At 44.4% G+C, this 144,179-nt stretch overlaps 1 protein-coding gene across 1 annotated transcript; it reads right to left on the bottom strand.

The window, feature by feature from the left end:
• Positions 1–26,864: 26,864 nt before the first annotated feature.
• On the bottom strand, positions 26,865–96,177 carry FOXN2 (forkhead box N2). Its single transcript, XM_040351591.1, has 7 exons — positions 96,049–96,177; positions 50,142–50,680; positions 42,700–42,824; positions 40,509–40,570; positions 33,298–33,366; positions 30,116–30,163; positions 26,865–27,496 (listed from the first exon to the last, which is right to left on the bottom strand). Exons 2-7 carry the CDS (start codon positions 50,664–50,666, stop codon positions 26,979–26,981), a joined length of 1,347 nt encoding a protein of 448 aa, XP_040207525.1. The 5' UTR covers positions 50,667–50,680; positions 96,049–96,177; the 3' UTR covers positions 26,865–26,978.
• Between the last annotated feature and the right edge of the window lie 48,002 nt (positions 96,178–144,179).

Here is a 144,179-nt window from a genome sequence, read left to right as displayed (position 1 = left end):
CCGGGTTTCGGTGGAACGCACGCTGGATGCAGCGTTTCCTGGATTTTATCCCTGCAATGTGATTTTTTTTTTTTTCTTTTCTTTTTCTTTTTTTCCTCTTTCTTTTTTTTTCTCTTTCTTCTTTTTTTTCTCTTTTTTCTATGCAATGTGATATGCATGTTTAACATCTCTATTATGTAAGTACCAACCTACATTTTTGTGCAATAAACACCTGCCAAATGTACTTCACTATCAGTCCCGTCTTTTCATTTTTGGTGTCATTACCAACTTATGACCATGTATACTATTGTATGCCAATAATGTGATAGATGCAATACTCTGTCCAAAGCAGGGGTCAAGTCCTGGGGGAAAAAGAGTAGGAACTCCCACCCAAGATCCACTCCCCCACCAAAAAATAAAAAAATGATACGCTTATATGCATTTTTCTTTTTTTTTCATTCAAATTTAAGTTTATTTTCAATAAAAGTACATACATTTGTACTATAACAGCAGTATACAAGTCAGTAATATACAGAAAATAATAAATCAAATGCATTACTTTTCATATTAGACAGTCCTGTCGTAGTAACTGTCCATCATATCTAGCCATTTCATATGCTCATCACCATACGGTGAGAGTAAAACAGTTTGTATAAGCTAAGAAGAAAAGCTAGGTTTAACTAATAATTTATAATTAAATAAAAGGATATTTCAATATGCTATATAATTCCTTAGGGTTATCGTTGCCACACAATAAATTATATATAAGAGAAAAACCCCATGTGTGTACTAGACCAAAGTTCATGGAACGAATAAAGGATAGGATTTCTGGAGAACAATAACCTCTCTGACACCCCCAACGGGAACTGTCTGTGTCCAAGAGGTCAAGCAAACCCTTCAATCCCCCCTCCCTCCCTCCCTCCAATAATTATCACTAAAACCCACCGGTATCTGTAAATATATATTCTCAAAACCCTTATCAAACCTAATATCCCCAAAAGTTTGGTGGAATCCTTTAATAACCTAAACATAGGCAAATACAAATGTTTATATATATATTTTTTTTTTTTTCTAAACATAACACACTGAGAATGAGAAATAGCAAGGATTCTATCCGCGTAGATAAGACAACGAGATAAAATCAAAGAAAAATCAAAGAAAGGAAGAAAAAGAAAAAAAAGAAAAAAAAGACAGAAGACATAAAGAGGAGTAAAAAAGAAAGTACGAAGAAGATCAGGAGAAAGAAAAAAGAAAAAGGAAAAAGATATGGCAGCCTGCCTGCCAACGAACATCATCGTCCTCAGGATATAAATATCATCACAGCCTTCACGGGGTAAAAGATATTCCCATAAATTTCATCCAAGGTTCCCATATTTCATGGAAAAGAGTAGACATATCCAACATGGAACAGACCCTCTTTTCTTGTTCCATAATCCATGTAACCTTTTGTTTCATATACCGGATGGAGACAGTAGTCTTTTTCCACGCAGCTGCGATTGTGATCCTGGCACCTGTCAGAATGTATAGGATGAGTTTTCTAGTAACCTTGGAGGTCTGGGGTAACATCCCGTGAAGTAAAGCAATAGTGGGGGATTGATGCAAGTTACAGCCTGTGACACGTCTTATTATGTTAAACACCTTATTCCAGTATCCCCGTATTTTGGGACATTCCCACCATATATGTACCATAGACCCCAATACCTGACAACCTCTGAAGCATAGGGGCGAAGTTGACGGATACATGGAAGCCAGTTTAACGGGAACTAAATACCACCTAGTATAAATTTTTACATTAGCCTCTACAAGGGATATATTCACATATCCTTTAATGGATCTAGTATAGTTACTACACCAGTCAGATAAATCCCATGTGTTATTAAGTTCCCTTTCCCAGGCCAGCATATGAGGTAATTTGGTGCAATTATTAGCAAGCGATTGATATATGATTGAAATATTCCCCTTCCTGATTAAACCCTGATCACAATTACTTTCATAAGGTGTCAATAGTCCAGAGATCGAGTCACTATCCCATAGGCTTTGTGCATAGTCATGTAGTTGAGAAAATCTTAGTTTTTCTTAGACAGGAAGACCTAGCTTGTCAATGAAGTGTTGTTCAGGAAGTGGACCCGAGCGTGAAAAAAAGCGACCTATACGATACAACCCTTTATCATGCCACCATTTGAAAGAATCTATATCAATTTTAGCAACAAAGAGTGGGTCTAGAAAAACACTCGATAAAGGTCTGCCTTTAGAAATTAGAGAGGGATTGTTTTTAAGTGAATCCCATAAAACTAAGGTTTGAGAAAGAGTCGGAGATAATATAGAAGGCCTATTCTTGGTAGGACTCCACATTAACTCCTCTATCGTTAGAGTCGGGGTCGCCTGCTCTTCTATATCTAACCAGTCAGGGCGTTCATGTTTAAGAAAAGTTTCCGATAACTGTGCCAATCTCGCTGATTGATAGTACCATAATAAGTTGGGTACCCCCAGACCACCCTGTTCAGGCAAGTTATAGAGAGTGCGAGATGGAAGGCGTGGACCCTTATTGTTCCAAATAAACTTGATAATCTTTCCTTGAAAAGATTTTAGATGACTTTTAATTATCGGTATGGGTAATGATCTAAAAAGATACAAAAGCCTAGGGAGAAGAGTCATCTTAACCGAGTTAATTCTACCAATCCAACCTATATTCTGAGTACCCCAATCTTTCAAATCTTTCTCAAGTTTTCTATACATAGGGGGGTAATTGGCCAAATACAAATTTTGGATGTTGGGGGTCAAATAGATACCCAGGTATTTGATATAAGAGGTGTCCCATTTGAATCCATAATTTTTCTTCAGTAGAGAAACCGTGGATTCAGAGAGAGAAACATTGAGGGCCCTAGACTTGGCCATATTCACAGTTAGACCTGAAACTATAGAGAATTTATCTAAAAGAGAATATATTTCCGGTAGGGATGTATCTGGAGCGGTCAAAAACAGTAAAAGGTCATCTGCAAATAAGGCACATTTATGCTCCATTTTGGCACATCTAACTCCCCTGATATTTGAGTTTTCACGAATAGCTATAGCCAGGGATTCCATCACTATTGCAAATATCAGGGGAGATAAAGGGCAGCCCTGCCTAGTACCCCTATGGATCTCAATAGGTTCCGAAAAAATACCCTGAAAGCGTATATTAGCTTTAGGGTGAGAGTAAAGTGCAGATAAGACTCCAAGAAATTTCGTGCCAAACCCCCAACGTTCCATCACTCCGAACATAAATGGCCATGATACTGAGTCAAATGCCTTCTGAAGATCTATAGAAAGAAGCATACCCCTTTGATTAGTATCACCAGTCCAACCCGAGTTCAATATAGAAATCAGATCTACAGCCCTCCTAACCTGATCTGGACCTTGCCTTCCAACGATGAAGCCTACTTGATCTTTACTAACATACTGGCCAATGAAAGAGGACAATCTATTGGCCATTATCTTAGTGAGTATCTTAAGATCGTTATTAATAAGAGATATTGGTCTATAGTTTTCCACCAGGCTATGATCCTTTTCTGGCTTAGGGATAACCGATATATAAGCCAAATTGAGTTGCCTTTCTATGGGAACTCCACTGGTCATGTGGTTGAAAAATCTAACCATGTAGGGTGTCAAAATGCTCGAATATGTTTTATAATATGCACTCGAAAACCCATCAGGGCCCGGGGCTTTATCTAATTTTAGGTTTTTAATCACTAACAATACTTCTTCAGCTGATATGGGAGACTCCATCACCTCTCTATGTATTTCAGTCAATTGAGGAAGATTCAAATTGTCCAGAAAATCATCCATTCCCTCTGAAGAAGAATCATCAGTGGATGCATAAAGCTTAGAAAAAAAATCATGAAAGGCCTCCATTATCTTCCTAGGATTCAGGGTGAAAGAACCATCAATCATCCTTATTTTAGGGAGAGACCGTGATTGAAATCTAGGTGACAGTTTATGAGCTAGCATTGGGCCTATTTTATCTTTAAATTTATAGAAATTAGCACCAGTCCATTTCATGTCTTCCCCTGCTTTAGTGGTAAGTACCAAGTTTAGGGCAGATCTAGCTGCATCAAGTGCCTGAGTAGGAAAGTTAAGAGGATCAGATTTATGTTTTTTACGGAGGTCTAAATAGTTGTTTTCCAGTCTCCTTATGTCCAGGTTTCTTTGTTTCTTGAGGCCAGCGGCCTCTTGTATAATTTTGCCCCTGATAGAAGCCTTGTGGGCAGCCCACAAAGTTTCAGGGGATACATCTTCTGTATCATTATGCTCAAAGTATTCTAGAAGAGATCGCTCAATATCCTTCATTAGGACAGGATCCTTCAAAATAGACCTATTTAGTGTCCAATGAGACACTTTAGGAGAAGTGTCCTCTCTCCTCAGTGACAAAAGAACCATCGAGTGATCTGACCAAGAAACATCAACTATATGAGACTTAATGGCAGCTGGGACGTGATGGTTAGAGATCAATATATGATCTATACGAGAATAAGAGTGGTGAGGGTTAGAATAGTGAGTATAGTCTTTAATTTTGGGGTTCAACTCCCTCCAGATGTCAGTTAATCTAGACTGATGTAGAATGCGTGCTACTTGCAGACTAAGTTTAGTTGGTCTGACGATTCCATTGACAGAAGGTTTGGACTTATCCAATCCCGTGTCAAAAGCTAGGTTAGAGTCCCCACCCATAAGAATGATCCCCTCCATAAATGGTCGGAGGGTATCAAGCATCTGTGAGAAAAACTTTTTCTGACCTCTGTTAGGTGCATAATAAGAAATAAATGTGTACAGTCTGCCATCAAGGGTACCTTGTAACAAAAGAAACCTACCTTCCGGATCTCCAAATTCTTTAATCAGGTTAAAATTACAATATCTAGAAAACAAAATGGCCACACCCTTAGTTTTGTTTTCTGCTTTAGCTAGGTAAAATAATGGAAAGTGGGCATGCATAAAGGAGGGGTTGTATCGTTTAGGAAAGTGGGTTTCTTGAAGGAAAACCACATCTACACGGAGAGACTTGTATACTTGAAAGGCTTTGCGCCTCTTAATAGGAGAATTCAACCCCTGAGTGTTGTGAGTAACAACACTAAGGGGTTTAGATACATCATTCGATCCAGCCATAAGTCTCGCCAACATCTATGAACAGGCAGGACCGTACAGATATCATCATTAGTCCCGTAAATACGAACAATGGCAGGCAGGCTGAAGAGATGAAGAGAGTATGAAGAAGAAAGAAAAAAAAATGGAAAGAAGAGATAAAAAGAGAAAAATAAAAAAACATATTGCACAACAAACTATTAGATCGTGCAAGGTCAATTCGTGACCCAGAATGGGGGAAGAGAATGATTCTCCTTCCCTCATTCAAACAAGAAATTTTAGCATAGTCCCAGAAAAGGACTACAGTCTTACCCATTGGGTCGACAAAGTGTCGACACAAGAGGTAAGTTGAGGTTCAATACCTCACCGTCGTCAGTTGTCGACATATTAAACATTACACCTTAAAACAAATTTAAGAAAAAAGGCATTTGAATCAGAGGATGACCAAAAAAAAGAGGAGAAAAATCAAAAGAAAAACGGCATTTAACTAGGTATGCTATCCCGGAGTCTTCTTTTTTCAAAAAGCATTAGGGATAAAATTCATCTGAATTAAAGAATAAGAGATACGTCCTGGGTAAGTCTATTCAATATTCAGGGGGCTTGGTCACCTCCAATTTTCCTGTATTTGACCTTGTTCCATGGATTTTGAGTCGGACTAGTAGGTGTGTTCCTCTTGGCAGATGGAAGTTGAGGCGGATTAGTGTCCATGGCAGGTTCAAGAGATATAATTTTCAGATCAAACAGAAGTCGTTCACCCTCTTGGAAACTATGTATTACATGGTTTCTACCATTATAATTGAATTTTAAGGCGAAGGGGAAAGCCCATTTATACTTGATGTCTTTGTTAATGAGGGCAGACAATAACGGTTTCATTGCTCTTCTTCTCTGAATGGTATATGGTGAAATGTCAGAAAATATTTGTATTTTAGTACCTTGGTATTGAAGATTCTCCTGTTGTCTGGACCGTTTCATAATGTCCTCTTTGGTGGAGAAATAATGAGGCTTGACCACCACATCCCTGGGCAAACCATCTCTTCTCAGTGGACCTAATGATCTATGAGCCCTATCAATTTCCAATTTTATATCAGGCATAGATGGAAGGAGGATTCTCATAATGTCTCGTATTGCTGAATGAACGTCCATAATGGACTCAGGAAGACCCCTAACCCTGAAGTTTTCTCTTCTTGACCTGTTTTCCAAATCGTCAATCTTAGCCTGAGCGGCCTCCAGTTGTTCTTGTAGGAAATGGATATGGTCATCATGTTGTTCAGTTTTAGAAACGTTAGTGTCCAATTTATGTTCTACAGAATCAATCCTGTTGCCAAGACATTGGAAGTCTGCCCTAATATCTTTAGTAATTTTCTCGGCCGTATGAGCTAAACCCCTTTCCAGCATTTCAGAGATCCTGTTATAGAGATCAGCAACATTGAAAGAAACTTCTGGGGCAGTTTCAACGTTAGCAGTTACTTGTATAGGGTCATGTGAGGGAGACACCATAGGAATCCCGTGATCAGCCATTGTAGGTATTATTCCCTCCCTTACTACAGATGAAAATAAAGCTGAAGTTGTAGTAGAACCTAAGGGAGGAGGTGATGAGGAGGGCGTCACATGAGACGAGAAATGTTCAGTAAATTTAGGATCCACCACAGGCACCTGAGGGCTTGTATGAGGAAGGGTGTCCATATCAAAAAGACACTCTTTGATAATTGAGTTCTTATTTTTTTTGTTTGCACTGTTTCCCCTTCATATATAAGAAGTGCTATAGTGAATTCGTATCAGCAGGGGTAAAGTTGCTCTATATTGTAGAATCAACAGTTCACTCCTATATCAGCTCCTATAGGTGTAACAGTCCTATAACCAACATCATTCAGTGGGTGTTACTTATGTGAACAGACCAAGCCCAGTTTTGAGCCTTTACAGTAAGTATTGTGAAAAGATCAGCATCATAAAAATGCCTCAAATTACTTATCATGCAGGTGTCATATTAGCGGATTGGTTTGTAGCTTTTGTCGACTAACATCGGACGGTGTGTAGGAACACCTCAGCAAGTTTCCATAGCAGGGACAATCATAGGATAATCCCACAATGTATAACACAGACCCTGGGCACCGTATCCAGTTGGTAACCAACCTTCAACTACTGTTATTAGACTATTATTGCAGTCAGGTAGCCAGGGAACAAAGAATTACCTCAGTTTAGAGAAGAAATAAATATAATAAGAACTCCAAATAGTGTGATACAGTGGATTATGTATGTTTCAGGATGTCACGGTGACCTGGGGATAAAATCCATCTATACTCTATCAGATCCTCACAGTAATTCCGCAGTATAATGGTCACAAGTCACTACACACTGAGTTTAAGTCACTGAGGCGGATTATGAGAGAAAAGTGGTTAATTGCAGTAGATTTTACCACAGAAAAGTGTTTATAATATTTTTATATTAGTATGAAATATGCAAGCCGCGAGATGGCGGCGTTACCTCCTTGTATAGACCTCAAGGGGAGACTGTGGGCTTATTGTGGTAGGATCGGGCTCTTTTCATTTAAAGCATATAAATGTCTCATCCACTGTGAAGGGTAAAGGTGAAGCAACACAGAGCCTTGAGTAGAGAGGATCGATCGTGAGGTAAAACAGTGGGTAAAGCAAGATGGCCGCCGGGCCTCCGTATGTAGGCCGAGACCACGGGCCTCGAGTAGCTGAGGGGGAAGGAGATATGCCTCCTGTCGCTTCCGACGGCTTGCTGAGGGGCAGAGAATCGAATCCTAGGTAAGGATGTTCCTGGGGAAGCAAGTAGCTGGGTCCTATGGAGCCCGCGGAACGCGGAGGGATTACAGGCCCCAGGGATAAGGAATCCGGCAGTGACCACTGGAGGGATCGAACCTAATGGTATCGATGTCTGTCCTAGATCCCTGAGCCTATGGCTGTATCTGACTCTCAGTACAGAGTAATGTATCCTGGGTGGACGGAGGGGTGGATACCGCTAAATCGGCACCGCGATCCGTACTCGAGTCCGGGGATGTCCGTGCAGCCGTAGGCCTTAAAATGGCGATGACGCCACAGAGTGTAGAGGAGGCCTCGGGTCACATCAACGGATAAGTATATCACCAACCGCCTCAATAATGGTATCTTTTTGTGCAGGTATACCTCCTAAAACGGGATGGGGCGAATTTAGAACCAAAACGGCAATATCGGTAGCCGATGGTTCCAGATTAGATTCGGCCTCACGGAGCTCATCTAAAAAGCGTCCAACGCCATCCTCGTCCGGCCACGCCCCCTTATATGCATTTTTCGATCCACTGTACCTTAGTAATCCTTGATATCCTTAGTAATGTTACTGGCCGCTTCCTGTATATGGATTTATCGGGTAGTGTGCGGGTATTCCGTCACTTCCTCGATGCCGCAATGTCTCCTGGGAGCTTTTGTCATTGTTCCCAGGAGACATTTCGGAGGTTTGCCGTGAGTTATCGCGGGATTTAGAAAGAACTTAGTTCAGAATGACTCGCGCTGGGCATCGCCGCTTAGTGAAGGATTGGCTCGGGCGGCTCGGCTGCTCGAGGCTGCTCCAGTCCTGCAAAGGGAACTGCGTTCCTGCTGTGAAAAAAGTGCAGGGACTCCGTTCCCACACGTTCCCGCAGGACTTGAGCCCTGGTCCAAAGCGTTATGTAACTCATTCCTATTTCTTTGTCATTTATAGCATATAACACAGTACACCTGAATCTCCTGATGAAGCTTTTTGACACAAAACATGTAGAGTGGTAGTGTCTGTATATGCCTTGAATATAACAAATTATATAATAATACATTTTTTACCATGTTTTATTGTTAGAAAAAAAAATGTATTACATTTTATCAAATACTCCTGGGGCCTGATGGTCCCCAGGGGCCCGGCTGGCCCCCTCCCATTTTTTATTTATTTTTTGCATTTCACCTGTAAGGGGTCTGATGGTCTCCAGGGGCCCCCCTCCCATTTTTTTATTATTATTATTATTATTTATTTATTTATTTTTTGCATTACACCTGTAAGGGGCCCAATGGTCCCCAGGGCCACCCCCTCCCGTTTTTGCACCTGTAAGGGGCCCGATGGTCACCCCCCCCCCGCTTATTATCTCAGAGATTAGCAGGGGCAATCTGCACTGCAGGGGGTAATTAGGGTGCGCCTGGGCACACCATGTGCGCACGCCTATGTAGTTGTTATCTGAAAATGTAAACAAAGATTTTGGATTGGTTGATTTAGGAAATTAATCTTATTTATTGATTTAAACTGTCCGGATATTTGTAAATTCTTCCCTCCCTGTGATATCCATGGCTAGCTAGATATAGGCACCTCGTATGATCAGATAATGCAGTTCAAATGGCGTCAGCTTCCGTAATAATGATCAATTGCGGTTAATATAATAGGCATTTGTCTAATTTTAGACTCAGGTTTGTTGAGTGAATAAAAATAGCCCCGTTCATCAGTGGGGGGTTAATGGTTTAAAATACACATGCGGCGAACTGACTCTTGTTTGTTGCTTAGCGACTGCTGCGTGTAGGCAAGCAAGCTGCTGTCACTCACTTGGTTTCTGTCCAGGGAACAAAGGTTTTCTTCTCAGGAAGTGGCCCTGATTGGCCAGAAGTGATGTCATATTTCATTAATAGGATGTGAGTGATAAAGAATACATTAAAGGAAATACAATTTTATAAGCCCACTTGCAATCGCAGTCTAAATCCTTCTGAGCTTTAGAAGGGCTTTTAAAAAAGAAGAAAAGCCTTTCAGATGAGCAATGTGAAGATATGTAGTCATTTTGCAGCATCTAAATTCTATCGCACAGATGTGGGCGGCCAATCAGGAAACACATTTTTTAGCAGTCTGACGCAAATTTTTTAGAGGGATGAAATGCGATTGTCGGTTATGGTTTACCGCACTCTACGGCCAATGTTCAGAGCGGCGTTCTCCCGCAATTTTTAAAAGTTTTGGGCGAACATACCCTTTAGCTTCCAAAATATAAAGAGCTGTTACTGATTTAAAAAAAAATATCGATTAATCGAACACGAAAATTTTAATCGATTAATCGACTAATTTCGATTAATTATAATGCACATATATTTTTTTCGGATCACCACCATATATAGTCCCCACTGTAATATCCACAGACATCTCCCCCACTATAATATCCACAGACATCTCCCCCACTGTAATATCCACAGACATCTCCCCCACTGTAATATCCACAGACATCTCCCCCACTGTAATATCCAGACATCTCCTCCACTGTAATATCCACAGACATCTCCCCCACTATAATATCCACAGACATCTCCCCCACTGTAATATCCACAGACATCTCCCCCACTGTAATATCCACAGACATCTCCCTCACTGTAATATCCACAGACATCTCCCCCACTGTAATATCCACAGACATCTCCCCCACTGTAATATCCACAGACATCTCCCCCACTGTAATATCCAGACATCTCCTCCACTGTAATATCCACAGACATCTCCCCCACTATAATATCCACAGACATCTCCCCCACTGTAATATCCACAGACATCTCCCCCACTGTAATATCCACAGACATCTCCCCCACTGTAATATCCACAGACATCTCCCCCACTGTAATATCCACAGACATCTCCCCCACTGTAATATCCAGACATCTCCTCCACTGTAATATCCACAGACATCTCCCCCACTGTAATATCCACAGACCTCTCCCCCACTGTAATATCCACATCTCCCCCACAATCACCCCCACTGTAATATCCACAGACATCTCCCCCACTGTATTTCCACAGACATCTCCCCCACTGTAATATCCACAGACATCTCCCCCACTGTATTTCCACAGACATCTCCCCCACTGTAATATCCACAGACATCTCCCCCACTGTAATATCCACAGACATCTCCCCCACTGTATTTCCACAGACATCTCCCCCACTGTAATATCCACAGACATCTCCCCCACTGTAACATCCACAGACATCTCCCCCACTGTATTTCCACAGACATCTCCCCCACTGTAATATCCACAAACATCTCCCCCACTATAATATCCACAGACATCTCCCCACTGTAATATCCACCGACATCTCCCCACTGTAATATCCACAGACATCTCCCCCACTGTAATATCCACAGACATCTCCCCCACTGTAATATCCACAGACATCTCCCCCACTGTAACATCCACAGACATCTCCCCCACTATATTTCCACAGACATCTCCCCCACTGTAATATCCACCGACATCTCCCCACTGTAATATCCACAGACATCTCCCCCCACTGTAATATCCACAGACATCTCCCCCCACTGTAATATCCACAGACATCTCCCCCACTGTAATATCCACAGACATCTCCCCCACTGTAATATCCACAGACATCTCCCCCACTGTAATATCCACAAACATCTCCCCCACTATAATATCCACAGACATCTCCCCACTGTAATATCCACAGACATCTCCCCACTGTAATATCCACAGACATCTCCCCACTGTAATATCCACAGACATCTCCCCACTGTAATATCCACAGACATCTCCCCACTGTAATATCCACAGACATCTCCCCACTGTAATATCCACAGACATCTCCCCACTGTAATATCCACATCTCCCCCACAATCACCCCCACCACTGTAATATCCACAGACATCTCCCCCCACTGTAATATCCACAGACATCTCCCCCACTGTAATATCCACCGACATCTCCCCCCACTGTAATATCCACAGACATCTCCCCCACTGTAATATCCACAGACATCTCCCCCACTGTAATATGCACAGACATCTCCCCCACTGTAATATCCACAGACATCTCCCCCTACTGTAAAATCCACAGACATCTCCCCACTGTAATATCCACATCTCCCCCACAATCACCCCCACTGTAATATCCACAAACATCTCCCCCACTGTAATATCCACAGACATCTCCTCCACTGTAATATCCACAGACATCTCCCCCCACTGTAATATCCACAGACATCTCCCCCCACTGTAATATCCACAGACATCTCCCCCCACTGTAATATCCACCGACATCTCCTCCACTGTAATATCCACATCTCCCCCACTGTAATATCCACAGACATCTCCCCACTGTAATATCCACAGACATCTCCCCCACTGTAATATCCACAGACATCTCCCCACTGTAATATCCACAGACATCTCCCCACTGTAATATCCACAGACATCTCCCCACTGTAATATCCACAGACATCTCCTCCACTGTAATATCCACATCTCCCCCACTGTAATATCCACAGACATCTCCCCCACTGTAATATCCACAGACATCTCCTCCACTGTAATATCCACAGACATCTCCCCCCACTGTAATATCCACAGACATCTCCTCCACTGTAATATCCACATCTCCCCCACAATCACCTCCACTGTAATATCCACAGACATCTCCCCCCACTGTAATATCTACAGACATCTTCATTAACTGTAATATCCACAGAGCTTTCTTTTGGTGGTATTTGATCACCTCTGCGGATTAAAATGTTTGCGTTATAAACAAAAATAGAGCGACAATTAAAAAAAAAAATGAATATTTTTTACTTTTTACCATAATAAATATCCCCCAAAAATATATTAAAAAAACAATTTTTTTCCTCAGTTTAGGCCGATACGTATTCTTCTACATAATCGCAATAAGCGATTGATTGGTTTGCGCAAAAGTTATAGCGTTTACAAAATAGGGGGTAGTTTTATGGCATTTTTATTAATATTTTTTTTTTGCTAGTAATGGCGGCGATCAGCGATTTTTTTCCGGTACTGCGACATTATGGCGGACACTTCTGACACATTTTTGGGACCATTGGCATTTTTATAGCGATCAGTGCTATAAAAATGCATTGATTACTATAAAAATGCCACTGGCAGGGAAGGGGGTTAACACTAGGGGGCGAGGAAGGGGTTAATTATGTTCCCTGGGTGTGTTCTAACTGTAGGGGGGGTGGCCTCACTAGGGGAAATGACTGATTGCTGTTCATACATTGTATGAACAGACGGTCAGGCATTTCTCCCCTGACATGACCGGGAGCTGTGTGTTTCTGTAACAAGCGACCGCCGGGCACGCGCGGGAGTCAGACGCGAGCGTGTCGGTGGTTGGCTGGGTGGTGGCTGGGGCACGCGTGATCTCGCCCAGCAGAGCCGACCTGCCTCCGTAAAACTGCCGCAAATTTACACTGTTATACAAGCTGTATACTCACTACTTTACATTGTAGCAAAGTGTAATTTCTTCAGTGTTGAAATGAAAAGATATAATAAAATATTTAGGTGTGTGTTCATTTTGTGAGCTACTATATGTGTGTGTGTGTATACAGTATATATAAAATCACAGTGGATATAAAAATGTTAAAAATGTCAGGCTTCTGTGATGTACAAAAATGAGACAAAGATGAATCATTTCAGAACTTTTAAAGTGACCTATAAACTTAATTGAACAACAAACAAATCTTTTTAGGTGGAGGGACGTAAAGATAAAATAATATGATGCATAAGTGTGCACACCCTTAAACTAATACTTTGTTGAAGCACCTTTTGAAGTCTGAAGGTTTTGTGCCAATATGGACTTGTATTTGGAACTGTTCATAATTCCCTCTACCTTGACTAAGGTCCCTGTTTCAGCTGAAGAAAAACTGCCCCAAAGTATAATGCTGCCACCACCATGCTTCACGGTGGGTATGGTGTTCTTCTGGTGATGTGCAATGTTGTTTTTGAACCAAACATATCTATTGAAATTATGGCCAAAAAGTTCAACCTTGGTTTTATCAGACCAGAACACATTTTTCCACATGCTTTTGGGGAGACTTCAGATGTGTTTTTGCAAATTTTAGCCGGACTTGGATGTGTTTCTTTATAAGAAAAGGCTTCTGACTTGCTACTCCACCCCATAGCCCAGACATATGAAGAATACCGGAGATTGTTGTCACATGTACCACACAGCCAGTCCTTGCCAGATATTCCTGCAGCTCCTTTAATGTTGCTGTAGGCCTATTGGCAGCCTCCCTGACCAGTTTTCATACATTTTGGAGAGGCATCCAGTTCTTGGTAATGTCACCGTTATGCCATATTTTCTCCACTTGATGACTGTCTTCATTGTGTTCCATGGTATATCTAATATATATAGTATATCTAATGCCTTGGAAAGTCTAATGTACCCTTCTCCTGACTGATACCTTTTAGCAACGAGATCCCTCCGATGCTTTGGAAGCTCTCCGCAGACCATGGCTTTTTCTGTAGGATGCAGCTAATAAAATGCAGGAAAGATCTACTACAGTAGAACAGCTGAATTTTATTTGGGGGTTAACCACTTAAGCCCCGGACCATATTGCTGGTAAAAGACCAGAGCACTTTTTGCGATTCGGCACTGCGTCACTTTAACTGACAATTGCGCAGTTGTGCGACATCGCTCCAAAACAGAATTGGCGTCCTTTTTTCCCCACAAATAGAGATTTCTTTTGGTGGTATTTGATCACCTCTGCGGTTTTTCGTGTTTGCGTTATAAACAAAAATAGAGCAACAATTTTGAAGAAAATTTGTATTTTTACTTTTTGCTATAAAAAATATCCCCCAAAAATACATTTTTTTCCTCAGTTTAGGCCGATACGTATTCTACATATTTTTCGTAAAAATAAAAATCTATTAAAAAAAAACGCAATAAGCGTTTGACTGGTTTACGCAAACGTTATGGCGTTTGCAAAATAGGGGGTAGTTTTATGGCATTTTTATTATAATTTTTTTTTTTTTTACTAGTAATGGCGGCGATCAGCGATTTTTTTTCGGTACTGCGACATTATGGCGGACACTTCGGACACATTTTTGGGACCATTGGCATTTTTATAGTGATCAGTGCTATAAAAATGCATCGATTACTATAAAAATGCCACTGGCAGGGAAGGGGTTAAGCATGTTCCCTGGGTGTGTTCTAACTGTAGGGGGGGTGGACTCACTAGGGGAAATGACTGATCGCTGTTCATACATTGTATGAACAGACGGTCAGGCATTTCTCCCCTGACAGGACCGGGAGCTGTGTGTTTAACACACAGTTCCCGGTCCTCACTCTAACGAGAGATCGCGGGTGCCCGGCAGCGATCGCGCCCCCCCACCCGGGCATGCGCGGGAGTCAGGGGTGCGCGCCCCTATTGGCTGCTCGGCGAGATGACGTATAGCTACGTGATCTCGCCCAGCTGGCAGCTGGTCGGCAAGCAGTTAATCAGAGGCACTTTAAAGGACGACAGGTGTCTACTGACTCCTATTTAACATGAGTTTGAATGTGATTGCTCAGTTCTAAACACAGCTACATCCCCAGTTATAAGGGGGTGTGCACACGTATACAACCACATTATTTTTACTTCCCCTCCCTAAAAGATTTCAGTTTGTTTTTCAATCGAGTTTCCTGGACTAGACAATGGCCCCCTGACTGCCACTGGGTATCGGGATAAAATCCTTGGACCCATTGTCAGATCCTATGCTAGTGCAGTAGGTCCTGGGTTCCTCCTGGTGCTCGGCCTCCTGTGGCGAGAGCATGCAGCCAGTTCCTGGAGGTATGAAGGAATTGATACCAATGAATGGTCCCCACGCTCGCCTGACCTAAATCCAATAGAACACCTCTGGGACATTAGGTTTCGGTCCATCCGAAACCACCAGGTTGCACCTCAGGGCTGTTTAGGAGCTCAGTGATGTTCTGGTCCAAATCTGGGAGGAAATACCCCAGGACACCATCCGTCGTCTCATTAGGAGCATGCCCTGATGTTAGGCATGCATTCAAGCACTTGGGGGCCATACAAACTACTGAGGACCATTTTGAGTTGTTGCAATGAAATGTCAAAACGAACTAGCTTGCTGCATAATTTTTTGACTTTGATTTTCAGGGTGTCTTTGAATTCATCCCTCTGTAGGTTGATCATTTTCAAACGATGTGGCATCCTTTCATTCCTAACATTTTACCCAGTCCAGATCAGTATAGATATCCAGCATGAGATTTTTCCTCATCCATATCTTAGTTTTCAAAATGTTCCTTTAATTTTTTTGAGCAGTGTATGTTTATAGGGGAGTTGCCTCCTGTAACAGAATGACCCATGACACCCAGAGACTTTTGAAGAATGAGGGGTACTACTGTGCCAGCGTCACTAATGACTCTGGGGTCTAGGGTCATCCTCTGCCCCTTTTGGGCATAGGGTGACTGAGAAATATTAATTATAAATGACATGAGATGGGACATTACTGATAATTCATGTTTTGCAGGATATCTTGGAATTTTACAGGTTGTTAAAGTCTGACTCCAAATGGAGTGTTTTCATTCAATGGGGGGGGGGGGGGGGGGAACACATGCTTTTGAAGTGTTAATTGTGTCTGCTCCTAGACATTCCATTGTGTGATGCGAATGACACTGTTTTGTATGTGGAATGTGACTTGTCAAGCTATAGTAATTACCCCCTATAATTGCGGAGACAGGACGTCTGGGGGATGACTAATAATTAACTCAACTCAATGTCATTGTCTAAGAGAAGGTGTATTGAAGCCCCCCTTTGTGTGATGTGTGGGTGGAGAGTTTCTTTGTCCCTGTGATTAATTTTAACAAGCTTGTACTGTATATAAGAAAGCCAAGATACCATTAAAAGCATTCACACATTTTGAAACCAGAGCTAGAGCTCGCGTCTCGGTTATTCTGGGAAATGGGATGGATCGTGTCTGCTGGATTGTCGGACTGTCGGATAAGCTGACGTGGACGATGGAATGGGAGTATCGTAAACGATGGTGACCGTTACACCTCCTATCTCGGGGCAGCTATAATGAATATGAATTACCAAGTCTTCATACTTTTAGAGGACGGAAACCCCACAAACTCCTAATGGATTTGTAATTGAGACACATTTTAAGAATAGAAATATTAATTAAATAACACCTTTAAAATCCTGTTTTTTTAAATGTTTTTGCTATATTAATTTGGGATGTGGTGTTGATAAATACAACTGCGTTTACGTATATTTAAAGGGGTCGTGTTTTTTCACCTTAATGCATCCTATGCATTAAGGTGAAAAATCACCTGGCAATCACCGGCCCCCCGTTTTACTTACCTGAGCCCCTTCATCTCCTCGGCGTGTCCCCGCCATCCTTCTCTCCGTGGAGTCCCGGCTTTGATTGGATAGATTGATTGACAGCAGTGGGAGCCGATGGCTGCGCTGCTATCAAATCCAATGACGTGGGGGGCGGGGTTGAGTCATACACTCGGCTACTATGGACGTTAAATGAATGACTCGGGAGCGCTCCCGCAAGGCAATACCTTGGGAGAGAGCTTCTTCTGGGGGGGGGGGGGGGGGGGTTATCCAATGCAGGGGGAGCCGCCGAGGAACCCCAGAACAGGTAGATCTGGGCCACTCTGTGCAAAACGAACTGCGCAGTGGAGGCAAGTATTTTTTAAACAAAGCTTTAGCATCACTTTAAATTAAATTCACAACTCGAGCTTTATGTTATAAAACAAAAGTTTATTTTGCAATACTTTTATCAGAATGAATTGCATATCTTTGGTAAAAATAAACTTTATAAACATTTCCATTAACAGAGGTTAGCATACAAAAACTAAACATCTGTAAACTATGTAAAGGGCAACAAAAACTTAACTTAAAGGAGGAAAAAAAAAAAAAGGGGGGGGGGGTGGTGGGGCAGTGATGGGGTCAAACCATTGGTTCTATCTACTGGCAGTTTTTATCTATACAATGCTATACACTTTTCTGACTAACCAAAAATAAAAAAAAAGTGTAGGATTCTTTTTTAATTCTTAAACAAATTGCTTCACATTGATCAGAAAAGTATTTGTTACATTTTAAAATAAATAGTAGATACAACAACTTGGCAATCACAAATGTTTTTTTCTTAATATCACTAAAGGATGGCAATATAATACTTGTAATATGTAAGCACTTATTTCAATCAAAATAAAAAGTAATAATAAAAAAAAAAGAAATAATGGCACTGGCAGTTATTGGTAAAGGAACGGTTTCAGCTTCCTTGCATAAGCATTTCACAAGAAACGGCCAAACACAATTCTTTAAATATGATAAGTGTATTTGCAATCTGTTCAGAACACAGAAAAAAGCAAATGCTTTCCCCCCCGTGCTGGGAGCAAATGCTGCAACATGTCGGGTCCACGTGTTCTGGTGCCTTCTCTGCACCTCATTTGACCCGATTGCTGCAGGATGAAAGAATGGCGGCTGATGCTGCTCATAGGGTTGGGGTGTGTAGCAGGCCTAGTTCTAAGTGATACTCCAGGTAAAAAAAAAAAAAAAAAATTGATAGATATAGATTATATATATATATATATATATATATATATATATATATATATATATATATATATATATATATATATATATATATATATATATATATATATATATATATAGATTTTATATATATATATATATATATATATATATATATATATATATATATATATATATAGAGATATATATAGAGATATATATATATATATAGAGATATAGATTATATATATATATATATATATATATATATATATATAATCTATATCTATATCTATATATATTAGATAGATCACACACACACACATATACGATTCTTAACTTGGTCCAAATAAGTTACCTCTAATGTCCCCTGATGTTATAATGCTAATCTTATATATGCGCTGGATACAATGGACAGCTGTGATCCTCTAGCACTGGCTAGGAGAACTCCAGGGCAATAGTATAGTGAAGGAACCAGTCTCACTCTCCAACAGCCCCCCCCCCCCCCTTCGTTCATTCATAAAATGTCTAGTATGTTCTTGTTCTCATAATACAGGGCTTTCTGTGAATGGACAAAGGGAGGTCCTACACCCCTCCTCTTTCTTTGTCCATTCGCAAAATACCTTGTTTACGGTAAACCGAAAACAAGACATTTTCTGAATGGAGAAGTAGAAAGCAGGAGAGTGAGGAGCATGTTCCTTCACTTTGTCAAAACCAATACTCAGCGTTGGAGGATCACATTTGTGAGCGGCATCTGGCATAAATAAAACTAGAATTTTTGCTTACCCAGCAGAGGTCCAGACTTGCTATCCCCAGTATAAAAAAGGGACCAGCAGGCACCATTCAGCTCAACAAAACTTCTAAAAATCGGATGACCTGGGTGGAAAATTATCAGCTGACCAGTGACCAGGGCTGTGGAGTCGGAGGAAATTTTGGGTAACTGGAGTCGGAGTCAGCAAACAATGCACCGACTCCGACTCCTACTAGGTTTAGATTGTCGAAACATGTATCTACCGACTCCACAGCCCTGCCAGTGACTATTAGATGCAGTCACCGTTTGGCAATGGCCACCGTATTCAGGCAGCTGTGGCTTGCTTTATACCAGGGGTCTTCAAACTATGGCCCTCCAGTTGTTCAGGAACTACAATTCCCATCATGCCTAGTCATGTCTGTGAATGTCAGTGTGTTACAATGCCTCATGGGAGGTGTAGTTCTACAACAGCTGGAGGGCCGTAGTTTGAGGATCCCTGCTTTATACAATAGCTGGCAGCGGAGATTCCTCCTGGCGTGGATGGGGAAAACAATAGATTTTTCTCTATTCAGCCCAAGGTAAGAAATTTGACCAGTCTATGGCCAAAACTATATTAAAGCAGAGCTCGGCCCAAAAAAGGGGAAAGCGTCCCTTGATTGTGTGGGGTGGAATATCTGGGTTTTACTATAAATGCATTTGGGTATGCATATGCATGCAATTATGATGCAACCATCTTTTATAGGATCATAAAATTCACAACAAGCGCCTCACTCAAAGCAATGTGGAAAAAAAAATAAAAAAATCGAACAGTCTTCCATTGAACCCTATGAGCAGCACCTGCTACAAACTGTTCACCTTGCAGTGAATGAAGCTCAGTATAAATTCAAACCTGTGCACAGAAAGCCCTTTTTTACAAAGACCCATAAATATCCCTGCAGATTAATTTCCCTCTTTTTTTTTTGCCTTTTTTTTATTTTTTTATATATATATCAGCATGTCCAAAAGCAACTTATAATTAACAAATAAATGAGGGTTAACGATATTGTATCACTGAACATGAGCCCCTTACAAGCCAATAAGATTTCCCCCAAGTTACGATAGTTACACTATATACATGAGCATAAAAATTATTTGGAAAAGTGAAAAAAAAAAAAAAAAAAAAAATCACACATGTTGGAAGGCAAATAGGTGTCATTTACACCTAGCGAAGGATCTATATCCCGAACTCCATAAGGAATAATTTTTAATAAGTGGCCTAACTGTACTCCAAGATCAGTAGCTCTAACATTCTATTTCACATTACAACAACCAATGAAGGAACTCCTTTCCTCACTAGAAAGAAATCAGATGGGATGAGGCCAGGTACTCATCACTCATCCTTGTGACTCCTCCGTGGACAAGACATTATTACTGCATAGAGAACACCAAACTCTATGCAAATCTACAAATTCTGAAGCAAAAACAGAGAAGGATCGGAAATTGCTATCATTCGCCGGTTACTCAAGCAAGGGCATTCAATAAGGTGAGGCAAAGAGCAATAAGCCAACTTCTACTTTTTATTAAAGTGGAGGTTCCCCCTAAAACAAATTTCTAACAATACATTCGGGAGACTGCTTACACTGCGGGTAGGCTGGCATTTTTTTTTTTCGTGCATACCTCGATCATATCGCATATCGCCGTTTCATCCCTCGGCTCCTGGGTATGAGTCTTGCTGGACCTAGTTGATTGATGTTCCTCCGACCGGCGCATACTGCGCGTCACGACTTTCCGACAGAAGCCGAACGTCATTGCGCAGGCGCCGTAGAGTCGGCTCTATACGGCGCCTGCGCAGCAACGTTCGGCTTCTTTCGGAAGGTCGTGACGTCAAGTATGCGTCGGTCGGAGGAACGTCAATCAACTAGGAACGCCCACCGCCACAAGACTCATACCCGGAAGTCGAGGGATGAAACGACGATATCGAGGTATGTACGAAAAAAAAAAAGCCAGCCTACCCGCAGTGTAATCAGTCTTCCAAATGTATTGTTAGAAATTTGTTTTAAGGGGGAACCACCCCTTTAAACTGCTCTCTTTGCTGCCTTATGCCGCGTACACACAATCGGAAATTCCGACAACAAATGTTCGATGTGAGCTTTTGGTCGGAAATTCCTACCGTGTGAAGGCTCCATCGGACATTTGCTGTTGGAATTTACGGGGGAAAAAATAAAAAATTGAGAGCTGGTTCTCGAATTTTCCGACAACAAAAGTTCTGTATGCAATTCCGACGCACAAAAATCCTACGCATGCTTGGAATCAATTCGACAAATTCTCGGAATCGTTGAACTTCATTTTTCTCGGCTCGTCGTGCTGTTGTACGTCACCGCGTTCTTGACGCTCGGAATTTCTGACAAGATGTGTGTGACCGTTTGTATGCAACACGAGTTTGAGCCAAAATTCTGTCTGACAAAAATCCACGGTTTTGTTGACGGAACTTCCGATCGTGTGTACGCGGCATTTGGCTGGATTCACACTTAAGCATTTTTTGGGCTTTTTGCGGATTTGCTCTACAGAACATTTTCCATAGCAAACCATGTTACATGGACTGTAGTGCACATTTTCCAAAATGCAAAAAGCACTAAAAGTGCATAGGTGTGAAGCAGCTTTATTGAGTAAGCTCCTACAGTTTAGCTGCACTTCCTTCATAATGGGATGGTTCTTGGCCATCCAGCACCTGCAAACTTTTCCCCCCCAAGAAGTCCATTTACCAGCAGCTATGTGGCTTGGAACCTCCTGGCCCCATTCTTACATCCAGATTAGCGGCGAGCTAGGCATTCCCAGCCACCAGAATCAACCAAAAGTATCAACACCAACCATTGGTGGTGGCCAGAAGCAGCTATAAAACAGGGAGGCCGGAGACTGCAGGCCATGCTGCTTGAACTTGGATTGAGTTTCAGGAATGGTAACCCATCAAGTTGGCATTTTTGGGGGCCTATAGGGACAAGTACAAATCCACAACTCATGGCAAAAAGTGTAGTTCTAGGTAAAGTGACAACAGTGTATTTATATGGAAATACTCGGCAAAGGAGCTTAAAGTGGATGTAAACCCAAGCCTGCCATTGGATGGTTTGACAGTTTTGGTGAGAGCACAATGTGACAGTTGCATTCCCGGCAGTAGCCGTTTTTTGAAACTGTCGATGGGTTTAGGTCCTGCTTTAAGTACAGTAAAGCCCAATACACACGTCTTGAATATCAGACATTTGGATTCGGCCTGTGTGTCCAGGTTCTGTCGAAAGGGCATGACTGCAGCTCCTCCCAGGCTCATTAATTTTTATTTTTTTCCCCCATTCAGCCAGCTGGGTTGAATGAAAAAAAAAAAAAAAACTGCCAATGTGTACCAGGCGTAATCTATAGCAACCATTGGTTCAGCAATTCTCTCATTGTTCTATCTGTACTTTGAGTGAGCTTAGTATCCCCGCTTCTATCGCCTCAGTGACAAATGAATTAACCAGGGACACAATTTTACCCCAAAATCCCTATTGCTTAAGTGCACATTAAAAACGGATTGATTGGCGGTTTCAAAAATTAACAATATTATTTAACTAACTAACTTTACCTGCTCTGAAACACCTTCATTTTTTTGTAGACATGGTACTTGGGGAAAAAAAAAAAAACGAAATATTTACATAACATGGCCAGTGAATATGGGTCAGGTTATATTCAGAGACTACAACCCTTCTTAATATTTACATGTATACATGTTGATGGAAGCACAATTCGAACGTTCAGCCAACATTGTGAAGCATCTCCCTATAAATGAATGTGCATTCCGTATGATGGGTGAGCTCGGGTACAACCTACTTTAAAACACGTCACACAAACAGGGTTTATAACCGATGCCAACAAAGCCTTCAAACTTACAGAAGAAACATGCCAACAAGTTACCGGTATACACAATGGAGGTCTTGAACCCGTGGAAGGGACCTAGAAGATGATGCAAATGGCTTAATTTATAAACCAGACAGCTTCTGGCAGCAGAATGCATTTCAGCAATTCCAAATTGGATGCTGCGGGCTGCGCTGCCGCCATAGCTGCGCCTCTCGGCATCAATCCAGGGACCTGTGGAAGCAGTCCCGAAAAGAGGCAAAGGACTAGTCACCAGTATTGCCTATAGGCCCCCTGCAGATGATCTTGTCCATATTACTAATAGCTCATGCACACTGCAGCTCAAAAATAAAAAGCTGAGATTTTATTTCAGCTGGAAGAAGCTCGTATTTTTGGGGCTTCTTTGCACTTTTAAATTTTTTTAGCTTCTTTGAGCACAAGTGGTTTTTCACAAACCCTCCCCTCGGCAAATGTTTCCTATTTTTTGTGTGTTTGAGCTTTTTCGTGCTCTTTTTTGCACTTAGAGCTCCTCTCAATAACCTTACTCTGACTGTAAGAGCATAAGCCTGCACAACCCGGAAAAAGCCATAGGGTGCATGAATACATTGGCCAACATGGAGGTGAGTTTCCAGGTAGACAAAAAGCCCGTAGGAGCAGCTTCTTTGAGCTTCAGTGTCCATGAGCCCTTACCATGCCTTTACTCTGCACTGTGCTGGGACTGGCCATCTAGATAAGAGGCATAGCTTTGCTTCCTCATGACATGAACGGTAATCTAATGGCTGATGGAGTAAGAATTAAGAAGCAGCAGAGGAGGTTCACAAGCATAGTATAGAAGGAATTAGGCAGAAGCAGGGAGATGCATGCAGCTCGGTTTGCTCTCCAGCAATCACCTAATGTGCAGCAGGGTCCCAGACCGCACACTGCAGATATACAGCTATGAGGATGTAGTCGCAGGTCATTCAATAAAAGCAGTACTATGATGATGCGCAGAAAACCCAGACTATCCAGACGCAAGTCTGTAAAGGAGCTTTATTTGTCCTCTATGGGCTTCAGCATTGCATGCATAGTTTTTTTTGGAGCTTTTTTTCTTAAATTGCAGTCAGAAGACCAATTACCGATACCTTTGCGGCGTGATTTTAGGCAATGCGAAATAACCGAGCTCAAATCGCACTGCAAAGAACCGCATGTGATTTGAACTGGAACGCTGTACGATTCCTGTGCGAATCACATGGGTGCTTTCCCGCACCGCTCCTGTGTGAATCTAGGCTGAAATCACTATTGCAAGCCTGGGTTCACATAGGATCGGTGCATGTGATTTGGACCTGAATATCAACTGCATTCTGGTTCAAAGCACATGCGATTCTTTGCAGGGCGATTTGAGCCCATTCATTTTGCAAAGGTTTTGGTTTTAGGTATCAAAGCATTGGCATGAGTACTAGTCGTGCAAATGCTCAGTAGTACAACCCTAATGAACACCTGTGCATACGCATGGGGGTAAACATGGTCCTCCCGCTGACGTATTACTCCTGTGTGAACAAGGTCTATGACTCCCAGAGGATGCAAGGTTCAGCAAACAGTTCTGTGGAATGTCCAAAAAGTGCTTACCAACCAGTGGAACTCCAAGGCTCAGCGCACACTACTGCGACCTCAAAGTTATGCGATTTAAAGCGGGGGTTCACCCTAAGAATTTATTTTTATTTTTTTCTAACATGCCATCTAGCATACTAGCGTGAGCTACAGTATGCCTTTGTTTTATTTTTTTGCGCCGTACTCACTGTGATATCCCGGAGATAAGTTTCAGTCTAGTAGGCGTTCCTAGTCAGAGGGGAACATGATTGACGGCCGGCTATGGCGCGTCACGCCTCACAGAAATAGCTGAAATAGGACGTGGCTCTTCACAGCGCCTGCGCAGTCAGCTCCGATGTCTGTGCGCAGGCGCGGTAAAGCGCCGTGAAGAGCTGAGTCCTACTCGGGAGGCGTGACGCACAATAGCTGGCCGTCAATCATTGTCCCCTCTGACTAGGAACGCCCATTCCCCGCGGGGGAGCCTGAAACTTATCTCCGGGATTAAACAGTGAGTATGGCGCATTTAAAATAAATAAAGGCATACTGTAGCTCACACTACTATGCTGTATTTCTTGCTAGAAACTTGCATTTAAGGGTGAACCACCGCTTTAAGGCTCAACTTCGCCAGGCGACTTCCTAGCGACACGAGTACGAGTACAACTTTGAAGCGAGGGAAGAAGCTACACCACAGGGAATACCTGGGTTATCTTCCTGTAATGTCAGATCCAACTTGGGAGGCGACTCCTATTAAAGTGTATGGGCACAAGCTGGATAGAAGTCACCTTGAAGTATACAGGAACCTTTTCTAAAGTCGGAGTGATTTCAGTAGTGCCAATTAAGACCGCTCTCATTGACTAACAGACTTGGGGTCCCAGAAGTCAAGTCGCGGCAGTGTGAACCGAGCCTAACTGGGGGCATTTATTGGCCATTACAAGTGCATCTGGCGACTAAGATGTGCTAAAAGCCCATCTAGGCGCTACTCAGGCGTATTCCATTAGGCAGGTCATTCACCGGCATGGAAAATTGGTGCAAAGCATGCGACTCGCACTTCCATGAGTTCTTAGCTTAAAACAAATTCAAATGTAATGTGCTATCAACATATCTGAGAATCAGAGACCTTCATCTGACACAAACATCTAATTCCTGAACACTCTGATAAAAAATAAAAAAAATATTCACCCAGTGCCAATTTTTACACCACCAAGACTTTCATTCCCCGATGCATTAGCAGCTCGTACACCTCAAGCTGCAACTTTCAAAAAAAACACCCAACCTGCTGAATGAGTTGAGATCTAGTGAATCTAAACCAATATTGAAATATATGTTAATCATTTAACCCATATACACAAACCTTAACTCATGCCGAGTATTAGTTTATCTTCCAAAACAGCCATTACAAATACCCATTATCCACACACACACGCTAACTTACAGCAAAGCCTTTTGACAGCACACCGACATGTCATATTATGGTTTATGCGCAAAGCAAATGTTTAACCAGAGAGTCTAACTAGCATGCACTTATTTTGTTACTATATTTTACAAATGGAGTGTGGTTAGAGTCATGGAAGGAGATGCATCTTTGCCACACATACATACAAGATCAGCTGTGAGAATGCCAAAAGAAAAAAAATATTCAAGCTATGAAGTGTGTTGAATGAACATAACAAAGAAGGAGGAAACTTTAGGAGCTTGCTACTCCAAAATTAGGAAGCCAACATGCCAGGTAACCGGTGCCTTCAATGAGAACAGGAAAGATAGGCACCAGTTTATAGGCCCACATGGCGACCTACCTCTTGAAATCCATCCAGCCATTTTAGAAAAAGATGAAAAAAAATTCAGTTAAATCGCAGTCTGGTGTTCAAGTTATCAAAGACCATTCAGTCCATATGAAATACAGAAGGAGGGGAGGAATTCTTTACAATTATTCTACTCGTGTGCACTCAGCACCTTTGTTACTAAATCACGTATAAATAAATTGGCAAAAGTATTCCTAATACTGCAGAGTTTTATCACTTTGCCGCGTAATGTCCAAAAAAAAAACATAACATATCAATATTACATCAGCAGCTCATAGTGAGGGTTGCGTCACGATTTCAGGAATCCAGAGTCGGGTACATTTTAATAGGACTAAATAGCTTATTTTTAGGAAGTTTGCACGTCATGCACTCCTGCTTTGTAATCAAAAATAAAATAAAAAAGTGAATTATTCTAAGGCAGTAATTATGGGAGAACAAAACAGGTCAAGCTAGCTGAGAGCAGGCAAAACAAAAATACAAAATAAGCCTATTTTTTTATTATGGCTTTGATCTCCTAGAGAAAAAAAAAAAAACTGGCTGAAAAAATATTGCCACGCTTTGAGTTGATGGAGGCAGGGAAAAAAAACAAAAAACAAAAAAAAAAAAAAAAAAAACTTTGCAGGCAGGCAGACTCACTATTTTCTATGCTTCTGGGACTGAGCTTTCGCAGTTTTTAAAAGAGAATCTAGACAAGTGCGGATTCCCGCTAAATGGAGGAGCGATCCTGCGGCCTCTTTAAGCTCGTCGTCGATATCTTGGCAGGCTTCTTTTCGCAGTTTTTTGCCATGCTGTTCTTTGCTAGAATTTATACAGGGTTGTGCGGCGTAGCCGCTGTCGCCAAGTGCATCTTCCTCGTAGTCCATATCGGTGTCGTCCTCGCTGTGAAATCCTTCGCTGCCATCGCTTCCTGCCCGGCTGTTCTTTGGGATGAACTCGTACACCTCGTCGACAGAGGACAGGGAAGACACGCTGGAGCGCGATTCGCAACGCTGAGAGTCTGTGCCGCTGGCACTGTAGTTGTGATCCTCTTTAGGATCGATGTTGGTGACTGTAGAATCGCTCTCTTGAAGCGACAGAGACGCACAGTGTTTGAACGCGCTGCTGTAATTGCGTTTCTTAGGCAGTACCGCCTTATGAGGCTGAGGTTTCTGGCCTACATAAAAATACAAAGCACAAGACATGTGGTAAAACATTGTTATAGTACTTTATTCTGTTTCAAACTCCAGTACAGATGGCACTCCTATTATTCACTAGGAAATTTGCAATGCTATATACCCTATTTATCAGCATATGACACGCACCCTAACTTTAAGAGAGAAGTTTCAGGAAAAAAAAAAAAAAAACTTTCCACAGCCCCCTGCGCATAACACGCAAGCACAGTTTACCTTCTATTTTCAGGGTAACAAGGTGAGTGTTATACGCCAATAAATACAGTAAATTTAAAAAAAACACACAAAGCACACTTTTCTGCACTTACTTTATATTTAACATACATGAGTGGGGCAAAGCAATATTTTAAGTTTAATGACCTAAAATCGGTAATCAGCAGCCACCTTTTATGGTCACATGTTCACTCTGATTGCATTGCAGCGCATTACTGAAGCCAAAATGATATCTCTCCAGATAAGGTGGAAAAGTTAAAACATTTTATTTGCCATCTATGTCCCCATTAGGGAATGCTCACTTCCTGTGCCGTCAGTGTAATAAGAATTGTCTCTATGGGCGTTTATGGCGTTTTATTGCCATACTGTTCTCTTTTGCCAGTGAAGAAATGGCACTTTGGGTTAAAGCCAAACTCCAGCCCAAAAAGTACCAACTATCCAGGAGGTGGCAAAGTCTCCCCAGTGGGACCAGAGACCGCAACAATAACCCAGGGAAGGCAACCTTGGCACTAGAGCTGTGCTGAAACTACATGTCTGTCATGCCTGTGGCTACTAGACATGTAATCACCACCACAGCTGGACGAGTGCAACGTCTGTGCCCCTGACATTTGTGACAAAACGCGTAGGATGGAGCAACCCATCTTTTATGCACATCTGTAATGTATTTTATAGCATATAAGTAGATTGACCGATTTAATAGAGCATCCCTGAATGATATCACTATGTGGTATATTTAGCTGATCTTCCTATGCATGTTCCTGCGAATTGGAGGTGACATCTATATTTGAGGGATGTGGCCAACGCTGTATCCTGGCCTAGGCCAACAAGGCCCAGGCCTAGTGCAGCACTTTGCAGGGGGGGCAGCACGGAAAGTGTACCTGCTGGCTTGTGCTACACTGTTGGTGTAACACAAGCTGTTTCTAATTTTGACCATCCTATCATCCTGGACCACAAACCTTCCTCACTGTGCTATATGTTTTCTGCTGCACCATTGGCATGGTTATATCGTCCTCTCCATAAAATTATCAGAAATTTGTTCTTGAAGTTGAACTATAGGCAACACTTTTTTTTTTTTTTCATTTTGGATAGAGTAAGGGAGGGTTATAGCCCCTGTCAGTTTATTTTTTTTACCATCCCTGTGCCGTTGCAGAGATTTCCCTTCACTTTCTGCCCCATAGCTAAACAGGAAGTGAGAGGAAATCTACGCAAATTAAGGGAATCCATTCCCCCCACCCAGGCATTGAGAACTAGTGTCCCCACTTGAAAATGTCAGGGTGGGTCTTAAACAGAAAGGGGTGTGGCCTTGACAGGAAGGGGGTGTGTCATATTTAAATTAGGCCGTGCACGAGTTTAGTCAGGCCTAGGGCAGCACAAAACCTAAATACACCACTGGATGTGGCGATAGCATTTAAAGGCATAGCTGTATTTTATCTGATTCGATCAAGTGTTGTACGACTTCTCTGAATAGAGGGTCTAATCACATGCATGCAGCTAAAACGTGTGGACATCACTGTCTGCATATTTGTTACAGGATAGTGACAAAGGCGGCCAAATAAAGCCACATACATGGAGTCAATTACCAATGTTGTTGGGGCCTTTTTGACTAAAGCCTCGTACACACGATCGGACTTTCCCACAACAAATGTGTGATGGCAGGGTTTTGTCAGATAATCTAACCGTTTGTACGCTCCATCAGACAATTGTTGACGGAATCTCCAACAACAAATGTTTTATAGCATGCTCTCAAATTTTCAGACAACAAATGTGTTCCGTCGGATTATGCCATTGTGTGTACACAAGTCTGTTGGAATAAATTCCAAAAGTATGAACACGCATGCTCTAAACCAGGGGTCTTCAAACTACGGCCCTCCAGTTGTTCAGGAACTACAATTCCCATCATGCCCAGTCATGTCTGTGAATGTCAGAGTTTTACAATGCCTCATGGGATGGGTATTTCGGCAACAGCTGGAGGGCCGTAGTTTGAGGATCCCTGCTCTAAACCAATGCTAACCATAGCACAACATTAGCAGAAGTTGCCCAAAGGGTGGCGCTAAAGAGCTGAAAAACCACGTAGGTTTTGTGTATGTTGGCTGAAAAAGTTCTGCCGTCTGCATGCAGAACAAGTTCACGGCCAAAGCCCTTCACACATAATTCCATGGCTTTGTCCGATGGAAATCAGATTGTGTGTATGAGACTTTAGAATTATGCTGTTCTGCACAACAGCAGACTGCAGGTTTCTAGCAGAAGACCTGGTTGCCATATGTAATAAAAGCTATTCCCTCTTTATCAATGCCCACTATACAAATACTAATGTATGGTTTTATCTGTATTAAGGAACTGTTCAGTGCGTAAACAGAAAAAAAGAATGAACAGGAGGTGACAAGACTTACCATCGGCTCCCTCTATCTTGACATTCTCTTTGATAGTGCAGCAAACACCTTTATAAGAAAAGATAAATAAAATACCATAAGGACACAGAGACCTAAAATAAACACCTATCATAATGTGGACATCAGCCTGTACTTAAAGAAATAATATTTGCAGTATGCTACATTTAATGTGTTTCTAAACCCAGGACTCTGCATTCACTATATCTGGTCTCCCACAGTACACAGAACATGGAAATCCAGTTATTTTAGTAAATATAAACCGCTAAATCACTTTTCTCATTAGCAGTCTTAAGCCTTCTATCAGTATCTAGTTAAAAGGGCTGTAAAAGGTACAATTTTTTCCCCCTAAATATCTTCCTTTACCTTAGTGCAGTCCTCCTTCACTTACCTCATCCTTCCATTTTGCTTTTAAATGTCCTTATTTCTTCTGAGAAATCCTCACTTCCTGTTCTTCTGTCTGTAACTCCACACAGTAATGCGAGGCTTTCTCCCTGGTGTGGAGTGTCGTGCTCGACTCCTCCCCTGGAATACAGGAGAGTCAGGACGTCCACTAACACACAGCTCCTTTCTCTATCTGCCATGTAGAGAGCGTCCTGACTTTCCTGTAGTCCAAGGGAGGGGGCGAGCACGACACTCCACACCAGGGAGAAAGCCTCACATTACTGTGTGGAGTTACAGGCAGAAGAACAGGAAGTGAGGATTTCTCAGAAGAAATAAGGACATTTAAAATCAAAATGGAAGGATGAGGTAAGTGAAGGAGGACTGCACTAAGGTAAAGGAAGCTATTTAGGAAAAAAAACATGGTACCTTTACAACTCCTTTAAAGCTTGTAGGGGGAGTTCTCATTCTCCTCTGACTGTCCTTTGAGGCTGCAGGAACCCAGACCCTCTATCTGGACAGTGCTGAATCGCACACTCCCAAGAAACACAAAAAAATTAAAATCTAGCAATACACACCAAAATTGAGCATGTGCAAAGTGACTCCAAAGGCTCACTTTGGAAAGTGCTGATTGGCCCTGTGCTGATCACCTGCACCTCTTCCAAAAAAAAAAAAAAAACACTTTCCAGCAATACACACCAAACTGAGCATGTGCAGAGTGCCCCCAAGGCTCTGTTCAATCAATAGATGGCTTGGGCACAGTGGAAGAAGGGAAGGATCAGAGAAGATGGGATCAAACAGACTTGTGCAGGATTAGCCCCCTAGGTTCCACCGTGAGTATAACAAGCATGCTCTTTTAAATGCCCTTCTACTGGCAGGAGAAAAGCAGCTGCAAAAAAACAATAGGAATAAAAAAAAGCAGCAGTATCCCATAAGCACCTCCCGCCGTATAGTAAAATGATGGTGGGCGAGATCCCCTTTCGTTTTTGGACGACATCAGATGACGTCTCACCGATGTTGTGTGCGCCCACGGGAGTGCCGTGTTTCTGGGACAAGGCACGACCCTGATCTCTGTAAAGAGCCGATGACGCAGCTCTTTACCCATTTGATCGGCTGTGTCTAAATCACATCTGATCACATGTAAACACAAAAGTGTTGGTAATCTTCTCTCCTCGCCTTACACTGACCGTGTGAGGAGAGAAGAGCTAATCAGCAGCATCTCCTCGCAGGAGAGACTGTACAGGGAGTCAGGGCACAGATCTCTGTGCAGCCCACTCTGTGCAGTCCATCAGTGAAGGAGAATTACTTATTTAACCACTTAAGACCCGGACCTTTAGGCAGTTAAATGCCCAGGCCAGGTTTTGCGATTCGGCACTGCGTCGCTTTAACAGACAATTGCGCGGTCGTGCGACGTGGCTCCCAAACAAAATTGGCGTCCTTTTTTCCCCACAAATAGAGCTTTCTTTTGGTGGTATTTGATCACCTCTGCGGTTTTTATTTTTTGCGCTATAAACAAAAATAGAGCAACAATTTTGAAAAAAATGCAATATTTTTTACTTTTTGCTATAATAAATATCCCCCAAAAACATATTTTTTTCCCTCAGTTTAGGCCGATACGTATTATTCTACCTATTTTACCTATCTACCTAAAAAAAATCGCAATAAGTGTTTATCGATTGCTTTGCGCAAAATTTAGAGCGTTTACAAAATAGGGGATAGTTTTATTGCATTTTTATTTTATTTTTTTTCTACTAATGGCGGCGATCAGCGATTTTCTTCGTGACTGCGACATTATGGCGGACACTTTGGACAATTTGGACACATTTTTGGGTCATTTTCACAGCAAAAAATGCATTTAAATTGCATTGTTTATTGTGAAAATGACAGTTGCAGTTTGGGAGTTAACCACAGGGGGCGCTGAAGGAGTTAGGGTTCACCTAGTGTGTGTTTACAACTGTAGGGGGGTGTGGCTGTAGGTCTGACGTCATCGATCGTGTCTCCCTATAAAAAGGGATCACTCGATCGATGCAGCCGCCACAGTGAAGCACGGGGAAGCCGTGTTTACATACGGCTCTCCCCGTTCTTCAGCTCCGGGGAGGGATCGCGAGGGGGCGGCTAGAAACGAATAGCCGCACCCTCGTCCCGGATCGCTCCCTGCGGGTTACCGACCGCCGCATGTACCGGGGGGGGTCCAAATCGGACCCCCGACCCGCGGAAAGGCGGAGACATACATGTACGCCCATATGCATGTACGTGCCATTCTGTGGATGTATATGTACATGCGGCGGGCGTTAACCGGTTAAAAAAAATTCTGATAAGAAAAAAAATTAAATAAAATTAAAAACCCCAGTGATGAATAAATACCACCAAAAGAAAGCTCTATTTGTGCAAACATTTTTAAAGATTTCATTTGGGTACATCGTTGCATGACCGCGCAATTGTTATTCACAGTGTGACAGCGCCGAAAGCTGAAAAATTGGGCTGGGCAGGAAGGGGGTAGAAGTGCCCTGTATTGAAGGTTTAATTGTAAACAGGGTGAGGCTCATTTTGAATACCTCAATCATGTGCCATCATTTGCCCTCACACAAGATTGGGTATTCAAAGTGAACACTACTTCACCTCATTCACTCAAATTTACTGAACTAGGTGAACAGCTTCTAATTCTTTAGTAAATCAACCCTACTGCCTTATACGTCACAATATAAACAATTACTTAAACATAATAAACTGCTGCACTTTAAAGTGTTCCAGGAACTACGCCAAAATATCATTCATGACTGAAGAAAAATAAAAGCAATTCTTACAATCCGAAGCGTCATGCTTGATAGAGCTGTTTAACAACATCATTGCAGTGGCAGCGTCAATGTCAGAATCTGGAAGAAAAAAGAAAGGAGAAAATGTTTTTTCATGTTGTGCTGCATCAATTTGAACACCTTCAGGGTTATTTTGAACCAGTTTTAAAGCTGAACTCCAGGAATTCAGCTCCTTTGTAAAAATTGAAGGCACACTATGAGTCAAGTCCAAGGAGCTGCATGGCATCTCTTGGGCTCACCTCTATCATTTACATTTGACAGTTTTATTGCATTCCTGGAAGACGGCTATCACTTATTTCTGGAAGCCTGGCGCTGATGCTTCAGGTCTCAGCATCTTCAACATTAGAGTCAGTGCAGCTGCTAGAATTATCCCTCCTCCTGCCCAATCACAGAAGCCTTTGTATTCTGTGAACCCATTCACAAAATACAAAGGCTTCTCTGAATGGGCAGCAGAGAGGTGGGAAAGGCCATAGCTGCTCTGTGTGCATGTCTCTTCTCTCTCTCAAAGCCCAGATAGTCAGTGCAGAGCCAAAAATCCGGCATATATAAATAATAGAAATAAGTTAGAGATGTCATGCACCTCCTTCGACTTAAAGTGGAGGTTCACCCAAAAAATCTATTTTTAACATTAGATTGAGGCTAATTACTGGGAGGCAGAATCGGGTGTTTTGTTTAAAATCAATGCAGTACTTACCGTTTTAGAGATAGATTTTCTCCGCCGCTTCCGGGTATGGGCTGTGGGACTGGGCGTTCCTGATTGACAGCCTTTCGACCGTCGCATACATCGCGTCACCAGTTTCCGAAAGTAGCCGAACGTCGGTGCGCAGGCGCCGTACAGAGCCGCACCGACGTTCGGCAACTCGTGACCCGCTGTATGCGACCGTCGGAAGGCTGTCAATCAAATAGAAACGCCCAGTCCCGAAGACCATACCCGGAAGCGGCGGAGAACATCGCTCTCTAAAACGGTAAGTACTGATTAAAAAAAAAAAACACCCGATTCTGCCTCCAGTAATTAGACTCAATCTAATGTTAAAAAATAAATAAAAAATTCGGGTGAACCCCCGCTTTAACTCATAGTGTGCCTGCAAGGTTTTACAAAATGTCTGAATTCCGGGAATGCAGCAAGCTTCTGACATCAGACTTTACTGTAGGTGCATTTGACATTCAGTTGATCTGCATTTTTTTTTGTTATATTCAATTGTTTATTTTCGATTTTTGCAAGATAACCGCAAACTTAGAAAGTGGCAGAATACGACAATAGTCAGACTATACAAGACAATATCTAGAAAGGTCACAATAATCCACATAAAATAAAACAGAATCAGTAACCAACTAAAGTATTTCGAAGTTGCTTCCAGGGGTTGTAAACTCTCATTATAATAATCTGATATTTAGGCAATGGAGTCTGATCCAAAATCATAAGCCGGTATCAGCTGGGAGGAAGTCCCTAGTAAGAGCCGAAGCATCTCTCAGCATGTATTCAAGGCATAAGATCAGAGTTGTGGGCCCTCGGTGGAGCCCCTGTGAGAGGGGCCAGGTACAAATTCAAGAAATAGCAAATGGAAAGCACTGGGGACAAAAACTTTGTGTTGGGTATGTGATGGGGACAGTGTGAGAGGGAGGGGGGGGGGGTGGTCTTGCATTCTGCAGCAAAATACCACTGCCTGATGTGGCCAAAGGGTGGGTAGCCAATTGGGGTCAGCTGAGGAACAGCAAGGTTCCTGTGACCCTGGACTCCAGGTGGACATTTCCATCTATCGACAATTGACACCGGAAATGAAGATACCGCGGCGCTACACATGCTTGCTGGGCTGTCCAAGCCATTTCCCCATTAACAATCAGTGGCACAGAGAGCCAGGATTGGTGCAGATGTTCTGTCAAGTTCTCCAACCAGTCAGAAACTCCAACCGCTTAACTTCCGGTTTATTTAAAACCAGCAGTAATTGCAGTTTTTGACGAATTGGTGGTTGGACACACCACTGGCGACAGAATAGAGTCCAGTGCAGGATATTATGAGAGGAGATTCTTTCCCCTGCTCCTAGCCAACAAAATGGCCGCCTCGGCAGCAGTGACAACTTTGTCCTCGTTAGTCGCTGTGCTGTCAAAATAGTCTTCCTATACCGGACTCTATTCGGTGCTGTGTCCAACCACCAATTCGTCAAAATCTCAGATTATCAAGGTTTTAAATACACAGGAAGAGACATGGTTGGAGTTTGATGGGTTGGAGATATTGACAGAACACCTGCAGCAGCTCATCATCCATCCAGCTACACCCTTTCAGGACTGTGCCTCCATCACAGGCTCACCCTCCCGTGGACTCCTACACAAAATATAATATTATATACACACACACACACACACACACACTATGTATATACATATACATACATACATACATACATACCACACTTTTTACTTTTGCGAGTATTCGTTTTTCTTTTTAATCAAACCATGTTGGAACGGTCTACACCAGAGTTGTTGTGCCATCTCCCTGCCTTCCCCTTGCTTTGTTTTAGGTTCCCCCTATTATTCCTTATGCTCGGTGGTCTGCCCCATCAATCCATAAAACCAGGTTCTGTAGAAATCTTCCCCTTTTCTAATCAATAAAGCCATTGCATCCTCCATTGTTTTAATGTCATGTACTTTACCGAGCCCAGTTGACCTGCATTTAACCTGTTTTGGCATTCCAATAAACTTCTATAAGGAGAGAACTGTTCTGAAGCAAACAAAAGTCCATCCACACCGGCCAAGTGAAAACCCGGACACTTCAGTCTGCTATGTATGGGAATATGAGCAAGCAGATGTTAAGGTCAGGAAAAACCATGGGTTTCAACGATTAGTAGATAAAGAAATAACGGCAGCTGAAGTTATATTGGGGTAGCACAGTTGGCAAGTAGTAAGCACTTCTGCCTGGCAGCACTGGAGTCATTGGTTCGAATCCAAACCATGACACTACCTGCCTGGAGTTTGCATGTTCTCCCTGTGCCTGCCTGTGTGGGTTTTCATCCCACACTCCAAAGACATGCTGCTAGGTTTACTGGCTCCTGTCTAAATTGGCCCTAGTATGTATATGTTTGAATGTGAGCTAGGGGCCTTAGACTGTAAGCTCCATAAGGGCAGGGACTGGTGTGGATGTATAAATACAGCGGGTAAAATAAGTATTGAACACGTCACCATTTTTCTAGGCAAATATGATTCTAAAGGTGCTATGGACAGTATGTGTAATAAAATAGAATGGACAGGGGAAAAGGAAAAAAAAAAAAAAAAGTATTGAACGCATGAAGAAAGGGAGCTGAAAAATCTATCAGTAATTAGAAAGCAATCCTGCCCCTTGTCAGTGCAAATTATTATCAGCTGGTCCAGTCTCAATGGATGGCCTATAAAAAGATGTCTCATTACCAAGGTGTCACACAGGAAAACATCTCATGATGGGTAAAAGGCAAAGAGATCTCTCAAGATCTTCACAAACTTATTGTTGCAAAACATACTGATGGCTCTGGTTACAGAAGGATTGCTAAACTTCTGAATGTTCCAGTGAACACCGTTGGGACCATAATCCAGAAGCGGGGAAAAAAAAAATCCACCATAAACCAGCCACAACCTTCTGACAAAGGTGTGAAAATAATTATCAGAAGAGTTGTCCAAGAGCCAAGGACCACTTGTCGAGAGCTTCAGAAAGACCTGGAATTAGCAGGTACAATTGTTTCAAAGAAAACAATACGTAATGCACTCAACCACCATGACCTGTATGCACGCTCACCACGCAATACTCCATTGCTGAAGAAAAAGCATGATGAAGCTTGTTTAAAGTTCGCTGCACAAAATTTAGACAAGCCTGTAAAATACTAAGTATATAGTCTGGTCAGATGAGAACAAAATTGAACCCTTTGGATGCCATAATACACACCATGTTTGGAGGTCAGGTGGCACAGCACCCCAAAAACACCCCCATACCAACAGTGAAGTTTGGGCGGGGGGGGCTAACATCACGGTGTGGGGCTGTTTTTCAGCAAAGGGTACTGGCAAACTTCATATGATTGACATACTTGATCAAAATCTGCTGGCTTCTACCAGGATGAAGATGACCCCACTCTGTATATGTAGCACCTGCACACATGCCTGACCATCATTTGGCATCTGAGGACCCAGCCTGCACTGAGCAACATGTGTAGATTTTGAAGACAAGTCAAGCCAATGAAGATCTGCCTATGGGTTCCACCTACAGGGGAGGACAAGGCCTGGAAAAGGGCACAAGGGCAGTTGTTTTTTGCTCCATGAAGCCATCTGTGTGTGTTGGTGAAAGCAGCATAGGCAGGTCGTTGTGTAGTCTGGTCCCGAGAGTACATACAAAGAGGTGGCTCTGTGGGACCTTGCAAGGGTAAGAGAAACCACCCAACAAGCATTGTTGTAGCCAGTGCCAAGGGAAGCAGCTTATTGTGAAGGAGGCGGACAACTGGAAACTACCAAAGAGTGTAAAGCCAGTCAGTTCAGTAGGGACTTCGCCAAGATTCGATCCATCTATGGCAGGAGTCTCCAAACTTTGAAAAAAAAAAAAGGGGCACAGTTTATTGTCCTTCATACTTTTGGGAAGACTATGGCCAGCAGAAGTGAAAATTTTCCAGGCATTAATGGAAATAAACAATCGCCACATTTGGTATTAGTGGGAGGAATAGTGCCTTACTGTTGGTGTCAATGGGAGAAATGGTGCCCTACTCTCGGTGTCAGTTGGCAGAATAGTGTCTCATATCACTTGCTAAAAACAAATGTGGTGGGAGGACCCTGGAAGTTCAAGGAGCTCAGTTCTGGAACTCCTTGCCCCTTCATATAAGACTGGAAAATTATCTCCTAAAGTTTAGGAGATTGTTAAAAACATGGCTATATATCCAGGCTTTCGGGGTGACTTAAATATTAAGTATTTTGATAGCTCAAAATTTTTATATATTTAGCTTTGTATGTTTTAGATTTTTTATTCACTGATTGTTATTGTTTTATTGTCACTTGTTTGGTCGATGTAGTTTTTGCCCCTTTTCTGTTCTGTTTTTATCCCACCAGCGCATCAAGGCATGTGTGTAAGACTGCGCTGTGTTTTATAAGCATTTTAATAAATATCAATAGTAGGGATATGCTTCAAGGGACAGATAAAGGCAAGCAAAGGGCCACATTCGGCCCCCGGTCCGCAGTTTGGACACCACTGATCTATGGGAAGGCTGAAAATACAAGTGGATCCATCGATGAACTGGGGTACAACCAGCCTTTGGGATCTTTTCATGCCAATGGCTATAGACGCTAGATGTAATCATTGTGTTCTGCCGCCCCGCCCCACTACCAGCAGAAAACAATGGCGCTGCGGGAAAGATTCCTTCAGCAAACACTGACTGTGTTGATGGGGGATTCCAGAGATTTTCTTACCTACCACCCGTGGCGAAATGAAAGAAAATCTCCAAGAGCCCCTTTACACTGTGCCGCCCATAGCGTCAACGGTAAAATGCGGCTATTTTTACTGCCAACGCTATGGGCGGATTTGCGGTGCATTTCGGCCGCTAGCGGGGCGCATTTACCCCCCGCTAGCGGCCAAGGGTTAAGCAGCGCATTGTGGGCGGTATACCTGTGCTGTCCCATTGATTTTAATGGGCAGCAGCGGAGGAAAAGCAGCAAACACGCCGCTCCTTCTCCGCTCCAAAGATGCGGTTAGCAGGACTTTTTTTACCGTCCTGCTAGAGCACCGCTCCAAAGTGAAAGCCCCTTGGGCTTTCACACTGGAGTGAATGGGGGACAGATTTTTAAGGGCATATTGCAGGCGCTATTTTTAACGCTATAGCGCCTGCAATACGCTCCAGTGTGAAAGGGGTCTAAGGGCTGCTTAAGTTACCATTACAGCATCTGAACATTTTGTTCTTTCACAGTACAAAATAAAAGTATATTGTCAACCCTTCCGTTTTAAGAAGCCAATGCTGTACTTCAAAAACCACTGTACTGAAATAATGTGTCTTTTTCACGGCTCCTCGCCGTAATCTGGCTGGTTATCATGTGTCCTTATTCTCGGTATCAGAAGATTCTAGCCATCTGTATTCTCACGTTACCATGTACACAAGCTTATGTCTGAACTGTAAAAGAACATTTTTCAGGACTCAGCTAAATTTACAGTTTCCATAGCAACTATACTGCAGACAAAACTTTGCATAAAATCAGGACAGTGTGGAGGCCAATCCTATTCAATGACAACACACCTACTTCAATGTATACCCACTGCTCTTCTCCTGGTGATACTAGATCTAATATAGACATTTTGTAAAAGCTTTATAAATAGTGAAGCAAATAAAAAAAAAAAAAAGTAAGAAGGATTCCATAAGGGGGACATGCAGGGACTGAAAGGAGGCATGGTACACTACAGGCACCAGCAAGGTGTACAGTGTACATTAAAGATGAATTCCAGGTATGGAAAATTGTACAGATTTAGGGCTTCATGTACACAGGACATTGTTCAACCTCTCCTGAACAATTTAACCTGACAGCTAGAAACTGGCGTCTAAAAATGTCCGTTTAGCCATGTTTAGCCGCGTTTGCCTCAGCTCATCGGGAATAGTGAATTGCGAGTTCATGGTTGGTGGTGGTTGATTGGAGCGGGAGGGGAGGGAGGGGAGGAAGCGGGGACTGTGGTCCTGGCGCTCTTACCTATGGGTATGTTGTGAAAGAACGTGGATAATGATGGTGGTGGTTGGAGGCGCCGGGGGGTGCATGGGAGGGATCCCCCTTCCACTACAGCGTTGAAGGGGAGATTCTTCCCATGCATTGCTTTTCGCCCATGGTTGACGGGCCGCCCCCCATCGCCACCTCGGCTCCCAGGGGAGGGGGGGTGGGGGGTATATGTTCCTCGTCCCCTGGTGCCTCCAATTGTCATTGTTGTCATCTGCGTTCTGAACCATCTCCATAGACAGCAATGGGAATTCTCCCCTCTAGCGGCAGAAGCGTCCGGCGTTTTGTCGCTCAGGTGTGAATGCAGCCTTAAACTCAACTGCCTAGTAAAAGACTATAAATTAGTAAATGTACTAATAAGATAACAGAAGAGAGAGTTCAGGGGCAGCTGGAAAAAAAACGCCCAACTGCTCCTAAATGTCCGTTTACCAGCAGCAGTGTACATGAGACCTAACCCAACAATGAAAGGAATTGTGCCATCCTTGTAATCAGTGTAAATATCTGCATACCTTTCACGGCGTGTCCTTGAGTCTGTTTCAAAGCGGAAGATAAACAATGGGGAGGAGATGCACTAAAGAAAAAAAGGAAAAAAAAGGCATAATTTAGGTTTGGTGCAAATCTTGCGATCTACAAATAACAATAAAGGTTGTTTGGATAACCCGGGCCGAGGATAAGCCTACAGATAACATAGTAGCACACATTTCGACAGAAGATATAGAAAGATGGCCTTGTTTACACCTTGTGCAGCGATGCAAGTTTTTCTGCACAGGTTTTGCAAGAGCACACAGAAAACAATTGTTCTCTATGTGTCCTGTTCACACCGTATCGTGTCCTGATTTTTTCTGTGCATTCAGTTTTCAGCAGGAAAAAACAAATAAACAATGTGACATCACATTGTGGTGTGAACAAAGCACAGAGAACAATTGTTTTCTTTGCACCCTTGCAGAGAATTTATGTTCCATGTTCATTATTTTTCTGCGCAGGAATATCATAGCAGCGTTACGGTGTGAACAGGGAGAACAATTGTGCAGAAATTAGCATCACACTTTAAAAACATTCGTGGTACATAAATGCTTATAGTGTTGTCCCATTCCAATACCTAAATTGTGAAGTATGTAATACCCAAATAGGGTACTTCCATACAATAAGGGCTCAATTTAGATATACAAAAAGTGCCCATTACTGCACCTCATGTGTTAATGGCGCGTTTTCAGCGTATTCTTGCCAATGGCTCCTGTATCTCAACCAATCAAGGAGGGAGAGCCCCGGTTCTTGTGCATATATTGATGGATCGGGATTGGGCTTATTTACCTTCATGCACAGAATGCATGAAGGTAAAAAAACTTCAGCATTTACAACCACTTTTAAACGGAAAAAAAATTGCAAAAGTAAAAAAAAGGCATAATGTGCTAGTATGCATAGCATACATACTAGCACATTATGAAATGCAGGCACCGAATAGAGCCGACCCGAGCTTCCTTCGGGAAGTCGTGACGCGCTGTGTGCCCGCCGTCGTTTAGCATGTCAATCTCCCGCGGGATTCCCTACCCGGAAACCGCGGTGAATTCCACGGCTAAACGATATCTACGGCAAAAAAAAAAAAAAGGTCAGTGTCATTTTATATGCAGGACTGGGCTGGATGCAGTGTTAGAAATTTTTTATAGGGTGAACCTCCACTTTAATTACAGAAATAATCATAAAAACCAACATACAAAGAGTTGCCATGGTACAACCTGTTGGTTTTTATGATCACTGTCAATCTTTGTGATATGTTTATTTCTGTATTTAATAAAATGATTTCTATTTTTTTATACATTTGTTTGGCCTTCCATAATACTTTAGTCCAATCCACACAATCCCAGGGGCATCTCTTGCCAATCACTGTGGTCACGTGATCATAAACCTCGCCTCCGGGCATCTGAAATACTTTTCAAAGGGCCGGGAGGTGCCTTGTGCAAATTGGGTTAAAGCGGTGGTTCACCCTAAATAACAAGTTTCTACCATAAAATCCAGCATACTAGCGTGAGCTACAGTATGCCTTTATTTATTTTTTTGGCGCTGTACTCACAGTTTAATCCCGTAGTTACGTTTCAGACTCCCCGCGGGGAATGGGAGTTCCTATGCAGAGGGGAACATGATTGACGGCCGGCTATGGCGCGTCACGCTTCCCGAAAATAGCCGGAGTAGGACTCGGCTCTTCACGGCGCCTGCGCACAGACTAGGAGCTGACTGCGCAGGCCGCGTGAAGAGCCAAGTCCTATTTCGGCTATTTTCGGGAAGTATGATGCGCCATAGCCGGCCGTCAATCATGTTCCCCTCTGCATAGGAACGCCCATTCCCCGCAGGGAGTCTGAAACTTAACTACGGGATTAAACTGAATACGGCGCAAAAAAATAAAATAAAGGCATACTGTAGCTCGCGATAGTATGCTGGATGACATGGTAGAAAAATTGTTTTTTATTTTTTTAGGGTGAACCCCCGCTTTAAATGTACTGTGAAGATATGGAACACAATGGCTTGCAGGTCTCTGTTGGTTGACAAACGGGGTGCTGGAGAATTTTCCTATGCTGGTTATAATAAATAAGCGGAGGACACATTCTGCTGTTGCCGAGTGAACGGAAGGGAATCTTCCTCTGCTTTATTGTATTTATTAAAACGGAGGACATCGATTTGTATTGGTAGCGCTAGTAACCAGCTTACCTTGTAGGGGAGGCAGGAGGGGTGTACAACGCAAGTGCAGCAGAAAACGGCTGTTTCTTCAGAGCTTGGACTAGATTGGGCTTATACTCCGGATCAACACACCATAAGGATCCTTTTCCATTTACCTAAAACAGACAGCAAAAATGCTAAATTAGATAGAGACCGACATGCTGTTAAGCCAATTACCTAGACACCGCCACCAAATTGCCAAAAAAAAAAAAAAACAAACACAAAACACAAACACACACACACAAACACACACACACACACACACACACACACACACAAACACACACAAACACACACACAAACACACACACAAACACACACACACAAACACACACACAAACACACACACAAACACACACACACAAACACACACACAAACACACACACAAACACACACACAAACACACACGTCCATTGTACAAAACAAAATATACATGAAATCTCCTTTTGATTACAAAGTCTGTTTGTTGGGTTGAAAACCTCCAAAACATTATATTATTTTTGGTGGGTGTTGCATATTTTTAGGTCACATGATATTTGCAAAGCGGTTTTCACGTTAATTTTTTTGGGGGGAAAACACACAGACTTAATGAATTTTAAAAACGCACAAAAACAAAAATACCCAATTGTCTACCCTTGAGGTTACGCCCAGAGAACAGCGCCAAACTACGGGACATTAAAAATTCTTTATAGGCAAAGCTTTACAGGTTACCAGTTTGGAGTTACAAAGGAGGGATGGCACTAGAATTTGTGGCAATACCTCACATGTGTGGTGCGATCGCCGTTTACATATATGTGTGGGACCAACTGCACGTTCGCCTGGGGGAACAGGGGAGCTTTAAAATGTTTAATCATTTTATTTCTAAAAAAAAAGTAACACCATCTTAAATTTGTTTTTAATCCAACTTTATTGCCATCACAAGGGTTGAACAAAATTCCTTGTGATAGCATGGGTTGCAACAGATCTTCTTTATGGAGCAATCTGGGGTCTAAAACCCCAAACCTCTCATCCAGACTTCAAAGCAGCCAACAGATCGGTCTATAAGACCCCAAAATCCCTCCATTGCACCTAAAAGCATTAAAAAAACACCAAGTTTGGCCGTTTTGAATACTCCTTTTTTTTTGGTCTTAAAGTCTTAAAGAGGAAGTAAACCTCCTCTGCAGACATTTAACTATAGGTAAGCCTATAAGGCTTACCTTTAGGTAGTGTAAATATCTCTTAGAGCCCATTCACACCTTGGCGTTTTGTCGCCTGTAGCGCGACGTGCACAAACGCCAGAGGGACCAAAATACATGCAAGGCTATGGGCATGGTTCACATCTGAACGCTGATGCGCCTGACGCGCATCGCATGTAGTCAATAAAAGTTTCGGACCCTTTTTTGTTGCGCATATCGCGCGATATGCGCGTATTTGAGCGTTTCCATTTCCCATAGAAAGTAATGGAAACGCTCGATTCAAGCAACTTGCGCGACAACGGGCGTTTGCTACGGGCGTTTGGTCAATAGAACTTGTCGCCCATGCAGAAGATTGAAAAAATCTACCAACATAGCAACAAGTGATGAAAAGATGATAGTTTTTCCTATTGGCTAAAAAAAAACCGTCAAAGTACAAAAACGTCGGACAACGCTGTATGCAAACGCGCATATTAGCATGAATATGCGCGACAAAACGCCGGAAAAAAACGCTGCTATTGCCTACGCCTAGGTGTGAATGCAGCCTTAAACGTGTACCGGCGGCTACGTGGAGGGGGGGGGGGTTTGGCGCACTAGGGAGCACGGGGAGAGGTTTGTTTACACTTGCCTCTCCCTGTCCTTCCTCTTTGTGACCCGATCACGGGACACCATCAGCGATCGGGTCCGCTGTTCCCGCGGGGACAGTCACAGAGAAGAGGACCAGGATCTTAAAGGGGACATACATGTACGCCCCTTGTGCCCAGCCGTGCCATTTTGTCGACGTATATCGTCATGCGGCGGACCTCAAGCGGTTAAGGTGAAAAACCTTCTGTGCTGCAGATGCCCCCCCTTTTCCTTACCCGAGTCCATGCGATTCAGCGATATGTCCAAGCACAGCAGAGCCCCCGGCTGCTGTCCCTGCTCATTTGACAAATCGCTAGCTGCGGGTGCTATGGGCTCCCGCCAATCAAATCTGGTGACATACGAGCGGGAAGGGGTGGCGGGGCAATTTGTCAATGAACACACCCGGGGGGGCCAGGGAAAGCAGCTTGAAGTGGATGAAGAGGAGGAGCCTGGAGCGCCGGAGGGGACCCCCAGATGAAGAGGATTGGGGCTGCTCTGTGCAAAACCACCACACAGAGCACAAGTGTAAATATGTTTTTTATATATATATATATTTTTTTTTATTTATTTAAAAACAGGTAGAGTTACGCCGGTGTATCAGTAGATACGCCCTCGTAACTCTGAATCAGCGCCGTCGTATATTTAGGTGTATTCTCAAATTGAGATACACTTAAATCTAGCTAAGATGAGCGCCACACGCATCATAGCTGTCTATTTGTGCCAGCCGCTAGGGGCGTGTACGCCGATTTACGCCTAGAAGGCGTAAATCAGCGAGATACGCCTATTCACGAACGTACGCTTGCCTGTCGCAGTAAAGATACGCCGTTTACGCAAGCCGTTTTCAGGCCTAAAGATATTCCACCAAAAAGATGGCGCAGCCAATGTTAAGTATGGACGTCGGAACCGCGTCGAATTTTAAAATTTTTACATCATTTGCATAAGTCGTCCATGAATGGCGCTGGGCGTAATTTACATTCAAGTAAAAAACAATAAGTCTTTGCGGCGTAATTTGGAGCAGGCGCACTGGGATACGTCCACGGACGGCGCATGCGCCGTTCGTTCAAAACGTCATTTACGTGGGGTCATGCTTTATTTACATAAAACACGCCCACCTCTTCACAATTTGAATTAGGCGCGCCTACGCCGGCACATTTACGCTACGCCGCCGTAACTTAGGACGCAAGTGCTTTGTGAATACAGCACTTGCCTCTCTAACTTACGCTACGCCTGCCTAACGTTAGGCACGTGTACCTGAATCCAGCTAAAACCACTTATAACCACTTTAATTGAACAAGGAGAAGTTAAAGCCGATTGGTCACTATGCACAGCGGCACCAGATTCTGGGTGCTCCAGTTTTAGTAATTCTCCCCCTAGATGTATATTTTGCAGTAAAACAGTAACAGCGAAGGGGGTGTAATTCTAGAGGAGATTTCTCCCTCTCAGCACATTCCAGTAGAAGGCTCTCTTTCTTGTAGAGATTACAGCTGCTCTTGTATTTTATCTCTCCTATAAGGAAGATCTCCTTTAGTTTAGCAGGAACACAGGCTCATCTCAAATTACTCAAAGCTGAAGAACAGAGGCAGCAGAAGGAAGTGCTGCCATGACAACCCAAACCAGACTGTTATCCGAGACTATAGCTAGACTTGCAGGAAGAGTACAGTAACTGTTTATGTGCAGCTGGGAGATGCATTTCCATATATAGAGAGAGATTAATATGCACCATCAGCTTTGTAGTAACAACTTCCCTATTCTTATCTTTAACAGGTGAGGCGATTTTTAGGTTATAGAAAACATGATTCATATGGAATTCTTAAAAGCTCCTCAAGTCTATAACAGCTAATAAAAAAAATGAGAGGTACCAGAAAATGTGACCCCAGTGCTTGGCTCTCTCACTGCATGATCCAGCTTTCACTTACATCAGATGATCAAAAAAATAAATAAAAAAAAAACACACCACAAACAAACACACTTTGCTTTAACCCCTTCCATACAGGGCATTTTCACCCCCTTCCTGCCCAGACCAAGTTGTAGTTTTCATCGCTGTTGCAATTTGAATGACAATTGCGCGTTCATGCAACACTGTGCCCAGACTAAATCTTTATGTTTTTCCCCCACAAATAGAGCTTTCGTTTGGTGGTATTTGATCATCTCTGCGTTTTTTTTTTTTTTTTTTGCGCTATAAACAAAACAGCAATTAAAAAAAAAAAAAAAAAACACAATATTTGTAAATGTTTTAGTTAATAAAATAATTACAATTTTTTTTGTGTTCCCCCTCAGTTTAGGCCGATACGTATTCTTCTACATATTTTTGGTATAAAAAAAAAAAAAAAAAAAAAAAAAAAAAAATGTTGTATATATGTATATATCTCAATAATCGTTTGATTGGTTTGCGCAAAAGTTATAGCGTCTACAAAAAATAGGCGATATATTAATGGCCTTTTTTTTTTTACTAGTAATGGCGGGGATTTGCGATTTTTTATTGTGACCGTGACATTTCGGCGAACACATCGGACACTTTTGACACGTTTTTGGGATCATTCACATTTATCCAGCGATTAGTGCTATAAATATGCATTGATTACTGTGTAAATGTGACTGACAGGGAAGGGGTTAAGCACTAGGGGGCGCTGAAGGGGTTAATATGTTACCTAAGGTGTGTTCTAACTGTAGGGGGAGGGGACTCACAAGGGGAGGAGACCAATGTGTGTTCCTCTGTACTGGGAACACACATCGGTCTCCTCACCTGCTGACAGGAGGTGGATCTGTGCGTTTACACACACACAGATCCACACTCCTGCCGTGATCACCGGCAATCGCGGCCAACGGCATCCGCGCCGGGTCACGAGCGGTGCCGTGGGCGCGCGCCCTAGAACGCCGGGAACACAGGACGTCATATGACGTCCACTCGGATCGAGGGAGGGGTTCCTGCCGGCGTCATTTTACAAAGCGCCGTTGGGAATGGGTTAAAAAAAAAAACATTTCATGTACGACAAAGGATTCCAATAGCACTAGGGTTAGCTAAAGAGGTTAAGTTTGTCACATTAAATCCTTGGACTTGACTATGTGATAAAGAGAGGAGTCATTGCTCCAATGACTGATTAAAGTGACAAACACTGTAAATAACAAAAAAATAAATGTTTTTGCTATTCTGATCCGACTTCCTGCAAGGCTCCAGTCACACGACTTTGGACATCAAAGTGGCATAAGTCGCAGCCCATTCTTTTCAATGGCGCCAGTTCAAATTGGTGAGACCTAAAGTCGCGACGACTTAACCACTTCAGCCCCGGAGGATTTGACTGCCCAATGACCGGGCCATTTTTTGCAATTCGGCACTGCGTTGCTTTAACTGACAATTGCGCGGTTGTGCAAGATGGCTCCTAAACAAAATTGATGTCCTTTTTCCCCCACAAACAGAGCTTTATTTTGGTGGTATTTTATCACCTCTGCAGTTTTTATTTTTTGCGCAAGAGAAAAAAAAAAAAAAGCTGTGTTATTACAGTGACAGTGCATATTTTTAGCACTGATCACTATATTGATGTCACTGGTTCCCAAAATTGTCAGTTGGTGTGAGAATTTCCAACGCAATTTCGCCATTACTAGTATATATATATAGTGGTCTTTTTTTTTTTTTTTAATAGCACAAAAATTAGGAAAAATAAATAAATAAAAAACACAGGAGGAGATCAAATACCACCAAAAGAAAGCTCTATTTTTGGGTACAGCGTTACACGACCACGCAATATTCATGCCCTGGTCATTAAAGCGGTTGTAAACCTCATAAACTTTTTTTTTTTTTTTTTTAAACCTGCAAAGGCAAAAGGCATAATCAGCCAGTATGCACCGCATACTGGCTGATTATGAAATACTTACCTGGTTCACGCCGAGCGAGATGTCATCTTGCTCCGGCGTGTCTTCCGGGTATCGCCGCTCCAGCGCTGTGATTGGCTGGAGCGGCGATGACGTCACTCCTGCGTGTGCGCACGGGAGATTTAAATTCGGCAAGGTCTGGCGGCTGCCGGTCCTTTAGCCGAGAATCCCCCCTGCACATGCGCCGCTGCAATCAGCGGCGCATTGCGGGGGGAATATCTCCTAAACCGTACAGGCTTAGGAGATATTCTTGATACCTACAGGTAAGCCTTATTATAGGCTTACCTGTAGGTAAAAGTGAAAAAAGTGGGTTTACAACCACTTTAAGGGGCCAAATCTTACAGAAGTCAAACCCAAAACCAAGAACACAATAGATTGCAGCTTACCAATCATTAGATGTGGTGGCTGCATCAGTTTTCTTTGGCTTTTCCCCCCCTCTGTTTTCACCTGGTGATCTGGCCAGTAACACATCTCCTGTATTAGTGAGACACAACTATGGAGGAATGAGCACAGGAGACAGCAGGATTGTCAGTTGGGGAAAGGAGGGATTTGAGGGGGGGGGGGGGGGGTTGTAAACAAATGGAAGCTGATCATTTTAATACATTCTGTTGGAGAACTTGGGCTTTGGAAAAACAGACTTGCTGGCTGGATCACCGGATGAAAAAATAGAAGAAAAAAAAAATCCTAAAAAGGGAAACTAATGCAGCCAACACATCTAAGAATTGGTAAGCGGCAGTATAATAAAACGTTTGCTTTTGCATTTAATACTGCTAAAAATTAAAATGCAGGTTTGTGACCCCCATCTCTGGAAACATTAAAGCCTGGTACACACGATCAGATTTTTATCGGACAAAACGTAGGATTTTTGTCCGAAGGGCGTTGGCCATGAACTTGTCTTGCCTACAAAAACGCCAAAGAATTGTGGGCCAACCAACACAAAACGACATGTTTTTTCAGCTCTTTAGCGCCACCCTTTGGGCAACTTCTGCTAATGTTGTGTTAGGGCGAGCATTGCTTCTGAGCATGCGCGTTTGTACTTTGGACTTTTGTCCACACGATCGGAAAATTGTAAAGCATGCTATCCAACATTTGTTGGCGGAGAATCCAACAATTGTCTGATGGAGCGTACAAACTGGCAGATTTTCCGACAACAGCCTGTCACACAATTCCCGTTGGAAAATTCGATCGCCTTTACTCTTAAAAAAAAAAAAGTTACCAAATACAGGTCACCTATTTCCAACCTGAAATCTTCCCAATATCTGCTCTGATCATAATCCAAGTTTAATGGGGTTGTAAATGTTTTCTCACCTTAATGCATTAAGGTGAATAAACATCCGAAGTAACCCCCCCCCCCCCTCTCCAGGCCCCCCCTTTTACTCACCTGACCCCTCGAAAGTCCCACGCTCTTCCCTGCCACCCTCTTCAGTTCCCAGCCTGGCCGTTGATTGGCTGCCATTGGCTGGTGCTGCTGTTTATCACATCCAATGAGGTGGCATGCGGGGGGCGGGGCCGAGTGATACAGTCGGCGGCTATGGCCGCCGCTGTATGACGGGAGCGCGCCCGCAAGAGCTTTCCACCATGCAAGCTCACATGAAGGTGGAAAGCTCTTGCGGAGGGGGAGCCATGACAGCCGCCAAGGATGCCCAAAAGACGTGGATCGGGGGCCACTGTGTGCAAAACGAGCCACACAGTGGGAGGCAAGTAGAACATGTTTTTTGTTTTTTTTACTTTAGTGTCGCTTTAATTTCACTGCTGACCAGATCACTTACCTTTCCATGACTCCTTTCAACTTTTTGAAAGCATTTGTTTAGAGAAAGGTTGTGTCGGACCGAGTTCTTCCAGCCGGTGGGTGCCGTGGCAAAGTAAGGGAACCGGTCTAGGATCCAGCTGTATATCTCTTTCACAGGCAGGCATTTGTTAGGGGAGTGTTCAATCGCCATATAAATGAGTAGGCTGAAGGAATACGGAGGTTTTGAGGAGGCAGAAGACTTCTCCGCGTTTCGACAACCCGATGGTGAATTGTCGCCTTCAATGTCATATAATGGATTATTGGCTGCAAGTCCCTCACTTCCAAGGCTGAAATTATTCAGCAGGTTGGTACTCTCGTGAAGCCAGTTCAAGTTTGTTAACTCTTCGTCTGCCGGGCCACAGTCCACGGCAGAGGCCTTTGGCCTGGCTGCGCCGACCTCTTCTGGCAGGCTACCCATTGTATCGATTTGACTCAAACCTGCGGCTCTCTCTGCTCCGGGAGTGTCGACGTTCTTGTCAGGAGTCATTCCCGTAACCGGACCCATGCAATCTTATCACTCTGTAACAAACACAACGAAAGGCATTAGATCGATTGATAATCAACTCATGACAGTCAGGAAACATGGCATGTATACATATACTTTTGTTTCTATTATAGCTACATGAATAATTAATTTTAAAGTGGTTGTAAACCTTAGACATGGAATATGAAAAAACCTATCCCTCTATAGCATTTGGCACTACATTTCCCATGATACTCATCTACACTGCAGAGTGCGTGAGGATCATGGGAAATGTAGTTCCAAACCATCTGGGGTGGCAAGGTTCGCCATCACTGCTCTATAGTGTGGATTAGTCTCACTCCAGAGCACTAAGTGTCATTTCTGTCTGCTGCTTTGTTCCTCTGCTATCAGCATTAATCACTTCTCACAAGTTTTCCACACACAAAGAGAAAATGGTGCCAGGGGAGGGACCTCGGGAGCATGAAATTATCCGAAATGTCTTGGTATGATGAAGCATTAAGATTTCCCTTCGCTGGAACCAAGCCTAACCCCTGAAAAACAACTTGACACCATAATCCCCCCTCCACCAAATGATTTGGATTAGTGCACAAAGCAAGGTCCATAAAAGACATGGATGAGCGAGTTTGGCGTGGATGAACTTGACTGGCCTGCACTCAACCTGATAGAACACCTTTGGGATGAATTAGAGCAGAGAACGCAAGCCAGGTTTTCCTGTCCAACATCAGCGCCTGACCTCACAAATGCACTTCTGGAATAATGGTCAGACATTCCCATAGACGCACTCCTAAACCTAGTGGACGGTCTTCCCAGTAGAGTTGAAGCTGATGTAGCTGCAAAGGGAGGACCAACTCAATATTGAACCCTACAGACTAAGACGCCATTAAAGTTCATGTGCGTGTAAAGACAGGTGCCCCAATACTTTTGAATATATATATATATATATCGAGTATTAACGGAAGTATTCGTACTCCCGCAAATACCCCTGATGCCAAAATAGAATACTCCCTCCCCATGCCGCCAGCGCCGCCGTCGTGTGTCGCAAAACCGCTGCCGCGTTAATCACCGCGGCGCGGGGAACATTACAGTCAGCTTTCGTTTGAATAGCCGGTTTCCCCGCCGCATAGACACTCCCCCTTGGACGGATCTGTCCAATCGCAAACAAGGGGGAGTGTCTCTATACACAGCGCAGCAGGGAAAACAGCTATTCAAACGAAAGCTGACTGTAATGTTCCCCGCGCGGGATTAACGCGGCAGCGGCATCATTTAGGTACGGGGGACATGGCTGTATGTGGGGGGGACATGGCTGCATGTGGGGGGACATGGCTGCAATATGTGGGGGGACATGGCTGCAATATGTGGGGGGACATGGCTGCAATATGTGGGGGGACACATTTAAAAAAAAAAAAAAGAAGTATCGGTATTCGGTATCGGCGAGTACATAAAAAAAAGTATAGGTACTTGTCCTAAAAAAGTGGTATCGGGACAACCCTAAATTTTATATATATATATATATATATATATATATATATATCTATCTACATCTATCTACATCTATCTACATCTATCTACATCTATCTACATCTATCTACATCTATCTACATCTATCTACATCTATCTACATCTATCTACATCTATCTACATCTATCTACATCTATCTACATCTATCTACATCTATCTACATCTATCTACATCTATCTACATCTATATACATCTATATACATCTATATACATCTATATACATCTATATACATCTATATACATCTATATACATCTATATACATCTATATACATCTATATACATCTATATACATCTATATACATCTATATACATCTATATACATCTATATATATCAGCTTATAACATGCACCCCAACTTTAAGAGGGAAGTTTCAGGGAAGAAAAAAACTTTCCACAGCCCCCTTCATATAACACGCAGGCACAGTTCACCCTCTATTTTCAGGGTAAAAAAAGTGAGTGTTATATGCCAATACAGTGTATCGTTTTTATTTTTTAAATGTGACTGCAAAAGTAGAAATACACTTAGGCAGAAAGGTGACCTTCCACATCAAGATTCTGCTTTGTCATCTTTCCCATTCTTCACCAACTAAATCTCAAATACTCCCTCCCATAGGCAGATGAAATCTTAGCTTCCAACGCGACTTAAAACTTTCACTCCCTCTCATAGCGGCAGTGTGACCTCGCTCTCTAGTGACAAACATTCTCTCCAGGCTTAAGAAATGATCTTCACTAAATGGAGATGATTACAAATCCAAACTGTGCTGGCAGTTTAGCACCGGAAGGCAAAACTAAAACTAATACAGTTGTCTGTAGGGACCAACATTTAGCTTTAAAATGAAAATACCAACTTTATGAAATGAAACTTGGAAATTTATAATAAAAAGATTATATATATATATATATATATATATATATATATATATATATATATATATATATATATATATACACATATACATATACATACACAGGGAGTGCAGAATTATTAGGCAAGTTGTATTTTTGAGGATTAATTTTATTATTGAACAACCATGTTCTCAATGAACCCAAAAAACTCATTAATATCAAAGCTGAATATTTTTGGAAGTAGTTTTTAGTTTGTTTTTAGTTTTAGCTATTTTAGGGGGATATCTGTGTGTGCAGGTGACTATTACTGTGCATAATTATTAGGCAACTTAACTAAAAACAAATATATACCCATTTCAATTATTTATTTTTACCAGTGAAACCAATATAACATCTCAACATTCACAAATATACATTTCTGACATTCAAAAACAAAACAAAAACAAATCAGTGACCAATATAGCCACCTTTCTTTGCAAGGACACTCAAAAGCCTGCCATCCATGGATTCTGTCAGTGTTTTGATCTGTTCACCATCAACATTGCGTGCAGCAGCAACCACAGCCTCCCAGACACTGTTCAGAGAGGTGTACTGTTTTCCCTCCTTGTAAATCTCACATTTGATGATGGACCACAGGTTCTCAATGGGGTTCAGATCAGGTGAACAAGGAGGCCATGTCATTAGTTTTTCTTCTTTTATACCACTTCTTGCCAGCCACGCTGTGGAGTACTTGGACGCGTGTGATGGAGCATTGTCCTGCATGAAAATCATGTTTTTCTTGAAGGATGCAGACTTCTTCCTGTACCACTGCTTGAAGAAGGTGTCTTCCAGAAACTGGCAGTAGGACTGGGAGTTGAGCTTGACTCCATCCTCAATCCGAAAAGGCCCCACAAGCTCATCTTTGATGATACCAGCCCAAACCAGTACTCCACCTCCACCTTGCTGGCGTCTGAGTCGGACTGGAGCTCTCTGCCCTTTACCAATCCAGCCACGGGCCCATCCATCTGGCCCATCAAAACTCACTCTCATTTCATCAGTCCATAAAACCTTAGAAAAATCAGTCTTGAGATATTTCTTGGCCCAGTCTTGACGTTTCAGCTTGTGTGTCTTGTTCAGTGGTGGTCGTCTTTCAGCCTTTCTTACCTTGGCCATGTCTCTGAGTATTGCACACCTTGTGCTTTTGGGCACTCCAGTGATGTTGCAGCTCTGAAATATGGCCAAACTGGTGGCAAGTGGCATCTTGGCAGCTGCACGCTTGACTTTTCTCAGTTCATGGGCAGTTATTTTGCGCCTTGGTTTTTCCACACGCTTCTTGCGACCCTGTTGACTATTTTGAATGAAACGTTTGATTGTTCGATGATCACGCTTCAGAAGCTTTGCAATTTTAAGAGTGCTGCATCCCTATGCAAGATATCTCACTATTTTTGACTTTTCTGAGCCTGTCGAGTCCTTCTTTTGACCCATTTTGCCAAAGGAAAGGAAGTTGCCTAATAATTATGCACACCTGATATAGGGTGTTGATGTCATTAGACCACACCCCTTCTCATTACAGAGATGCACATCACCTAATATGCTTAATTGGTAGTAGGCTTTCGAGCCTATACAGCTTGGAGTAAGACAACATGCATAAAGAGGATGATGTGGTCAAAATACTCATTTGCCTAATAATTCTGCACTCCCTATATATATATATATATATATATATATATATATATATATATATATATATATATATATATATATATATATATATATATATATATATATATATATATATATATATATATATATATATATATATATATATATATACATACACACATATATACACACACACACATATACATACATACATACATACATATATACACACACACACATTACACACATGTTTTTGGAAGCTAATCTGACCCCCTTGAACGGATCCCATCCTGAGCCGCAGCTTCACTGTAGAGGCGGGTGCAGAGGAGATGGACAGCGGAAGCCCCATAGTACCCCGATGGGTGACGTCACTTCCCATTCATTTCACCGCTGTTGTGGGCTGTGTCCCCTGCAGAGCTTCCGCCGCTGGAGATTGGGTCAAAGCAGGTCAGATCGGCTTCCAAAAAAACATGTATACTCATCTTTTCTTTACAGGGATAGAGAATTTAGTGTTAGTTCCATGATGTATATAGATGTAGGGATTTTAGTTTTTGCATGGACTTCCACTTTAAGAATTTACACTCCAATCAATAGCCAACTTTACATGACTTGGGTGATAGGTGACAAATACAAGACAAGACGACACATTTCATACAAGACAAATGCATTGATCTGGTATGAATGTAACCCAACTTGCTACATACTACAGCTTTTAATACAACGGGTGCTGCCTGAAACGGTCTGAAAGAACATTTGCATTTCCCCCAATTCCTGCTGACACAAAGAATACACGGCCATATGGCCGCTCAGCTGACCTCTCCAACAGACATTTGGAGGATGTGAAATGGACACAATTCCCATGGCTCCCCTAAACCAATCTGCATTAGATTTCTGAGTATTTAAAGGGATGCACCAGACAAAATTGGGAAACGCTTGCCAACTATTTTTTGCGCACTGAATAAATCCAATATGTTGAGATATTACAAAAGAAAACATTTATCTCCGTTTCAAGCAGACAAAGCAGGGCAGCTGCAATTCACACAACAAAGTGCCTCCTAAATAAATGGAAGTTCTGCCTCAAATGTTAGGGGCCATTTAATAAACAGCCTTTTGCATGACCGAGAACACTGAACAATATCCGACATGCTATTCATGTATGGAGGAAATTTAACAAGCAAACAACATTTTTGCCTTGTAAGCAACTACACTGAAAAGATTGCAATGGCAGAATAAAAGCTCCCCTAGTCTAAAGGGTCCCATTTATGGAGAAGCAAAATGGTCAGCTTGTTCCCTGCTAGAGTTTTTTACTTTATCCTATTCACAATTGCTAATGCAAGACATTGAAAGGATTGCAAAATAAATTATATATATATTATTAAAACAAACAAACTATACCTATTTGCTCTATGCAACAGCTTTGCACAGAGCCATCTCAATCCTCCTCTTTTGGGGTCCACCGTCGGGACTCCTGGCTTTGAGTAACCCCCCCCCCCCAGCAACCAGCTTGCTGAAGGGGGAGGGGGGTATTCCATCAGATATGGCAACCCGTCAGAATCGGTAACGGAAGGGACGTTCTATCACCGCCATCTTGCTACACCCCACACTCCTCCACAGTAATAATGATACACCGAGAAGGGGGCAAGCGGACATCTTGTTACACCCACTGGAGTTTTGCAATTCAGTTATTTTTAACACAAAATGGAGCTTAAATGCTTAAATACAGTATTTGGAAATCTGACGGACTGTTTACACGTTGAATTTTAAAAATCAAAAAGGTGTTCTGTCACATTAACAAACCTGTGAGATCAGCAGGTTTGCTGCTGCTTTTAAAATGTAACATCTAAACAGTCCGTCGGATTTCCATATACTGTATTTAAAGTGGAGGTTCACCCAAAAAAAACATTTTTTAACATTAGATTGAGGCCAATTGTGCGAAGCAGAATCGGGTGTTTTTTTTAAATCAACGCAGTACTTACCGTTTTAGAGATAGATGTTCTCCGCGGCTCCTGGGTATGGGCTGAGGGACTGGGCGTTCCTATTTGATTGACAGTCTTCCGACCGTCGCATACAGTGCGTCACCAGTTTCCGAAAGTAGCCGAACGTCGGTGCGCAGGCGCCGTATAGAGCCGCACCAACGTTCAGCAACTCGTGACGCGCTGTATGCGACCGTCGGAAGGCTGTCAATCAAATAGGAACGCCCAGTCCCGAAGACCATACCCGGAAGCCACGGAGAACATCCATCTCTAAAACGGTAAGTACTGCTTTGATTTTAAAAAAAAAACCCTGATTATGCTTCCCACAATTAGCCTCAATCTAATGTTAAAAACATTTTTTGGGATGAACCCCCGCTTTAAGCATAGAAGCTCTGTTTTGAGTTAAAACTAAGTGAAATGCAAAACACTGGTGGGTGTAACAAGATGTCTGCTTGCCCCCTTCTCAGTGTATCATTACTGTGGAGGAGAGTGGGGTGCAGCAAGATGGCAGCGACGGAACGTCACTTGCGTTACCAATTCTGACGGGTCACCATATCTGACGGAACACAGGCATGATCCCCAGCCGCATCTATTGACAGTGCCGATTACAATAAATCCCCAGCAGTGCCAGCAATCAGTGTCCATTAGTGATGCCAGTCAGTACTGGCTTTCAGTGCCACATATCAGTGCACATTAGTGAAGGAGAAAACGTATTTATTTTTTTTAGCAAGTAAAAACCCAAGCAGCGATTAAAGATCACCAAAAGAAAGCTCTATTTGTGAGAAGAAAAAGACAAAAAAAAAAATCACATGGTTAGAGTGTAGCATGACCACGGAATTGTCAAAGTGTGACAGCGTTGAAAGCTGAAAAACGGCCTGGGCAGGAAGGGGGTGAAAGTGCCCAGTATCGAGGTGGTAAACATATGGAGTTTTAATGTAAAATGTAAGCCAACCATGTATAACTCCGCTTTCAAAACCCCAAATGCTTCACTTTTGTAATAAAGCTGTACAAGAAGAGCTCATTTTACAAGAGGACAGAACCCATACCCCTCAATGGAGATTTTATGCAAAGTACAAAAAAATTGAAAGGTCCTTGTAAAGGCCGGATTCATACCTATGCAGTTGTAGTGCTTTTTGTATTTTGCAGATTTGCACTACAGTCCATTTAACATGGTTTCCTATGGAACACGTTCTGTAGTGCAAATCTGCAAAAAAGTCCTAAAAATGCATAGGTGTGATTCCAGCCTTAAAGGGTCACTAAAGGAAATTTTTTTTTTAGCTAAATAGCTTCCTTTACCTTACTGCAGTACTGGTTTCATGTCCTCATTGTTCGTTTTTGCTTTTAATGTTGCTGTAAATCCTCTCTGTTCTGGACACTTCCTGGTTGCCTGTTTCCTGATAACCACAGTGCTGGGAGATTTCTCACGGTGGTCACTAATGTGATTATTGTGTGTAAAACGAAACTGGATTGGTGCTGAGGAGTTTTAGACAAAGTATCACTGCTCTCTATTGGCTGACTGCCCTCTAGTGGCTCTCTGTACATCAGAGAACCAGGAAACAACAGCAAAAACGAAACTACACTGCAGGCACATTATATGATTGTTTTTTTATCTATTTTTAATCATTTTTAAAAGGAATCAGTTAACTATTATGTCTCTATGCCCTGTAAACAATCATTTCAGCTAAAAAAAAAATTCCTTTAGTGACCCTTTAAAGCGGAGCTCCACCCTAAAGTGCAACTCCCGCTGATCGGAAGCCTCCCCCCTCCGGTGTCACATTTGACACCTTTCAGGGGGGAGGGGGGTGCAAATACCTGTCTAAAGACAGGCATTTGCACCCACTTGTGGCCACACAGTCTCGGGCAGACTGCGGGCATGACATCACCTCCCGTCCCCTCCCCGTTGTGTTCTGGGAACACTGCGGGAGCCAATCGCCAGGCGTAGCGTGACTCGCGCATGCCCCATAGGGAACCGAGCAGTGAAGATGGAGCGCTTCACTTCCTGGTTCCCTCCCTGAGGATGGCAGTGGGGGGGGGGGGGGGGGCAGAGTGACGAGCGATCGCTCGTCCTCTGCTGCGGATGGCGCTGGACTCCAGGACAGGTAAGTGTCCTAATATTACAAGTCAGCAGCTGCAGTATTTGTAGCTGCTGGCTTTTAATAAAACATTTTCAGCGGACATCCGCTTTAAGGAGTGGGTGGGGCGATGAACAATGCCTGTGTGAAAGAACATCAGGACTGCAAGACAAGGAGTCCTTCCAACTAACACCCACAGGCGTTTTTAAGGTGTGTGATGAGCACTGAGCAAGCCTGCATAACCAGTTATAAAACACACAGTTCTAGCAAACATCCAGCCTACCGCTGTAAAGGACAGATGCTTCTACCAAGCAGCTAGAAGTAGAAGTAGGAATTCCAGTTTCAGAACTAGGAATATTCACCCGATCGAGAATAGGGAGAAGGAGACATCTAAGGAGACCTCCCCAGCTTGATCACAGAAGAGCAGGGATCGGAATTGTAGTTCCTGAACAACTGGAGGGCCATAGTTTGAAGACCCATGCAGAAGAGGATCTATCCTTCAATAATTAGGTCCGGCAGGAATGCATGAGAAGGGAGGACCATGCTAAAAAGGAAGGGGGTCAAGATCCACAGATAGTGGACTCCCAACATCTGAGCCTTGCAATCCCGACTCAAAGATGGCCCGAGATCACTTGGGCTAAATAGTGAATTCATATCTTGGAATGCCATAAAAGGGCAAGGAGGTCCCTCTGAAGAAGGATAGGAGTAGAGAAGAAGAAAACCACCACAAGGGATACACTTAACCGTGATGGCAAAGGACACCTCTGCAAGAAGAAGTGCGAGTGAGTGGGATACCATTCCTAAGCACAGACTCCTACCAGAGGAGGAATAGGAGGATCCAAGGGTACAGGGAACCCAAAACTAACCCAAGAAGATGCACAACAGGGTGCAGCAAAACTAGAAGAGTGGAGTATGGGGATCCGAAGGACAGGTTTGGAGTGGAGGCTAAAGGGGATAGCTCAAGCATCCAAGGAAGAAAATGACCAAGGGATCAACTAGGATGAACAAACAAGTCCCCACCTGCAAAAGTGGGAGTGTACTTTAATGCAGACGGCCAATGCCGCGTGCATACGATCGGAAAATCCGACAAGGAAACAGTGGATTTTTTTCCTGACGAAATGTTGGCTCAAACTTGTGTTGCACACAAATCTTGTCAGAAATTCCGAACGCAGTGACGTACAACACATATGACGAGCCAACATCAATGAAGTTCAATAGGCAGATCGTCTGTTTTTTTGCGCGTCGGAATTGTATACAGACGAGTGTATTTTCCCATAGAAACTTTTTCCGTCGGAAAAAAAAGAGAGAAACTGCTCTCAATCTTTTGTTGGCGGAAATTCCGACAGAAAAAGTCAGATGGAGCATACACACGGTCGGAATTTCCGACAAAAAGCTCACAATCAGACTTTTCTTGATGGTGTGTACGCGGCATAAGTAGATAAAACAGAGGGCTTCCGAGTTTGGAATCTGTAGCTTGAGAAGTGTGTAGACTCTAGCAGACTATGAGATACTATACTGCAGAAGTAAATGAAGGCTGGGGTTTCCTCCACAGATCTCCTGCGTTGAAGCGGCCCTTTAAACGTGGGTTTTAAAGAAATGTGTTGGAGGAGTAGTTTCTGATCATGTGAACACTGTGGTGGTCTTTTGCAGCGGTTAGATCAGGAGCCGAGCTCCCAATTGTAAACAGTGGGGTAAATTAAGGTACCGCTGCGCACTCCTTACGGAGGCGCAGCGTCCCCGCAAATTAACTGCGCTACGCTTCATTCACGAAGCAGTAGCCACGTAATTTGCGTGGGCGCTCCTCAAAAATGCCCGGCGTAAGGGCGCCTAATGTAAATGATCCAGTAGGGGGCGGGAATCATTTAAATTAGGCGCGTTCCCGCACCGAGCGTAGGGCGCATGCTCTGTCGGGAAACTTTCCCGACGTGCATTGCGGCAAATGACGCCGCAAGGACGTCATTTGCTTCAAAGTGAACGTAAATGGCGTCCAGCGCCATTCACTTACGCAAACGACGTAAAATTTTAACTTCGCAACGCGGGAACGACGGGTATACGTAGCATTGGCTGCCCCCGCTATTAGCAGGAGCAGCCTTACACGAAAACCGACGTACGCAAACAACGTAAACTGCGTACGCAGGGCTCGTGTAGGGTTGTGAATCGGCGTTAGTATGCAATTTGCATACTATACGCTGACCACAACGGGAACGCCACCTAGCTGCCTGCGTAAGAATGCAGCCTAAGATATGACGGCATAAGGAGCCTTATGCCAGTCATTTCTTAGGCTGCAGTCGGCGTATCGAGGTTCCTGAATCAGGAGCATTCGATACGCCGGGGTAAGTAAGCAATTGCGCTGCGTAACTATGGTTACGCAGGCGCAATTGCTCTTTGAATCTACCCCAGTGACTGGAAACTGTCAATAAAAGCTCAGTCACTGGGCCGAGAGCATGCAACAAGAGCTGTACGTTTACGTATAGCCGTCGGTAAGGCCCGGTGCCGACACATATGCTGGTTATGCCGACAGGTTGAAAATTAGGGACTAGCAAAAATATTGAGTTGATGTAAATTCTAGAGCAGAGCTAAGGAAAAGGAAGCCAAAAAGGTGGGAGTACAACAGGACAGCTTAGTAAATTCTGCAATTCTTGTAGCCCTCAATGAATAAATAAAAGCATAAGTCATGGTCACAGAAACAACATATGACCAGATGATCACAAAAGATACTTAAGCCAACGTCAACTTTTTTGATTGGCTTAGCTCAGACCAGACCACATTTGTTCACCTTCTCCCTACTGAGCCTTTAATAGGATGAGCTGCGTCAGTGACCAAACTGATGGACTGAATACACAGGGCCATGATTGGCATTTAAAAAAAAAAAAAGAAAAAAGTAAGAACTTCACAAGTAAACAGCAAAACCCTCAAAAGCCAACATACGCAGAAATCAGTACACTTTTTACTGAAGGAAAGGCACGGGTGTCTGCGATGAGGGATGTTGTACTAGAGGTAAGATGGCCATGTCCAATGGGGCCACACAGAAAGAGGCTTGCTATAGGGGCAGTCAGCAAGGGGGAGGAGTCAAAAGCATCAACAGGGGGCCAGAGAAGAGGAGGATTGGGTTGCTCTGTGTAAAACCACTGCACAGAGGAGGCAAAGTATGACATGTTTGTTTTGTTTTTTTCCAATACATTTTTTCCTTTACAAATCACAAAACTAGAGCTATAGGCAAAAACATTTATTTCCATTTTTTTCCCCCACCATCTGTGTCCCACTGCAGAGATTTCACTTAACTTCCTGTCTTATAGCCAAACAGGAAGTGAGAGGAAATCCCTGAAAATTAAGGCAATTCCTTGGAGCCCCCCAGGTCACAAGAGTTAGTGTCCACATTGGAAAATGTCCCCTCTATTACTTTTCTGGGCATAACCTTAAATTTGGGATTTTCCTTTTACTTTCAACGATAATGGTATACAGGACAACACACACACACACACACACACACACTAAAATATATTGATTTTATATAGACAAAGGGGGTGGGGTTAACAGCTTGTAAACCGCTGCCAGTAGATATATAAAAATCGGCAGAATGGCACGGCTGCGCAAAGCAGGTACGTTGCTTTGAATTTTCCGCCGTGCAGGCACGCACCGCGCGCCCCTGCCGCGAGCTCCGTGACCACGCCCGGACTCTATGTCCGCTGGTGTCCCGCAATCGTGTCACGAAGCTGCAGAACAGGGAGATGCCTATGTAAATAAGGCATTTCCCTGTTCTGCCTTGTGACAGGACACTGATCTACTGTCATTGGGAGCAGCGATCAGTGTTGTGTCACTGGTAGCCCACCCCCCACACAGTTAGAATCATTCCCTAGGATGCACTTAGCCCCCTTCCTCGCCCCCTAGTGGTTAACCCCTTCACTGCCATTTACACAGTAATCAGTACATTTTTATAGCACTGATCGCTGTAAATGACAGTGGTCCCAAAAAAGTGTCCAATGGGTCCGCCATAATGTCGCAGTCACCAAAAAAAAACAAAAAAAAAAAAAAAACACACACACATCACAGATAGCCGCCATTACTAATAAAAATGCCATAAAACAATCCCCTATTTTGTAGGCGCCATAACATTTGCGCAAATCAATCAATATACGCTTATTGCAATATTTACCAATAATATGTATCGGCCTAAACCGAGGGAAATTTTTATTTTTTTATCTTTTTGGGGGATAGCAAAGAATAAAACACATTGTTTTTTTTTTTAATTGTCACTTTTTTGTTTATTATAGCGCAAAAATAAAAACCGGAGGTGATCAAATACCACCAAATGAAAAAACAAACAAAAAAATAAAAAACACGTAAAAAATTTTTGGGAGTCACGTCGTACAACCGCGCAAATGTCAGTTAACGCGAGGCAGTGCCAAATCGCAAAAAATACTCTGGTCAGGAAGGGGGTACATTCTTCTGGGGCTGAAGTGGTTAAAGACCAGTTTTTCTTTAATTCTGCCATCTATCATTTGTGGATTATTTCTGGATCCACTTGCTATGAAGTCATAGGGAAAACAAAGACTTATTTGAATTTTTCAAATTTATCTCACAAATTCCATAAACCTAAAAGAAAAAAAAAAATAAGTGCTTAAAAGATCACACGTGAAATACGGCCCCGCCCCATCACTGGAGGGCTGTACAAAGCAGACTTGCATCCTTTTGTCTAGATCTGCCCTCCAGATCGCTATTGTCCATCTCGCTGGAGCAGCTGCTAAGATTGGAGGTCAGATTTGAATCCCAAAACGGCCAGCAAAAAGCCCAGATTTGATTACAATGCAGCGTGATGTTAGTATCCAGGACAACAGAAGCATTAGTGTCTTTCAGCATGCAGGCAGCTTCTTAGTCAAAGCTTTCGGCCACAACAAGGGTGAAAAAAAAAAAAGGAGACAGCTGCCAGTCTGCATAGAGTATGACAGAAGGGGAAACAAAATCTTTGTACGTTTATCAAGTATGCAATGGATGGGTCACAATGCAAATGATATGGAGACAAGAACATCACAGATTGGAGATTCTGGGGGGGAAAAGTCGGATGTACAAACTGGTTTATAAGCATTGGTGCTTCAGTTTGTACTGGTTCAACGGAGGTCACCAAAACATCGATGCAATGCTGGTCCCCGGCAGCATTGCATTCTTTTCTCAACACCCAATTTCATTGTGTCTTGCGCGACTACTTAAATTTTTTTCCTGTGCAATCCTCCACCTTAGGCCCCTTTCAGACGGACGGCAGTTTTGCCGCAATTCAAAGCATGTACTTTTTCAGTGAAATTCAAGGCTCTGGGCACTGCGATTAGCTGCATTTGTACATTGCGATTACATGCGGCCACGTTTAGCTGCGGTAGTCATTTCCATTTTTTTTTTTTTTTTATTATGATGCGCTTCCTGTTTTTTTTTTTCTCACGCTGTTATCCGCAGTTGACACAAAAGACTGCGATTACCTGCGGTTAAGTGCATATAGCTGCGCTAAATTGCACCTGGACGCATTAAATTCTATTTTTTCTATTCGCACCACGCTGCATGCAATGAAATCGCAGCTAAACGTTGTGTGTGAATGGGGCCATAGGAAAGCATTGTGTGCTTTTAGCTGCGGTAGAAAACTAGAAAATCCGCAGCGAAAAGCACCATTCTATCCGTCTGTGTGAAAGGGACCTTAAAGCGGGAGTTCACCCATTTAAAAAAAAAAAAAAAAAAAATCTCCCCTTAGCTTCCTGCTCGTTCGGTCTAGGGGAATCGGCTATTTATATTAAAATATGAGCAGTACTTACCCGTTTTCGAGCTGCATCTTCTTCCGTCGCTTCCGGGTATGGGTCTTCGGGAGCGGGCGTTCCTTCTTGATTGACATTCTTCCGAGAGGCTTCCGACGGTCGCATCCATCGCGTCACTCGTAGCCGAAAGAAGCCGAACGTCGGTGCGGCTCTATACTGCGCCTGCGCACCGACGTTCGGCTTCTTTCGGAAAATCGTGACGCGATGGATGCGACCGTCGGAAGCCTCTCGGAAGCCTGTCAATCAAGAAGGAACGCCCAGTCCCGAAGCCCATACCCGGAAGCGACGGAGAAGATGCGTCTCGTAAACGGGTAAGTACTGCACATATTTTAAAATAAATAGCCGATTCCCCTAGTAATAACGAGCAGGAATCTAAGGGGGAAAAGTGCCCTCTAAGGGTGAACCCCCGCTTTAAGCTTAATCCGCCTTCTTACAAAACATTAAAACTCCTTCCCCACACCACTGTCCGCCACTGCACTTACCTCTTGTACAGGGTTAGTCCACCTTTTCACAAAACATAAAAAAGGAGAACTCACTCCCTATATCCCGGTCCTCACTACACTTGCCTCATGGTTATTTTTCAATGCCCATGCTAGCTGATGAAGAGGTGTACTGCATTTTTCAAGGCTCAAGAATATTTATGTATATATATATATATATATATATATATATATATATATATATATATATATATATATATATATATATATATATATATATATATATATATATATATATATATATATATATATATAATCAGCCCTGAAATTGCACAGAGCAGCCCCTAACCGCCTCTTCTCAGGTCCTCTGTCGGCGCTTCTGGCTCCTCCATTGTCCAGTGCCCCCCATGGGAAGCCGCATTTGTGCATGCTCGCTCCCGAGTCCCACTCTGCTGCATCCATTGACACAGACAGCGGGACTCAGCTCTGCCCCCATGTCACTGCAGTTGACTGACAGGAGGGGGGAGCCAATGGCTCTCGCTGCTATCAATCTGACCAATGAGGAGGGAGACAGCGGCGAGAGGAGGTCCCTCGGAAGTTCAGCCCCCCCCTGGGCCATTCACAAAGCGCAGCACACTGCGCACAGTCACAGTAGGGAATCAGCTGTGAAGCCGCAAGGCTTCACTGTCTGTTTCCCTTACAGGAAATGATGGCCGCATCCCCTGAGAGCAAAATGAAAAAAATCGGCTGGGGTGCAGACACTGCGGGACCCCTGGACAGGCAAGTGTGCCAATATTAAAAATCAGCAGCTACAAATACAGTATTTGTAGATGCCGATTTATTTTTTGGTGGGAGTGGGGCTGCAACGTCGCCTTAATGCGTCAAGGTAAAAAAAAAAAAAAAAAACTTGGAAGCTTTAAAACCACTTTAATGCATTCTATGCATTAAAGGGTTAGTTCACCTTTGTCAGAAACCATTAAAAAACAGATGGAGACAGAAAATGCAGTAAAAAAAAAAAATGTACACCTTTTATTAAAGTGGTCAAAATAGTACAATTAGTAATCGTAGTCAAAACATAGCCGGGGATCAGTAGCCGGAGTGGGTAGTCAGGACAAGCCAGGAAATCAGGCAGCCAGAGATCCGTGTAGTTGGAGGCAGCAGACAGGATCAGGGACGTCAGCCAGGCAAGTCTTTAACAGGAACACAGCAGAGAGTGTCTAGATATGTTGACCAAGGCAAAGGCACTGAATGAATGAGCCAGGCAGTTTAAATAGCCAGAAGAGGCTGGCTGTGGGCTGCACTGAAGAGCAGGAAATAAACACCGGGTGAGCCACGAGCCACTGTGGAACGATGAGTGCTGGCAATTAACCGACAGCTGAGCAATCGGAGCACTGAGCCCAACCCTGACAACCTTTTCACAAAAAATAAAGGTGGTGAACTAATTCATAACACCACCATTTCCTGCTGCACTTATCTCATTCAATGGTTAGTTTGTGCAGCCTATGCCAGCCAGTGTAATGGTATGGGCATTTGAAAAATGCAATACACCAACACACTGCAACACAGACTAGTGTGGGCACTAAAAGATAACCATGAGGCTACTGCAGCGAGTATTGGGGATGTGAGGACAGAGCAGGGGCAGGGCCGAGCTGTGTGTGAATGGACCTGCTTCAGTGCCCCCATAGCAAAAGGCTTCTATAATGGAGGCACTCCGTTATAGAATTATTATTATTATTCTTACCCTTAGAAATCACAAAAAGTTGTACAATCTAATTATATCTAAAGCTAGCCATAACTTATACAATTTTCTTGTTAAAATTATTTTAGATTAAGGCTTCATTTCCTTTTGACGTTTTTTACAGCCACTTTTCTGAGCGTTTTTTGCACCTTAAAAAAACGGCTCTCCATGTTAGTCTATGGCCTCATGCCCACCATGACGTTTTTGAGCTGTAGATGGCGGAGCCGTTTTTAAGCTGCAAAAAAAAAAAAAAAAAAAAACAGGACCAGTGCGTTCTGAAGCTCCAGCGTTAGAGCTGTAAAAACGCCAGACGTTAAAAATGTTAAAAAACGTGCAAAAACTCAAAAAAAAAAATGCTATCGCAGCGTTTTTGAGCTCCAGCGTTTTATCAGCAAAAATGTCTTGAGTCACTGTAGCCTCTGTAAACACAGGAAATTCACAGGAGTGCTTAATAACATGGACAGGCTTTTCTAAGCTGTAAAAAACGCTCAGAAAAGTGGCTGTAAAAACGTCCATAGAAATGAAGCATAACCTTCAACTATGTAGGGCAAGGGCCTGCCTGATTGCATACAAACAGAGAGGCCCAGATTCACGTACAGCGGCGTATCTTTGTGCGGGCGTAACGTATCCTTTTTACGTTACGCCTCCGCAACTTAGACGGGCAAGTGCAGTATTCTCAAAGCACTTGCTCCGTAAGTTGCGGCGGCGTAGCGAAAATAGGCCGGCGTAAGCCCGCCTAATTCAAATGTGGGAAGTATGGGCGTGTGTTATGTAAATGTTATGTGACCCCACGTAAATGACGTTTTTTACGAACGCCGCATGCGCCGTCCGTGGACATATCACAGTGTGCATTGCTCCAAAGTACGCCGCAAGGACGTATTGGTTTCGACGTGAACGTAAATTACGTCCAGCCCCATTCACGGACGACTTAGGCAAACGACGTAAAATTTTCAAAATTCGACGCGGGAACGACGTCCATACTTATTATTATTACGCCGCATATAGCAGGGGTAACTTTACGCCGGGAAAAGCCTAACGTAAACGGTGTATCTGTACTGCATCGGCCGGGCGTACGTTTGTGAATTTGCGTATCTAGCTGATTTACATATTTCAAGGCGTAAATCAGCATACACGCCCCTAGCGGCCAGCGTAAATATGCAGTTAAGATCCGACTGTGTAAGAGACTTACGCCGGTTGGATCTAATACAAATCTATGCGTAACTGATTCTAAGAACCAGGCGCATAGATACGCCGGCTCAGACTCAGAGATACGCCGTCGTATCTCCTTTGAGAATCTGGGCCAAAGGGTTTAGGTTTGACCTCATATTGTATGGTTTTGGTAAATCTAAAGGAATATTGTACAAGAGAATTGTATATTGCATGGCCAGCCTCGGGCCATCAACAAGCATTACAATCAGATGGTTCAATTAATGTAATCGTTATAGTAAAATAAAAATAAATAAAAAGGTGCTGGGCATATATACAAACACAATTTTCTGGGACAGTGAAACAAATTGAAACAAAACAGAAGAATTGTACTTGAGCAAATTCATAAACTACAAATTTTTACTGAAAATGAACGTTCTGGTAAACAATCCAATACATCTAAAATAGATTGGCTTCCTGAACGAAGTGGTCATTTTTGCAAAAAAGACGTTGAAATGAACGATCAGCAGATAGGACACAATAGGTTTAAGAAGGGAGGAAGGTTGGTTGCGGCCCACAGGATATCATAAATGAAGGAGCTGTGGGGTAACGGGACGTACGGTTTTCTTACTTCTCTCCGCCATCAACTACAAAAGAGCTTTCTATTTATAGGTTACTCAAGAAAGCTCAGTGGTAATGGATCCACTCTAATGTGCAATCAAGTAATGTTATTAGAAAATAGATTACTTTTTGTGGGCACATCATATACCTTGATGTGTTTCTATAGCTGCAGCATCACAACAAAAAAAACATTTTGATGCACCATGTTTTCCCATCAGTTTCCATGCACGTACGTATGGAGTGAATGAGACTTATGGTTAGGACTTTGATGTCCGTCCAGGCAGAGACAGTTGGCAGGTCTATGGCCCACTTTAGCCAACACAAGGGCTCTCCCGCCTACACCTTCTATAGTTTCCTGTAGCATATTCCTGGCTGTGAGCGATTACACAATATATTACAACATCCTCCCATTTCCAGCTCTAAACCACATCAAGGTTTTCAAGGAAGTGAGCAAAGTTAAAACAAAGCTGTAGAAAACAAATGTGTACATAGCAAATCTCTAGGTGGCCATGGGAAGTAAGGAGTATGGAGTTTATTCATATAGGAATGTGATGGCAGTGATCAGCTTCCAAAGAGAATGTTAGACATGCTACAAACCCTGGAGCATGCACCATCAAAAACACAGTAGCAATGGCACCTTCACGCTCATCTCAAGCTTTCAGCAAAATATAAATAGTTTGTTTGGTTTTGTGTTGCAGTGTGTTTGATATATTTTGTTTTTTGTTTTTTTGTCAACATGTAGTGCAACTTTGATTCGACTTAACACTCCGACACTCAAGTATCCAGGTTGCATCGAAGTCACATCAAAGTAGTGAAGGAATCTTTGTGTGTCCAAAGTCGCATGTTTAGCGGTCAGGCCTCGTACACACGACCGAACATGTCTGCTGAAACTGGTCCGCGGACATGTCTGACCGTGTGTAGGGCCTACCGGACCGGATTCCTGGGCTAGCGGACAGGTTTCCAGCGGACAAACTTGTCCGGTGGAAACCTGTCCGTCGGACATGTCCGATGGTTAGTACAACTCATTGGACATGTCCGCTGGCCCGAAATCCCGCGCATGCGTCGAAGTGATTCGACGCATGCGTGGAAGCATTGAACTTCCGGGTTCATGCACGTCGCCGCATCATAGTCACCGCCACGTCACCTCGTATTCTGTCCGCGGGGAATTTGGTCTGATGGTGTGTACACACATGAGACCAAATGATCCCAGCAGACATGTCCGATGAAAACGGTCCGTGGACCGTTTTCATCGGACATGTCTGTTCGTGTGTACAAGGCCTAATAGCTAGGGTTAGCAATAATCATTAAGGTTGGGGCTAGTGGTAATTGCTAGGGTTAGCAATCTAACCCCAACGTGTGACTTTGAACTTAAAAGGTTCATGCACTACTTTGATGCGACTTCTACACAAACCGAACCGTCATACTTTTTTTTTTGCTTAAAGGAAAAGTCCCTGACACTTTCCAAAACTGCAGCGGCTGAAAAATACATAGATGTGAATGTTTTAAAATGGACTGTAGTGCAATTCTGCAAAACACACCACGTATAGGTGTGAACGAGGCCCAAGACCTGAAGTGGCTCTCAACGCTGTATGTGGTCTCAGCTACATCCAGTATACAGTGCTGTAGTCCAGAAGGTTGGGAACTTCACAGCGCACAACACCGAGTCAGGTTGAGCGCTGCTCAGTCATAGGAAACGTTGTATTTTATGAATGGTTACAAAGATTCCTCTGATTGGCCGAGGTGTAGAGGCAAGCAGATGTTACTATCGGGGAAGCCATGTATTCATTCACAGAATACAAAGCTTCCTGTGAGTGGCTGAGCAGAGCTCAACCCTACTCCATTTTGACCTAGGTGTGAGACTGGAAGTTCCCATCCTACCGCCAGAACACAACACTTAAGGCTCCATTCACATCTAGGCGGACGAAATCGCGGCGTTTTGTACCACGATTTGCCGCCGCGATTGTCCGCCTAGATGTGCCCCTCTATGGAGATGGTCCCCGAACGCCGAAAGCCGCCTGAAAAAAAAGGTCAGGGACCTTTTTTCAGGCGGCAGGCGTCCGGCGTGGAGATGTGAACCATCTCCATAGAGGGCAATGTGTTTGCAGCCCTCTGGCGGCAGCGGCGTCACACTACAGGCGACAAAACGCCTAGGTGTGAATGGGGACTTATACTGCATGTAGCGGAATGAAGTAAAGCGTTTGTTTGCAGTAGCTTGATGCATAATATAAAATTACACACACTTTTAAAAAAAAAAAAAACACAGATAAAAAGCAACACAATGGTGTATACCAGGCCTAATAAAATACATTCATTATTTCATGTAAATGCATTCATACTATGTTTGCATCTGGTGTAAACAAGCTTTTAATCAGATGTTAAATCAGGAAAAAAAAAAATGATTATATATATATATATATACACACACACACACACACACACATATATATATATATATATATATATATATATATATATATATACACACACACACACACACACACACACACATACACACACACACATACACACACACACATACACACACACACATACACACACACACACACACACACGTGTTATCAGCTACAAAAATAAAAGAAATGTGTGAATTTGGGACTTGCTCACCCGACAAATGACCTTGAAGCTGTATGGACTAAAAAAAAAAGGCAGCAATAAAATGCAGAATACATACAATTACTGCTGAATCGTGTTCAACCTTTTCCCTATCCAAAGTATTAACCATTCTTCCCTTGGCTTCTTAGGTCTAAGAAACCATCACAAAATGACATTAAAAATATTATTAAAAAACGCATTCAAAGATGGTGAGTCATTAATAATTAAGAACCTATTCACGGCTATAATTACACCACAGCAGATTGTGGTTGCCTCAGTGACAGGCAGATGCTCTCGTCACCAAGAAAGCAAAAAAGTTATTTTCTGCATTGAGAATCAATATGGTTATAGAGAGTTAAGAGTATAGAGGGCAATATTCAGAATGCTGGGTATAAAATGGTCACTGTGTAATATACAGTATATCACACAGGAATTCATTACACAGAGCAGGCAAGTGTAGAGAGGTTTGCTATTAAAAAAATAAAATTAAAAAAAATATATAAAAAAGGAAATATTTTTTAACAACTTTACTATACAACTAATCTTGGCATTTACATGTGATCACATCCCTCTACTGCCTGTTCTCAGGGGTGAAAAAAATAAAATCTAATTATTAATTAAGGTTGTCCTCTCATTATCAATTCCATAATTTACCGTTTGCGATCTGGTGCCCAAAACTGATCTGCATATTAAGGATGAGGCTGGACTCAGGCTTGGAAGGCACAATCTTGACCCACTACAAAGCATAGGTCTTATTTTACTAATATTTACAAAAAAATAAAAAAATTGTAAACTTCAAAAATCTCCAAAAATAAATTTCCCACTGAACATACGATTCACTGAACCTTAAAAAAAATAAATAAATAAATAAATAAATAAATAAATAAATAAATAAATATAGGCCTGTTTTTTTTTTACCCCCCATCCATCATACTTGCCTAGGTGGATGCAGCATAGGTCCGATGCTGCATCTGTCCCCTGGAACCTCCAAGATTGAGAACCGGGCGATCGAACACTGCCGATCGCTTGGTTTTGACAGCTCCGTGAGCAGAGAGCTTCCGTCAGTCAGAGCTCTCCGCTCTGCCCCCCTCCTCACTCACTGGAGCGCTGGGCTGTGGTGGGGGCGGAGCATCCAGCTCAGGCTCTCAACTTTATACTACATGGCCAAGTTTTTAAACTAGGGACCGTATTGGTGCCGATACCAAGCATTTGCGCTAGTAGCGATACCCAAATGCTGCCGAAACTGAAACTTTACGTTAATACAAAAGGAATAGGCGCAAATTGTACTGCAAAAAAAAACACCTGACCATCACACCTAATAGGGCTTGTTGGACATCCTATTAAAAAACCATGAGCAATAATATGGAATCCGTCTAACTTTGAACGCAGACGATGTCATCACGACGTAACCAGGCGAGCGGACGCACGCTGTTCACAACACTTCCATGATTTTATACAACGCCTGTTTTGATATTACTAAATGTGAGTACCCAGTGATGATTTTAATTAATAGAACTAGACTTTTATTACGGTATCACACTATTGGGCATCCTCTTTTTTTCTTTGAGCGGATACTGGAATAAGCCACATACAGGGGGACAAAAGATTTGCCAGAGCGCAGCACAGGGCGTACATTGTGGATGCTTGCTACCCCAGGAGGGGGTCTTGATCTGGTGAGTGGGGGATACACCAGAGCACGGAGGAAGGGTGCACAGAGCACGGAAGAAGGGTGCACAGAGCACGGAAGAAGGGTGCACAGAGTGAATCACCAGAATAGTTTATTAAGACTGGCACGCAGCACTTTGCATGGATTACATAGCACTTTATATCGCAGTATAAAATATACAACAAGCAACAATTTAGTATGTTAAAGTTATATGGACTACATTAAACACTTATTCATTTTGTCCCGTTTATTATAATCTCATTTTTATTGGTTGATTTATTTATTGTATACTTAGACGTGTACTTATTAATGCACTTTATTTCTTATTGCACTTGTGTATTTACATTAGCACTATACGTGCACACTTTAGAGTGGGGGCACACCACTTTATATTAATTTATTGTATTTATTTTTGATTCACACAGTAGGTGCCAACACCTACTAGTTCCCTCTTTCCAAACTTTGAACGCAGCCAGGTCGGTGTTTCTGTGAGTTTCTGGCAGCAGCCAGTTTGCATGTGTCCACAGCACAGAGCATTGCCGTGTCCACAGCACAGAGCATTGCCGTGTCCACAGCACAGAGCATTGCCGTGTCCACAGCACAGAGCATTGCCGTGTCCACAGCACAGAGCATTGCCGTGTCCACAGCACAGAGCATTGCCGTGTCCACAGCACAGAGCATTGCTGTGTCCACAAGTAGCGTTCAGCCACCTCTGAACACACAAAACGCTCTGCAGATATGCGCCGGTGTGAATGTAGTCCAAGGCTAAAGTGTCCGCTGCCTACTTCGCAGAACTAGGGATTTTTCTACAGAATCGCACTTCACAGCAATGGCGTGCTTAAGAACAAAGGAAGAAGACATTGCTGCTATGAACACAGAGGTAGGGGTAAGCCTAATATGGACAGTGGCTTAAAATTTAATTTACAAAACCTCCGTCAAATTATCATTTTTTTTTTTTAAACGTTAAACTCCACCACTTGTCACCCTCTTAGAAACAATGTCCTTTGTTTCTATACATGAAGACGACTTTGACTTGCCTGTGGCAAGAGGTGCCCATTTGAAAGAGTTGGAAATTAGCTGAACGGGTAACAAAGACGGCTCTTTTATCCTACTCAAGTATGCAACTGTTATGCAAATCCTCTACAATCTGAATGTGAATAGCTGGAACTCCGGTCATAATAAAAGTAAGCCTCTCAACAACAGGACATTATTAGGAGCCTTGTGGATCATTTTTCAAGCAAGGGAAGGTGTGAAAAGGGAAAAGTGGTACATTAACCATGCTGCTGGATCATTTGATACAAGAAATCACTCCCCGACAATCAAAGACAAGAGTCCAGTACATTGAACACATTGTCTCAGACAAAAGAACACACACGACCATTTCTGCATGCGGTTAGCCTGTTAACCAGACTTAAAAAAAACAGTTGAAATGTTTTTTGCATACGTCAAAGGGCGCAACATACAGTAGATGCTGCGAGTGAGATTCATTTATATTAGGACCAACAAATACCAATAGTATAGCTTAAAAATAAAAAAAACACTGAAAGCTTATTTAGGAAGTACCCCCCCCCCCCCAGTTTCATCCAGAAGTACATTGACCTGAAAGCTTATTTAGGAAGTACCCCCCCCCCCCAGTTTCATCCAGAAGTACATTGACCTGAAAGCTTATTTAGGAAGTACCCCCCCCCCCCCCCCCAGTTTCATCCAGAAGTACATTGACCTGAAAGCTTATTTAGGAAGTACCCCCCCCCCCCCCCAGTTTCATCCAGAAGTACATTGACCTGAAAGCTTATTTAGGAAGTACCCCCCCCCCCCCCCCGTTTCATCCAGAAGTACATTGACCTTTTTTGCCAAGAATTTCCTACTATGATGTCATGTCTACTGTATGTTTGTTTGATGTGGTTTGCAGCAAAAACAGGTGTTGCACATTAATGGTAACCAGGGGCATATGTACAGGGGTCACCATTGCGACCCGACCCCGTGCTCAAGGATGCCTGTGTGTTCCCCCCCCCCCCCCTGTACACCTGGGTAGGAGATTGGTGGGGGCAGGAGCATTGTAGATCAACTGATCCCTCCATGTAGCCGCTGAATGCCTGCTTCTCCTCCTCTACATGCCGCTCCTGCCATCTTCCTGTCCCTGTCCGGCTGCCCCAGGCCCCTGTGTGGTTTCCTGGCCCCCACTGCTGGGTTTCTTTCTCCCGCTGGCTGCTGCGGGGGATCAGGATAGAGTGGGGAAAGGTGCAGGTAAGTTTGTCATTTACCGGCCCCTTCATTGTGTTAAAGCGGGGGTTCTCCCTAAAACATTTTTTTTTTCTAGCATCTTATTTAGCATAGTAGCGTGAGCTACAGTATGCCTTTATATATTTTTTTGGCGCCGTACTCACTCTGTAATCGCGTTTTAAAGTTTCCGGGGAATGGGCGTTCCTATTCAGAGGGCTCGTGATTGACGGCCGGCTATGGCGCGTCACGCTTCACGGAAATAGCCGAAATAGGTGTTTGCACAGTAAGCTCCGATGTCTGTGCGCAGGCGCCGTATAGCGCCGGGAAGAGCCGAGACCTACTTCGGCTATCTTCGGGGAGCGTGACGTGCCATAGCCGGCCGTCAATCATCTTGCCTCTGGATAGGAACGCCCATTCCCCGCGGGGAGTCGGAATCTTCTCTATAGGATTACACAGTGAGTACAGGGCAAAAAAAATAAATAGAGGCATACTGTAGCTCGCGCTACTATGCTGAATTTAATGCTATAATGTTACTGAGGGTGAACCACCGCTTTAACTAATACAGTCAGTGATGTGTACCGATTACGGATAAATTGTTGTGTGTTCTTTTGTCTGAGACAATGGAGATTTACGAAAGGCAAATCCACTTTTCACTATAAGTGCAGTCGCTGTAGATCTGAGGGGGACAATGCAAGGAAAAGAAAAAACAGCATTTTAGCTTCTACATGATTGGATGATAAAAGCAGCAGAGCTTCCCCTCATTTCAGATCTTGCCCTCAGATCTACAGCGACTGCATTTCCAAATGCACTTGTAGTGCAAATTGGATTTGCCTTTCGTAAATAACCCCCAATGTGTTCAATGTACTGGACTCATTCATTTTGTGCAGCCGAGACTGCAGAGAAAAGGGACTGATGAATCTGTTCTTAGTCCCTTTCTCTGACTCAAAAATTAGACATCCTGGGTCTATTTGACACCTGATATTTCACTAAATGTCTATTTGGGTCAGACGTGGCCCTCTCACCTTTTAATAACCTTTAGACAGCTGTTCTTCAGTAAATTAAAGAATGTCACCCCAACATATTTTTTTTCTGATATGCGCCATGTACTTGTGGAGAGAAAAAAAAAAAGTGACCTTTGCTTCAGTTTGTGAATGAACAGGAAAACTGTGCAGACCTCTTCCTGTTCTTCATTCATTGCTGCAGAAGCTGCAGAGAGGGAGATTGGAGGACTTTTTCCGTCTCAAAAGTGAGACATCAGGGGTCCGTTTAGAACTCTGATATTTCACCAAATCTATTTCACCAAATCCTCCAACAAGGCTGGTATTTTTTTTTTTTTTTATTATACTTTTTTTTTTGTCTGTCTACCATTTCTGTAATGGTAATGCTTTAAAAAAAAAAAAAAAGTAAGTAAGTATATATATATATTTTTAAATAAATAATAAAAAAAAAAAAATTATATATATATATATATATATATATATATATATATATATATATATATATATATATATATATATATATATATATATATATATATATATATATATATATATATATATATATATATATATATATATATATATATATATATATATATATATATATATATATATATATATATAAAAAAAAATAAATAACACACACAATTATTCACCCGACTGACATCACCCACCGCCCGACTGACCCTGTCCACTTTAAGAAGGCCAGGTTTATAAAACTTTTTTGTTTCTTACTTTTTAGTTAGCCTTACTAGCCGTAGCTTCTTAAAAATAGATAAATAATCCAAATACTTTATAAATCCTAAAGAAGGTATTATATAAAGGGCACCACACCCCGGTGAACTTTGATCTCTTTCATGTTGTTCAGGTAGATCTCAAGGGTTGCCTACCCTACAATAAAATACTCATAGTTAGTTTGTTTTTTTAACCTTATAAAAACACACACACACACACACACACACACACACACACACACACACACACACACACACTAGGTCCATCAGCACTGTCCAGAGGGTCAGGGGTCCCGCAGTCTCATAAGACAGTTAGGGGAGAATGAAAACTCCCCCTACAAGTTATTACCAAACACAGTCACAAGACTGCTTTAACTGCAGATGAGAAATTAATATTTATCAGTTTATATTTATAAAACTATTTAATTTCCATGTTCTGTGTACTGCGGGAAACCAGATATAGTAGATGCAGGTTCCTGGGTTTAGTAACACTTTAAAAAAAAAAAACCCTGCACAAGAAAGGTATAATGAGTTAGTATGCATAGCATACTAGCTCATTATGAATTACTTACCTGAGAACGAAGCCCCCGAAGCGACTCTCGTTCCTCTCCTCCACATCGTGTCTCCCGTGCTGCGATTGGCCGTAGCCGCGATGACGTCACTACCACACGGGAGACGTCGGTGATGGCACGATCGCCTTCATTAAAAAGGCACTCAGTGCGCCTGCGCGGTAGACACCGGTGCATTCTTTTCTGCGAATATCTCCTAAACCGTGTAGGTTTAGGAGATATTTGTTGCACCTACAGGTAAGCCTTAATCTAGGCTTACCTGTAGGTTAAAGAGGTCTGTAATGTTTACAACCACTTTAATGCCCAACTCCATTCGCAGCGATACTTGTGCATCGCTTTAGGTCAGTGATGGCGAACCTTGGCACCCCAGATGTTTTAGAAACTACATTTCCCATGATGCTCATGCACTCTGCAGTGTAGGTGAGCATCATGGGAAATGTAGTTGCGAACCTTGGCACCCCAGATGTTTTGGCATCACTGGCTTAGGTCAGGGCTCGACAAATCCCGGGTCGCAAGGTCGCCATGGCGACTAGAAATAGTGTCCTGGCGACTTGGCTTGGAAGGTGGGTAAAAAAACCTGGCGCCATCTGATGGTGAGCCGTTGGTATTACAAGTTAAACAGCAATTCTAATGTCATTTTTCACTATTTTTCAATGCCATATTCTTCCCTCTAATTAGAACCCCCAAACATTATATATTTTTTATCCTAACACCCTAGAGAATAAAACGGCGATCGTTGCAATACTTTGTCACGCCGTATTTGCGCAGCGGTCTTTCAATCGCACTTTTTTGGGGAAAAATTACACTTTTTTATTAAAAAATAAGACAACAGTAAAGTTATCCCCATTTATTTTTATATTATGAAAGATAATGTTACGCCGAGTAAAGTCATACCTAACATGTCTCGCTTCAAAATTGCGTCCGCTCGTGGAATGCCGACAAACTTTTACCCTTTAAAATCTTCATAGGAGACGTTTAAAAAAAATCTACAGGTTGCATGTTTTGCGTTACAGAGGAGGTCTAGGGCTAGAATTATTGCTCTCGCTCTACCAATCGCGGCGATACCTCACATGTGTGGTTTGAACACCGTTTACATATGCGGTCGCTGCTCACGTATGTGTTCGCTTCTGCGCGCAAGCTCATCGGGACGGGGTGCGTTTTCTGGCTCCTAACTTTTTTAGCTGGCTCCTAGATTCCAAGCAAATTTGTCAACCCCTGGCTTAGGTCATTCACACTTTCAGATCTCCATAGCAGCTTCTGTATGCGTCCACCAACGTCATACCTCTCAAAGCCATTGGAGCGGTGTTACACCATGAACCACGGTCTGGGCCTTGACGAAGTCCACTTAACAGACTAAACTAGCCATTTCTTTCCTTACAGTCGAGTGTTAATGTAGCACAGACCACAATCCAATAGATCATGAAGTGAGAAGATGAAACCTGTACAAAGATGCATGGCCAATTATTCGTACCTTTTTATCATTCATCCTCATGTTGTAACTGGATGTATGAAGAACTCCGTCATTGAGAAGACTGGTCTGTGAAAAGCTATTTGAAGACGACTTGAAGTTTCTTTTGGCTTTAATCCACATCATTCCATTGTGCTCCATTATTACAGGAATGACATGTAGTCATTAGAAGCCGCTACTACTTATCAGCTTGCTCCCGAAATCTATCAAAACCCAAACCTGGAGCAAACACCATGTTATTTTTATTGTGAATTGTCTCAAATGACAGAATGTCTTTCTTTGTAACGGCAAAGCTGAGTGCAGGTCTTAAGATTTAGCACAACAACCCATGCATGTTTCAGAGATTGTGTCCTATTTAACAGACGCTAAAAAGCTCTTATGTCATTCCATGCATCTCACTGCAAAAGCGGGGGAGAGAGAGAGAGACGAGAGAGCTTGATGGAGGAGCATCTAGCTGATCAAAGGCCCTTAGGCATTTAGGCTAGACAAGATCATTAGCTACGCAGAGCAGATGCAAAAAAAAATTATATAAAAAAAATTTAAAAAACGCTCATCTTTAAACACAGAAGAGTTTTTGGAAAGAAAAGACTTTGCTGGAAAAACAAAAAAACAAGAAGAAAAAAAAAAAGAAACTGTTAGGCTTCATGCAAGTTCAGGGGCAGTTGAAAAAAAAAAAAAAAAAAAAAAAGTGTCCAACTGCCTCTGAACGTCCGTTTAGCAGCATCCCGTGTACATGGGGCCTTAGGCTCCATTCACATCTAGGCGGACGTTTTGTCGCCGCAAATCGCGGGAAACAAAACGGCTTTTTAGCCGGTATTGTCCGCCTAGATGTGCCCCAGATTGCCCCCCTCTATGGAGATGCTTCCCATCTCCTAGCCGAACGCCGAAAGATGCCTGAAAAAAAGGTCCGGGACCTTTTTTCAGGCGGCAGGCGTGGAGATGTGAACCATCTCCATAGAGGGACATGTGTTTCCAGCCCTCTGGCGGCAGCGGCGTAGCGCTACAGGCGTAAAAACGCCTAGATGTGAATGGGGGCATAACATTCAGAGCCAAAGTGACGAATGCCCAACAAAAAACAAAACAAAGCAAAATTAAAAGAAAAATAAAACAAAGAGCCCTACAGCGGGGATCAGCAGTCTGTCAATCACGGGCAGGCGACGGGTAGATCATGGTCATTTCTTGACTCCGCCTCCTACATGCCGGGAAGGAACAAGTTGCTGCGCTTCTGACAAGCAGAAGGAAGGGGAACTTAAAGCGGGGGTTCACCCTAAAAAAAAAAAATTCTACCATGCCATCCAGCATACTAGCGTGAGCTACAGTATGCCTTTAATTTTATTTTTTTGCGCCGTACTCACAGTTTAATCCCGTAGTTACGTTTCAGATTCCCCGCGAGGAGTAGGCGTTCCTAGGCAGAGGGGAACATGATTGCCGGCTGGCTATGGCGCGTCACGCTTCCCGAAAATAGCCGAAATAGGACTTGGCTCTTCACGGCGCCTGCGCAGTCAGCTCCTAGTCTGTGTGCAGGCGCCGTGAAGAGCCGAGTCCTACTCCGGCTATTTTCGGGAAGCGTGACGCGCCATAGCCGGCCGTCAATCATGTTCCCCTCTGCATAGGAACGCCCATTCCCCGCGGGGAGTCTGAAACTTAACTACAGGATTAAACTGAGTACGGCGCAAACAAATAAAATAAAGGCATACTGTAGCTCACGCTAGTATGCTGGATGGCATGGTAGAAACTTGTTTTTTAGGGTGAACCACCGCTTTTAACTGATCCCCTGCAGTAGCTGTATGCCAGTGGGTGGGCGGAGAAGCTGCTGCAGGAAGGAACTACAGGGTCTCCGTTCCAGTAAATGCCACCCAGGTTCTCCTTTCTTCTGCTACCCAGGCCCTCCTTGTGCACTTCCCCTGTACCCCCCCCCCCCCCCCCAACCGTGCAGTGCTGCTGGCTCTCTTCCCTCCAGCTGCCGCTGGGATCGTTTCAGGAGAAGGGAAGGAAAGGCGGTAAATATGTCATAATAGCCCTTCCTTTTCTGAATGAACACAGCTAGTGTTCACTCATTGTGTTAATTTATAACCGAAGCATAGTAAACGGTTTACTATGCTTCTGATGGTGAATGAAATGAAGCATGGTAAACATAACTTATGACTTTGCATATTCCAGCAAACTTAGCGGTCAGCACACAAAAGTAATGGGCACTACTATTGGCCTTCAATAATATTCAGGACTATACCGTATAATATATAAAAAATACTGGAAAGTGTCTTGAATGACAGTTCTCCGCAGAAGGATTTGACCATTGGGTCTTACACTGGATTCAATGATGGGATATACAACATGTCACTGTTCGGCAATAATAAAAAAAAAAAAAAAATAAAAAAAAATAAATCAAGCTTTTCAGGAAGGGAAGAGCAGCCAATCCTGGGAGAGCTGGAGAAGAAAGGAGGAGGGGATGAGAAGTACACAGAATGCCTCTCTCACACTGGTGCATGAGATAAGGGAATCACCAGTCACTCACAGCAAGGGGGAGAAACTGACTCCCATTTCTCTTTTTTTTTTTCATCTCACTGAAAAAAAGATAAGAGGATTGCTCAGAGCTGGATTAACTCTTTGTGGCAAGACTGGGCACAGATGACATGAAATGTCTGTACAATGTGCAAGCATTAATAAAAAAGAAAAAAAAAATGATATATTTTTTTATTAATAGTATTAATAATTCAGGTTTACATCCACTTTGAAGATATAAAAAAAAACCTGTGTGCAGCAGCCCCCCTCATACTTCCCTGAGCCCCATCTCGATGCAGTGATGTTGCACAAGAGAGAGTCAGCTGTCCAGCACTCTCCCTCCTGATTGGCTGAGACAACAGCGGATGCCATTGGCTCCGGCGGCTGTCAAAGTCAGCGAACCAATCAGGAGAGAGAGGGGTCGGGGCCTAGCCATGGCTCCGTATCTGAATGGACACACAGAGCAGTGGTTTGTGTGCCCCATAGCAAGCTGCTTGATGTGGGGGCACTCGGCGAGAAGAGGAGGATTTGGGCTGCTCCGTACAACACCGCTGCACAGAGCAGGTAAGTAAGCAGGCACACGTGTTGGTGAACTCCAATGCAAACAAGCACTCTTCATAAAAGAGTAAGGGCCAGATTCACAAAAGAGATACGACGTTGTATCTCTGTTTCTATCTATGCGACTGATTCATAGAATCAGTTACGCATAGATATCCCTAAGATCCGACAGGTGTAATTGTTTTACACTGTCGGATCTTAGGATGCAGTACCGCGGCCGCCGCTGGGGGGAGTTTGCGTCGTAAACCAGCGTCGGGTATGCAAATTAGGAGTTACGGCGATTCACGACGGATTTTCGCGTTCGCTACGTCGCCGCTAGTCTAGTTTCCCGTCGCAAGGTTAGTCGTTGTTAGACCAGCCTTAACTTTACACAGCAATCGTATTGCTGTATAAAGTATGGCCGTCGTTCCCGCGGCGAAATTTAAAAATGAACGTAGTTTGCGTAAGCCGTCCGGGAATATGGAATTACGCTACGCGCGTCGCCGTTCGAAAAAATGACGTCACTGCGGGCAAAGCACGACGGGAATTGCGAAACGGAGCATGTGCAGTAGGTCCGGCGCGGGAGCGCGCCTAATTTAAATGGCACACGCCCAGTGTAGGTTTTCATTGCAAGTGCTCTGGGAATCAGGCACTTGCGATGAAAACTTGCCGGGGGGGGGGGGGGGGGGAGGGTAACGTATCTACGATATGTTACGCCGCCGCAATTCTACGTAAATATGGCCCTAAGATCCTGTACAGCCATTTCCCTTGTATAACAGGTGGTATGTGCGGTTTCTCAGGCGCAGGAAAATGCCCCCCCCGGAAAAAAAAAGATGTAAAAATGCCCAGAACAATCCCCGTTTAGTGGAATAAGCCCTTCACTAAACATAAAACAACTGGATTAGAGGTCAACTCATAAATCTCTCCAGCTCTGAGACTTACGCACAAGAAAACAAACATCAATAGGACGGCTAAAAAGGCTCGAGTCTTCAAGAGGCACTAATTACACACCACCCTGTTTGCAATAAAATCGTGTTTCAATTCCCGATTAATAAAAGCTCTACCTGATGGCGCCATTATGTCGCTGGGCTTGTCAAATGTTTGCACTAGCTGGAAGAGTAAATAGTTATTATCAGGCACATTATGGGAGATGACCAATAGCGAGATATAAGGATTATGTTATCAGTGAAGGATTATTGTATCTCTTCAAAAAATGGAATCCTATAACAGCAATAAGCCTTCATCGTGTACAAGCATTTTCTATCCGCCGCCAACTAAATTAAAACGTGACGCTTGTTCTTACAACTTAGAACGGCTTCCCGACCGTCCGGGTACACAAACTTGAAGATAAAAACATTTCAACAAACTCTAAGTCCCCTTTCACACTTCTACGAATTGTACCACGATTTTGGATGGCAAAATCCTATGACAAGTCATTCTTCACGATTTTCACGATTGACTACCATTCATACTGGCACAACTTCAAAGAAGTTCCTGCACTACTTTTTTCCTGAGGTCGGATTCCTTATTAACAGATCAGACTTTGGTATGCGACTTGTACACGACTTGTGCATGAAGGGCAACTCCACAGCAATAAAAAAAAAAAAAAAAAAAAAAAAAAAAACACACACAGCATGGGTTCCCCCATGAGCATACCGGGCCCTTTGGTCTGGTATGGATTTTAAGGGGACGAAAAAAACGACGTGGGGTCCCCCCCCAAAATTCATACCAGACTCTTATCCCAGCACCAGCCGGTCAGGAAAGGGGGCGGGGACGAGCTAGCGCACCCTCCCCCGAGCCGTATCAGGCCACATGCCCTCAACATGGGTGGGTGCTTTGGGGCAGGCCCCACCCCAAAGCACCTTGCCCCCATGTTGATGACAAGGGCCCCTTCCCTACAACCCTGGCCGTTTGTTGTCGGTGTCTGCGGGCAGGGGCTTATCGGAATCTGGGAGCTCCCTTTAATAAGGGAGCCCCCAGATCCCGGCCCCCCACCCTAGGTGAATGAGTATGGGGGTACATCTTATCCATTCACCTGGAGGAAAAGTGTCAAAAAAATAAACACATTACACAGGTTTTTAAAATCATTTATTGGTCAGCTCTGGCGGTCTTCTTTAGTCTTCTCCGCTCTCTGGTGTCGTCTCCACTCTCCCCGGAGCCTTCTTCTTTCTGCCGGCTGCGCCGCCGCCATCTTCTTTGCAGCTCTATAACTAGCGGCGGCCAGCCCGGTCTTCCTCGTCGCCTTCTTCCCTCTTCTTTTCTTCCGATAGATGCGACCGTCGGAAGCCTGTCGGAAGACTGTCAATCAAAATGGGAACGCCCAGTCCCGCAGCCCATACCCGGAAGCGGCGGAGAAGATCGCTCTCTAAAACGGTAAGTACAGCTTTGATTTAAAAAAAACTAGCCGATTCTCCTTGACAAAATGAGCATGAATCTAAGGTTTAAAAATGTTATTTCCGGGTGAACCTCCACTTTAAGGAGAGAATCAAAATGTGCCCACCGACGTTTTCTAAAGTCAAACGATCAAACTTATCGAACGGTTTTTCGAATGATTTTCTATCCATGTATAGCCAGCTTTAAAAAAGTGTTCGTGAAATCTGTACAATCAGTCACTTGTGCCTATAATAAGGCTTACCTGTGGGTACTGTGAAGATTTTCTAATCTTGCACAGTTTAGGAGATATTCATAGTGCATACAGCCGATAACATCACTGGCGCATGCGCTGAGGGTCCGGCTTACAGTGCCAGACCTTCAGAGCCCATGCCGGCCAACGCTGGCTCCCACACACACACATGCATGGGAATAACGTCATCATTCCTCCGAAGGTCACAAACCCAGAAAGAAGACAGGGAGGGAAAGGTCAGCTGTCTCAGCAGTAACATTGCGGCATGTGATGGCTTCGTTCTAAGGCAAGTCTATCATAATGTGCTAGTATGCGATTCATTCTAGCACATTATGACATTGCTTTGCAGGGATTTATTTTTATTTTTTTTCCTTAAAGCGGAGTTCCACCCAAAAGTGGAACTTCGGCTTAAGCACTCCTCACCCCCTTACATGCCACATTTGGCATGTCATTTTTTTTTGGGGGGGGCTTCGGTAGGAGTGGGACTTCCTGTCCCACTTGCTTCATCTGCCCAGGGATCGCCTCCGCAACATCTCTTCTCCCCCTCCCCGTTTTACTTACCTGACCAGTCCCACGCTCGGTCCCGAGATCCTCTTCGCCGCTCAGCGTGGCTGCTGATTGGCTAGAGCGGATGGATTGAGAGCAGCACAGCCATTGGCTGGCGCTGCTGTCAATCACATCCAGTGACGCGGCGCGCCTAGGGGCAGGGCCAAGTGATACAGTGAGCGGCTATGGCTGCTCGCTGTATTACGGGAGCGTGCCCGCTATTAGTGACCACCATGCGAGCTCTTTCGCATGACTGTGGTCAGTACTTGCGGGGAGGACCAGAGACAGCCGCCGAGGGACCCCAGAAGACCAGGATCGGGGCCACTCTGTGCAAAACGAACTGCACAGTGGAGGTAAGTATAACATGTTTGTTATTTTAAAATAAATAAAAATGTCCCCCCTTTAGTAACCCTTTAACACTGCTCTGCTCTCTACTCAGCACACATACAGTAAGTGGACATTACTGCTGTCCCCCAGTCGAAGTTCCTCTGTTCAGGGTATAATACAAGGTTCGCACCAAGTCACATTTAAGTACTACATTTTTTATTTTATTTTTTATTATTTTTATTGTAAGAATATTAAAAACTACTAATATTTAAAAATTGATTAATATTTTACTCTGGGGAAAATAATAATAAATATATATATTTTTTTAAGATCAACCTAGAGTTCAGGTTTAAAAACAGTAATGAGACCGTCACTGAACATCCCTTAATGATCAGGGGACGCGCAGCATTTAAACCAGCTGTCAGGTAGCATAAACAGAGAGGAAGCTCCAATCCCCAGAGACATTACATGAGTACAGGTATGGAGGAATGTTGAAATACACAAAAGGGCTGTGAGGGCACAGGGTGGAGGAACAGGCCAAGCCGGTAACAAGCTACTGCCAACTCAGCTTTCTTACACCACGTGTCGGTCACAATTCAAAGCAAAATGGAATCCTTCACAATAGGCAATACCATTCTTTGACCTTGGAACTTCTGGAGATAATTGCAGGGCAGCCCCCGCAGCCAGGTGTGTCTACAAAAAGGAGGACCCCAGATTGTTCAGCAGCAAAAGGAGTCGCCTCTCTTAATGAAGAGTGTATAGCAGAGGCTATAAAGCAAACAGAGTTCAAGCTATTGGAGGACAAAGAGCACACAGCAAGCAAAACTAAACACAACATTCCATTTACACATGGAGCAGTTCATTAAACTGGCTGCCACTGCTGTGCTGAATAAGAACAATAGACCCCTAAATCATCATTCATCCACATCTGTAGTCTGTAATTCCACAAGAAGCCAGTGGAGAGGAGCACTGCTGAGAATTGTGTAACTACCATTTAATGCACACACATTTATTATTATTTTTAAAAAAAATTTGCTCCCTGTACCCAGGGAGCTGCAGGAAGCATGTATGGCTCAACGCACTTCTACTCCTGTAAGCGCCGTTTTGCATTGACCTGTAAAACTTTTCCGCAAATGCAAAATCATCATGTCTGAAATAGCAGGGACGAATAAAAAAAAAAAAAACACATTGCTCCCCCTAGTAAAAGCACGCAGTTAACCCCTTTGATCGCTCCTGATTTTAACTACTTCCCAGCCAGTGTCATTAATACAGCAACGGTGCATATTTTTTTAGCACCGATTACTGTATTAGTATCACTGGTTCCCACAAAGTGTCAGTTAGTGTCCAATTGTCCGCCTCAGAATCACAGTCCCCCACTATAAGTCGCTGATCGTTGCCATTACTAGTACATAAAAAATAAATCCATAAAAATGTATACCATAGTTTGTAGGCGTTATAATATTTGCGTAAATAAATCAATAAACGCTTATCGGGATTTTTCTATCAAAAATATGCAGCAGAATACATATTGGCCTAAACTGATGAATAAATCAGTTTATATATGTTTGGAGATGTGCATTATAGCAGAAAGAAAAAAAAGAAAAACATTTTTTAATTGCCATTTTTTTTGTTTATAGCACAAAAAAATAAAAATAAAAAGCAGAGGTAATCAAATACCACCAAAGGAAAGCTCTATTTGTGGAGGGGAAAAAATGACAATTTTGTTTGGGTACCACGTTGCACGACCGCGCAATTGTCAGTTAAGGCCAGGGCTGTGGAGTCGGGGGAAATTTTGGGTACCTGGAGTCGGAGTCGGCAAACAATGTACCGACTCCTACTAAATTTAGATTGGAATAAAAAAAAATAAAAAAAAGCAAGTTTAAATGTCTCAATTCACAAAAAGTTATAATTAATGACTACTGTAAGAATAAAGACCAATGCATGCAGTGCCTCACGTAACCGCAAAACGAACACGTTAAGTGACCGTGAAGAAGCATGCTTTTCATGTGCTTCACTATATGGCACGCAACGCACAATTAGGAGCTGCAATACTTATACTTTCCATAGTGTTGTGTTCTGCTTTTACAGGGAACGCATGTTAGAGAACCAGTAAGTGTCCAAATAAAAAAAAATTCCAACAGGAGTTTTATAAAGCACTAAAAGAAGTTGAAAAGTATGATCGCTCATCAAAACTTACTGTTGAAGAAGCCATCCTTGTTTATCCAGAGATCGTTCGTGATGTGGCCAGAATAGTTACTGCAATGCCACCCACCCAAGTCAGTGTCGAAAGATTATTTTCAGCCCTAAAAATAATAAAGTCTGACTTAAGAGCCTCTATGAAAGAGGATCTGGCAGAGGCAATTCTCTTCCTTAGAACTCTACATTGAATTGATTTGCATTTGCTAAGCCTATAACTACATTTCAAGATTAATATAAACCATTTCTAGGTTTTACAGATTTTGTTTTTGGTTCATTATAGATCAGCTTTGTTTTTGTTCTAAAACAACCAAATAATGTGGTTTGTATTTTTGAACTGGTAAAGATCCTGTTCCTGATGTTTATGCCTGCTGCTACTATCCAGCCACTTGATTGTTTTCATTGTGTTTGTCTTTTGCTTAAACTGTGCAATACAGTAGACTGTTGGCTTCCCAGCCAGTAGTCCTGTGATAGGTTGCGTTTCTTTCCCTCAAGGAATGTATAAAATACATTTGCATATTAATACAGAGGAGTCGGAGTCGGAGTCGGAAGTACATAAAACTGAGGAGTCGGAACATTTATCTACCGACTCCACAGCCCTGGTTAAGGCAACGCAGTGCCGAATCGCAAAAAGTACTCTGGTCAGGAAGGGGGTAAATTCTTTTGGGGCTGAAGTGGTTAAGCAATAATAATAATAAAAATAAAAAATTTCCTTTTTGGGATAAAAGCTTAACAGAAAATAATACAATTTGACAATTGTAGGCACCCCTATCAGTGTTAATTGCTTTGTCTCAACCCCAGTGCCGATCCTGACCTCATTAAGCGGGGGGGCTGCGAAAATGACATGTATGTCACATTAAAGTTGAGAAGCGGGGGAGGGGGTGTTCTGCTGTCGGAAATTACATCTTACATTAAAGTTAGAAGCGGGGGGTGCTGACTTCTTACCTCTTCTCCCATGCAGCCAGCGAGTTGAGAAGCGGGGTGAGGGGCCAAAAATGACTTCTCACCAGGCTAGTAATTTAGGGGGCCCTCCGCCGCAGCTATGCAGGGCCCTAAGCGGCTTGCATAGTGAGCCTATAGGGCGGATTGGCCCTGCTCAACCCACTAACTGCCACTTTTGCTGGCCAGCTTCATCTGGTAAAGAAAGCTGAAAAATAACACTTTTTCCCGGATAATAAAACTTTTCCGCAGAGACTCAAACAAAGTCTGCTGTGTTACTGTTAATGACAAACTGCATCATATTCAGGCTATCATTTAAGATCGTTCCACTTTATCGCAATAATAAACCGTCAGCCTACACAGAAAGTTACCAGTCATGATGTTCAAAGTAAAAATCGACAACACCCAGAGCAAAGTACAGCAACCCTTGTTCAATGTTATACATGCAGTTTTTGTTTTATTGCCAACAGACCTGATTGCATTAGCCTAAGAACAGAGAAGAAAGAAAAAGAAAGAAGAAAAAAAAAACAGGAAATAGGAGTTTGATAAAGAAAGCTGCAAGCAAAACAGGATGCAGAATAAAAGCGGAGTGCTCTGTGCCCTCCTCAGTATTGTGCTCTCTATAGACTGGAGGCGAGGAAGTGAGAGCTCAGACGTGGCATTCCCCTCATTCAACAACTAGCAGCTAAAAGGTTAAGTGGAAACAAAGCCTGCCATATCACAGAGAGCACCACCCTCTCCCCAGCCCATGTCTGATTGCTCAGCATGTTGTGCACAGCCAGCCTATTGTAGGGCTAAGAGTAAAAAAATGGGGCCAGCACCCCTCCTTCTCTGGATCAAAGCTCCAGAGTCCAGGCACCACCCACTGACATGGGATCCAATAATACTGTCTGATCAGTGCCAGGCAGGCCAACGAGTCAGGAACAGTTCATACCGGACCCTGACATGATCTGCTGATTGTATATGGGGTTGTTATATCATGGGGCCCGGCTAGGAATCCCTGATCACACAACTCACCTACCCCCATTGATTGACAGGCTGGAGCCACACATCTCCAGGCCACGGAACACCAACCATACACCCACATCTATTAGTAGAGGGTGCAGGGAGGAGAATCATTTCCAGATACTTATAATGCACATGTATGTCAATGACAGCTGATCCCAATCACGGAATCTCTTGTATTTTATTGTATTGTCTCCCTTTTATATTGTAAAGCGCTGAGTAAACTGTTGGCACTATATACATCCTGTATAATAATAATAATAATAATAATAAACATGCAGTACCCAAAAACTCCCTGTTTTCTAGAATTGGCAGCCCTGTGTACACCCTCTTCTTAGGCTGGATTCACACCCATGCATGTTGCTTTTGAGCATTTTTGCAGTGCTTTTTGCGGTGCTTGCTGCGTTTTTCGATGCGGCTTTTTTTTTATCAGCAATTTTTATTTTTTTTACATTTCCTTTAACAACCAGCTATAAACAGGTTTAAAAAAAAAAACACAAAACGTGGCAAAAACGCAGTACCTGCGTTTTGGATGCGGCCCCGTTGAATTATACTACATACAAAATGCTGCTTTTTGCAGGACAAAAAAGTCCCTGACCCTTTCCAAAAACGCAGAAGCACAAAAAAGCATTGATGTGAACATGTTCCATAGGAAACCATGTTAAAATATTTCCCTACATTTCTGCAAAATGCATCAAAAAACGCATTATTGTGAATGGAGCTTGCGCGGTTCAACATGCTTTAAAAAACACATTATTGTGAATGGAGCTTGCGCGGTTCATACCTTACCACTGCATGAGCCACTAATGCCGCGTACACATGGTCGTTTTATGTGATGAAAAAAAATGACGTTTTTAAAAAGTCACTTTAATTGACCGTGTGTGGGGGAAACGTCGTTTTATGTCTTCTAAAAAACGACCAAAAAAAATTGAAGCATGCTTCAATTTTATGTGTCGTTTTTCAAAACGTCAACTTTTACTTCACAGAAATTGACCGTGTGTAGCAAAAACGTTGTTTAAAACGACGTTTTTTCATCCGCGCATGCCCAGAAGCTACTTATGAAGCGAGCTTCAATAGAAAAACGTGGTGGAACGTAACCTTCGCTTTGCTAGAACATTGTGAGAAAAACGATGGTGTGTAGGCAACTTCGTCTTTGAAAATTGAAGTTTCAAAAACGTCGTTTTTTACTTCACAGAAAATGTCTTTTTTTTTCATCACATAAAGTGATGGTGTGTACGGGGCATAATTCTAGGTCATTATATCAAAATGAGACCAAAGATGGGAATCCCCGGTCACACAACTCATCCGTCATAGACTGGTATCCCTCCATCCACACATCTCCGGCCCCCCCACAATACACAGACCCCCATACTGACCATGCTCACCATACATCCAGATTCATTAGTGGAGGGAGAACAATTTTGAATCATTTTTTGGAGAGGTTTCTACTTCAGATACACTTTTAGGTCAATTAAAGCTGGGCAAACCTGGATCACAGACTAAACATATGCTTCCCATAGCACCTTCCTTACGTGCCGCCCCCCCTTTTTATAATTGGCATTCCTGTAGTTACACTGGATCAGGACCCCCAGGCATCATCCACTTCCTTGGAATCCAAGCACACTGGCTGATCAATGCCGTGCACAAACATGCAGGCTGAAGCGTCATACCTGACCCCCCCCCCATGATCTACTAATTCCAAGTAATACACAGATGTGTTCTAGCATGTCATAGGGCCCAGAGCAGGGAACCCCTGGTCACATGAGCCACCCATCATAGATAGACTGGCATTCCTCCACCCACAAACAATACATAGGATCAGAGGACACTAACCATGCTCACCACACACCCACATTAAAGACAGACAGTGTGGTATCACATTCAGGGATGTCACTCTTATAATACATATGTATGTCAAGGACATCTGATTGATGATAAAAAACAAACCCGAATCACATTATACAAAGTAATCTTCCTAAACTTTGGGTATAATAAATCAAAATATTGTCATCCCCCCTCCTTCTGGATCAAGTCTCCAGACATGATTGACTCCCGTCACCAACTTCCATGGGATCCAATAACACTGATCGGTGTCATGCATGGTTCAAACCTTACACCCACGTCATCTACCAATACCAGGCGGCACAGCCACGTCATCTACCAATACCAGAAGGCGCAGCCACGCCATCTACCAATACCAGGCGGCGCAGCCGCACGTCATCTACCAATACCAGGAGGCGCAGCCACGCCATCTACCAATACCAGGAGGCGCAGCCACGCCATCTACCAATACCAGGCGGCGCAGCCACGCCATCTACCAATACCAGGCGGCGCAGCCACGCCATCTACCAATACCAGGCGGCGCAGCCACGCCATCTACCAATACCAGGCGGCGCAGCCACGCCATCTACCAATACCAGGCGGCGCAGCCACGCCATCTACCAATACCAGGCGGCGCAGCCACGCCATCTACCAATACCAGGCGGCGCAGCCACGCCATCTACCAATACCAGGCGGCGCAGCCACGCCATCTACCAATACCAGGCGGCGCAGCCACGCCATCTACCAATACCAGGCGGCGCAGCCACGCCATCTACCAATACCAGGCGGCGCAGCCACGCCATCTACCAATACCAGGCGGCGCAGCCACGCCATCTACCAATACCAGGAGGCGCAGCCACGCCATCTACCAATACCAGGAGGCGCAGCCACGCCATCTACCAATACCAGGAGGCGCAGCCACGCCATCTACCAATACCAGGAGGCGCAGCCACGCCATCTACCAATACCAGGAGGCGCAGCCACGCCATCTACCAATACCAGGCGGCGCAGCCACGGCATCTACAAATACCAGGCGGCGCAGCCACGTCATCTACCAATACCAGGCGGCGCAGCCACGTCATCTACCAATACCAGGCGGCGCAGCCACGCCATCTACCAATACCAGGCGGCGCAGCCACGCCATCTACCAATACCAGGCGGCGCAGCCACGCCATCTACCAATACCAGGAGGCGCAGCCACGCCATCTACCAATACCAGGAGGCGCAGCCACGCCATCTACCAATACCAGGAGGCGCAGCCACGCCATCTACCAATACCAGGAGGCGCAGCCACGCCATCTACCAATACCAGGAGGCGCAGCCACGCCATCTACCAATACCAGGAGGCGCAGCCACGCCATCTACCAATACCAGGCGGCGCAGCCACGCCATCTACCAATACCAGGAGGCGCAGCCACGCCATCTACCAATACCAGGAGGCGCAGCCACGCCATCTACCAATACCAGGAGGTGCAGCCACATCATCTACTAATACTAGATGGTACACATGGATCTATTAGTAGGGGGGTGAACTAATGGCAATTTTGTATCATTTTCAGGTACATTGCTCCTTATATAATAGATGTGCATGTGATCTGATCTAAAGGTGCAGACCTAGATCACAGACTGCACACTTCATCTGCCTTTATGGAGTAGATTCTTCCCACACTTTATACTGAGACTTGGCATGTGGTTAGGAGGGTTCTGTACGGACTCCTGATTGGTCACAGTGAACATTAATAGGAAATGTGATCAGAACCTCGACAAGCTGGACACAACGTGCGGAGCTCTTCTTTATTACATGATCACAAGGAGAGACAACATTTCAGGACAGTTCATCAAGCATGTGATCATAAAGGGTCCCTACATGGTCCCAAAACAATGCTATGTGATCATGTAGTAAGAGCTCTGAACTCCATCTGTATAGAACCCTCCTCCTGGTGTTTTCTAAAAATTGGCGCACACCCCCCCCCCCCCCCCCTCCCCATTATATACAATGGCTTATCTGGGACACAAGCTAAGCAAGCACAGCTCCAGACAATGAACATGGCCAGAGGAATCCCCGTCACACCATTCATCCTTCATAGACATCTCTAGGCCACAAACAATAAACATGGCCAGAGGACACGGCACACCGACCATGCTCACCATACACCCACATGTACTGGCAGAGGGAGAACGCAGGACAATTCTGTGTTATTGTCAGACGTGGTTCTGAAAACAATGCCTATATGATCCTTCATTTGATGGGTCTTCATGAAGGGTAACTGTGGGGCCCCGAAATGTTATGTACCCTTTCATGGAGCATGTGACAATAAAGGGTCCTTTAGAGGCCCAAAAACGATATCTATGTGACCCCCATTGTATATGCGATTGAGAAGGGTCTCATAACAATGTCTATATGATCCTTCATGGGACATGTGATGATTAAGAGCCTCTGCATTGCCCCCGAAACCTTATCCATGGGATGGAGGGTTTTATAGGGGGTCCTTCATTGGCTATGCAACAATAAGGGGGCCCCCGAAACCTCATCTATGTGATCCTTCATGGGACATGTGATGATTAGGAGCCTCTGCATTGCCCCCGAAACCTTATCCATGGGATGGAGGGTTTTATAGGGGGTCCTTCATTGGCTATGCAACAATAAGGGGGCCCCCGAAACCTAATCTATGTGATCCTTCAAGGAACATGTGATTAAAAAGGTCCCAAAATGATGTCTGTGTGATAAGGGGTCCCAGAAATATTGTCCATGTGACCCTTCATTGGTCATGTGACGATGAATGTTCCCCAAAACTTTTGTCTATGTGTTCTCTCATTGGTCATATGATAAGGGGCACCAAAACATTGGCTACATCAGGGATATGCAATTAACGGACCTCCAGTTGTTTCAGAACTACAAGTCCCATGATGCATAGCAAGACTCTGACAGCCACAAGCATGAAACCCAGGGGCAGAGGCATGATGGGACTTGTAGTTTTGCAACTGCTGGATGTTCACTAATTGCATCCCTCTGGTCTACATGATTGTTTTTTGGTGATTAAAAAGGGCCCCTATGGTGCCCCAAAACACTGTCCATGTGACCCTTCCTTGGACATGTGATAAGGGGGCACCAAAACATTGTCCTTGTGACCCTTAATTGGACATGTGATAAAGGGGCCTAAAACATTGTCCATGTGACCCTCAATTAGACATGTCATGAGGGTCCCCAAAACACTGTCCATGTGACCCTCAATTAGACATGCCATGAGGGTCCCCAAAACATTGTCCATGTGACCCTCAATTGGACATGCCATGAGGGTCCCCAAAACACTATCCATGTGACCCTTCATTGAACATGCCATGAGGGTCCCCAAAACACTGTCCATGTGACCCTCAATTGGACATGCCATGAGGGTCCCCCAAACACTGTCCATGTGACCCTCAATTGGACATGCCATGAGGGTCCCCAAAACACTATCCATGTGACCCTCAATTGGACATGCCATGAGGGTCCCCAAAACACTGTCCATGTGACCCTCAATTGGACATGCCATGAGGGTCCCCAAAACACTATCCATGTGACCCTTCATTGAACATGCCATGAGGGTCCCCAAAACACTGTCCATGTGACCCTCAATTGGACATGCCATGAGGGTCCCCCAAACACTGTCCATGTGACCCTCAATTGGACATGCCATGAGGGTCCCCAAAACACTATCCATGTGACCCTTCATTGAACATGCCATGAGGGTCCCCAAAACACTGTCCATGTGACCCTCAATTGGACATGCCATGAGGGTCCCCAAAACACTGTCCATGTGACCCTCAATTGGACATGCCATGAGGGTCCCCAAAACATTGTCCATGTGACTCTCAATTGGTCATGTAAGGAGGACAGCGCCCCCCCCCCCCAAACATTGACCATGTGACAGGGACTGGTCCCCAAAACATTGTCTATAGGATATTGTATAGGTCATTTGATGATGTGGGGCCCAAAACATTGTCAACGCAGATCTTCAATGGTCATGTGATAATAAAGGGCCCCAAAACATTGTGATCTATTGGTCATGGGATAATAAAGGCTCCATGTGGGTCCCCAAAACACTGACCATTTGACCCTTCATTGGTCATGCGATGAGGGTCCCCAAAATACTGACCATGTGAGCCTCAATGGATCATGTAATGATGGTCCCCAAAATACTGACCATGTGACCCCTTCATTGGTAATGCGATGAGGGTCCCCAAAATACTGACCATGTGAGCCTCAATGGATCATGCAATGAGGGTCCCCAAAACATTGACCACGTGACCCTTCATTGGTCATGTGATAAGGGTTCCCAAAACATTGACCATGTGACAAGGACTGGTCCCCAAAACATTGACCATGTGACAAGGACTGGTCCCCAAAACATTGACCATGTGATAATAAGAGGTCCCCAAAACATTGACCATGTGACAAGGACTGGTCCCCAAAACATTGACCATGTGACAAGGACTGGTCCCCAAAACATTGACCATGTGACAAGGACTGGTCCCCAAAACATTGCCTGTGATCTATTATTGGTCATAATTGATCTATTATTGGTGATAATAAAGGCTCCATGTGGGACCCACAAACAATGTCCATGTGACCCTTCCCTGGACATGGGATGATAAGGGGCCCCATGTGGCCCCTGTGTGGTCAGTTGATGATGAATGGCCCCCAATACACAGATAGTCTCCTATGAACACATGACTCCAGTCACAGCTCCACACAATGTCTCCCCCCCCACCCCCCGTCCATGCTCCTCCCCAGTCATGAGGAAGCTGCTCTCCACATTCCCATATCACCCCGGCCTACCCGCCGGTCCCCTCCGCCGCGGTGTCTACTCACCGGCATGAACCGTGCCCCGGTACGCTGTGGCAGTGCGGAGCCTCTATAGGGGGGAATGTGTCAGAGATCAGCAGCTGCTCCCTCCATCCGCGTACAAGCAACGCCACCAAATCCCCCACCGAGTCGCCATGGCAACGCGGCGCCCAATGGAACCTCCCCCCCGCCCTCGGCGCGAGGCACGCACTGCCGGCCACGCCCACCTTTGCCTCTTCCTAGCCACGCCCGCTTTCGCCTCTTCCTAGCCACGCCCAGGCCTGTCCCGTTCCTTTCATTTTTACCTCACGGCTATATCATACGTTGTCACAGCGCTGCTTATAACACAGACGATGTCACCGCCGTGCCTGAGGAAAGCGGCCTTTATTTATGTTGTCACCTCGCTCAATGTGAATAATGCCACTGACAGCTGTTTCGCTTTTTTTTCGCGGCTTTTTTGTGCCTTTGTGGTTAGGAGTGGGCGGGGCCGTGCCTCTGACGCACATACCAGCCTCCGCCGGACACGTGACGGGGCTCTCCTTTCTCTGACGACGAAGACGCTTTTATTAACCCTTTCCTGGCGCAGGGAGGAGCCTACAGAGGGGTGACGCGGGAAATCTGCTGCAGTCACGCGATGCGTTGCCATGGGGACGGTGAGCGCGCGTGGCCCGGGCACGCGGCTTGAGCTTGGGAGGGCGGGGCTAGAGAGAAGAGTCTGACACGAGGAAGAGAAGAAATGGAGGGGGGGTGCGCACGCGGCTGGGGTCACGTGGTGGCGTTGCCCCTGGTAACCGGGAGATGGCTTCTCCAGCTGTTTCCGAAACGGCAACGGTCATTTCCGGAATCCGAAAACAAAGTAACAAGTGGAGAGGAAACGATGTGCTGTTCTTCCATTTATTTCCTGTCTGACATCTCCACAATGGCTTTTATTTAACCCCCCCCCCCCTTCATGACCAGGCCATATTTTGGGATACGGAACGGCACAGCGTTATTTTAACCACTTAAGCCCCGGGCCAATAGGCAGGTAAAGGACCTTTTTGAGATTCGCACTGCGTTTCTTTAACAGACAATTGCGCAGTCGTGCGACGTGGCTCCCAAACAAAATTGGCGTCCTTTTTTCCCCACAAATAGAGTTTTCTTTAACCACTTCCCGCCCGGTCCATAGGGGATTTACGTCCGGGAAGTGGTTACACAATCCTGACTGGACGTCCTGCAGGATTTTATGCCGCGCGCACCCGTGGGGGCGCGCAGCACGGCGATCAGTGATGCGGGGTGTTAGTCCGGCGGAGGCTCTTTACCACGTGATCAGCAGTGTCCAATCATGGCTGATCACAATGTAAACAGGAAGAGCCGTTGATGGCACCCCCTCAGATCGCCACACTGGACCACCAGGGAAGGGCAAAAAAAAAAAGGGGGGCAACAACAAACAAAAAAAAGTCAGTGGGAAAAAAAAAAAGCAGTAAAAAATAAAAAAGATGCCAATCAGTGCCCACAAATGGGCACTGACTGGCAACATGGATAAATCAGTGCTGCCCCACAGTGTCCATCAGTCCCACCTCACAGTGTCCATCAGTCCCACCCCACAGTGTCCATCAGTGCCACCCCACAGTGCCCATCCATGCCCAGTGCCCACCTATCAGTGCCCATCTGTGCCACCCATAAGTATCCATCAGTGCCGCCCATGAGTGCCCATCAGTGCTGCCTATGTGTGCCCATCAGTGCCGCCTATGAGTGTCCATCAGTGCCGCATACCAGCGCCACCAAAGAAGGAAAGAGAAAACTTACTTATTTACAAAAAAATTAACAGAAAAAAATAAAAACGTATTTTTTTTTCAAACTTTTTAGTCTTTTTTTAGTTGTTGCACAAAAAAAAATCGCAGAGGTGATCAAATACCACCAAAAGAAAGCTCTATTTGTGGGGAAAAAAGGACGCCAATTTGTTTGGGTACAGTGTAGCATGACCGCACAATTGCCATTCAAAGTGCGACAGCGCTGAAAGCTGAAAATTGGCCTGGGCAGGAAGGTGCGTAAGTGCCCTGTATGGAAGTGGTTAAAAGCTTTTGCTGTTTGTATGCAGAACAAGTTCACGGCCAACACCCTTTGAACAAATTTGATCGCGGCAATACCTCACATGTGTGGTTTGAACACCTTTTTAATATGCGGGCGCTGCACGTATGTGTTCGCTTCTGCGTCCAGGGCCGCCATCAGGGGGGTACAGACAGTACACCTGTAAGGGGCCCGGATGGCAACCCCCCCCCCCCTTTTTTTTTTATATAAAAAAAATATATATTTTTTAATATATTTGTATTTAATTTTTTATTAAAGGGCCCAGAGGTATATATATATACATATGTATTTTTTATTATTTTTATTAAAGGGCCCAGAGGTCCCCAGGGACCCGGATGGCAACCCCCCCCCCCCCTTTTTTTATATAAAAAAATCTTTTTTTTTATATATATATTCTTTTTTTATTATTATTATTTTTTCTTTCTTTTTTTTTAAATGTATTTATATATATATATATATATATATATATTTTTTTTTATTAAAGGGCTCAGAGGTCCCCAGGGCCCCATGTGGCAACCCCCCTTTTTAAAAATGTTTATTTTTTTATATATATATTTTTTTATTTATTTTTTATTAAAGGGCCTAGAGGTTTCTTTTTTTTTTATTATTATTATGATTAAAGGGCCCAGAGGTCCCGGATGGCAACCCCCCTTTTTTTGTAATTTCTTTCTATTTTTTTTTTTTTTTTTTTAATTTTTATATATTTATAGAGGTCCCTAGGGCCCCAGATGGCAACCCCCCTTTTTTTATATATATATATATATATATATATATATATATATATAGGTCCCCAGGGCCCAGATGTCAACCCCCCTTTTAAAAAAAATATATATATATATATATTTTTTTACATTTTTTTTTATATATATTTTTTTTTTTTCTTTTTATTAAAGGGGCCAGAGTTTCCCAGGGCCCCGGATGGCTACCCCCCTTTTTTTATATATATTTTTCTTTATTTCTTCTTTTCTCCAGGGGGCCCATGCCTGAAGCTGTGTAAGGGGCCCCATAATTCCTGTCTGCGTGCGACCTTTAATTTTTATTTTTATTTTTTTTCTTATTTATTTGTGTCATTAGTACCATGACAGTGTAGTATTAGCACTAATTACTGTATTAGTGTCACTGGTGATGTAAGTGGTAGTTAGTCAGTTCCCACAAAGTTTCAGTGAGGCCCCATACACACGACCGGATCGATCCGCTGGGATTTATCCGCGGATCAGTTCCAGCAGACAAATCCGGTCGTGTGTACGGCCTAGCGGACATTTTTCGGCGGACATTTGTCCAGCCCACAGTTTTCAAGCGGATAAAAATTTCTTAGCATGCTAAGAAATCTATCCGCTTCAAACCTGTCCGTCAGACTTATCCGGTCGTCTGTACAGACTCACCGGATAAGTCCGACTGATCCCCATCCCTCGCATGCGTCGAAGTGTTTCGACGCATGCGTGGAAGTATTTACCTTCCAGGGTCGCGCACGTCGCCGCGTCATCGTCGCGGTGACGGCGCGGTCACGTCACCGCAAAAGTTTTCCGCGGGGATTTTGATCTGATGGTGTGTACAGCCATCAGATCAAAATCTGGAGCAGAAAAGTCCGTTCGTGTGTACAGGGCCTTAGTGTCACTATCACAGTCCCACTATTAAGCCTCGTACACATGCACGGTTTTATCGGCAAGAAAACTGCTGGCAGAGCTTTCTTGTTGAGTAAACCGAGCGTGTGTACGAGGCTTTGAGGTTTCTCATCGAGAAAACTGCCCAGAATCTCGACGAGAAAACTAGAGAACCTGCTCTCTTTTTTTTCTCGCTCGGTATTCTCGGCAGTGTTTTCCTGCCGAGAAACCCGAGTGTGTGTATTTTTACCTGTCTCCATGGAAACCCGCGCATGCTCGAAAAGACTTTGACGCATGCGCGGTGGCTTCCAAGGCATAGGTAGGGTGAAGCAAGATGGCGGTAACGGCATGGAATGTGACGAGCGCATGCTCGTCGTAGTCGATGACGTCATTGCGTTCGTGCCATTCGAAAGAACGGAGGTTCTTTTGAATCGTACGTGTGTACACTCGGCCAGCAAGAAAATCTTGCCAGGAATCTCGTCAGGAAAAACAACGTTTTTTCCTGCCGAGAATCCCAGCCTTGTGTACAGGGCTTAAGTCTCTGATCTTCCCCATTGGTAGTATATAAAAAAAATTCCAGTATATACCGTATTTTAGGTCGTGTGGGCGTATCTCCGTGCACTGGACAAGGCGCAAAGCTTTCTGGGGCTTCTTCGTAGGCCGCCCGCTCTCCGTGCCTCCATGCCGCCCGCTCTCCGTGCCTCCATGCCACCTGCTCTCCATGCCTCCATGCCGCCCGCTTTCCATGCTGCCATGTCGCCGTGCAGCCCGCTATTCCACCGTGCGGCCCTGCCGCTAATTCCGCCATGGACCAGCCTGATCCTGAGCCTGATGGCGCCCGCTGATTAACCCGCTGATGGTGCCGGCTGCCTGCCTGTGTTTTCTGACCAACCCAGACCACCGGTATGTGAAGAGACGGAGACGGGAGGGCTGTGCATTCAGTATTCGGGCTATAAGACCCAGGGACATTTCCCCCCATACATTTGGGGGGGAAAAGTGCGTCTTATGGTCCAAAAAATACGGTATTCCATTGTTTAGTAGACGCTATAGCTTTCACACAAACCACTTGGTATACACTTATTTTTTTTAAACCACCTCAATACTGGGCAGTTTCACCCCCCTTCCTTCCCAGACCAATTTTCAGCTTTCAGCGCTCTTGTGCTTTCAATGACATTTACTCAGTCATGCTACACTGTACCCAAATTAAGTTTTTATAATTTTTTTCACACAAATAGAGATTTCTTTTGGTGGTATTTATTCACCACTGGGGTTTTTATTTTTTGCGATATAAGTGGTAAAAGAGCGAAGATCTTGAAAAAAAAAATATTTTCTACTTTCTGGTTTCAAAGATATCCAATAAAATCAAATTTCATCATAAATTTAGGCCAGAATGTAGTTTGGTACATGTCTTTGGTAAAAAAAAAATCCTGATAAGTGTAATATGATTGGTTTGTGTGAAAGATATAGGGCCAGATCCACATAGAAATAGATCGGTGCAGCGTTTTAGAGATACGCTACGCCGCCGTAGCTTACCTGGTGTAATTTCGAATCCTTAAAGATTTTGCGTCGTAAGTAACGGCGGCGTAGTGTATCTCTGGCAGGGGAATTCAAATCGGCGATTAAGGGGGCGTGTTTCATTTAAATGAAGCGTGTCCCCGCAACGAATGAACTGCGCATGCTCTGTTTCTAAATTTCCCGCCGTGCATTGCGCTAAATGACGTCGCAACGACGTCATTTTTTTTAACTTAGACGTGAATTACGTCCATCCCGATTCACGGACGACTTACGCAAAAAAAAAAAAAATTCAAATTTCGACGCGGAAACGACAGCCATGCTTAACATGGCAAGTCTAACTATACGCCACAAAATACCATACTAAAGACGCCGTAAAAAAATGCGCCGGCCGCTCGTACGTTCGTGGATCGACGGAAATAGCTAATTTGCATACCCAACGCAGAAAACGACGTGAACGCCACCCAGCGGACGCCGAAGTATTGCATCTTAGATCCGAAAGGCGTACGAGGACGTATACCTGTCGGATCTAACCCAGATGCCGTCGTATCTTGGTTTGAGGATTCAAACCAAAGATATGACGCGGGTAATTTGAAAGTACGCCGGCGTATCAGTAGATACGCCGGCGTACTCTGTCTGTGGATCTGCCCCATAGAGTCTACAAACTATGCTACGCATCATTGAAAATTGATCAATCCTGAAGTACTGATGTCCTATCTAATTTCTTGAGGCCCTAAAATGCCAGGACAGTACAAATAACCCCCCCCCAAATGACCCCCTTTTGTAAAGATGACAGTCCAGGGTATTTAGTAAGAAGCAGGGTGAGTTTTTATAAGTCATATTTTTTTTCCCACAATAGTTTGTAAAATAATTTTTTTTCCCCCACAAAATGATCATTCTAATGCCACGTACACGCAATCGGAATTTCCGATAAAAAAAGTCAGATGGACTGTTTTCATCGGAAATTCGGATCATGTGTGGGCCCCATCGGACTTTTTTCCATCGGTGTTTAGAAATAGAACATGTTTTATATTTTTCTTGATGGGGTCGCAAATTCCTATCGTCTGTGTGCAACTCCGACGGAGAAAAAACCCACGCATGCTCAGAATCAAGTCGACGCATGCTCGGAAGCATTGAAATCCATTTTTCTCGGCTCGTTGTAGTGTTTTACGTCACCGCGTTTTGGACAGTCGGAATTCATGCAAGACTGATGGAAGTCAGCTTCATTCTAATTTCCGATGGAAAATTGCATCAGATTTTATTACACCCAAAAATACATTCTGCTGCTCCTCCTGTGTGGCAATACCACATGTGTGGGACTTTTTCACAGCCTGGCCTTATACAGAGACCCAATATACGGAGAGCACCATTAGGGGTTTCTAGGAGCATTGATTGCACATTTAATTTCCTGACTACCTATCACATTTTTGAAGGCCCTGGGGCACCAGGACAATAGAAACGCCAACAAAATGACCCCATTTTGGAAAACAAACACGACAGTGTATATTCTAGGTGGCATAATGAGTCTTTTGAACATGTCATTTTTTTCCACAAGTTTTTGGAAAATGTGGAAAGAAAATGAAAACATTTTTTTTTACATAAATTGTCAATTTATATGATATTTCTAACACATAGCATGTACATAGCAAAAATTATACCCCAAAAAATATTCTGCTACCTGAGTATAGTGATAACACATGTGTGAGACTTTTTCACAGCCTAGCCACATACAAAGGCCCAACATCCAAGTAGCACCGTCAGGCGTTCTAAAGGCATAAATTACTCATTTCATTTCCTGAGTGCCTATCACAATTTTGAAGGCCCTGGAGCACCAGGACAATAGAAACGCCCACAAAATTACCTAATTTTGGAAAGAAAATACCACAGTGTGTATTCTAGGAGGCATAATGAGTCTTTTGAACATGTAATTTTTTTCCACAAGTTTTTGGAAAATGTGGAAAGAAAATTAAAAAACTTTTTTTACACAAAGTTGTCAATTTATAAGATATTTCTAATACATAGCATGTACATTGCAAAGATTATACCCCAAAAAATATTCTGCTATTCCTCCTGAAAATGGTGATACCACATGTGTGAGACTTTTTCACAGCCTAGCCACATGCAGAGGCCCAACATCCAAGTAGCACCGTCAGGCGTTCTAAAGGCATAAATTACTCATTTCATTTCCTGAGTGCCTATCACATTTTTGAAGGCCCTGGAGCACCAGGACAATGGAATTAGATGTGACAGATGATCATGGACAGATGTGCGCAGATGATTACCGACAGATGTGGTAGCTGATCACGGACAGATGTGGCAGATGATCATGGACAGATGTGCGCAGATGATCACGAACAGATGTGGTAGCTGATCACGGACAGATGTGACAGATGATCATGGACAGATGTGCGCAGATGATTACCGACAGATGTGGTAGCTGATCACGGACAGCTATAAACAAAAATAGAGCGACAATTTTGAAAAAAAAAACAATATTTTTTACTTTTTGCTATAATAAATATCCCCAAAAAATATATATATATAAAAAAAAAAATGTTTCCTCAGTTTAGGCCGATACGTATTCTTCTACCTATTTTTGGTAAAAAAAATCGCAATAAGCGCTTATCGGTTGGTTTGCGCAAAATTTATAGCGTTTTTTTTTACTAGTAATGGCGGCGATCAGCGTTTTTTTTCATGGTTGTGACATTATGGGAGGACACTTCGGACAATTTTGACACATTTTTGGGTACATTGTCATTTTCACAGCAAAAAATGCATTTAAAATGCATTGTTTACTACCAAAATGCCAATTGCAGTTCGGGAGTTAACCACAAGCGGGTACTGAAGGGGTTATGTATGACCTAATATGTGTTTCTAACTGTAGGGGGGTGTGGCTGTAGGTGTGACGTCATCGATTGTGTATCCCTATAAAAGGGATCACACGATCGATGCGCCGCCACAGTGAAGAACGGGGAAGCTGTGTTTAAACACAGCTCTCCCCGTTCTTCAGCTCCGGGGACCGATCGCGGGACTCCAGCGTCGATCGGGTCCCGCGGTCACGGAGCTTCGGACCAGGTCGCAGGCGCGCGCCCGCGACCCACGGCTGGGTACTGGTACAGGACGTACCTGTACGTGCATGTGCCCAGCCGTGCCATTCTGCCCGACGTATATGTGCAGGAGGCGGTCCTTAAGTGGTTAATATCCTCTATTAAATTTTTAATCATTTTACATGCTGAAGTATTGGTTCAGGAAGGGCACAGATCTGAGTACTTGCCTTTATATGGGGGGGGGGGGGGTGTCCTATACATTTTCTGCATTAGATTCCTTCATATATAGACATGTGATTGGGATTTTAACATTTGCATGCATTTGCTTAGATAGCATTTTGTTGTTTTGTGGTTGACATGCTAAACACACATTACATTTAAAATGGCTTGTGATACTGGAAATAGTGTAACAGAAGACAAAACAAGAACAGCAAAACTATTTTTGGTGTGTCTTAAGTGTTAGCAGTTATCTAATCCTGATTGCACATCCAGATGTTCGATGTTTAGGATTAGCTGATGATCACAGTCCTGATCAGGAGCCGCCTAAGGTATGGTGGCCTAGATACAGCAGAAATATCGCTGTACATTATACACGGCAGTCTCCAAATACTATTTTCCTTTCAATTGCGTATTACATTGTATAACAACTTTTTCTGGCACTTTCTGTTTACATGTAACAATCATTTTCTATTTATTTTTTTTCTAGAAAATTACCTAGAACCCCCAAGCATTATATATATTTTTTAAAGCAGAGACCTTAGGCCCCGTACACACGAGAGGATCGATCAGCTGAAATTTATCCGCGGACCTGTTTCAGCGGATAGATCCCCTGGTGTGTACGATCCAGCGGATATTTTTCCGTTGATTTTTTCCCCCGGGGATGGATTTCCAGCGGATCAAGATTTCTTAGCATGCTAAGAAATCTATCCGCTGGAATCCAGTCCAGCGGATTGATCTGCTGGTCTGTACAGACTCAGCGGATCAATCCGTCCGATTGCATCCCTCGCATGCGTCGTAATGATTCGACGCATGCGTGGAATTCCTTATATGACAGCGTCGCGCATGTCACCGCGTCATCATCGCGGCAACGGCGCGACACGTCACCGCGGAGGGAATTCCGCAGGGATTTTGATCTCAAAATCCGCCAGAGGATTTAACCGCGGAAACGGTCCCCCGGACCGTTTCCGCGGATCGATCCTCTCGTGTGTACTAGGCCTTAGAGAATAAATTGGCGGGTGTTGCAATTTTTTATACCACACGACAGTGGTTTTCCAAACCCAATTTGTGGGGAAAATACACTTTTTTTAATCTTAGGGCTCTTTCACACGGGGCCCCGTGAACCTCCGCTTGCTCGGATGACAGGGCGGTCCCCGCACACTGTGCAGGGACCACCCCGGCCTTTTCTCCGCTCTACCCTATGGGGGATCGGATGAACACGGACCGTTTGTCCGAGTTCATCCGATCCGCAGACGGATGGAAAAATAGGGTTTTCCTCCGTCTGCAGAATCGGAGGATTGCGGAGCCGGGTGAGATCGGGTGTCAGCGGATATTCATCAGCTGACACCCGCAATCTCATAGGGACCAATGTATGTCCCTTTTTCATCCGTACACGGATGGATGAAAAAGCGGACATACGGTCCGCCAGTGGGAAAGAGCCCTTAATGCAAAAAAAAAACACAATACAATTTTTTGTAAAATATAAAAGTTAATGTCACCCCGAGTAAATAGATACCAAACATGTCACGCTTTAAAATTGCGCACACTTGTGCAATGGGCACAAAATGACGTACATATTACTATCCATAGGCAAAGCTTTAAAAGCCTTAACAGGTTGCCACTTTAGATTTAGACAGTGCTAGAATTTCTGCCTATGATCTGACGTGGAACCGACGCGCACGTTGGCCTTTACCGTGCTAGGACGGGGACACTTTAAACTTTTTTTTATTATTATTATTTTTTATTATTATTCTCATACTGTTGCTTTCTTTTTTCTTTTTTTTTTTATTACTTTTAACCACTTAAGCCCCGAGCCTCTTTCTGAGATTTGGTGTTTACAAGTTAAAAACATTTTTTTTTTGCTAGAAAATTACTTAGGACCCCCAAACATTATATATATATTTTTTCTAACACCCTAGAGGATAAAATGGCGGTCTTTGCAATACTTTTTGTCACGCCGTATTTGTGCAGCGGTCTTAAAAAGAATCAAGTTTTTTAATAAAATAATAAAATGAGTAAAGTTAGCCCAATTTGTTTTATATTGTTAAATATGATGTTACGCTGAGTAAATTGATACCCAATATGTCACGCTTCAAAGTTGCGCCCGTTCGTGGATTGGCGTCAAACTTTTATGCCGCGTACACACGATCGGTTTGTCTGATGAAAACGGTCAAAAAACTAGGAACTTGTTTTAAAATTATCTGATGGATAACTAACCGATAGAAAAAAAAACGATCGTCTGTGGGCACGTCCATCGGTTAAAAATCCATGCATGCTCAGACTAAATTAGGGGACGGGAGCGCTCGTTCTGGTAAAACTAGCGTTCGTTATGGAGCTAGCACATTCATCACGCTGTAACAGACAGAAAAGCGCGAAACGTCTTTTACTAACACGAAATCAGCTAAAGCAGCCCCAAGGGTGGCGCCATTAGATTTGAACTTCCCCTTTATAGTGCCGTCGTACGTGGTTTACGTGACCGCGTTCTGACACGATCGTTTTTTTAACCGATGGTGTGTAGGCACGACTGATCATCAGTCAGCTTCATCGGATAACTGATGAAAAAATCCATCAGTCCGTTTTCATCGGATGGACCGATCGTGTGTACAGGGCATGAGAGTTGGGTAATTAATGCGACTCAAACAGAGCTGACTCTAATCTGCAGCAAAGCCACAACTGCTCATAATCAAGTCCTGTATTTCTCTGGAGACTCCATAAATTAATTCATCAAGCATTACATTCCCCTAATTCAGACAACACGGATTCTAATTGTTGTTTTGGAAATATTCATTATTTCAAATTGTCACTTTCCATTTAGCATTAAAATTTGCCTCAATCTTGTCGCTGTGCTGAAGAGAACACATAGATTGTTTAGTCCAAATACAATTAACAGATTATAATTAATTAGCAATTTATTAGAAACTTCTCCTGTACATACTAGGCATCATATAATACTTTTATTGTTGAAGGCATGTACAGTACATGAGTCCGGTGTACATGAGTCCGGTGTACATGAGTCAAGGGCAGATTTGTGTCTCATTCAGCATTTTGGTCTTTAGGGGGTTGGTGGCAATTAGGCTGCATTCACACCTAGGCGTTTTGTCGCCTGAAGAGCGACGCTACAAAACGCTGGAGGGGAAAAATAACATTATACCCTATGGAGATGGTTCACATCTGCACGCCGAATGCCGAAACGCCGAACGCCTGAAGCTCAAACAGGTTCCGGACCCTTTTTTGGCGCGTATCGGGCGGTTTGGGCGTATTTGAGCGTTTCCATTTCCCATAGAAAGTAATGGAAACGCTCGATTCAAGCGACTTGCGCGACAATGAGCGTTTGCTACGGGCGTTTTGTCGCTTTAATCAATAGAACTTTTCACCCAGGCAGAAGATTAAACAAATCTACCAACATAGCAACAAGTGATGAAAAGATGATAATTTTTCCTATTGGCTAAAATAAAAAACGTCGAAGTACAAAAACGTCGGACGACGCTGTATGCAAACGCGCAAATATGCATTAATACGCGCGACAAAACGCCCCAAAAAAACGCCCAAAAAAACGACCGACGCTCAGGTGTGAATGCAGCCTTAGGCCCCGTACACACGGGAGTATTTATCCGCGGATACGGTCCAGCGGACCGTTTCCACGGATAAATCCTCTCGAGGATTTGCGCGGATTTTGATGCGATGGAGTGTACTCACCATCGAATCGAAATCCGCGCCGAAATCCTCTGGCAATGACGTGTCGCGCCATCGCCACGATGATGACGCGGCGACGTGCGCGACGCAGTCATATAAGGAATTCCACGCATGCGTCGAATCATTACGACGCATGCGGGGAATCCCTTTGGACGGATTGATCCGGTGAGTCTGTACAGACCAGCGGATCAATCCGTTGGGATGGATTCCAGCGGATAGATTTGAAGACATGTCTTCAAATATTTATCTGCTGGAAATCCATCGCATGGGAGAAAAATCCGCGGAAACAGATCCGCTGGATTGTACACACCATAGAATCTATCCGCTGAAACCGATCCGCTGAGATTTTTCAGCGGATGGATTCTATGGTGTGTACGCCTTAGGCCGGGTACACACGGACAAACATGTATGGTGAAAGCGGTCCGTCGGACCGTTTTCACCATACATGTCTGCCAGAGGGCTTCTGTACGATGGTTGTACACACCATCGTACAGAAGTCCGCGCGTAAACAATACGCGGGGCGTGTCCGCGGTGTCGCCGCGTCGATGACGCGGTGTCGCCGCGACAATGACGCGGCGACGTGGGCGGCCCGCCTTTAAAATGCTTCCACGCATGCGTCGAAGTCATTCGACGCATGCGAGGGACGGCGGGCGCCTGGACATGTACGGTAGGTCTGTACTGACGACCGTACATGTCCGAGCGGGCTGAATTCCAGCGGGCTGTTTTAAAACAAGTCCAGGAATATTTGTCTGCTGGGAAAAGGCCCGGCGGGCAAATGTTTGCTGGAATTCGGCCCGCTCGCGCCCACACACGACCAAACATGTCTGCTGAAACTGGCCTGCGGGCCAGTTTCAGCAGACATGTTTGGTCGTGAGTATGGGGCCTAAGACTTGTGCACAAAGGAAACATTCGTTTAGTTTCGTTTCTTTTCCGTCCTGTTGATTCGTAATCATTCGTAATGTTGCTAAACGGGATTTTTCGTGTTCGGACGAATTCATATTTTCGCAAGCGTCATTTTTCGTTGAATCGTAATCATTCGTATTAATGTAAGCCTTATTTTTAGTTGATTTATAATTCGTACTTTCGGTAGAATACATTGTTATTCGTTGATTTGTAACTTTTTTTGGGTTCGTTGATTCGTAATTTTCCGTGTCTCTCTCACAATGGGGCTGCCTAACGTGCTTTGAATGGATTTGTACTTTTCTAAATACATTGCGGTTATTTGTAACGATTCTAAATCTCGTATTTTACTTTGGTTTTTGACATGTGGCTATAGCTTTCGCCCCTGTACACCATTTTGAGAGGGAGTTCAGCACGGTGAGGGAGGAGCAGAGAGCAGAGCAGAGAGTGTTATTGTTGGATGTGTGGTTGGGATCACAACAAGTCGACTTGCTGTTGAATTAGCCCGCATTAACACAACAACGAATTATGCCAAAGGCATTCAGGCATTCGTTATTTGCGATATACCGTATTTATTGGGGTATTGCGCGCACCTGCGTATAGCGCGCACCCCCAACTAGAAGGAAAATTTTAGAAAAAAAAAATACTTACAGTTTGAATGCCCCTCGTCGGTGTCTTGCCCGGCTTCCATCGGTGGCCTTGTCCGGTCCGGCGTCCGTCTGCGGCCTTGGTGTTGTCCTCCCGCACTGTCTCTCAGTCGAATCCCCGCTTCCCGCGTTGTGTTTGAACGCCGCCGCCGACATATGCCGAGCGCAGTACACTCGAGCACGCTCAACCACGCTCGGCTTCTCGCGCATAAAGGCTAGGAGGCGTCACAGAGCGTGACCGCGAGCGAAGCCGAGCATGGTCGAATGTACCCGAGTGTACTGCGCTCGGTATATGTCGGCGGCGCAGTTCAAACTCAGCACGGGTATCGGCGTATATCGCGTACCCACGATTTTGCCCTGATTTTAAGGTAAAAAAAGTGCGCGGTATACTCCGATAAATACGGTAATTTAATTCGGATTATTCGTAATTGCTTTGTTCGGAAATTCAAATGCTTCCGAACCTCCAAAAGTTGCTAAATTCGTCCGAATTTCGTTTCGTTACGAAACGAATTGCACAAGCCTAGTGGCAATATAAGCAGATGGGGAGCAGAATCACTGTTTTGTAGTAGAATAGAATTACATGGCTACTACCTCCCAGTGTCTGAATGGCCTTGAAGTGACGGCCCCCTTAAGAGTGTGCGGGGCACCAGACACTATGGGCCAAATCCTCAGCCAGGCGGCGTAACTTAACTTTCAGCAGTTAAGTTACACTGACTTAAAGTTTCTACCTAAGTGCCTGATCCACAAAGCACTTACCTAGAAATTTCAGGCCGTGTAACTTAAGTGCCGCCGTCGCAAGGCGGTCCTCCTCTCCGGGGGGCGTTTAAAATTTAAATGAGGCGCGCTCCCGCGCCGGCCGTACTGCGCATGCGTGTGACGTAATTTTCCCGACGTGCAGCGCGCGAACGTAATTGACGCCGGGCGGCTTTGTGGATTGCGACGGGACACTACAGTAAAGTTGCGACGGGTGAAAAAAAATATACGCGCCGGGAAAACAAATAATTAAAAAAAAAAATGACAGCGTCGCTCAGCATGCATTCCTGAGAGGGAGAACTCCATGCCAATTTTCAAAGAAAAAACCGGCATGGGTTCCCCCCCCAGGAGCATACCAGGCCCTTAGGTCTGGTATGGGTTGTAAGGAGACCCCCCCAAGCCGAAAATTCGACGTAGGGGGTCCCCCTACAATCCATACCAGACCCGTATCCAAAGCACGCTACCCGGCCGGTCAGGAAGGGAGTGGGGACGAGCGAGCGCCCCCCCCCCCCCCTCCTGAGCCGTGCCAGGCCGCATGCCCTCAACATGGGGGGGTTGGGTGCTCTGGGGCAGGGGGGCGCACTGCGGGCCCCCCCACCCCAGAGCACCCTGTCTCCATGTTGATGAGGACAGGACCTCTTCCCGACAACCCTTGCCGTTGGTTGTCGGGGTCTGCGGGCGGGGGCTTATCGGAATCTGGGAGTCCCCTTTAATAAGGGGCCCCCAGATACCGGCCCCCCACCCTAAGTGAATGGATATGGGGTACATCGTACCCCTATCCATTCACCTGGAGGCAAAAAGTTAAAGTTATTAAACACACAACACAAGGGTTTTTAAAATAATTTATTATTCTGCTCCGGAGGCCCCCCCTGTCTTCTTTATTAGCTCTATTACCAGGGGGGGCTTCTTCTTCCACTCTCCGGGGGTCTTCTTCCACTCTCCGGGGGTCTTCTTCCACTCTCCGGGGGGGGTTTCTTCTTCCGCTCTCCGGGGGGGGGGGCTTCTCCGCTCTCCGGGGGTCTTCTTCTCTCTTCGCCGCTCTCCACTGTTGACTCAGCGAACCCCGGTTCTTCTCCAGCTGTCCGGTGCCTTCTTCTTCAGCGCTGGCTGCCTGCTATCTTTGTGTGTTAGCTCAATTACTAACAGGCAGCCGGTGCGGTCTTCTGTGACGTCACCTTCTTCTCTTCTGTTCTTCTCCCCTCTTCCGATGTTGACTCGTCGCCTCTTGACACTGCAATGATGGAAGCGCGCCTTGCATCCCATTTATATAGGCATCACCGTCCCATCATGCTCCGGTAGGTACCCACGTGGTGGGTGCACGTGGGTAGGCACCCACCACGTGGGTACCTGCCGGAGCATGATGGGACGGTGATGCCTATATAAATGGGATGCAAGGCGCGCTTCCATCATTGCAGTGTCAAGAGGCGACGAGTCAACATCGGAAGAGGGGAGAAGAAGAACCTGACGTCACAGAAGACCGCGCCGGCTGCCTGTTAGTAATTGAGCTAACACACAAAGATAGCAGGCAGCCAGCGCTGAAGAAGAAGGCACCGGACAGCTGGAGAAGAACCGGGGTTCGCCGAGTCAACAGCGGAGAGCGGCGAAGAGAGAAGAAGACCCCCGGAGAGCGGAGAAGCCCCCCCCCGGAGAGCGGAAGAAGAACCCCCCCCCGGAGAGTGGAAGAAGACCCCCGGAGAGTGGAAGAAGACCCCCGGAGAGTGGAAGAAGAAGCCCCCCCTGGTAATAGAGCTAATAAAGAAGACAGGGGGGGACCTCCGGAGCAGAATAATAAATTATTTTAAAAACCCTTGTGTTGTGTGTTTAATAACTTTAACTTTTTGCCTCCAGGTGAATGGATAGGGGTACGATGTACCCCATATCCATTCACTTAGGGTGGGGGGCCGGTATCTGGGGGCCCCTTATTAAAGGGGACTCCCAGATTCCGATAAGCCCCCGCCCGCAGACCCCGACAACCAACGGCAAGGGTTGTCGGGAAGAGGTCCTGTCCTCATCAACATGGGGACAGGGTGCTCTGGGGTGGGGGGGCCCGCAGTGCGCCCCCCTGCCCCAGAGCACCCAACCCCCCCATGTTGAGGGCATGCGGCCTGGCACGGCTCAGGAGGGGGGGGCGCTCGCTCGTCCCCACTCCCATTCCTGACCGGCCGGTTAGCGTGCTTTGGATACGGGTCTGGTATGGATTGTAGGGGGACCCCCTACGTCGATTTTTCGGCGGAGGGGGGGTCTCCTTACAACCCATAACAGATCTAAGGGCCTGGTATGCTCCTAGGGGGGAACCCATGCCGGTTTTGATTTTACATGGTGTTACTAACTTTAGACCATGTAAAAGCAGCCCTAGTTTTACACTTGGCAAACTAAAACTTACGGCGAAAAAACGAAGCAGAAAAGCTTTGTGGATCGCCCTAAGTGCTAATTTGCATACCAGAAGAGGCATTTCGACTCGAAATGCCCCCAGTGGCGGATGCGGTACTGCATCCTAAGATCCGGCAGTGTAAGTCCCTTACAGATGTCGGATCTTCTGCCTAACTTTGGAAAACTGCTCTTGAGGATCAGTTCCAAAGTTAGAACCAGAGATACGACGGCTTACGCCGGAGTATCTCTTTTGTGGATTTGGCCCTATGTGTCTATGGGAGGCATGACGTTTCCCACATCACATGGTCAAGATCCAGAAGCTTTATTGGCCAACCCTTAGAGCGTCATCGTGCCCAAGCACTCCCATTGTGGAATTTGTCTCCGTTTGTTGCCCAATGATTGGCCACCGGCAGAATGTAGGGTGGTGCTTTAAGCATTACCGCGTCACGTGTCCGCATCACTTCCGGTTTCTTTCCGCGGCCACCACACGTTGGAATTGGAACACTGGAACGCATTTTAGGGGCCTCTTTGAGTCTGACTCAGCCGGTGCCAAGAAAAACAGCTGGCGGCCCGGTGGGTCAGACAGTCAGTGACTCAGACTGAGTGTGTTTTTGTTGTTGTAAAGTCATGACAGGGAGCAAGCACTGCAGCATGGTGGACACTGACTGGACAGACCGTGGTGATTGTTGATAGCATGAGGCTGCACTGATGGGCACACTGGCACAGTGAGGCTGCATTAATGGGCACACTGGCACACTGAGGCTGCATTGATGGGCACACTGGCACAGTGAGGCTGCTGCGGTGCTTTGCAGGGGTTTAAAGCGCCCGTTACCGGCCGAATACCTCCGTAAAAATGACTGTAAAGCGCAGCTAAAATTTTAAAAGCTATGCATACAAAGGCGCAAAAGGTAAACAGGGACTAAAAACAATACGAGAAAAATGAAAATAAAAGTATTGCATATTAAAAGAAAAAAAGAAAGAAAATTACAAACTGCCACAAGCGATCTTACAAAAGCCTAATTTCCTAGTTACCGGCACTTTACCGTGGACGCCTCGGTGTGAAAGGGGTCTTACTGAGCCATTGGCCAAAGGTGTAAAATTTCATGTGCCACGCCTACAAAATGGGCCAATTAATTGTTTTCTGCCCACTTTGCCTATTTTGGCTTCCTTTTACCCAGAAATGATCAGGAGGATGAAAAATGACTGGATTTCAACCTTAAAAAGCCAAGAAATTGCCATTCTCTGCACTTTCTCCAGTTCCCTGATATCCTTTCTATGAACTGGTGCCCAAAACTGAACTGCATGTTCTAGTTGAGGTCTTACTAATGATTTGTACAGGGGCAAAATTCTCTCTCTCCCTCTCTCTCGACAGAATTTTGCTTGCTTTGGATCCTGCAGCTTAGCATTGCATGCTATTATTAAGCTTACGATCTACCAGAACACCCAGATCCTTCTCCCCCATTGATTCCCCCAGCTGTTCCTCTCCTAGTATGTAAGATGTGTGCATGTTTCTAGCCCCCAGGTGCATAACCATGAGGTGATATATATTTATATAGTGAACACCAATAACTAAACTTAATATATAAGGGGAAAACGTTTTTTTTTAACTATGGGATTAGGCTTTTGTAGGATCGCTTGTGCCAATTTCTCATTTTACTTCCTTTTTTTCTTTTAATATGCAATACCTTTATTTTCATTTTATCGCATATGGTTTTTAGTCCCTGTTTACCTTTTGCGCCTGTGTATGCATGCTTCCAAATTGTCTATCAGTCCTCATTCTTGCTATACCACATGTTCCTGACTGTGGTTGCTTTTCAGGGGCTTGGACTCATATGCTACACAGTGCACTTTTTCACTCACCTGTCCCTTTAAATTTTCTGAGTGGTTTATCTACATCAATATTTAGGCAGCTGATGATGGTATTTATTCCCCTGCCACCAGCAGACCCTCATCTACATGATTAAGCCCCAGGTTTGGGGCGAAACATGTTGGAGGTGTGGCCTGGAATTATCGAGCTAAGGCTGAATTTACCTGCTAACCACTCGGGCCGGGCCAAGTTGTGTGTGGCGACTGAGCCATCTCTTCCTATTTCTGCAGCATACCTCCATGATGTGATAATCCATGCTGGCGTTCTCCATGACTTGGATGTCCTACAGAATCCTTGGTGCTTTCACCAGACTGCAAGACGCAGCAGTCTCAATACCAGGAGTCGAGAGCAAGAACAGAGCTGACCAAGAAGGGCCCTGAACCTTAAGCCTTCCCCCTTTTTATAGCATAGATCAGGGGTGTCAAACTGGCGGCCCTCCAGCTGTTCCGAAACTACAAGTCCCATCATGCCTCTGCCTGTGGGAGTCATGCTTGTAACTGTTAGCCTTGCAATGCCTCATGGGACTTGTAGTTTTGCAACAGCTGGAGGGCTGCCAGTTTGACACCCCTGGCATAGGTGGTCTGGCTGGGACCAAAAAGCCAGGGAACTAAGCAGACATAACTTAACCCTTTCCCCCCCTGCCTGTGCCAGCCGCTAACTTACTGAACTAACAAAAGCACAACCTGCTTACAAGCGGGTAACTAGTTCTGACAGGTACGCGCTCCCAGGCGATTTGAGCTGTGGATTGGCTCTCCCCCTTCAACACCCCCAACCTACTGATCACAGATCCCAGCCGGCAGCGGGTCTATTCACAAAGCGCAGCAAGGGTCGTGCATGCAGTGGAGCTGCAGGGAGTCGCAGCCGGCTTGCCACAGTCAACATGACGGTGATGAGATCCCAATGACCGCCAAGAACCGTCCCGGGCGAGGACAATGCTGGATCCTTAGACAGGTAAGTGTCTCTTTATTAGAAGTCAGCAGCTACAGTATTTGTAGATGAGTTGGAAAGGCTTTTGACCCTGTTGAATGTTGAAAAAGTGGCCTAGATTCAAGAAGCAATTCCGTCTGCGTAACCATAGTTACGCAGCGCAATTGCTTACTTGCGCCGGCGTTACGAATGCTCCTGATTCAGGAACCTCGTTACGCCGACGGCAGCCTAAGATATGACTAGCATAAGGCTCTTATGCCAGTCATATCGTAGGCTGCATTCTTACGTTGGCCGCTAGGGGGCGTTCCCATTGTGGTCAGCGTATAGTATGCAAATTGCATACTAACGCCGATTCACAACGTTACGCGAGCCCTGCGTACGCAGTTTACGTCCGTCGGGTTTCGCGTAAGGCTGCCCCTTCTAATAGCAGGGGCAGCCAATGTTACGTATACCCGTCGTTCCCGCGTCACGAAGTTTAAATTTTACGTTGTTTGCGTAAGTGAATCGTGAATGGCGCTGGACGCCATTCACGTTCACTTTGAAGCAAATGACGTCCTTGCGACGTCATTTGCCGCAATGCACGTCGGGAAAGTTTCCCGACGGAGCATGCGCCCTACGGGATCATTTAAATTGCGCGCACTTACGCCGGGCATTTTTCCGGAGCACCCACGCAATTTACGGAGCTACTGCTCCGTGAATCGAGGGTAGCGCAGATAATTTGCGGGGGCGCAGGGCAAAAACGGTGCCCTGCGCCTACGTAAAAACTGCGCAAATCTTACTGAATCTACCCCAGTATGTTTTTCTGACTATTTTTCATGCGCTGATTGCTTCTTACTGGACTTACACATTTGTGAGAGAACACGGGGGTTGCATTTGTACATCTTACCTACAAAATTACTGTGTCAGCAAGGGTGACACAAAAGGAAGTAATATTGTGCTGGAGTTCTGCGGTACTATTTTATATATATAACACTGTATGGCCACAACAGTCTGTAACCATGGAAGTAATGCTGTACAAAGGCCTCATAGGTTCACCACACTAAAGCCATTCCTTGCTGTGCTAGCAATAAAAATCAGCCCTATCAGTAATATGACACTATGTACTATCTCAGAAAGTTCCACTAATCAGTCCTATTCTGGCTTTATGTTAAAGTGTTATTAAATTGACAACAGTAAAATCAGTCTGTATATGCAGTAAATCATGCTTGTTATGCTCACTGTGGAACCTAAGGGAGAAACAGTATGTCTGATCCTGTCTACTCTGATCCTCCCCTTCTTCCACAGTCCCCAATCCACCTCCTAATACAGGGATAAGCAATTAGCGGACCTCCAGCTGTTGCCAAACTACAAGTCCCATCATGCCTCTGCCTCTGGGAGTCATGCTTGATGCTGTCAGAGTCTCGCTATGCCTCATGGGACTTGTAGTTTGGCAACATCTGGAGGTCCGCTAATTGCTTATCCCTGTCCTAATAGAACAAAACCTTTGGAGTCACTCTGCACATGCTCAGTTTGGTGTGTTTTTCTAGAGAGTTTTTTTTTCTTGGGAGGGTGCATGTGATCAGCACAGGGCCAATCAGTACACTCCAGACAGAGGGTCAAGGGTCCTGCAGCCTCCTAGGGAAGTCAGTGGAAAATGAAAACTCCTCCTACAAGCTTTAACCAGACACTGATAGAAGTCACAAGAATGCTATATACTGCTGATGAGAAAAGGTATTTAGCAGTTTAGATTTAATAAAATAATTGCATTTCCACGTTCTGTGTATTGTGGGAGACCAGATATAGTGAATGCAGGGTCCTGGATTTAGTATTACTTTAAATAACAAATAGATCAGGTTGCTTGGCCTGGACAGGTTTCCTTTAATGCTTTTGCTGCCACCCCCAGAGCATTTGGCACCCCGGGGCGGATCCAATATCTGGTACCCCCCACGTTAAAATGTAAAAACACCCCACTGGGCCCCCTGCATACCTCTGCATCCTTCAATATCTCTTTGACACTACTGTGTACCCCTCTCCACAACTGCACCTCTGGACCCCTTTACATTACACAGCACCCTGCATCACTGGACCCCTTTAAATTACACAGCACCTCACAGCTCTGGACCCCCTGCATGTTACACAGACGCCCCCCCCCACCCATCAATGAAGACCCCCCTTTAGTGCAGACCACCCTTCAGCACAGACTCCCCCATTCAGCACAGACCCCCCCATTCAGTGAGGATCCCCCTTCAGCACAGACCCCTCTTTCAGCGCAGATTCCCCCCTTCTGTGCAGACCCCCTCTCCTCAGTGAAGACCCCCTCCCCACAGTGCGGAATGGGGAGGTGGCTTCACTCTGTTTAACTGTGCCTGTGTGACATCTGGCCGGGGAGCACTCAGACAGCCCACGGCTGCGAGAGAAGGGGATGGATGGTCAGGTGCAGTGGTGTTACCCCGCACCACCACCCCCCTGCAATGCCACTGGCTGCAGCTCACTGCTTCAGTTGCGGAGGGGGGTGCTGGACTGACACCCCCCAGTGTGTGGTACCCGGGGCAGCCCGCCCCCCACTTGGTACGCCACTGCACCAACCTAAGGCTTATGTTTAAATCAGCAGGAGAATTTATGCACACTCAAGCATGCCTACTTGTCAAGCTGACTGTTTGTTTTCCAATGGAAGTGATCTGGGCGGCTATTAAGCTGGCTGATCACTTCCACAAACATTGGAACAACCTCTTTGCCCCATTGTGCATCTCACCTGCAGGGTCAGGATGGGAATGGTGGGTGTCACTGAGGGAGATCGGCAAACATCCATTCACTGTACCTACCTCCAGTAAATTAGCCCAGAGGCAAAAATCATTTTGTCACTTCCAGATTCAGAGCTGTCTTACCACGATAGTGATGCCCAAGGAACCAGCTAATGAAGCTGCAGTGGAGTGCAGAGGAGACATTAGGGGTCTAATAATTGTAAAGTAAAGTGTAAAAGATTTAAAGTTATATCCCTGCCCCTAGATATATGCACAAAAAAAGAAGGTAACAATATGTGTAGCACCCTCCTAGTTAGATGCTAGGTTGTCAGGTAAATGTTGTTTATTTTGTGCTCCTCTCTAATCAGTAGAGCAGTGGCTGATTGCTTTGGGCTGGCCAGGGTGCCACAGACTGCACACTAGATTGCTTCTCCCTGCTTCCTGGAAAGCTCCAGAACACAGGAGTGGAGCAGGCTGAGTGTACAGATGGAATATTTATGAAGTTCCAGCCAATCCCTGGGGAAGAATGCTCAGAAGGGGGCTTGAGATAACATAAATAGTCTTGGGCTGGAGCAGTCTGGGTCCTGTTCCAGGAGGAGAGGCACCTAGCCTGGATATTCACCCGTTGCTTCGAGGTTGCGAGTCCCACGGGAGTGGGCGTTCCTAACATGTCTGTGATTGACATTTTGACCAAAAACGAGCTCCCCCCGTCGCATAAGCCGCGTCACGATTGGCGAAAGGAGCCGAACGGCCATGCGCATGCGCAGTATAGCGCCGACTCGCCGTTCGGCTCCTTTTACCAACCGTGACTCGGCTTACGCGACGGGGGGGAGCTCGTTTTTGGTCAAAATGTCAATCACAGACATGTTAGGAACGCCCACTCCCACGGGACTCGCAAGCCGGATGCCACGGGTGAATATGCTGTACAAAGGTATGTACAGCATCAAAAAAATAATAATAGCCTTAATCGTATTGTAATGTGGGGGGCCAGTCTAATAAAAAAAAGTAGTTTTTAGGGTGAACCACCCCTTTAAGAACCATGTTGGGTATTTATTTACTTAATGCAACCTTGGTCCCTTTTTTTTTTATTATTCTTTATGTAGTAAAGAAGCATCCAACAAATCATGTCCAAATCCAAATGGGAACACACACAGAGAGCCCCATGGGCATCATATACAAAATAGTAACATCAAAGTCTACAGGAAAAGACTAGTAAAAACATAGACTGAGGACTAATGCCGCATACACACGATCGGACATTCCGACAACAAAACCGTGGATTTTTTTCCGCCAGAATGTTGGCTCAAACTTGTCTTGCATACACACGGTCACACAAATGTTGTCGGAAATTCTGAACGTCAAGAATGCAGTGACGTAGAACACGTACGACGAGCCGAGTTCAATAGGCAGTGCGGCTCTTCTGCTTGATACCGAGCATGTGTGGATTTTGGTGCGTCGGAATTGTGTACACACGCTCGGAATTTCCGACAAGAACTTTTGTTGATGGAAAAATTGAGAACCAGCTGTCAAACATTTGTTGCCGGAAATTCCAACAGCAAATGTCCGATGGAGCATACACACGGTCGGAATATCCAACCAAAAGCTCACAATGAATGTTTCTTGTCGGAAATTCCGATTGTGTGTACGCGGCATAACTGGGAGGTCCATTTCGAGGAATCCAAGCCACATCAAGTCCAGAATACAACAGTGCAGAGATCTGAAGGGTGGGGGACCCTTTAGGAGGTGACAACATTAGCAACCTCATCTTTTATATCTGACCAAAATTATAATGGGTACAGTGGAACCTCGGATTGCGAGTAACGCAGTTAATGAGTGTTTCGCAATACAAGCACTGTATTTAAAAGAATCCCTGACTCGGTTTGCGAGTGTTGCAGTGTGCAGTACCGCGTTTGGCCTGAGGTGGGGGGGGCGCCAGAGAGAAGCGGACCCAATCTGAGCCATTTGGAAATGCTTGGAAAGACTCCGTTCCCGAGCCTTTCCAAGGTTTTCCGAGTTCAGCCGAGCTGAAGGCTTCCAAGGCTCTCTAGCGCCCCCCATCTCTGGCCACATGCGGGATTGCATGCCATTGAAGTCAATGCGGAACAAATTATTTTCATTTCCATTGACTTCTATGGGGAAACTCGCTTTAATATGCGAGTACTTTGGATTACGAGTATTCTCCTGGATCATATTATGCTCGTAATCCGAGGTTCCACTGTATATTTTGGGTCTGTGTCCTCAGAAAATACATAATGTTTGTGGGTTTTAACCACTTAAGACCTTTAGGCAGCTAAAGGACCCGGCCAGTTTTTGCGATTTGGCACTGCGTCGCTTTAACTGACAATTGCGCGGTCGTGCGACGTGGCTCCCAAACATAATTGGCGTCCTTTTTTTTACTACAAATAGAGCTTTCTTTTGGTGGTATTTGATCACCTCTGCGTTTTTTGTTTTTTTTTGAGCTATAAACAAAAATAGAGCGACAATTTTGAAAAAAAAAACAATATTTTTTACTTTTTTCTATAATAAATATTCCCCAAAAATATATAAAATATTATTTTTTTTCCCTCAGTTTAGGCCGATACGTATTCTTCTACACATTTTTGGTAAAAAAAATCGCAATAAGAGTTTATCGATTGGTTTGCGCAAAATTTATAGCGTTTACAAAAAAGGGGATAGTTTTATTGCATTTTTAATCATTTTTTTTTTTTACTACTAATGGCGGCGATCAGCGATTTTTTTCGTGACTGCGACATTATGGCGGACACTTCGGACAATTTTTACACATTTTTGGGACCATTGTCATTTTCACAGCAAAAAATGCTTTTAAAATGCATTGTTTACTGTGAAAATGACAATTGCAGTTTGGGAGTTAACCACAAGGGGGCGGTGATGGGGTTATGTATGACCTCATTTGTGTTTCTAACTGTAGGGGGGTGTGGCTGTAGGTGTGACATCATCGATTGTGGTTCCCTATATAAGGGAACACACGATCAATGACATTGCCACAGTGAAGAACGGGGAAGCTGTGTTTACACACAGCTCTCCCCGTTCTTCAGCTCCGGGGACTGATCGCAGTACTCCAGCGGCGATCGGGTCCGCGAGTCCCGCGGCCACGGTCATGGAGCTTCGGACCAGGTCGCGTGCATGCGCCCGCGAACCCACGGCTGGGCTTAAAGGGCCACGTACGTGTAAGTGGATGTGCCCAGCTGTGCCATTCTGCCGACGTATATCGGCGTGAAGGGGTCCTTAAGTGGTTAACTAATCTTCAAGCCTAAAATGTGTATAATAATATGTGCAAAAATGCTTTGAAAGCTAAAGCTTAATTCAGCACAAGAAATTATTTGAACTTTGTGTTGTGTCAGAACTTCAGCAGACCAGGTATTGTATGTCCAGTAGTCTACAAGAACATGTTTTTATTGAAAAAGAGAGATACAGCAAAGGACATTTTTATTAGAACATACAGATAACCAGCCGTAGGGTGTTCCTCGATTCAGGCCCAAACCGTTCAGTATTATTTTTGGCAGTAGATTCAAACTTCCAGAATGTAGAACATTGAGTTTCTGATAATAAAAACGAGTGCACACTCTTCAGAGCCAACGGACTGATCAGACTTGTTCATGTCCTGTCAGTGTTGTGTCAGTATACCAAGGAAAAATGTACTGTAACAGGAAACTGACACAGCAGCATTTATCAATGCAGATTTCACAACATTAGTCAGAGCGTATATAGTATGTTCCTACACTATATTATCAAAAGTATTGGGACGCCTGCCTTTACACGCACATGAACTTTAATGGCATCCCAGCAGTGGCGGCCCGTCCATAGGGGGCGCCCGGGCGCCGCCCCCCCTCCCCAGTCAGAAGAAAAAAAAAAAAAAAAAAAAAAAATTATTTAAACCTGTGCCTTTAAAAAAAAAAAAAATCCTAAAAAGGTCCTTATGTGCACTGTGTCCGCGCGCCGGGGACAGTGCGGTAGGAGTAGCGCCACGTCTGTGCAATCACGGGATTGCAGACGTGGCGCTACATTGGCAGCCAAAATATGCCATTGTGGCGCTTCCCAGCGCGCCATATGCTTCCGGCGCGATGGACAGTAGTATTGTCATTGGCGGGCGGGTGCATACACTTTCTATGTGCACCCGCCCGTCTCTGTGCTAGTTCCGACGTCACTGGACAAACAGGAAGTGACGTCGGCACTATCCAGCTCAGTGCGCCCGTTCGTGGAACAGGTAAGCTGCATTCTATGTCTTCCCCTCACCCCAGTTTGTACTGTTCTGTGCTTCGGCGGCAGCAGCAACAGCATCGGCGGCCGGCACACCCCCCCACCCGCTTATTGAGACTTCAACATGCCGTCAGGAAGCACCACCCCCCCCTCCCGCTGGTTGAAAACTTTTTTTAAATGTCTGCCGTCAGGAAGCACCCCCTATTATTGTTTTTTTTTAAAATGCACATTCACTGCCTGATCCCCACCCATCCACCTCGGAGCCTTTTATTGTAGTTAGACTGCTGGGACTTTTAGTTCTCCATCTTCTCCTGGGGCTAATGGAGAAGATGGAGATTGGAGAACTACAAGTCCCAGCAGGTTATACATACAATAAGGCTCTGAGGTGGATGGCATGCACCTGAGCCCAGGAGAAGATGGGGAACTACAAGTCCCAGCAGGTTATAATATAAGGCTCCTAGGTGGATGGGTGTCTTATATTATAACCTGCTGGGACTTGTAGTTCCCCATCTTCTCCTGGGCTCAGGTGCATGCCATCCACACCCATCCACCTCAGAGCCTTATTGTATGTATAACCTGCTGGGACTTGTAGTTCATCTTCTCCTGGGGCTCAGGTGCATGCAATCCACCATCTATGGGACTACAAGTCCCAGCAGTGAGAAAAACTGGACAAAGATGGTGGATTGCATGCACCTGAGCCCCAGGAGACGATGGAGAACTACAAGTCCCAGCAGGTTATAATATAAAGCTCCGAGGTGGATGGATGACTGGACAGTGACACAGTGGGGACAATTGGCACAGCGGCATGAATGGGCACAGTGGTGACAATTGGCACAGTGGCTGCGTTTGGCATGGCACAGTGGTGACAATTGATGGCACAGTGACCACAATTGATGGCATGGAACAGTGGCTGCATTTGATGGCATAGCACAGTGGCTGCAATTCATGGCATGGCACAGTGGTGACAATTGATGGCACAGTGACCACAATTGATGGCATGGAACAGTGGCTGCATTTGATGGCATGGCACAGTGGCTGCATTTCATGGCATGGCACAGTGGTGACAATTGATGGCACAGTGACCACAATTGATGGCATGGCACAGTGGCTGCATTTGATGGCATGGTACAGTGGTGACAATTGATGGCACAGTGGCTGCGTTTGATGGCATGGTACAGTGGTGACAATTGATGGCACAGTGGCTGCGTTTGATGACATGGCACAGTGGCTGCGTTTGATGGCATGGCACAGTGGTGCGAATTTTTTTTTTTCTTTGTTTGCGCCCCCCCAAAAATTTTGAGCACCAGCCGCCACTGCATCCCAGTCTTAGTCCGTAGTGTTCAATATTGAGTTGGCCGACCCTTTGCAGCTATAACAGCTTCAACTCTTCTGGGAAGGCTGTCCACAAGGTTTAGGAGTGTGTCTATGGGAATGTCTGACCATTTTTCCAGAAGTACATTTGTGAGGTCAGGTACTGATGTTGGACAAGAAAGCTTGGATCCCAGTCTCTGCTCTAATTCAGCCCAAAGGTGTTCTATTCGGGTTAAGGTTAGGACTCTGTGCAGGCCAGTCAAGTTCCTCCACCCTAAACTCTGTCATCCATCTCTTTATGTACCTTGGTTTGTGTCTGGTGCGCAGTCATGTTGGAACAGGAAGGGGCCGTCACCAAACAGTTCCCGCAAAGTTGGGAGCAGGAAATTGTCCAAAATGTCTTGGTATGCTGACACCTTAAAGGGGTTGAAAGGTACTGTATTTATTGGCGTATAACACTCACTTTTTTACCCCGAAAATAGAGACTTAACTGTGCCTGCGTGTTATACGCAGGGGGCTGTGGAAAGTTTTTTCCTGAATCTTCCCTCTTAAAGTAAGGGTGCGTGTTATACGCCTGTGCGTGTTATACGCCAATAAATACGGTACATTTTTTCCCCCTAAATATCTTCCTTTACCTTAGTGCAGTCCTCCTTCACTTACCTCATCCTTCCATTTTGCTTTTAAATGTCCTTATTTCTTCTGAGAAATCCTCACTTCCTGTCCTTCTGTCTGTAACTCCATACAGTAATGCAAGGCTTTCTCCCTGGTGTGGAGTGTCGTGCTCGACCCCCTCCCCTGGAATACTGGAGAGTCAGGACGCCCACTAACACACAGCTCCTTTCTCTATCTGCAGCGTAGAGAGCGTCCTGACTCTCCGGTAGTCCAAGTGTGGGGGTGAGCATGACACTCCACACCAGGGAGAAAGCCTTGCATTACTGTGTGGAGTTACAGACAGAAGAACAGGAAGTGAGGATTTCTCAGAAGAAATAAGGACATTTAAAAGCAAAATGGAAGGATGAGGTAAGTGAAGGAGGACTGCACTAAGGTAAAGGAAGCTATTTAGGGAATTTTTTTTTACCTTTACAACCCCTTTAAGAGTTCCCTTGATTAGAACTAAGGGGCCAAACCCAACCCCTGAAAAACAACCCCACATCATAATCCCCCCTCCCCCAAATGATTTGGACCAGTGCACAAAGCAAGGCCCATGAAGATATGGATGAGTGAGTTTGGGGTGCAGGAACTTGACTGGCCTGGACAGTCTTGACCTTAAAGTGGTTGTATACCTGCAAACGAAAATAAATAAATAAATACCTGTAAGGCAAAGGCACAATGAGCTAGTATGTACCTTAGATCAAAGCGTCAGCATCGCATCCCGGTCACCGCAGAGGGAGCTGACATTTTCCCCTCTGGGTTTCTTCCGGGTGCGCGGCTCCGGCGCTGTGAGTGGCCCGGATCCGCAATGACATCACTTACGCCCATCCTTCACCGGACTTTTACTGCGCATGCGCCGCTGATGTCAGCAGCTGCATGCAGGGTGAATATCGCCTATTTTATTAGGGTTTTACAATCCAAAGAAAAATATGACATCCAAATAGGAAAAAGCGATAAGGCAACTAACTTATCCAAACTATAACTTAAAGCAGTAGTAAACGGCAGCCTTTTTTTTCTTAAAAAACCTGCAAGACAATAGCATAATGTGCTAATATGTATCGCATACTAGCACATTATGAATTACTTACCTTAGAAACAAAGTCTGCCACAACGTTTTAAACCCGCGCATGCCCAGAAGCAAGTTATGAGACGGGAGCGCTCGTTCAGGTAAAACTACCATTCATAATGGAGTAAGCATATTCATCACGCTGTAACAGACAAAAAAGCGCAAATCGTCTTTTACTAACACGGAATCAGCTAAAAGCAGCCCAAAGGCAAATAGAACTTCCCCTTTAGAGTGCCGTTGTACGTGCTGTACGTCACAGCGCTTTGTTCATCATTTTTAAAAAACGATAGTGTGTGGGCAACATCGTTTTTAATGATGAAGTTGGAAAAACGTCTTTTTTTGGACATGCTGAAAAACAAAGTTTTTTTTCATGCCAAAAAACGATCGTGTGTACGCGCCATTATTGTTACTTCGCACGCTGTTGCTGCAGCACCTGGAGACGTACATGATCAATTTATTTCTATTCACTTTGAGCCGAATTTGCTATGGTTGTACCATCCGGATATACCCTTGATGACACAACCAGCCTGTTCGATTATCCTGCAAACCGCTCAGTCGAGACGGCGTGCGTTCCAAACGGCCGAATATCCAAACCAGATAAAAAAAATGGCAATGGCGTCACGTATGGCAGGCGCGCAGGTCAATGAATTTCACTTGTCAGCATCGTCATTGCTCTTAAGGCTTGACTAGTGGCTCAGGACTTGACATTTTGAGCCCTGTTACACACCGTCACTGTTTGGGGGGGGGTTAACATCTCAGGTAATCAAGGGGTTAAAGGTGTGCCTAACAATGTGTAATGTCTATAACATGATTTTTTACTACAGATCTCTTTGTTTCTGCATTACAGTGATTGCTCCCTCTGTACAGACTGTTAGATCGTTCCCTCTGTACAGACACTTTATTGACTGTTCTAAGAATATTAAGATATTTTTTGTTATCATATTTTGAATTTTAATGTTGGAATAATGTATTATTTGTATTACTTATCAGCTACTGTATAATAGTACAAAGATTAAAAAAGGAGTGGATCCTGAGAAAGCTCTTTCTGGGCGAAATGTGTCAATCCATATGCTCTTTGTTACTCGTTGGTGTATATGTTCTTTCCACGTGTTTATAGCTGTGACCAAATGTTTTTTTATGGAGAAAATACTTTTTTAATTTGTATAATAAAATAAATCTTTTATCTGTGTTGTTAATTTTGTTATTTGATGTATTTTTTTGGGCACTTAAAAATCCCCATTTCCCATAGTCTCCCTGTTGGAGAGACATTGGGGCTTTTTTTTGTAATGTTCCCTCTGTACTGAGCCCTGTGTCAACCATGAATCATTGGCTGGGACCCGCTAACAGACTCTTTATAGACTGTTCTAAGAATATAGGGCCAGATTCACAAACGAGATACGACGGCGTATCTACTGATACGCCGTCGTATCTCTGTTTCTAACTATGCGACTGATTCATAGAATCAGTTACGCATAGCTAGCCCTAAGATCCGACAGGTGTAATTCAATTACACTGTCGGATCTTAAGGATGCAATTCTAGGCCGGCCGCTAGGTGGCGAGGCCATTGCGGCCGGCGTAGAATATGCAAATGAAGACTTACGGCGATCCCCGAACGTCCCAAACGGCCCGTCGATCTAAATCTACGTAGTTTCCGTCGAGTTACGCCGCGTAAAACTAGGGCTGAGCCCTAGTTTTCTTAAGCCATGGTAAGTATGGCCGTCGTTCCCGCGTCGAAATTTAAACATCAACGTCGTTTGCGTAAGACGTCCGTGAATGGCGCTGGACGCCATTTACGTTAACGTCTAAGCAAATGACGTCGGTGCGACGTCAGTTAGCGCAATGCACGTCGGGTAATTTACCCGACGGAGCATGCGCAGTACGTCTGGCGCGGGAGCGCGCCTAATTTAAATGGGACTCGCCCCATTCGATTGGGCCCGCCTTGCGCCGGACGGATTTAAGTTACACCGCTGCAAATTTCCAGATAAGTGCTTTGTGGATCGGCACTTAGGCAGAAAATTTGCGGCGGTTTAACTTAAATCGGAAAAGTTAAGTTGCGCCCGCTGGTTGTTAATCTGGCCCATACATTTTTTTTGTATGTGTATGTCATGTGGTTAATACAAACATACATGAAGTTCTTTGCCACATTTGTTGCGTGAAGGACAGCCCACTGAAATGAAATGACAATATGCAAAAAGAACGCATATGCGGCACTTACAATGTCGGGCTACACTCGTACGAGCATCCTCAGGTCAAGTGTCCTTCTTGTGTAAAGAATACTCAAGCTCCGTCGCTCTGCAGAGACCATCCAATCTATCAAGCCAAATGGCCAGAGAGCTGCCATTTTGCGGCATGTATGGAGATCTTGCACGTTTAATTACCAATAAATCAGCATGACCTCTAAACAGTGACATTTTCTGTAACAATGATCTTTTCAAGCAGAAAATGAAGAGGCTTATTTTACAGCGTGCACACACTGCCTGTGGTAAGATAACGGCCTGGAAACACACAGAGCTGCCTCCATTAAACACTATACTGCACGGGCGGACACTCCATTAAATGACACATTCTATTTGTTACCCCGGCCATTCTCTCCCACTAATAGACTGATGACTTCTCTGTGCCAATAAAAGACTAACCATATGAATGGAGTTTGGGCTACAGAATGAATTGTCCTTAACTTAAAGCGGAGGTTCACCCATGGAGAACACATTTTCCCCTTAGATTAATGCTCGTTTTGTCTAGGGGAATCGGCTATTTGTTTTAAAATATGATCCGTACTTACCGTTTACGAGATGCATCTTCTCCGTCGCTTCCGGGTATGGGCTGCGGGACTGGGCGTTCCTTCTTGATTGACAGTCTTCCGAGAGGCTTCCGACGGTCGCATCCATCGCGTCACGATTTTCCGAAAGAAGCCGAACTTCGGTGCGCAGGCGCAGTATAGAGCCGCACCGACATTCGGCTTCTTTCGGCTACTAGTGACGCGATGGATGCGACCGTCGGAAGCCTCTCGGAAGACTGTCAATCAAGAAGGAACGCCCGCTCCCGAAGACCCATACCCGGAAGCGACGGAGAGGATGCATCTCGAAAACGGGTAAGTACTGCTCATATTTTAAAACAAATAGCCGATTCCCCTAGACAAAACGAGCATCCAGCTATGGGGAAAAGAGGAAAAAAAACAGAAATGGGTGAACTCCCGCTTTAAAGATAAAAGGCAGAGGGACCACTAAGAAATATTTTTACATGCTGTAATTCAGGCATTGAGTGGCAGTCTGGCCGCCCTAACATTTAACGCAAAGGTTCGTGGGCATGAGAGTATGAGATGGTCAGTGTAAGGGTAGGTTCAAACTTCTCTAGCTGGGGAATGCACGCAAAATCACATTCTTTCCCTATACACAGAGTAGGACGCTGCAATTTAAAAAAAAAGTATCTGTTAATTGGGAATTAACCACTTGCCGAACAACCGCCATCATTAAACGGCGGTAGGTCGGCACCATCCCGCTAGCCCTCGTAGCTGTACGTCGGCTCCTTTAAGTGGAATAGTGTCAGAAACCATGAATCAGACCGAGACAGAAGTACAGTTAAATCACACTTGTTTAATAATAATAATAAAAAGATAAACAGAGTAAGCTTAGTCAAAACATAGCCAGAGTTCAGGAACCGGATCGGATAGTCAGCCAAGCCAAATGTCATAGAGCCGGAGATGAACATAGTAGAACAGCAAGCAGGATCTGGAGCGTCAGCCAAGCAAGTCTTCAACAGGAACGCAAGAGATAGTCTCTGTGGTGTTGACCAAGGCGAAGGCAGAGAACAACTGAGCTGGATGGCTTAAGTAGGCAGGACTGACGAGCAGGATATCATCAACAGGTGAGTCACTGTGGAGAAATAGGAGCTGGCAATTATCCGACAGCTGAGCGGCCAGCTCAGAGAAGGAAGGGCTGAGCCCAGCCCTGACAGATAGCAGGCGCGCAGGTGCCTGCTGCACTGCGGGGGCGGTTGCTCGTGACCGGGGGTCGCGATGACTGCCAGCCACGAGCGATTGCGGGCGCGCGAGAGAACAGGGGGGTGTGTGTGTGTAAACACACACCTCACAGTTCTGTGAGGAGAGGCAGATCATGAGTTCCTAATAGCTAGGAACCACGATCAGTCATCTCCTATAGTCAGTCCCCTCCCCCCACAGTTAGAACACACACTAGGGAACACAGTTACCCCCTTGATCACCCCCTGGTGTTAACCCCTGCTCTGCCAGTGACATTTAAACAGCAATCAATGCATTTTTATAGCAATCGTAACAATTATACTTCAACGGTCCCAAAAATGTGTCAAAAGTGTCCGACTAGTCCGCAATAATGTCGCAGATCACTGCCATTACTAGTAAAAATAATAATAATAATAAAAATGCCATAAATCTATTCCCTATTTTGTAGACGCTATAACTTTTGCACAAACCAACCAATATACAATATATATGTAATCTGTTGGTGCTCATCCCGGCCCCTCCCTGTCCCATCTGAGGTTGCAGATGGGCATCAATCAGGCTGCACTCATGGCAATGTGGGTGCTGCATTCCTGGCAATGGGGGTGCTGCATTCCTGGCAGTGGGGGTGCTGCATTCCTGGCAGTGGGGGTGCTGCATTCCTGGCAGTGGGGGTGCTGCATTCCTGGCAGTGGGGGTGCTGCATTCATGGCAATGGGGGTGCTGCATTCATGGCAATGGGGGTGCTGCATTCCTAGCAATAGGGGTGCTGCATTCCTGGCAGTGGGGGTGCTGCATTTATGGCAATGGGAGTGCTGCATTCATGGCAATGGGGGTGCTGCATTCCTGGCAGTGGGGGTGCTGCATTCATGGCAATGGGGGTGCTGCATTCATGGCAATGGGGGTGCTGCATTCCTGGCAATGGGGGTGCTGCATTCCTGGCAATGGTAAGGCTGAATTCATGAAGAGACTAAAAGTTGGGACTTTGATTGAAGCACACTACTGAATTATATGAACCAAATATAGTGAAAATTGTTTTATTAAAACAAAGAGGGCATGACATATACATAATAAAACAGTATGGTAATCCTAATGGGTCTCAATAATTACAATCTAGATATTACATAATAGTACATGATTAGTCCAACATAACACACATGGTAATGTATAGTGATTGTGGCTCTCAGTACATAGAATCTAGAGCAGGGGTCCTCAAACTACGGCCCGCCAAGGCGATTTACCCGGCCCACGGCACAGACTGTCCCTTTTTTAAGATTGCAGCAGTTCCCCCTCTGCAGCACTCCCCCCTCCCCTCTGCTACATTAGAGACATGAAGAGAGGGGGGACTCTGTGATGTGCTGTGCTATGGGGAAAGGGGGGGACTCTGTGATGTGATGTGCTGTGATATGGGGGAAGAGGGGGACTCTGTGATGTGCTGTGATATGGGGGAAGAGGGGGACTCTGTGCTGTGATATGGGGGAAGAGGGGGACTCTGTGCTGTGATATGGGGGAAGGGGGGACTCTGTGATGTGCTGTGATATGGGGGAAGGGGGGACTCTGTGCTGTGATATGGGGGAAGGGGGGACTCTGTGATGTGCTGTGATATGGGGGAAGGGGGGACTCTGTGATGTGCTGTGATATGGGGGAAGGGGGGACTCTGTGATGTGATGGGCTGTGCTGTGATATGGGGGAAGGGGGGACTCTGTGCTGTGCTGTGATATGAGGGGACTCTGTGATATGAGGGGGACTCTGTGATATGAGGGGACTCTGATGAAGGGATTATGTGAAATACTAATAAGGTTATGTTGATTAACTGTTTTTTGTGCACTACAAAAAAAATATGTGCAGTGTGCAAAGGTATTTGTTTATATATTTTTTCAAACTATAGTCCGGCCCCCCAACAGTCTGAGGGACCGTGAACTGGCCCCCTGTTTAAAAAGTTTGAGGACCCCTGATCTAGAGAATACATGATTGTACATATTTATCTCAAGGTAACATCCATAGTAATAAGTCTTAGATATGTGAACCGACTTAGTAGTGGTAACTTATAAACAAGAGGGTAATAATATATTGGTTCATTAAAATAGAATATTAAAATGCAGATATTGAACATATACACTGTGACAGATCATCATAGAGAGGCTCTACGCGTTTCGTGTTCACTTTAACACTCGTCAGGAGCAGATACACAGTATGAAGGTATCTATAATAGAATAGAAAACGCCAAAGTAATAAATTAGTAAGGGTTATAGAAAGCATAGAAGAAAGAGGGGGAGCAAATAAGGTCCCAATCACTCTCACCTCTTTGTAATATATGGGTAAGATAGTAGGATGGTATTGAAGGTAGGGGGCAGCTATAGAAAACATCATCCCCGGGATTTTCAAATTTCGACTTTACGAATTTTCGAATTTTCACCAATTTTCGATTTTCCGGATTCCGAATTTCCGAAATATCGAATTATTGAATTTCTGAAATATAGAATATTGGAATATTCGGAAAAATTCGTAAGTTCAAAAATTCTGATATTTTTTTAATTAACTAATTTGTCTAAAGTAGTTATAAAACTAGTTTGGAACTAAACGAATTGCACATGTCTATACAAAACACTCCCCTTTGTTATGAAAAAGAGATTGGGGTGTTATGTAGTCCTAACACAGTGGGGTTGATTTACTAAATCCACTTTGCACTACAAGTGCACTTAGGCGTGCAGTCGCTGTAAATCTGAGGGAAAGATCTGAAATGAGGGGAAGTTCTGCTGATTTTATCATCCAATCATGTGCAAGCAAAAATACTGTTTTTTTATTTTTCTTGCATGTCCCCCTCGGATCTACAGTGACTGCACTTCCAAGTGCACTTGTATTGCAAAGTGGATTTGCCTTTCGTAAATAACCCCAAGTGTTATCTAGACCTAACACACTCCTTGACACACTCCTTGACCTAGGGTTTTGGTTCTTGCATTTAGATATACTTTAACCACTTCCCGCCCGGTCAATGGGAAATTTACATCCGGGAAGTGGTTACACAATCCTGACTGGACGTCTATGGCCCGTGGGGGCGCGCAGTGTGGCGATCGGTGATGCGGGGTGTCAGTCTGACACCCTGCATCTCAGATCTCGCTAAAGAGCCTTTGGCGGAGGCTCTTTACCACATGATCAGCCGTGTCCAATCACGGCTGAACACGATGTAAACAGGAAGAGCCGTTGATGGCTCTTCCTCACTCGCATCTGACAGACGCGAGTGGAGGAGAGCCGATCGGCGGCTCTCCTGACAGGGGGGTTTGCGCTGATTATTTATCAGCGCAGCCCTCCCTCGGATCGCCACACTGGATCACCAGGGAAGCCAACACTGGACCACCAGGGAAGGGCAAAAAAAAAAGGGGGCAATAAAAATAAAAAAAAGTAAAATAAAAAAACGGCAGTAAAAAAAAAGATGCCAATCGGTCCCCACAAATGGGCACTGACTGGCAACATGGATGCATCAGTGCCACCCCACAGTGCCCATCCATGCCCAGTGCCCACCTATCAGTGCCCATTTGTGACACCCATAAGTACCCATCAGTGCCACCCATAAGTGCCGCCCATGAGTGCCCATCTGTGCCGCCTATGAGTGCCCATCAGTTCCGCCCCTGAGTGCCCATCAGTGCCACCCCTGAGTGCCCATCAGTGCCGCCCATGAGTGCCCATCAGTGCCGCCCATGAGTGCCCATCAGTGCCGCCTATGAGTGCCCATCAGTGCCGCATACCAGCGCCGCCAATCAGTGCCCATCAGTGCCACCTCATCGGTGCCCATCAGTACTACCTCATTGATGTCCATCAGTGCCATCTCATCAGTGCCCATCAGTGCCGCCATATCAGTGCCCGTAATTGAAAGAGAAAACGTACTTATTTACAAAAAAATTAACAGAAGAAAAAAAAACTTAATTTTTTTTCAAAATTTTCTGTCTTTTTTTTAGTTGTTGCGCAAAAAAAAAAAATCGCAGAGGTGATCAAATACCACCAAAAGATAGCTCTATTTGTGGGGGAAAAAAGGACGCCAATTTTGTTTGGGTACAGTGTAGCACGACGGCGCAATTGCCATTCAAAGTGCGACAGTGCTGAAAGCTGAAAATTGGCTTGGGCGGGAAGGTGCGTAAGTGCCTGGTATGGAAGCGGTTAGATATACCAGAACAGCTCTCAGCTCACATGATTGTAGTGTAGACCTAACCGATCTGACCTGTCACACTTTACTGGCGTAGCATCAAACCTTCTAACAGTACACAGTACCTGAAGCAATGCTTTTTAGTTAACAAATGTACCGAGTGCATCTCCTGGTTACTATACAAGACAGAAGCCTGTAGGCAATAATATAAGACATAACCTCAATAAAAGACAATGATACAATGCACAGTGGAATAAAAGAGTTCAGGTCCGCGGCTTAAAGCCTTTGTCAGAACAGAACAAGGACATACCTGCAGGCTACACTTACACTCACAAATGTATTCAAGGATGCCTATTCAAAAACAACAACTTTGCAAATGGAAATAACGACAACTGATCAAATATTACTTTGTCTGAGCGCGGGAAGATGAATTGTGATGGTTGCTGTAGGTGACTACGCTCAGTGATTCGCACGCAGCTAAGGTGACTCATTATTATTTCCATTGTGCAATTAGTGGCAATGGTAAAAGTATCATGTGTGTGGACATGCCACGTCTTTAATATTGAGTGGACCCTGGGCAAAAAAATACTTGGCGCAACCCACATGAAATTTCGCTCTCCACATTCTCTGAGACATACATTATTTCTGCTTGTTGATTGGTTGCTAGAGATTACTGTACAGTAATATGGCTCACTGGTTGGTTGCTAGAGGTCACAGCACATCACCTCTTCACTACAGAGGGGCATGATATACATATTAATGCTGCCTTTATTTACATATCAATGTCGCCGAACAGCGCTATTTACATATGAATGCTCCCGTCTATTTGCATATGAATGACGGTTGATTACACGTAAAAACAGGTTCTGCAGGTGAGTCATCTGTAAACAACAATAGGGCAGTGCTGGGCAGCATTAGTAGCAGCACTTTACACTGAGATATCGGGACACAGCACAGGACTAAAACTTCAAGGGACAAGGACATTTAAACTAGGATAGTTGGCAAGTATGAGGCAGCTGCTTTGGTCCCCACAACAATGACAAGGCCCAGGGCAGCTGCCCCTTTTGCCCTGCCTTAAAAACGGTCCTGGACATGCCAATAGACAATTTAAATTAGAGGCATTTCAAATCCCTTTCAAATAGGCTCAATTCACAAGGCTAACATACCAGGAAATAGGATTCCTTAAAGTGTTATTAAACCCAAGGACCCTGCATATCTGGTCTCCCACAGTACACAGAACATAGAAATGCAATAGTAAATATAAACTGCTAAATTCCCTCTCTCATCAGCAGTATATAGCAGTCTTCTTGTATCAGTGTCCAGCTGAGCACTGGTTAAAGCTTGTAGGGGGAGTTTTCATTCTCCTCTTACTGTCCTATGAGGCTGCATGACCCCTTAGCCTCTGTCTGTACAGTGTTGATTGGCCCTGTGTCGATCACATGCACCCTCCCAAGAAAATAAAAAAAACTCTCTAGCAATATACACCAAACTGAGCATGTGCAGAGTGTCCTCAAGGCTCAGTTCTATCAGAAGATGGATTGGGGACAGTGGAAGAAGGGGAGGGACAGAGAAGACAGGATCAAACAGCTTTTTTACACAATGTGGAGGATTAACCCCTTAGGTTCCACAGTCAGTATAACAAGCATTCTTTACTGCATATATAGACTGGTTTTACTGTTGTGGGTATAGTAACATTTTAATTTTGTTATTTTCATTGGTGCCCGATCAGACTTGAAACTTGCAGTGATGTGGCCAATATAAAGATACTAATCTTTGTGTTAAAGATTGTGCTTTGAGCTTAAGGTCCCATTCACACAAAGTGTATTAAAACGTACACCCGTGCAGGGCAATGTTTACCCACATAGGGATGCACAGGTGTTCTGTTCATCCCCATGCAGGCAGTCTCACTGATATCATTTGGGAAGCAATGGCTGCAAAGACACAGAAGCTGCTCCCAATCTGACATCTGTACAGGTTCACAACCCCAAATATAGACTGTGTGTATTCGGGGCCATGCACCCACACTCACATGCATGCTCGCGGGAGCTGCCAGTCACCGCACGCTCTACTCGCTGTTTCTAAAGGTTTCTAATTTGATCACCTCTGCGGTTTTTATTTTTTGTACTATAAACAAAAAAAAAGCCAACAGTGATTTTTATCATGACTACAATATTGCAATATAAAAATGCACTGATTACTGTGTAAATGACACTGGCAGTGAAGAGGTTAACCAGTAGAGGGCGAGGAAGGGGTCAAGTGTGTCCTAGTGAGTGATTCTAACTGTAAGGGGGCTGTACTACAAGTGACAGGACACCGGCGGACATAGGCGTGCGCACAGGGTGTGCCAGGTGTGCCTGGGCACACCCGAATCACCCTGTGTGGTGAAGATTGCACCAAAATATACTGGGGTAGATTCAGTTAGATTTGCGCAGTTTTTACGTAGGCGCAGGGCACCGTTTTTGCCCTGCGCCCCCGCAAATTATCTGCGCTACCCTCGATTCACGGGGGAGTAGCTCCGTAAATTGCGTGGGCGCTCCGGCAAAATGCCCGGCGTAAGCGCGCGCAATTTAAATGATCCCTTTCTTTCTTTCTCCTCCCTTTCTTTCTTTCTCCTCCCTTTCTTTCTTTCTTTTTTTCTCCTCCCTTTCTTTCTTTCTTTCTTTCTTTCTTTCTCCTCCCTTTCTTTCTTTCTTTCTCAAAATGTTCTATCTATGGGTGAAGATGGGGGGGCGCCACAGGCTTTGCTCGCACAGGGCGCCTGAACACCTAAGGCCGGCCCTGGCTGGGCCTCATCATCCAATATCAGCGCCTGACCTGCGCTTCTGGAAGAATGGACAGACATTCCCATAGACACACTCCTAATCCTTGTGGACAGCCTTCCCAGAGTTGAAGCTGTTATAGCTGCAAAGGGTGGGCCAACTCAATATTGAACCCTACGGACTAGGACCCCATGCCATTAAAGTTCATGTGCTTGTAAAGGCAGGCGTCCCAATATTTTTGACAATATTGTGTATCTGTAATATCAGTGTGTTTTTCCTTTAGTTCTGTTAAAGAAATATGTGACATTCACAGCTGCTGTTTGACAGCCTAGAGAAAGCAATCTGCTTCCAAACAATTACATGCCATCGTTTATCCTATTAGCCGTATGCAGTTCATAAGCGTTACTTATAGATCAAAGTGTAATTGACTCCCTTCTAGTTTTGTTTGCTCAGTGTGTATGTTATCGAGGAACACAATAAATCCACAAAATAATCTTCCGCAGCTAATGAAATTTCCCCCCCAGCTACTTATTTACCAAGGGAATCGTCAGAGAATTAAAAAACATACAATCATAACAGCTTCATCACACCTGCAACAAGCCTTTACATATGCATGCCATAGCAACCAGTTAAACACCTTTAATTACATTAACCCCGAGTCTGTAATTATATTGCACTACACACCTGTGTGTTGCATTGATTGTCATTGGAACTCACAGAGGTTTTCACACATCAAATATTCAGTAGCAGCCCTCAATATTAGAATAAAAAGCTGATTGAAGGTCTAACTAAAGTAGAACTCCAGCCACCAGCCAAAACGTTATTTTAGTAATTTGATAGGAAGGGGAAGAGTTAGAACCCGTGTCGGGTTTTTAATGTCAGCTGTGTCCCCATTGGGAAGATTTACCCTCGTTTCCTATCCCACTGACATTGGTAACATGGCATTTTCAATATACATATGTAGGAACTAGGGTTGTCCCGATACCACTTTTTTAGGACTGAGTACAAATACCGATACTTTTTTTCAAGTACTCGCCGATACCGAATACCGATACTTTTTTTTAAATGTGTCCCCAAATGCAGCCATGTCCCCCCACAAATGCAGCCATGTCCCCCCCATATATGCAGCCATGTCCCCCCACAGATGCAGCCATGTCCCCCCACAGATGCAGCCATGTCCCCCCCCCATATATGCAGCCATGTCCCCCCCATATCCAGCCATGTGCCCCCCATATCCAGCCATGTCCCCCCCATATCAAGCCATGTCCCTCCCATATCCAGCCATGTCCCCCCCATATGCAGCCATGTCCCCCCATATCCAGCCATGTCCCCCCCATATCCAGCCATGTCCCCCCCATATCCAGCCATGTCCCTCCCATATCCAGCCATGTCCCCCCCATATGCAGCCATGTCCCCCCATATCCAGCCATGTCCCCCCATATCCAGCCATGTCCCCCCCATATCCAGCCATGTCCCCTCATATCCAGCCATGTCCCCCCATATCCAGCCATGTCCCCCCATATGCAGCCATGCCCCCCCATATGCAGCCATGTCCCCCCATATGCAGCCATGCCCCCCCATATGCAGCCATGTCCCCCCCATATCCAGCCATGTCCCCCCCATATGCAACCATGTCCCCCCATATGCAGCCATTTCCCCCTCATATCCAGCCATGTCCCCCCCCATATCTAGCCATGTCCCCCCCATATCCAGCCATGTCCCCCCATATGCAGCCATGTCCCCCCCATATATGCAGCCATGTCCCCCTTACCTACATGCTGCCGTGCCGCGCCGCCGCTTGGTTGCTACGGGCGGGGAACATTACAGCTTTCATTTGAATAGCTGTAGTCTTTCGCTCCGCGCTGCGTTTAGACACTCCCCCTTGCTCGGGATTGGACAGTTCACCTGAGCAAGGGGGAGTGTCTATACGCGGCACGGCGGGAAACACTACAGCTATTTAAATGAAAGCTGTAATGTTCCCCGCCCGTATTACCCAAGCGGCGGCGGCAGCAGGGATGCGGCGTAGCGGTGGCGGGGGGGGGGAGGCAAATATTCTATTTAGGCATCGGGGGTATTTGCAGGAGTACGAGTTCTTCCGCAAATACTCGGAATTGGTCCCGATACCTATACTAGTATCGGTATCGGGACAACCCTAGTAGGAACTTTATTAACTACTAAAAGCTTTTAACGGCTTGCCTAGCAGCTGCCATCATTATACTGCGGCAGGTTGGCATGGCTGTCCAAATCGTCATTGATGTACGTAAGGCACTTTAAGAGCAATAGCAGGCTCGCAAGCACGTGCAGCGCGACACAGGAGCCGATGCGCGTGGCCAGCAGTTGCGATGTCTGCCGACTACCCACAATCGCTCCACAGAGAGCCAGAATGGGGATCTGTCAATGTAAACAAACAGATCCCTTTTCTGACAGGTGAGGAGAGAGAGATCTGCTGTTCCTAGTGATCAGGAACAGCGATCTCTCTGTACTCCCAGTCAGTCCCATCCTCCCACAGTTAGAAACACCTCCCTAGGGAACACTTAACCCCTCGATCGCCCCCTAGTGTTAAGCCCTTCCCTGCCAGTGTAATTTATACAGTAATCAGTGGCTATTTTTTAGCACTGATCACTGTATAATGCCACATACAGGGCCGCCACCAGGAATTATGGGGCCCCTTACACAGCTTCAGGCATGGGCCCCCTGGAGCAGAGAGGGGGGGTGCTGCCGCCGCCTGAAATTGAGAAGCGGGGGGTGGCTTCCGCGAATTCAGAAGCGAGGGGGACCTTTACAAAAAAAAGAAGAAGTAAAGAAAAATATATACAAAAAAAGGGGGTAGCCAAACGGGGCCCTGGGGACCTCTGGGCCCTTCAATAAAAAGAAATAAAAAATATATATAAAAATATATATTGATTTTTTGTTTAAAAAGGGGGGATGCCATCTGGGGCCCTTTCGTCAAAAGAGATGACTTCTTCCAGGCGCACGTGGAAGAAGTCATCTCTTTGACGAAACGGCGTAGGGAGGAGCGGCGTGCTGACGTCACCACTGTTCACCAACGACCATCCGGAAGGACGGGAGGAATATCTAAGCCGGTCGGCTTATATCTTATATACAAAACGCTACTTTTTTATCTATGGACATGTGAGTGCATTACTTTTTAATGAGAATAAATAGCTTTTACCATACAATACTGCTCTATGTTGGCAATTCTGTTTTATCCTGGGTACGATTCATGCGGTGAGACTTGGAGGTTGCTGTTAAGTGAAACCACTTGGGAAGGAGTGTTACAGAGGAGCAGTGAGAATCAGCTGGGCTCGGCTTATGAGCCACAGGCGTATATGATCTCAAACATAGAGATCCATGGGAGTCGGTAAGGAGATTTAATATTAGAGGTGGAGGTGCCTTTTCTTCTGACACTGCTTCCTGGATTGCTTTTACCACTCTATTGGTGTACTTGCGATATTTATGGGATATCCACAGGAATCTCAGCTGTGAATGTCTTGATCTTATGGACTATTTATATAATATATTTTCATTTTGCACATTTTTGAAATTTTTCCTTATTCATATGCATGTCATGTGCACCAACCTTGGGACTTTATAAGGACTGATTTAATTTATCATGATTGATTGGTTATGCAATTTTTGTTTCACATTATTTTTACACGCAGCGCAGCTTACCCTTTTTGTAATGAATGTGAAGTGCTCTGTGCATTCTGTTCATTCACAAACTGAAGCATAGTAAACACAGCGGGGGGGGGGGGGGGGGGAGCAGTTGGAGTCTGCGCCATATGGAGTCAATAGGGTGTGCCCAGGCACTCCCAGAACACCCCCCTGCACTCGCCTATAGATCAGACCAAAATGAGGGACAAATCAGGAGGAAGGAGAGACTTCGTTCCAAAATCAGAGACAAACCCTTTAAAATCAGGGACAGTTGGGAGCTATGTTAATATGTGTGGCCGGCTTAAAGGTTCACTAAAGGAAAAAAAAAAAATTCTTTAAAATAACAAACATGTTATACTTACCTCCACTGTGCAGTTCGTTTTGCACAGAGTGGCCCCGATCCACGTCTTCTGGGGTCCCTCGGCGGCTGTCTCTGGTCCTCCCTGCAAGAACTCATCACCTTCATGCGAGAGAGCTCGCATGGTGATGAGTCCTTGCGGGTGCGCTCCTGTGAAACAGCGAGCGGCCATAGCCACGGCCACTCGCTGTATCACTCGGCCCCGCCCCTCGGCGCGACACATCACTGGATGTGATTGACAGCAGCCCCAGCCAATGGCTGCGCTGCTCTCAATCCATCCGCTCTAGCCAATCAGCGGCCAGGCTGAGCAGCGAAGAGGATCTCGGGACCGACTTTCAAGGAGTCAGGTAAGTAAAACGGGGGCTCGGGGGGGGGGGCGGCATCATCAGATGTTTTTTCACCTTAATGCATAGATTGCATTAACCACTTAAGGACCGCCTAACGCCGATATACGTCTGCAGAATGGCACGGCTGGGCACAATCACGTACCTGTACGCGATTGTATAATGCCCAGCCGTGGGTGCTCACCAGCAACCTGGTTCAAAGCTCCGCGGCCGCGGGACTCGCGGACCCGATCGCCGCTGGAGTCCTGCGATCGGTCCCCGTAGCTGAAGAACGGGGAGAGCCGTATGTAAACACAGCTTCACTGTGGCGCTGTCATCGATCGCGTGTTTCCTTATATAGGGAATCACAATCGATGACGTCTACAGCCACACCCCCCTACAGTTGTAAACACACATGAGGTCACACATATCCCCATCAGCGCCCCCTAGTGGTTAACTCCCAAACTGCAATTGCCATTTTCACAGTAAACAATGCATTTCTGTGTTTACAAATGACAGCTCTGTGTGTAACCCCCCTGAAATCTGCACTCTGTATGTAATGCGATCCTGGTATTTAATGCCCCTTTAAGACCCTCCTACTGTTTGTAAAATCTGACCACACCCACTATATGATGTGATTTGGAGGGTGTGTGTAGGGGGAGGAGTTTTGGGGGGTCGTGGTTGTACACAACTGTACATTTGATCACATCCTATTTGTCGTGGTATCATTATTCCCCCTCTGTATTATTCTGGTTTTATACAAAGTGGTGTGGGTTGTACAACATGCATTACAATACACAAGTCGCAAGTGGTTAGAGTGGAATACCTTGCTTCCTCATCTCAGGACACTACATCTTTCATTAGCATTACTCGGCTGTGCCATCTGCCTCTAACGACTGCTTTTTTTTTTTTTTTTAGGGTCACAATTGTTTTGAACAGTTGCTGTGATGCCGTATTTACATTCTCAGACACAGCTGCACTTTCCCTATTCATAGCAGGAAAAATGCAGAAGACTGTCCCATTAATGGTAATTAGCCATCTGCCAAGCCAAGCCAACTCTGCCTAAACAAGCTAATGAAGGAAGGTGTATGGATCATTGTTTGCTTGTCTGGTGTAAGAATGTAAGATTGCCAAGCACTGGTTCATGTGGAAAAGCATTTAAAGGGAATCATTCAGTAACCTTTATTAGGGTACTCAAGGCCTAGAGTACTAGGATGCAGCCTGATGCCTCCATGCTCTTTTCTACGCAGCAGGGGACCATTATGGTGATTTATTGGTAGTTGTACTACTACAATTAACCACTTAAGCCCCGGACCTTTAGGCAGCTTAATGCCCAGGCCGGGTTTTGCGATTCGGCACTGCATCACTTTAACAGACAATTGCGCGGTCGTGCGACGTGGCTCCCAAACAAAATTGGCGTCCTTTTTTCCCCACAAATAGAGCTTTCTTTTGGTGGTATTTGATCACCTCTGCGGTTTTTATTTTTTGCGCTATAAACAAAAATAAAGCGTCAATTTTGAAAAAAATGCAATATTTTTTACTTTTTGTTAAAATAAATATCCCCCAAAAACATATATATAAAAAAAAAAATTCCCTCAGTTTAGGCCGATACGTATTCTTCGACCTATTTTTAGTAAAAAAAAATCGCGATAAGCGTTTATCGATTGGTTTGCGCAAAATTTACAGCGTTTACAAATTTTTTTTTTTACTACTAATGGCGGCGATCAGCGATTTTTTTCGTGACTGCGACATTTTGGCGGACACTTCGGACAATTTTGACACATTTTTGGGACCATTGTCATTTTCACAGCAAAAAATGCATTTAAATTACATTGTTTATTGTGAAAATGACAGTTGCAGTTTGGGAGTTAACCACAGGGGGCGCTGTAGGAGTTAGGGTTCACCTAGTGTGTGTTTACAACTGTAGGGGGGTGTGGCTGTAGGACTGACGTCATCGATCGAGTCTCCCTTATATAAGGGATCACTCGATCGATACGCCGCCACAGTGAAGCACGGGGAAGCCGTGTTTACATACGGCTCTCCCCGTTCTTCAGCTCCGGGGAGCGATCGCGACGGAGCGGCTATAAACAAATAGCCGCGCCGTCGTCCCGGATCGCTCCCCGAGGGAACCCGACCGCCGCATGTAGCGGGGGGGGGGGTCGCGATCGGACCCCCGACCCGCGGAAAGGCAAGGACGTACATGTACGCCCATTTGCCTGTACGTGCCATTCTGTGGACGTACATATACATGCGGCGGTCGGGAAGTGGTTAATGGTCAACTGTCAAACAGATGGGACAAATGCCTTCATATTGTGTAAACTACACAAGTAGCATGTAGTAGTGAATATACTCACATGATTGCAGAATGCTTAGATTGTGTGCAACTGATCACTACTACATGCTACTTCCATTGCTTATATATTAGAAAACGATCTGTTCCATCTGTTTAGAGACCTCGAAAATCGTAGTAATTCATTGCAAGCCCTTTAAAACAGACCTAAACTGTATCTGAGCACCATGACTGAAAACGCTATTTAGTTCATTTTTTTTATTCAATGCAAATTCCCCCATCCATCCTTGTCTCCATGCTTTATTACAGCCTTTTTCAACCAGGGTGCCTTTGCAAAATGCCTAAAAATTGCCCCAAAATTGTATACAAGCCAGTGGGTGGATGAAACCTGCCCTTTAGTTACACAAAGCCACAGGTTTTCATTGTACACCATTACAACCTTCGAGCTGCCAACATCCTAACGACCAATGACTTCATCAGTTGATAAGGAGGATGTCAGTTGTCTGAATATCATCCTTGTTTGATCCTTCCTTGCCTCTCTCCATCAGCTCTGGGGTCTCATTAGCTATGGGATGGAGAAAAACTGAGGGAGAAGAGAAACATTGGAATACTAGTCAGTACCAGTTTGCAAAAGTGTATTTGCCTTGGAAGAATACATCACCTCTGCAAAAATTTGGAGTATGGCTTCATGTAAAGAACATAATAAAAAATAGCAGCGTACCATCATCCAACTTATTCAAATAAGACAAGGGGAGAGTGGGGACAAGGGAGTAGTGGCTGAGGCTACCCCTGTAACGTCTCCACTCAAAAGGATTTTCCTGAACTATCTCGGTACTGGTAATAACAATATACAATATGATATACAAAAATTTATTGTAAAAAAACAGATATACAGTTGACATTTTTAAAAATAAATAAACAAATAACAGACGCTCAAGGATTGCCCGAGAGACATCTGTAGTTGTCGATTAATAGATTGGTCGGAGTCTCGACTAGTTTCGCAGTTACCCGCTTCCTCAGGAGAGCAAATCTATAGAACAAATGGTACAGTAAGACCATATGAATATAATAATAAAATAAATAAAATACAAAATACA

Source organism: Rana temporaria, chromosome 4, assembly GCF_905171775.1.
Source record: "Rana temporaria chromosome 4, aRanTem1.1, whole genome shotgun sequence".
Taxonomy (NCBI): domain Eukaryota; kingdom Metazoa; phylum Chordata; class Amphibia; order Anura; family Ranidae; genus Rana; species Rana temporaria.
Note: the sequence above shows the minus strand (reverse complement) of the source record. Positions and strands in the feature narration are given on the sequence as shown.

Coding starts and splice junctions, on each gene's coding strand:
- FOXN2 (XM_040351591.1), bottom strand. CDS start 50,666: ATGGGTCCGGTTACGGGAATGACTCCTGACAAGAACGTCGACACTCCC. Junction 40,571..42,699: donor CCTCCTGCCTCCCCTACAAG/GTAAGCTGGTTA, acceptor TTTTTTCTTTAG/TGCATCTCCTCCCCATTGTT. Junction 27,497..30,115: donor CAAGATAGAGGGAGCCGATG/GTAAGTCTTGTC, acceptor ATTTTTATGTAG/GCCAGAAACCTCAGCCTCAT.